Below are 112756 nucleotides of genomic sequence, written 5' to 3'. Positions count from 1 at the left end.
TGACATGAACTGTAGTGAGATTGAGAACGTGAAGGGCTGATGGGATTACAGAAGGTGGAACATTTAAACAGGCAGTAGGTAAAGAAGTTGTGTCTCCTTCGCCTGAATGCTTTATGGGAAAGGATATTACCTCAGGTCATGAAACACACCCCCTACCTAGTGTTAAAAAAGTAAAACTGGCAATCGAATCCTGTTGGAGACTAAAGAATGTAAGGTTTGGTTCAAACAGTGTGAAAGTTTGGAGGCAAACGGTTACGTTTCCACAGCCTTTATGTAAAGTGGTTGCATCTCCTTTACCTGATTGTGTTACAGGGTGGACATTATGTATCTGACTGGGAAATGGTACCCCTACCAAGTGCCGTAAAACAGAAGACACATACATTCACCCTTCTACACTATTAGTTGAAAATGCTGAATAAGATGAGTAACATTGCATGTCCCAGGGGTGATTCATTGGAATAGAGAATTTCCGCTTGAGAGGCAAGCTTGCTATTCCTTTAAAAAAATATTTATTTGGCCACATTGAGTCATGTCGTGGCACGTGGGATATTCCTTGTGGTGCACGGACTCTAGTTTCAGCACTCTGGCTTAGTTGCCCCGCAGCGTATGGGATCTCAGTTCCTCGACCAGGTATTGCACCTGTGTCCCATGCATTGCAAGGGGGAATCTTCACCACTGGACCACCAGGGGAGTCTCAAGCTTGTTATTCATATTAGCTGGTTAATGGATACACTGGAAACTGTCCCTTTGACTAAAGGATTTGAAATAATCTTGGGACCTGAAATAGCCATGATACCTTGGATGATGAAGAAATGCTCCAAGGGGAATGGCTGTACTTAGAGGAATGTGTAACAAAATGAAAATGGTTTATACCAGAACATGCTGCCTGGGGGATGCAAGGAGGAGGTATGATCAGGCAGCCTCTTTAACCCTGGGACTCACTTTGGAGCCATGCAAAGACCCACTGGATTCTATCGTGACATGGATAGTGTTGTATGTGTAGCTCAAACTGGCCAACGAAGAGCTGCTAGATCAGTGGACCACAGTTCCAAGGTAAATGGACAACATCTCACTTGGAAAGACCACCACTCTGATCAAAGGAAATTAAAAACAACCTCATTGGGCTGCACTGCATGCATCTTCCTAGCAGGATAAAAGTATTAAACAGTGGTAAAGGTTCCTGCATTTCATTTTTTTAAAAAATTATGTATTTGACTGTGCTGGGTCTTAGTTGTGACATGTGGGATCTTCCATCTTTGTTGCGGCATGGGAGATCTAGTTCCCTGGCCAAGATGGAACCCGGACCCCCTGCATTAGGAGTGTGGAGTCTTAGCCACTGGACCACCAGGGACATCCCTGCATTTTGGTTTTACTGGCTCACTGGCGGTGCCCAGTGGCTTGACTGTGTGGTCAGGCAGAGGGGCAATGGTTACCTGCCCTCTGAAAGGATACTGAGATGAGACGTGGCCCCATAGAAATCGCTATGGGACTTTGAAGGGTATATTAAAATAAGACTTATCTGTGCTCCCCCACTCTTACAGGTTTGCAAGATGTTTGGATTCAACATGCTGATATCCGTGTGCTTGCTTCACCTCAGTCTATGAAATGAGTAGATGTGGAAGCACTGCCACGCTGCAGAGATGGCCTACCTAGATCTGCTCATCTTGCTCCATGTGAGACAAGCAAAGCCAACAAGAGCTTTCCATCTGCCAGCAAAGAGACCGAGACTGCAGGTGAATATGTGGCCTGCCTTTCCCTGGGGGGAAAACCTTGATCATAGCTGGAGTGTGAGATGTGACTACACATGCTGGGAACAGGGATGGTTGCTAAGCATAAAACTGTACTATAATTTATTATTATTTTTGATATTTACTTACTTGGCTGCACTGGGTCTTAGTTGCAGCAACATGAGATCTTTGCTTAATTGCCCCGAGGCATGTGGGATCTTAGTTCCTTGATCAGAGATTGAAACCGCATCCCCTGCATTGCAAAGTGGATTCTTCTTTTGTTTTTTTGGCTGTGCTGGGTCTTGTTGCTTTGCACAGGCTTTTCTCTAGTTGGGGCGAGTGGGAGCTGCTCTTCATTGCAGTGCTTGGGCTTCTCACGGCGTTGGCTTCTCTGGTTGTGCAGCACAGGTTCTAGACCCTCGGGCTCCCGTAGTTGAGGAACACAGGCTCAGTAGTCATGGCGCATGGGCTCAGTTGCTCCACGACCTGTGGGATCTTCCTGGACCAGGGATCAAACCCATGTCCCCTGCGTTGCAAGATGGACTGTCAGCCACCAGACCTCCAGGAAGTACAGGAATGAACTCTTAATCTGTGGGATCTGATGCTGGGTCCAGGTCCATCATGTCAGAGCCACGTTAAAATTGTAGAACTCCTAGCTGGTGTGTGAGAATTGCTTGGCATTGGGAAAGCCCACACACAACCTGGAGCCAGAAGTGAAGTACTGAAGTTAGAGGAGAAGCAGGAGTTTTCTTTATATTTGTGTGTGTAGGAAACCCCAAAGAATCAGAAGTTCAGAACTGATAAATCCAGTAAAGCTGCAGGATACGGAATCTGCAGATATTAGGCACATCTCTGTACACAAACCACAGATTATCTGGAAAGAATTTTAGATAGCACTCCTCTTCCAGCAGCAACAGAAGTAAAATTCCTAAGAATGTACTTAACCAATCAGGTGAAAGACTTGTACATGGAGATTTATAAAAATCAGGAAATAGATGAAAATCAAAGAAGACCCAGTCAAATGGAAAGGTAACCAGTATTCATGGATCGGAAGAATTAATATTGTTCACTTGTTTATACTTCCCAAAGTGATCCACTCTCCAGAAGTCACCTCACGAACATAAAAGGCACTTTTATGGCTCATCTCAGGAAATGCCAAGGGTTTTATGCCAAGAGCTCTGTGCCAGGAACAGGAACCAAGACTTCATATGTATTTCTTATTATAAATAACAATATCACAATTTAAGTGCCCAGGTGCTTGGAAAAGAGTACAGCGTGAGAGAGAGCGAGTAAAGTCACCCAGTCGTGTCCGACTCCTGGCGACCCCATAGGCTGTAGCCCACCAGGCTCCTCCACCCATGGAATTTTCCAAGCAAGAGTACTGGGGTGGGTTGCCATTTCATTCTTCAGGGGATCTTCCTGACCTCGCAATCAAACCTCGGTCTCCCGCATTGCAGGCAGACTCTTTACCGTCTGAGCCACCATGGAACCTACTAAAGAGTACAGAAGTTCAGACAAATCAGAAAATTGCAGAACGGGAATTATGGGCCATAAGGAGAAGTTTTGAAGGAGACTCCAGAGGAGGTGAGCTCCAATTTTGGTTCTTCCCTGTACAACATGTCCCATCTTCCCCTTCAGAAATCAGCTGTTAATTGAGTTAGGCTCCTCCTACCTAAAGTTTGAGAGGCATGCTGAATTTGACCAGGACAAGAGTGAGCAAAAGTATATTGAAAAGTCCGTGCATAACAGAGAGATGAAGAGAGGAAAAGACAGGGGACGGTCAGAGTGGGGAGATGGTCTCTATCGGAAGGTTGAGGATGGGGTATGGGTAGAAGGAGAGACTGAGATACATGAAAAAGGGCTTCCCTGCTGGTCCAGTGGTTAAGACTTTGCCTTCCAGCGCAGGGGGTTCAGGTTTGATCCCTGGTCAGGGACCTAAGATCCACATGCTTTTCAGCAAAAAAAACCAAAACATAAAACAGAAGCAACACTGTAACATACTCAGTACAGACTTTAAAATAGTCCACATAAAAAAAAAATCTTTTAAAAAAGGGGGGGAGAAATAGTAATAAGGGAGAGTATAAAAGACAGAATAGAAACAGTTGGATATATGGAGCAGTGATAGCATATCAGTGGGAAGGGCCAGCATTGACTCAGACTTGGATGTTTAAAGTGAAGACAGTATACCCGAACCCACTCAAGGTGATGGCAGTGTCTGAATGCGTGTGCAAGGCAGGCTGGGGAAGGAGGTCGCTTGGAGGTGAGTGGTTAGAGGGACTAACTCATCACCCACCTGAATTCAACTCACTCTGGAGTATGGGGAGAGCCTGCGGTGCAGGGGGTGGGGAACGTGGTATTTTGCATAGAGATGAGGAGGAGGGAGGACTTAGAACTCAGCTCCTGGTTCAGAGGGAAGAGGAAGAGAGAGGGAGAGATTTTACTCAACAAAGCTAGCAGGGAGGGAGACAGGGCTGTTTCAGGGTCCGGATAGATTTTGTACTTTCGTGGCTCTCTCTGACAGTGCTTTTTAAACTCGAATGTACCTTTTAGTTCCCTGGGGATGTTTAAACTGCTGATTTTGATTTCATGGGTATGGTGATTTCGTTGGCTGAGACTCTGCCTTTATAGTAACAAGCTCCAAGGTTAACGCAGATGCTGCTGGTCCACAGACCACAGCTAGGCTCTGTCGTACATTTTTATAGCGGTTACCACATTATCCCTGTATTTCTGTGACTTAAAAATGGTCCTTTTGTTTTTCAGACTCTGAGTTTCCTAAGGCCAGCCTTTAAAGTTTCCTTTAAAGTTGAACCCAGAGGCCAAGCCACAATACAAGGTAGGTACTCTGCAACCTTGCAAATGATTACGTTTAAAAATACGGTCATTTAAATTTGCATGTATGACGTATCAGAATGTATACGTAGTCTTGTTTGTGCAGAACTTTATGCAGTGTACTTGTTCCTGAACCAGACTTGGGTCTGCTTGCCCAGTGCTCAGGGAAGCCAATCTCTTGCCACTGGTTTGTGGTGAAGGAAAATACAGGGTTTATTGCAAGGCTCTGCAACACGAGGCCATGCAAGGAGCATGGGCAGTGGGAAGCTTTGTTAAGATGGGGGTGAGGGAGAGGGTTGCAGGCATCAGCTCGTGGACATTCTTCTGACTGGTTGTTGACAGGGTGGTATTTGAGTTAACCTCGTCAACCTTCTCTTTCCGACTGGTCCGAGGTCTACGTGCTTATGGTCAGCATGTGGTTAACTACTTCCACCTGGTGGGGTTTTAGTATCTGCAAAACAGATCACACATATGGCTCCAGATATATCACCCATGGCCCTTTAGGAGGACCGAGAGGCCCTTCATTTCCTTTTATGGGTAGACTGTTTATTTTGTTGTCGGTTTTTGTTTCTGAATTTTCTCATTCTCTGATTAAATTTGCTCTTTGGAACTGAGGGAAGACTTCGGAGGCTAAAGCTTTCCTGCGAACAAGAGGCAAGGGAAATGGAGGCAGGATCTGTCTCTGGGTGGCAGGGAGGGGGAGCCCTGCAGGTTCCTGCTCAGATTCATAATTATTGCCTTGTTCCTGGTCCCACCTCATGAACTCAGACACACAGCACCCCATCTTCAGTTCTGGATATCTCCCACCTACGGGAGAGGCAGTGGGTGGTGACTAGCCTTCTCCAGGTAGGATCACCTGAAATGGATCTGCCACCTCTTTCATTAAATCTTACTACCCGTGTCGGCTTGAAATGCACAACATGAGAGTTGCAAGTTAAGTTTTTATTTGGGTCAAAATGAGGATCATAGCCTGGGAGACAGCACCTCGGACAGCTCTGAGAAACTGCTCCAAAGAGGTAGGGGGGAAGGTCAGTATATATGTGATTTTGATGAAGGGGGAGGGGAGTACATGTAGTTGATCAAGCACATGTTTTTTTTCTAGAAGGTTTCTACTAGTCTCATGAAGCTTTTGCTAGTCATGAGGAATGGTCGTCACCATGAAGGATTTTAGTGCTTTTCTGGATATGGGGAGACACAAGAATTGGGTTCATAAAGTCAGTTCCTGAAAATATCTAACGATTTGCAGGCCTGTCCTGCCAGTTCTCCCCGAGAACAGAGTGCCTCACTCCTTCCCTCCACCCTGGACTCCCTTCGGGGGCCACTGGAGGTCAGCAGCAGCTGCAGCGGAGGTAGATGGCAAGCGCCGGTTTGTGGTTGACACCTGTCACTTGGCTGCTTTCTGCTAGACCTGGTCATAGTTGATTAATGAACTAGGAAATAGTCAAAGAATATTGCTAAATTGATCCAGGAGCCATCAGGTGGCCTGGGGAAGGAAATAGTGCTGGAGTGGAGACAGAATGTGGTCTGAGGGAGGGAACGTGATGAGATGTGAAAAAGGCAGACCTCAGAATTTCGGCTTCTAATTGGCACGTGAGGAGCTTGGAAGTTGCCAATCAATCCTAACAAAAAATAAGAAAGATGAACAGGTTGAAAAGCCAGCAACTCTTCCTGAATGCCTGTAAGAGAGGGGAGGACACAGGGCATACTGCTGCTCGAAAAACTGGAGAGAGAGACAGATATCAATCGGTGACATCATTGCTTGCGGGAACGGAGACAGGGGAGAGCATCGTGGGGACCAGCGCTGGGGCAGGAAAACCTAAACTGTAGTCGACAAATTGTTAGAGGATAAGTGTGGACAGTCTGGGAGTTAACTCTGAGGAGGACACAGTTATAACGGGGCACCTATGATATTGTGGAATTTACCTGGAGGAGTTTGACCAGATTCCCCACATTAAATGTGGAGGAAAAGGAAATCCCCTTTGCTTCCAGCTTGGGGAAGGGAAAAAAAACTTTTTTTTTTTTCCATGCTGCATGGCTTTGGGGATTTCAGTTATTCCACCAAGGATTGAACTCAGGCTATGGCAGTAATCAATAGGTCACCAAGGAATTCCCAGAACTATTATGAAGTATGCTAGAGCAATATCTTAACAAGACCTGCCCTCAGGCAGCCGAGCTAACCAGAGCTGAAGCTGCTAGGGTATTATCAGAGTATCACTAACCTGGAGGAAGAAAATATCTAACTTCAGCTGGCCCAAGCCTCATGGGTGAAGGGAAATGCCCACTCTGGCTGTCTTGTGCAACCTAAGGGGGTGGAATCTGAGAAATATTTGTGAAATTTATAGTCTAGAATCACAGACTTACAAACCTAATCTTAGGACTATAGAATACTTCTTCTACCTCCCCCACCTAACTACTACATGACTAAGGCATCTTTGGATGCAATTTTAAATGGGACTTTTAAAAAACTTTATCTTGTGATACTTATTAGTGTAAAGAAATGCAATGGATTCCTGTATATTAATCCTACAGTCATTAATAACATTAATGTTATTAATCTTGTATAACATTAATCCTGTATGTGTATCATACAGTCTTGCTGAGTTCATCTATTAGTTATAGTAGTTTTTGGGTGGAGATTTATGCAGATAGTGACAGTCTTACCTCTCTCCTTCCAAACTGAATACTTTTATGTCTTTTTCTTGTGTGATTTGCTGTGGCTAGGACTTCCAGTACTATGTTAAATAGAAGTGATGAGAGTGGGCATCCTTGTCTTGTTTCTGAATTTACTGGACAGACTTTCAGCTTTTCATCATTGAGTGTCATGTTGACTTTAGGTTTGTAATAAATATTCAATAGCTTTCATTATGTTGAGATATGTTCCCTCTATGCCCAGTTTCATAAATGGAGATTGAATTTTGTTACATGTTTTTGTTACTTTTTTTTTTTAGTTTATTGAGATGATCATGTGATTTTTTTTTTCTTTAAAATCTGGTGTATTACATTGATTTGTGTATGTCAAACCATGCTTGTGACTCTGGAATCATGGTGTATAGTTCCTCTTGATCATGTGTATAGTGACTCTTGATCATGGTGTATAGTTCCTTTTTATGTATTATTGACTTTGGTTTGCTCATACATTGCTGAAAATTTTTGCATCTATCTTCATCAAAGATATTGCCCTGTAATGTCCTTTTTTGTTGTAGTGTTTTTGTCTGGCTTTTGTATCAAGGTAATGATGGCTTGTAGAATGAATTTGGGGGTGTTCCCTCCTCTTCAACTCTTTGAAATAGCTTGATAAGGATCGTTGTAAGTTTTTCATTATATGTTTGGTAGAATTCCCCAGTGAAGCTGTCTAGTCTTGGACTTTTGCTTGCTGGGATTTTTTTTAAAAATAGATTCTATTTCACTTTTAGTGATCCGTTCAAATTATCTGTGCCTTCTTTATTTCAGTCTTGGTGGATTGTAAGTATCTAGGAACTTGTCCATTTCTTCTGTGTTGTCCAGTTGTTGGCATGTATCTTCACAGTATTCTCTTGTGACTGTTTGTATCTCTGTGGTATTAGTTGTTATTTCTCCTTTCATTTCTTGTTTATTTGTGTGTGTGCACATGCACAATGGGGCTTCCCTGGTGGCTCAGAGGTTAAAGCGTCTGCCTCCAATGCAGGAGACCCGGGTTTGATCCCTGGGTCGGGAAGATCCCCTGGAGAAGGAAGTGGCAACCCACTCCAGTATTCTTGCCTGGAGAATCCCATGAACGGAGAAGCCTGGTAGGCTACAGTCCACAGGATTGCAAAGAGTCGGACATGACTGAGCGACTTCACTTTCACTTTCACATGCACCTGCTGGGTCCTCTCATTCTTGGTAAGCCTGGTTAAAGGTTTATCAGTTTTATTTATCTTTTCAGAAAAACTATCCCTTGGTTTCATCGACATTTCTATTATTTTTGTTTCTGTTTAATTTACTCTGAGTTCTCTTTCCTTCCTTCTGCTGACTTGGGCTTTGTATTTTCTTTTTCTAACTATTTTAGGTAATAGGTTAGGTTAGATTTTTTTTTCTTGTGTCTTGAGGAAGGCCTATATCGCTCTGGACTTCCCTCTTAGGGCTGCTTTTGCTGCATCCCATAGATCTTGAAAAATTGTGTTTTCATTTTCAGTTGTCTCGATGTATTTTCTGATTTCCTTGTTAATCCATTGTTTTTTTTTTTGTTGTTGTTGTTTTTAAGCAGCATGGTATTTAGTCTCCATGTTCTTTTCCTGTTTTAAGTTGATTTCTAGCTTCATACTGTTGTGGTCAGAAAAAAATGCTTAATAGAATTCTTATCCTATTAAATTTGTTGCTTGAATTGATCTCTTACTGTATTGATCCCTATGTCATTAATAGTAGAGCCTTTGTCTTAAGGCCTATTTTGTCTGAGTATGGCCACCCTTGTTTTCTTGTCATTTCCGTTTGCATGGAATATCTCTTCCCTTTCTCTCACTTTCAGTCTGTGTGTGTCTTCTGCCCTAAAGTCTCTTGTAGTCAGCCTATTGAGAGTCTTTGTTTTATATCCAATCAGCTATCCTATTTCTTTTTTATAGGAGCAGGTAGCCTATTGACATTTAAATTATTGATCAGTATTTACTTATTTCCATTTCATTCCTTGATTGCCAATTGTTTCTGTAGTTTTTCTTTGTGCACTTCTTCTTTCTGTTTTTCCCATTGTGGTTTGATGATTTTCTTCTGTAGTATGCTTGAATTCCTTTCTTTTTGTTTTTTTGTCTTATCTGTTGTAGGTTTTTGATTTGTAGTTACCATGGAGTTTATATATGTTGACCCATAATTATACCTCTCTCTGTTAGTCACCTAGTCGTATCTCTTACTCTTTGCAACCCCATGAACTGTAGCCTGCCAGGCTTCTCTGTCGATGGGATTCTCCAGGCAAGAATACTGGAGCAAGTTGCCATGCCTTTCTCCAGGGGATCTTCCCAACTCAGGGAAGATCCTGGTCTCCTGCATTGGCAGGTGGATTCTTTACTGTCTGAGCCACCAGGGAAACTTCATAGTTATATCTACCTGCTTTAAACAGATAATTATTAAATTTCAAATATATTCTAAAAGGTCTATGTTTTTTCTCCTCTCCCTCACATTGTGTTTTTATGTCATATTTTATATCTTCATGCTTATCCTTTTGCTGTTTATTGTAGTTACAGTTGCTTTTGCAATTTTTTGTTTTTTCAGTCTACACACTGGCATAAGTGATCTTCAATCCTTACTATATATTTGCCTTTCTTGTTGGAATTTTTTTTTCCTGTTGATGCTTATCTCTCTCCATTTAGAGAAGACCCTTCAACATTTTTTTAAGAATGGGTTTAGTATTGCTGGATTCTTTTAGTTTTTGCTTGTCTTGAAAATTCTTTGTCTCTTTCTGTTCTAAGTGACAATCTTGCTGGCTGGAGTATCCTAGGTTGTAGGTTCTTCTCTTTCAGACTACCATGTCTCTTCTTTCTGGCCTGCAAAGCTCCTGCAGAGAAAGCTGATAGCCCTGTGGGGATTCTCTTGTATGTGACTCTGTGTTTCTCATGCTGCCGTGGGAATCCTCTTGATCTTTAACTTTTGCCAGTAGGTAACGGTTGTGGTTGTCCCAGGTCTAATGCAAGGTTCTGGTGTGGAGTGGGTAAAGCCCAGACATTTGCCCAGCGGGGAGTGGGGCTCGTGGCATGGTGGTTGCTGGGGTCCCAGTGGCTGTGCTGCGCCGGAGGCTTGGGCTGCATCTGTGGTGCTATTGGAGTACCAGCAGCGGCCACTGCTGCCCCACCTGGACCGCCCCCAGGCCCTCAGGTTGCCTCTACATCTCTAGACCAAGTCTCTTCTCAGGACTTGGCTGCCCTAGATTCAGCCAAGTCGTGGCATGAGGTCACTGGGACCAGGGTGTTCGCTCAGTTAGGATTGGGGAATGTGGCCACATAGGCAGAACACTCTCTGGCATAAACCACAGTGGTATTTTTTTGGATCTGTCTCCTAGAGAAATGGAAACAAAACCAAAAATAAACAAATGGGACCTAGTTAAACTTCAAAGCTTTTGCATAGCAAAGGAAACTAAACAAAAGGAAAAGACATCTTTGGATTGGGAGAAAATATTTACAAATAATGTACTGGATAAGGAGTTAACATCCAAAATATAGAAACAACTCCCACAGCGTAATTTAAAAAAGAACCCCATCAGAATGAACAGAAGGCCTAACCAGACACTTCACCAAAGAAGACATACAGATGGCCTGCAGGCGTGTGAAAAGATGTCCTATGTCACAAATTATCAGGGAAATGCAAAGCAAAACCACCACACGTTGGTGATCTGGCTGTCATCCTTTGGCTCAGCAGGTGTGGGGATGGTGGGACTCTGAGTGGGTGATTGGACCCTGGAGGGTACCTGTAGAGACCCAGTACCCGAACGTTTGGGACAGTGAGCGATCACTCTGTCGCCCAGCCCCAAGGTTACTACCAACATTGAGCTTCAGGTGGCGCCATTTGTATATAACATGAAAAATCCTGCTCAGCGATGGTGTGGTCGTTTCTTCCATCTGCTGGGTGGGCGGCTCTCCTCGCCCCCCTGCACAGGCATTGCTGCTTCTCACGTTCACGGTGGATAAACACAAGTGGACACAGGTTGAAACTCAGCCAACTGCTTTCCAGTGGGGATGCTCTAAGTTGCTCAGGGTGGAAGACTCACTCACACCTTACCCTTGGTGTCCAATCAGGATGAGGGCTAGATCCCGAGAGGCATGAGCCAGGCAAAGGATATTTTAGGTCAAAATAATAAAATTTAAATGAAAATGGAGTTTCTATTTGGAAGTATTTTTTTTTTCATTTATTTTTATTAGTTGGAGGCTAATTACTACAATATTGTAGTGGGTTTTGTCACACATTAATAACTGACATGTGAAAAAGTAGAAAATCGGAATAGACCAAGAACTGAATAAGTTATAAAGGAAGTAAAAAGATCTAGACTCTGAGAAAGGCATTAGACCTTATATTTTAGATTAGGTCTAAAGACATTAGACATTAGATTTATTAACCAATTCACTATGCATTCAAAGAAAGAATTCCTAGGTTATAGAAAGTGGTCCAGAGAATACGGACACTACTCAAATCATTTTAATTATTAGCATAATTCTCATAACAAATCTAGAAAAGCAAAATAGAGTAAAATCTAGGTCAATGGCACTCATAAATGAAGGAAAATTTCCAGATAAAATACTAACAAATTGAGCTCAGCAATGTTTTGGCAAGTACTCAAAATAACTGATAGGGTTGCTTTCAGAAATACAGAAACACCATGTTAGAAAGTTTGTGAGTGCATTCCAGCACATTCACATGTTGAAGATGGAGTAACACTTTGATCATCTTGAGAGATACAGAAATGTTGCAAATTAAAGGGAGAAGTCTGAAATTCAATCATCTCCTCCCTTTACTGTTCTTCCAGCTGTAGGGACAGGAAGCTGGAGCACAAATTCATCATTTTTTAAAAGTTCGAGGAGAGAGGACAGCTGAGGGTGTCTGAATCCTTAACTGCCTTGACTGTAGATGGCAAAAAAGGGAAAGCCACAGAGATGGGAGAGCTGTAGGGAGAGAGGGTGAGGGACACTGGAAAAGTGATTGAGGCAGAGACAGGGAAATGTAGAAATGGAGCAGAGACCAAGAGCAGAGAGGAAGGGTCAGAGAGAGGAGATCCTCAGACATTTCCTCATCTGAAAACCATGATTCTGACGATTGCCAGCCATAGAATTGAGTGCTTAGTCATGTAGCATCTACATGATTTCATCAATTCTGAGCTGCTATTTTCAGCCTCTCTGGAAATTGCATTTATCCTATAACTGAGGGCGTCTTACAGTTGCTTTGTGTTGAACAGCAATCACAATGTCATCATCCTTGCCTGACCGTTGTTTCCAACAATGTGACTGGACCACTACAATTTCATACTATTTAAGCATAAATATTTTAAAGCCATTTGAACAAGGAATTTGAATTTGTTGTCTGGAAACCCTTCCATTGACACATGATGAAAGGAAGAAAGCTGAGCTCGGAAGCAAATCCATGGACAGTAGTTGAGCATTCTAACAAATGTTCCATCAGTTATGCTCTTGATAGCGCAAGGACAATATTTATGGGAAAGCAAAAATGTTAATAACTCTAAATCAGAAAATAAGTCAAAATGTTTGCAGTTTACTTTGAGATGCACTGATGGGTGGATACATGTGTATAAAGCAAGTCCGGGAAAAAAATTCTAGTGGGACAACCTTGGACCGATGATTCCCCTCTCTGGGATTCAGTCTCCTCACATCTGTGAAACAGGAATAATAATAGTTAATATCTGCCTTGTGGAGTCATGAAGATCAAATGAATTAAAATGTATACAACTCATAGAGAAATGCCTGGCCGTACACATTACTGAGTACGATGTAAACATTTTATATTACTTTTAGAAATACACAATGTTCTGTACATTATTTTTATTCCAAATGAAACAGACTGAATTGAAGTTTTTTAAAGAACATGTTGCTTTTCACTTGACACCTTTCAGTACCTTAAATTTTTTGTTACTTTCATGTATTACTTTATTGAAAAAAATTTAATCATGGCTCTTTCTATTACTGGATAGCAGAAATATCTAATCTTGGGACAGACCTTCTGTCTTCCAGAAAAGCCTAGAACGACAGTTTAGTGACATGAGCGTACAGCAGGTATTCACCCCGACTGTCAGGGTTGCGGTGTAAGGGACAGAGGTCTGCTGGGAGGAAAGGGATTAGCTCCCAGACTCCTTCACTTTGAGATACAGAAGTTTTAGAATATTTCTGTTAAACTGGAATGGCCAGATTGCAGTCATCTGTCATGAAAAGGTCAAGGGATTTCTATAGGAAAACTCACCATAACGTGTACAGTTGTGTGTGTTTGGTAGTTAGACACAAGGTAGCTTGAATAGTTAGAGGATTTGTATTCCTCTGTGAGGGGTATAACAAGTTGATTTCCATGTAAGGGGGAAGGTAATTATTATATTAACCAATAGGACCACCACAATAAAGGACCACAATCTGACTGGCATAAACAACAGAAGTTTATTTTTCTTGGTCCTGGAGGCCGTGAGTCCAAGGTCAGGGTGTTGGCAGGGTTGGCTGTGATGGAGTTCCGTGCCCCTCCTACGAGCCCCTGGCTTGCAGGGGTCTGCAGGCAGTCTGCGGCATTCCTTGGCTCGGTCAGTGCTGTCAGCTCATCTCTGCCTTCATCTTCACGTGTCATTCCCCCTGTGTGCACGTTTGTCTCTATGTCCAAAGCTCCCTCTATAAGGATGCACCCCAGGTAGGCATATCCTCCAAGTCAGAAATATTTGGCACTGAGAAGTCACCACCTGGGTATTTATGTTTATCTGGACTTGAGAGATAAGAAAAAGAAATCTCAAGTTTGTTTACTTTTTTTTTTTCCTGTTTTTAAAATTAGTTTTATTATGTACCTCTAGTACCTTCTCAGTTTTAAAATTTTTTGATTGAGGTATTGGGTTTACAATATTACATAAGTTCCAGGTGTACAATAGTGATTCATAATATTTAAAGGTTAGCTAATTATAGTTATCATAAATATTGGCTACATCTCCGTACTGTGTAATATATCCTTGTAGCTTATTTATTTTATACATAGTAGTGGTACCTCTTAATCTTCTACCCCTTTCTTGGCCCTCCCCCTTCCCTGCCCCCACTGGTAACCAATACATTCTTTTGGTAAGAACATAGAAAACTGGTAACCCCTTTATATTCTTTATATCTGTGAGTCTGCTTCTTTTTTGTTATATTCACTAGTTTGTTTTATCTTTTAGATTCCACCTATAAGTGATATCATACTATATCTAAGAAAATATTGCTACAATCCATGTCCAGGAATAAACGTTTTGCCTATGTTCTCTTCTAGGAATTTTATGGGGTCATGTTTTATGTTTAGGTCTTTAAATAATTTTGAGTTTATTTTTGTATATGGTGTGAGAGAGTGCTTAAGTTTCATTGATTTACATGAAGCAGTCTAGCTTTCCCAACACTACTAGTTGAAGAGACTGTCTTTTTTGCATTGTATATTCTGACCTCCTTTGTTGAAAATTAATTGACCGTATAGGTGTGTGGGTTTATTTCTGGGCTGTCTATTCTGTTCCATTGATCTGTGTGCCGTTACCACAGTCTATAGGTCACTATAGTTCTGTAGTACAGTCTGAAATCTTGAAAAGGTTACGCCTCCTACTTTGTTCTTTTTCCTAAGAATTGCTTTGGCGACTCTGAGTCTTTTGTGTTTCTGTATAAATTTTGGGATTATTTGTTCTGCTTCTGTGAAAAATATTTTAGGTATTTTGATAAGGGATTGCATTAAATCTGTATGTTGCTTTGGGTAGCATGGCTATTTTAACAATATTAATTCTTCCAGTCCAAGAGCATGGGATATCTTTATATTTCTTTGAATCATCTTCAGTTTCCTTTATGGTATTTAATAGTTTTCAGCATATAGGTCTTTTGCCTGCTTGGTTAAGTTTATTCCTAGGTATTTATTTTGTGTGATTTAACTTTTATTTTTACTTTCCCTTTCTGATATTTCATTGTTAGTGTGAAGAAATGCAACAGATTTCTATATATTAATCTTGTATCCTGAAATCTTGCTGAAATCATTTATTAGTTCTGATAGTTTCTGTGTGGATGCTTGGTAAAGAGCATCATGTCATCTACAAATAGTGACAGTTTTACCCCTTCCCTTTCTATTTGGATACCTCTTTTTTTTTTTTTTAATTGTTCTGTTGCTGTGGCTAGGACTTCCCATACTATGTTAAATAGGAGTGGTGAGAGTGAGCATCCTTGTCTTGTTCCTGAATTTGATGGGAAGGCTTCTAGGTCTTCACCATTGAGTCTTACATTTGATTGTGGGTTTGTTGTAAATGGCTTTTACTCTGTTGAGATATGTACCCACTTTGGTGAGAATTTTCACCATGAATGGGTACTGAATTTTGTCAATGCTTTCTCTGCATCTTTGAGATGATCCTGTGCTTTTTGTCTTTTCTTTTGTTGATGTGTTGTTATTACATTGATTTGCATATGTTGCAAATCTGGAATGAATCCAACTTGATCATGGTATGTGATCCTTTTTATGTATTGTTGGATTTGGTTTATTAATACTTTAAGGGTATTTGCATCTATATTCATCAAAGATACTGGTCTATAATTTCCTTTTTTTGTAGTGTCTTTGTCCAGTTTTGGTATCAGGGTGATGGTGACTTCATATAATGAATTTGGAAACGTTCCCTTCTCTTCAATTTTTTGGAGTGGTTTGAAAAAGATAGGTATAACTTTTTCTTTGTATGTTTGGTAGAATTCCTCCAGTGAAGACATATGATCTTGGACTTTTGTTTGCTGGGATTTTTTTTTTTTTTAATAGATCCATTTCACTTCTAATGATTGGTCTGTTCAAGTAACTTGCTGCTGCTTTACTCAGTTTTGGCTGGCTAAGTTTTTTAGAAACTTGACCAGTTGCTTTTTTTTTTTGGCTGAGAATTGTACATAATATTCTGTTAGGTCCGCGCCCCCCCCCCTCCCGCCCCCACTCTGTGGCATCTGTTGTTATCTCTCCTCTTTCTTATTTTATTTGGGTTGTTTCTCTCCTCTTCTTGATGACCTAGCTAGAGGTTTGTTGATTGTTTTCTTTTCAAATAACCAGCCCTCAGATTGGGAGAAAATAATAGCAAACGAAGCAACAGACAAAGGATTAATCTCAAAAATATACAAGCAACTCCTCCAGCTCAACTCCAGAAAAATAAATGACCCAATCAAAAAATGGGCCAAAGAACTCAACAGACATTTCTCCAAGGAAGACATACAGATGGCAAAAAAACACATGAAAAGATGCTCAACATCACTCATTATCAGAGAAATGCAAATCAAAACCACAATGAGGTACCATTACACGCCAGTCAGGATGGCTGCTATCCAAAAGTCTACAAGCAATAAATGCTGGAGAGGGTGTGGAGAGAAGGGAACCCTCTTACATTGTTGGTGGGAATGCAAATTAGTACAGCCACTATGGAAAACAGTGTGGAGATTTCTTAAAAAGCTGGAAATAGAACTGCCATATGACCCAGCAATCCCACTTCTGGGCATACACACCGAGGAAACCAGATCTGAAAGAGACACGTGCACCCCAATGTTCATCGCAGCACTGTTTATTATAGCCAGGACATGGAAGCAACCTAGATGCCCATCAGCAGACGAATGGATGAGGAAGCTGTGGTACATATACACCATGGAATATTACTCAACCATTAAAAAGAATTCATTTGAATCAGTCCTAATGAGATGGATGAAACTGGAGCCCATTATACAGAGCGAAGTAAGCCAGAAAGATAAAGACCATTACAGTGTACTAACACATATATATGGAATTTAGAAAGATGGTAACGATAACCCTATATGCAAAACAGAAAAAGAGACTCAGATGTATAGAACAGACTTGTGGACTCTGTGGAGAAGGCGAGGGTGGGATGTTTCAAGAGAACAGCATTGAAACATGTATATTATCTAGGGTGAAACAGATCACCAGCCCAGGTTGGGTGCATGAGACAAGTGCTCGGGCCTGGTGCACTGGGAAGACCCAGAGGGATCGGGTGGAGAGGGAGGTGGGAGGGGGGACCGGGATGGGGAATACATGTAAATCCATGGCTAATTCATTTCAATGTATGACAAAAACCACTGCAATGTTGTAAAGTAAATTAGCCTCCAACTAATAAAAATAAATGGAAAAAAAAAAAAACAGCTCTTGGTTTTATTGATCTTTTTTATTGTTTTTAATCTTTATCTATTTCTTCTCTGATCTTTATCTCTTTCCTTCTGCTGATTTTGGGCTTTGTTTTTCATCTTCTAGTTCTTTTAGGTGGCAGGTTAGGTTGTTTATTTGAGATTTTTCTGTTTCTTGTGGAAATCCTGTGTAGCTATGAACTTCTTTTTTAGAGCTGCTTTTGCTGCATCCCGTAGACTCCTGCAATGCAGGAGAGCCTGGTTTGATTCCTGGATTGGGAAGATTCCCTGGATAGGCACCCACTCCAGTATTCTTGGGCTTCCCTGGTGACTTAGATGGTAAAGAATCTGCCTGCAATGCGGGAGACCTGGGTTTGATTCCTGGGCTGGGAAGATCCCCTGGAGGAGGGCATGGCAACCTACTCGAGTATTCTTGCCTGGAGAATCCCCATGGACAGAGGAGCCTGGCGGTTACAGTCCACGGGGTCGCAGAGAGTTGGACACAAGCGACTGCACAGAGTGACTAAGCACAACACACAGACTTTAGTGAAGCTGTGTTTGCATTGTCGTGTCGAGGTATTTTCCGATTTCCTTGATTTTATCATTGACCCATTGGTTTTTTAGTAGCATATTATTTAGTCTCCGTGTGTTTGTTTTTTCCCCCATTTTTCTTTAAAAAAAGTTTAAAAGTGTTAGTATTCCTGCCTGTGCTGGGCTTTTGTTGCTGCATGGGCTTTTCTCTAGCTGCAGCGAGCGGGGGCTGCTCTGGTTGCTGGGTGCGGTTTCTCTGTGGCAGAGCGTAGGTTCCAGGGCACTCAGGCTTTAGTAGTTCTGGCTCCCAGCTCTAGAGCACAGGCTGACAGGCTGTGGTGCTTGAGCCTCAGCATGCGGGATCTTCCTGGATCCGGGGTGGAACCCGAGTCTCCTTCCTTGGCAGGTGGATTCTTTACCACGGGGCCAGTGGGAAAGTGCTTTCCCATTTTTCTTTCTGTGGTTAATTTCTGGCTTCAGACTATTGTGATCAGAAAAGATGCTGGAAATAATGTCTATCCTCTTAAATTTGAGATTTGGTTTGTGATGCTTTTTATACTCCCTTCTTCCACATTTAGTGACTTTGTTCTATTTAATATCTTCATGCCTATACTTTGCTATTAATTCTAGGTATAATCATTTTTATAATTTAAAATTATTTTTTAATATCTATATACTGGCTTATTTAAGTGATCATCAATTCTATATATTTGCCTTTCCTATTGTAATTTTTTCTTTCCTGTAGATCCTTATTTTCTGTTTAGAGAAGTACTTTCACTATTCCTTTTAGGGTAGGTTTAGTGTTGCTGAATTCTTTTGGTTTTTACTTGTCTGACAAATATTCGTTACCTCTTGTTCTATTCTAAATAATAATGTTGCTGGGTAAAATATCCTAGGTTGCAGGTTTCTCCCTTCAGGACTTTGAATATATCATACCACTCCCATCCAGCCTGCAAAGTTTCTGCAAATAAATCAGCTGACAGACTTAAAGGGCTTGCCTTGTAACTGAGTGTTTTTCTCTTGCTGCCTTTAGAGTCCTCTCTTTAACTTTTGCCATTTTAATTATATGTCTTGGTGTGGGTTCATCTACTTTGCAACCCTTTGTGCTTCCTGTACCTGAGTATCTATCTCCTTTCTTAGGAACGTTTGGGAAGTTAGAGACATGATTTCTTCCAGGAAACATTTTCTATCCCCTTTTGTCTTTCTCGAACCCCTATTATGTGTAGATTGGCACACTTCATATTATTCCATAGATCTTGTTTATTTTTTTCCATTTGTCTTTGTCTGCTGTTCTGATTGTGTGATTTCTATTATTTTATCATCCAGATCATGTATTTGTTTTTATCATTTAGTCTCCTATTCATTGCTTCTAGATTGGTTTTTACCTTGGCAGTTGAATTGTCTAATTTTGATTGGTTCATCTTTATACTTTTTACTTCCTTGTGAAAGTGACCTGCACTTCTGTGATAATCTTTCTTAATTCCTGTAGCATTTTTATTACCTCATTTTTGAGCTCGAGGTCTAGTAGACTGGTGAGGTCTCTTTCAGAGGATTTCTCTTGTTCTTTTTTTTTTTCCCTCTTGTTCTTTTAAGAGCAGTTTCTCTGATTTTTCATTTTACTTTCTCTGTCTCTATAAATTTAGGAGAAACAGTTATCTCCTGTGGTCGCGAGGGGTATTTTAACGTGGCAGCATCCCTGTGTACACTGTGTGAATCCAGTTTTTTGGTGCAAGGACTGGTTTTGGTAAGGATGCCAGCCACATCTTTCCTCGGAGTGTGGTGACTGTTTTTCCCTTGACTGGGGTGTTATTGGCATTCTGGTGTCCAGAACCTGTGCTGGATGCTGGGCAGGGCCTCCTGTTTGCTGTGTGGCTGTCGCTGCCCTGTGGGGGCAGGACCTGCTCCCCAGTTGTTGGATAGAAGCCCTGAGGGTTAGGTTCTATCAGGCTCTGTTGCCCTTGAGTGCATGCCCTGCCCCAAAGGAAGTGACTGCTACAGCAAGGAGCCCGGTGTGAACCCGCACATCACGTGTGCCGCTGTCTCTGGTGCTGCTCAGAAGCCGCCCCAGTTCATGTACCTTTCTCTGCTGTGTCCATCCCAGACCGAGTGCTAGGCTGTGGTGGGGGCCGGGCTGTGCTGAGGATCTGGCTGGGGCTTAGAGCCAGGGCACTGTGGCTGCAGGCATCAAGGTGGCTGTGCTTCCTCCGGGGACCTGAGCTGCGTCCCTGGCAGACCTCTTCCAGGACCTGTCTGCCCCAGATCCGGCTCCAGGTGGTGGTGCGGAGTGGGCGGAGCATTTGCCCCTTTGGGTTGGGAGGTGCAGCGAGGCGCAGGTCTCTGCCCTGACTGGTGTGCAAGCCAGCACGCGTGCACTCCTCGTGAGTAGGATCTAGGCTTCTCCAGCCCTCTCTGTCCCAGCAGACTTCCCAGCATGCACGGGCTCCCCACGGTGACGCTCTGCCCGTGTGGCCCTCCTCTCCCCTACAGGTCACTCCCAGGGGCACCAGCCCTGTGCTGACGCTGCCCCCACCTCCACCACCCATCCCATCTGGCTACACGGACAGCTTTCTTGCAGCACTGGTTGTATGGGAGGTCTGTTAGTTTCCTGTGAGAACTGTCCACATGTAGATGTATTTTGATGTGTTTGTGGGGGGAGGTGAGCTCCCTGTCCCCTTACTCCACCGTCTTTATCTCTCCCTCACTACATCTTCTTTACCCATTCGTCAGTAATGGATATTAGATTGCTTTCACAGCTTAGCTACTGTAAATAATGATGCCGCTATGAACACTGAGATGCATGTATCTTTCTGAGTTAACGTTTTTGTTTTCCTTGGATATATACCTGAGAATGGAATTGCTGGATCGTATTTTATATCCAGTTTTAGTTCTTTGAGGGAATCTCCATACTGTTTTCCACAGTGGCTACCCCGATTTACATTCCTACCAGTGTACAGGGTTCACTTTTCCCCACATCCTCCCTCAAACGTGTTATCTGTGATCTTTTCTATGGTAGGCATTCTGACAGCTGTGTGTGACACCACATTGTGTGTGTGTTTGTTAATGTTCATTGGAGCACAGCTGCTTGACACTCTCGTCTCAGCCTCTGCAGTACAGCCTGGTGGGTCAGCTGTGTGTTTACACACGGCCCCTCTTCTTTGGATTTCCGTCTCATCTAGGGCCCCACAGAGCGCCGAGTCGGGTTCCCTGGACTATCCAGTAGATTCTCATTGGTTATTTAGTTTATACATAGTATCAATAGTGTATATATGTTAATCCCAATCCCCCAATTCATCCCACCTTGTTTCATTTTTAAAATAGCTTCATTGAGAGAATTCGCAGGCCATAATTGAAACATGTAAATTACCATATGTGAAACGGATCGCCAGTCCAGGTTGGATGCATGAGACAGGGTGCTCAGGGCTGGTGCACTGGGATGACCCCGAGGGAGCGGATGGGGAGGGAGGGGGGAGGGGGGTCAGGATGGGGAGCACAGGTACATCCATGGTGGATTCATGTCAATGTACAGCAAAACCCACTACAATATTGTAAAATAAATAAATAAAACTGAAAAAAGAATTCACAGGCCATAAAATTCAACCAGTTAAAGTGATCAATTCAGTATTTTCTTAGTAGATACGTGAAACAGTCACAGTAATCAAGTTTTGAACATTTTCATCAACTCAGCAAGAAACCCCATACCTTTAGCTATCACCTACTAGCCCATCCTTCTCAGTCCTAATCAACCAAGAATTCACTTTCTCAATATATCTATTTGGATATTATGTACATTTCATATAAATGGAACCCTATAATATGTGGCCTTTTGTTTTCCCCTTTTAACTTTTTATTTTATATTGGAGTCTAGTTGATTATCAGTCTGGTGTTAATTCCAGGTGTACCACAGAGTGGTTCAGTTATAACGTGTATGTGTCTGTTCTTCAAATTCTTTCCCGTTTAGGTCGTTACATGATACTGGGCAGAGTTCCTTGTGCTGTACAGTAGGTCGTCATTGGTTATCCATTTTAAACACAGCGGTGAGGGCTGGGGAAGGGGAAATACATACATACATACATACATACACACACATACATACATACATGTGTACGTGTCCATCCCAAATTTCCTGATTATCCCTTTTTCCACCCTTCACAATATGTTCCTTCTGTTTTCTATGTAAGTTCATTTGTATCATTTTCTTTTAGTTTCTGTATATAAGGGATATCAAACAGTACTTCACTTTCTTTGTCTGACTTACTTCACCTACTGTAATAATCTCTGGGTCCATCCATGTTGTTGCCAATGGCATTATTTAATTCTTTTTTAATGGCCGAGTAATATTCCATTGTATAGATGTACCACATCCTCTTTATCCATTCCTCTGTCAATGAATATTTAGGTTGCGTTCATGTCTTGGCATTTTGTTTTAAAGATTTTTTTGGTTGTTGTTGTGGACCATTTTAAAAGTCTTTATTGAATTTATTGCAACAGTGCTTCTGTTTTTTAGTGTTTTGGTTTTTGGCTGTAAGGCACGTGGGATCCCAGCTCCCTAACCAGGTATCAAACCGACACCCATTGCATTGGAAAATGAAGTCCTAACCACTGGACTGCTGGGGAAGTCCCTGGCCTGTTGTATGTGGCTTTTTTCTTTTAACCTTAGCATATGTCTTCAAGGTTCATTCATGTTGCAGCATGTGTCAGCCCTTCATTCCTTTTCATTAATATTCCCTTGTATGGCTATATCACATTTAGTTTATCTATCAACCAGTTAGTGGACGTTTGGATGGTTTCCAGTTTTTGCTACTGTGAATAATGTTGTTGTACATGTTTGTGGTTTGTGTAGATAGTTTTCTTTTCTCTTGGGTATATTCCCAGGAGTGGAATCATTAGGTCATATGATAACTCTACGTTTAATCATTTGAAGAACTCCTCGACTACTTTGGGAAGTGACAGCACCTTCTACATTCTGTCCGACAGTACATGAGGGCTCAGATTTCTCCACATCTTCACCAACACTTATCTGACTTTTCAGCTATAGTTACCCTAGTGGGTGTGAATTTGTACTTTATTGTGATTTTGATTTGCATTTCCCTGATGACTGATGTTGGGCATCTTTTCATATGCCTGTTGGTCTTCTGTATGTCTTCCTTGGAAAGATGTCTGTTCAGATGCTTTGTCCATTTTTAACTGGGCTTATTTACCTTTTTATTGCTGAGTTGTATAAGTTCTTTATATATTCAAGATATAAGTTGCTTTTTAGATATATAATTTGTGAATATTTTCTCACATTGTGGGTTGTCTTCCCTTTCTTTACTTTCTTGATAGTATCCATTGATGCACAAAGGTTTTTAATTTTGATGATGTCCAGTTTATTTTTTCTTCATTATTTGTGTTTTTGGTGTCATATCATATCTGAGTTTCATAGTTTTTGCCCTTACATTTAGGACTTTGATCCATTTTGAGTTAAGTTTTTAATATGGTTTAAGGTGAAGGCTAGACTTTATTATTTTGTATGGACCACGCAGTTGTCACAGCTCCATTTGTTGATGAGACTGTTCTTTCCCCACTGGATGATCTTACGGCAACTGTGTGGAAAACCAGTCAGCCAGACCCCAGGAGACATTCCTGTCTCCAGGTGTCTTCACACACTACACTGTGAACCCACGAGGTCTACACAGTATGTGGCTTCTTCTTTGTCTTTGGACATGGAGTATCTTTTTTTGGTGGGTTCCAGTGGCCTCCTGTCAATGGTTGTTCAACAGCTAGTTGTGATTTTGGTGCTCTTGCAGGAGGAGATGAGCACACATCCTTCTACTTCACCGTCTTGAACCAGAAGCTTTGCTTTGTTCTTGCTCTTAGTGTGAAAGCATCCAGTCTTTCCCCATTAAGTATGATGTTAGCTCAATGTTTCATAGATGCCTTTATTATGTTAGGAAGTCCCCTTCTATTCCTAACTTGCAGAGAGTTTTTATCATGAAAGGGATTTTTCCAAATATTTTCTTTGTATCTATTGAGATAATCACATGGTTTTTGCTTCTCATCCTATTGATGGGGAGTATCACATTAATTGATTGAGGGATATAAAACCAATCTTGCCTTTCTGGAATCAATCTCACTTGTTCTTTGTGTGTCCAAATGTAAATTTTGTTCAGAATAATCAGGGTTTGCTTTTAAGCTGATGGATGTAATACATAGTAGCAAACAGCAGAGAGTTCGTGATTTTTCCTACACATGGCTGGAATGAAAAGTCATTAGAATCTTAGTTGGTTCCAGTTTTATTTCAGAAAATTTGTAATCAGTTATAGGCCAGACATTAAGATGCAGTTCCCAGGTCCACCCAGGAAAGCTCCTACCCTCATTCCTGGGCCAGGATCACACCTCTGCTCCTGCCCTAGACACTGGCCCCAAGGCAGCAAAGTGTATCCTTGTGCAGAGCAATAATGTGTCAACTTAAAAAAAAAAAATTACACAGTGTGAGAGTTGGGAATTATGTTTATTTGGGGCAAAATGAGGATGACAGCCTGGGAGACAGCATTTTAGACAGCTCTGAGAACCTGCTCCAAGGAGAAGTGGGGAAGGTTAGTTTATATATGATCTTGGTAAAGGCAGGGAGTACATGCAATCAAGCACCTATTTTTTGAGCAGAAAGTTTCTGCTGATCTTGTGGGCGTTTCTGCTAGTCACGAGGAGCAGTTGTCACCATGAAGGACTGTAGTGCTTTTCTAGATATGAGCAGATAACAAGAATTGGGCTCATAAGATTGGCCCCTGAAAATATCTAACTATCTGAAGACCTATTCTGCCAGTTTTCCTCTGAACAGAGTGCCTCATTTCTGCTCTCTCTGCTCTCCACTCTGAACTCCTTTCTGGGGGTGTTGAAAATCAGCAGCATATGTTTTAATCCTTGTAGAGGCAGATGGCAAGTGCCAATTCGTAGGTGACAATGGGAAGCCCATGTGGAGCCATCTTTCCCAGCCAGACTAGAAGGAAGAGGGAAATCTCACTTGCTCATACGTTGCTGGACTTGGTTTGCCTAGTATTTGAAGATTTTTACATCTGTATCAGTATTCATAAGTGATACTGGCCTGTAGGTCTCTCTTCTTGTGTCTCTTTGTCTAATTTAGGTAGCAGGGTGATACTGGCCTCATAGAATGAGTTGGGAAGTGTTCCGTCCTATTTATTGGAAACATTTGTGAAGAGTTGGCATTCATTCATCTTTAAATGTTTGGTAGAATTTTTAGTGGTGAAGCCATCTGAGTCTAGGCTTTACTTTATGAGTAGTTTTTAGATGATGAATTAAATATTTTAACTTGCTTTGGGTTTGTTAAGATGTCCTATTTCTTAATTTTGTTTCAGTAGTTTGTGTCTAGGAATTTGTTTTTCATCTAAATAATACATTGGCATACAGTTGTTCATAGTATTCTTTTTTTTTTTTTATTAGTTGGAGGCTAATTACTTTACATCATTACAGTAGTTTTTGTTATACATTGAAATGAATTAGCCATGGATTTACATGTATTCCCCATCCCAGTCCCCCCTTCCACCTCCCTCTCCACCCGATCCCTCTGGGTCTTCCCAGTGCACCAGGCCCGAGCACTTGTCTCATGTACCCAACCTGTGCAGGTTATCTGTTTCACCCTAGATAATATACATGTTTCAATGCTGTTCTCTTGAAACATCCCACCCTCGCCTTCTCCCAGAGTCCACAAGTCTGTTCTATACATCTGAGTCTCTTTTTCTGTTTTGCATATAGGGTTATCGTTATCATCTTTCTAAAGTCCATATATATGTGTTAGTATACTGTAATGGTCTTTATCTTTCTGGCTTACTTCGCTCTGTATAATGGGCTCCAGTTTCATCCATCTCATTAGGACTGATTCAAATGAGTTCTTTTTAATGGCTGAGTAATATTCCATGGTGTATATGTACCACAGCTTCCTCATCCATTCGTCTGCTGATGGGCATCTGGGTTGCTTCCATGTCCTGGCTATTATAAACAGTGCTGCGATGAACATTGGGGTGCACGTGTCTCAGATCTGGTTTCCTTGGTGTGAATGCCCAGAAGTGGGATTGCTGGGTCATATGGCAGTTCTATTTCCAGCTTTTTAAGAAATCTCCACACTGTTTTCCATAGTGGCTGTACTAATTTGCATTCCCACCAACAATGTAAGAGGGTTCCCTTCTCTCCACACCCTCTCCAGCATTTATTGCTTGTAGACTTTTGGATAGCAGCCATCCTGACTGGCGTATAATGGTACCTCATTGTGGTTTTGATTTGCATTTCTCTGATAATGAGTGATGTTGAGCATCTTTTCATGTGTTTGTTAGCCATCTGTATGTCTTCCTTGGAGAAATGTCTGTTTAGTTCTTTGGCCCATTTTTTGATTGGGTCATTTATTTTTCTGGAGTTGAGCTGGAGGAGTTGCTTGTATATTTTTGAGATTAATCCTTTGTCTGTTGCTTCGTTTGCTATTATTTTCTCCCAATCTGAGGGCTGTCTTTTCAATATTCTTTTTTTTTTAATTTCTGTAAGTTGGTAGTAATGCCCCCTCTTTCATTTCTGATTCTAATCATTTCACTCTACTTGCTTTTGTTCTTGGTACGTAATATTGTTACTACATTGATCTTTAAAAACCCAACTTTTGGTTTTCTGGTTTTCACCATTATTTTTCTATTCTCCATTTCATTATTTCTGCTCTAATCTTTATTTTCTTCCTTCTGACTGCTGTAAGTGTAGTTTTTTCTTTTTCAAAGTCATGAGTGGAAGTTTATTATTTGCAGTCATCTTTTTAAATAAAGGTATTTACAAGTATATATTTTCTTCTAAGCACTGCTTTTGCTGCACCCCATGAATTTTGGTTTATGATGTCTTCATTTTCATTTATTTCAAAGTACTTTCTAATTTAATTTTTTTCTTTTGGCTATTGATGAGAATATTGTTTAATTTCCACATACTTGTCACTTTCCCAAATTTCTTTCTGCTATTGCTATCTAACTTTATTCCGTTGTCACCAGAAAATTATCTCTGTACCTTTATCAAGATTTGTTTTATGGTCCAGCATACAGTTTTTTTCTGGAGAATGCTCCATATGCACCTGAGACAAATGTATATTCTGCTTTTCTATAGATGTGTTAGGTCTAGTTAGTTTATAAGTGTTGTTCAAATCTTCTGTTTTCTTATTGACATTTTGCCTGATTGTCCTATTTATTATTGAAAGTGGAGTACTGACGTCTCCAAATACTATGTTTTTTAAAGAAATTTACTTCAAAAATATTTATTTTTATTTTTGGCTGTGCTGGTTCTTTGTTGCTGCACAAGGGCTGTCTCAAGTTGTGAGTGGGGTGATTCTGTAGTTGCGGTGCTTGAGCTTCTCAATGCAGTGGCTTTTTTTGTTGCAGAGTGTGGCGTTCCTGGGTGTGCACGCTCAGTAGTTCCTGCCCATGGGCTCTAGAGTCGGGGCTCAGTAGTTGCGGCGCACGGGCCGAATTGCTCTGCGGCACGTAGGATCTTCCCAGACCGGGGATTGAACCCATGTCCCGTGCATCGGCTGATGGATTCTTAACCATGGGACCACCAGGGAAATACCCCATTTCTTACCTATGTGGTGGCCACATGTGCACTCAAGAGTATAATTTTTTCCAACATATTAATATGTATGTGTCTCTACACATAGATATACTATATGGCACAATTTTTTAAAAGGAGTTTTTTAATTTTACCACTATTAGGATAGAGCCCAAGTTCTTCTCATGACATATAAAGCCTCATACAACCTATATTCTGCCTGTATGCCTGACCTAATCTCCTGCCATCCTCCCTCCCTCTCAGCTCCGGCCACATTGACCTTCCCACTGTAGCTGACGGGCCAAGTAATAGTGGAGCTTGTTGGAGGGGCGCTTAATTGAGCCTGCATTTAAAGCCATTTGTATTAGCAAAGCAAACAAATGTCTGTGGTGGGGTGAGTGAGTGAGTCGGGCTTGGACAGCCAGGGTCAGGAATTATGTGGCAACTGCAGCCTCCCAGAGATTAGGAGGAAAGGTGTCTGCTTATGTAAGAAAGCTGGAGGTGGTCCTGAAGGCTGCCAAAAAAGGAACAGTTGTGGGTGAAGGAGCCATCAATCAGGTCCCCTGAACAGGTGGAGGCTGGCGCTACTCTCAGCGGAAAGCTGGGCTCAGAGCTCCAGTTACCAGCGCACAGAGCCCAACTGTCAAAGCCAATGCCAGAGGGGAGGGCGAGGACGAGAAAGAAGCCTGAGTCAGCGAGGGCGAGTCCAGAGCACCTGAGGTGACTGCAGACTCGCTAGAAAGGGAGTTGGACGCCACTAACAATAACACCTGACCAGGCAGTTCTCAAAGTGGGGTCCCCTAGACCAGCGGCATCACTTTGATGCAGGAACTTGTTAAACATGCCAAGTTTCAGGCTCCCCTTTCTGAAAATCAGAAATTTCAAGGGGAGGGGAGGGAAGGGCAGGGCCCAGCAATCAATGTTTTATCAAGCTTTCCAAGGACATTCTCACGTCCAACAAACTCTAAGAACCATGGATCTAATGTCAGTGAGTGTGTGGACTATGTGGACACTGTTCTGAACAATTTACTTCTAAACTCATTGGGCTTCATAATGGTGCTATCACAGAGGAGAGCACCATTTTCCAGATGGGAATGGTGAAGCAGGGTGACTTATGTAACTCACCTGAAATCAGAGGGCCTGACAGAGCGCAGAGACGCAGCGTGAAGCTGCACTCGCTCCTCACCGTGCTCGCCTGTGGCGATGCTCTGACTTCAGGGCACAGCCGCTGGAATGCTGCTCAGAACGCTCTCACCAGGACCCGTGCCAAGTGTGTGATTTTCTAAAGCTGAACCTGAGAATCTGCACTTTTTCACAAGGTCCCAGGTGATGCTGGTGGTCCCAGTCCAGATTGCACACTTGGAGAACTTCTGTCCTGTTAGTCTGCATTTTCCACATGGTGACTGACTGCAGCTAATGGAAATGTTGACTGGGGCTTTTTAAAAAAACAACAACAAACAACTCTATGTGTTTAGGCCCCTCCTGGGATGCTTTTGGCTACAAATGACAGAAAACCCAACTCAAACTGGCTTAAGCAGAAACGATATTTATAAGCTCATCTGATTGAACAGGTTACGTTTGCCTTCAGGTACAGGTGGATCCAGGCCTGAGGAGGTAGGTAGGATTCTCTTTCCCTCTTCATCTCAGCTCCATCTTCCTTCCCATATGGTTGTTTCCAGGTGAGCTCTCCTTGCAAACAGGCCCCCAGCAGCTCTGGCCTTGGATCCTACTGGCTGGGAAGCCACAACCTTTTGTGTTTTGTGGTTTCCTCCTTCCCTACCAGCTCAGGGGAAGCCCACCCCAGCTTTTATCGGCCGGGTCTGGGTCACAGGCTCATTTCTGGAGTCATGGTGGTCAGGGAGGCCTAGGTTATGGGCTCAGCCCTGGAGAACCAGCAGGTGGACTTACCCACACCCAAAACAACAGACGAAGAGGGAGAATGTGGGGTGCTGCAGCCAGAAAGAAGGGCGGATACTGGACAGGCCAGTATAACCAGCGTCCCCTGCACCACCTTCAAGGGAAAGGGCCCCAGGAAGCCGAAGTGTGTCCTTCTCATTAAACTTTCATAAGTTTTACCACACACAGAGATGATGGTAAAAGAGGGGACCTGGAGGTTGATGTATTGTTTCATTTATACAGAGGAAAGGCTCGGGAAAATAATCTGTGACCCTCAAAGTCAGCACAGTGGTTATCCTTGGGGAGAACGGTGTGTATCAGTTCTCTGTTGTTGCTTTAACAAACCTCCTGCACCTTAGTGGTATCATAAAATACTGGTACCTGACCTGTCATCTATGTGTCTGGTAGTTGGCTAAGCTCTTAAGTATGTGATCGCAGTGTTAGAATTCCTATAAGGTGATGGATGGACACAGCAGTGTCTGGACCAGGAGGCAACCAGTGGGTGGCAGGAGCAAGCAGGACAGCCTGTAGTCTGAGGTCCACTCAGTTAAACGGAGGCCTGAAACCAGCCTCACAGGGTGTTGTGAAGAGTCAAGGAAATCAGGCAGGTAAGGCCTCACACGCCACCTGACACACCGCGGGTGTCCCTGTGAAAATTAATAAAAGGAAACCAAAACTGGAGTCAGGCCTGAAGAGGGAGGTCGCATGCCCTACTGTGCAATGTGTTACCCCCACAGGAAGATGTCATTACTGACCCCAGCAGGAAGAGGGGTACCCTGCACTCCCAGACAGGAAGGACAACCACCTTCCTACCTGGAACAGGGAGGGGAGGCTTCCTTCTTGCCTTGCAACAAGTCCAGCCAATGGGAAGCCAGTATTGCCTGAACTTTTGTCTTCCTCTGATTAACTTTCTGATAACTTTCCTGTCACACTGTCCTCACTTTGAAAGCCTTCTATGTTGTGTTAACTTCTTGCTTTGCCATACAGAATGCTGCCCAATCCATGAATTTATAAATAATGCAAATTAGATCTTAATTTACTCAGTTAAACCTTGTGTTTTTTTTGCTAACATTCCTAAAAGCGGTAACTCACTTACCACGTGATCACCAGTTCTGTTTGACTGCATGTAAGAGGACCCAGGTCCAAAGGGCTTGAATTAGAAAGAAATGCATTACTTCACACACAGCAAGAAATCCAGAGGTGTAGGGTGTTTCAGGGTTGTTGAAGTCAGACATTTAGGAAAATTTTATTTTACTTCCAAAAGAATTTTAACTTAAAAATACACATACTTATCAAGTGCCAACTAATCATCAGGCCCGGAACTGGAGACACAGCAGAGGAAGCAGAGCCCCTCACCTGGCTCCATGGCTCAGGTCCTTCCGCCCAGACCTGCTCGGCATGACAGGGGAGCCCCCAGGTGCTGGCACTGCTCTCCTCACACGGCACATCCAGAGGTGGTACAAGGGGTCTGAGCTGCCCACTCCCCTTTTTGATTTAGCTCTACAGAGGTATCATTTATGTGTAGTAAAATAAAACCATTTTAAGTGCACAGCACAGCAAATCCCAGAAGCTTCCCTCTTCCACTTGCTGGTTTTACCACGTTTTCATACGCACAAACAATGTTTCTGTGTGCTGGGTTTTCAGCTTTATGGAATGGTATCGTCATCCAGTATGGAATCTTCTGAATTTTGCTCCATTCACAGAACATTAATTTTCTTGCACACCTGTAGTTCCTTCCTTTTCACTACTGCATAATATTCATTTAAGAGTTATTTACTGACTTCATGCCAGGGTCTGGAGATAAAGTGACCAGAACAGACTTTGTCCCCATCCTTGTGGATTTGTCTATCTCAAGGGAGAGACAAACATTTATATCATGAAAGCATCTCTCCTACCATCTCATTGTGGCTTCTTCTTTATGTTTGGATGTAGAATATCTTTTTGGTAGGTTCCAGCCCTTTTTTTGTTGGTGGTGGTTTGGCAGTTGTGATTTTGGTGTTTTCGTGTGAGGAGGTGAACTGAAGTCCTCCTACTCTGCCATCCTGTCTCCAGTCTCTGGGAGACAGACATTTAGATACTGGTGATCACAGGTAGTCAGGGCTGAGATGAGGAAAACCAATAGAGCAGAAGCCCAAAGCAGACACCCAACCACCCTGGGGGATCAAGAAGGACTTCTTGGGGGAGGAGACATCTTATTTGAGACCCAAAAGATGTATGTGGTTACTTTTGAGAATGAGGTAGGAAGAAAGAGGGAAGCTTCAAAAAAAGAGGGGAAAACATGTACAAATGCTTAGAGATGAGGAGTCTGGAGTGCTAGACCAGGACAATCCAAGAGAAACATCATGAGAACCACAAATGTAATTTAAAATTTTCTAGTAGCCACATCCAAAAGAAAAAAAAAAAAAGGAAAAATTAATTTTAATAATATATTTTATTTAACCCGATATATCCAAAATATTACCATATTAACATGTGATCAGTATAAAAGCTATTAATGAGACATTTTACATTCTCTTTTTGCACTAAGTCTCTGAGATCTGGCCAGTATTTTACACTAAAGTACATCTCAGGCCACACAAGCCGTATTTCAAACCCTCCACGACCACACATGGCTGGTGGCTGCCTTACTGAGCAGAACAGCACAGCAAGACCCTTGTTACTCAAAGCACTGGCCTCACTTGGGAGCTTGTTAGAAATGCAGAATTCTCAGTCCCCCCTCCCCAGACCCACTGATTCAGAATCTGCATTTTAACATGATCCCAGGGGACTTATATGTACATTAGTTTGAGAAATATGGGTCCAGTTCTGCCTAAAACACTTCTGTGGCTTCCCACTGCCCTCATGAGAAACCCCAGGTACTGACCCTGGCAGTCATTCATTCATCCGCTCATTCATTCCTGTTACTGCGCGCTTGCTGTGCACCAGGCCGGGTGCTGGGTGATCCTGGGGCACAGCAGGGACACAGACAGACCTGAGTCATGGAGCCCCCAGGCAGTTAAAAGTAAGTGCCCAGATCCCTGTTTCCTCTAAACCGTCTTAAACACACTGTGCTGAGGTGAAGGGACGGTGTGCAGGGGGTGTTACGGGAGGCTGACCTGGCTTGAGTGGAAGGGCGGCCAGAAACGAACCCAAATAAGGAAGAGGCCACTATCGCGGCAGAGAGCCACACGCAGGTGAAATGCCCCGCTGCGGGGGACGGGCTGCCAGGCAACTCGGCCGTCCTCCTCGGTCACTAAGAGGGATCGTTTTCAGGCTTCAGGGCCATGTGGAGAAATGCCCGGGGGATCGGGTTACGGGGAAGAGCCAGGGATGGGATAGTGTCACACCCGGCAGAGATGTCTGCATTTGGAAAGTCCGGGGGAGCAGAGCTGAGCTCGGGAAGGTGGTCAGTGTCCCCCAGCGGGAGGACTTAGGGCAAGGAACTTGGGTCCCTTTTGCTTTGAAGGCCATGTCTTTTGATAAAACACCTGAATTTGCTTTTTAACTGAACAGGGAGGGAACATGTGCAGGATGTGGATGGAACGAGAGTGGCCACGTGCTGGTAACTGCTGAAGCTAGGTGATGGGGGCATGGGCACTCATTAGACTTTTCTCTCCGCCTTGGCGCATGTTTGAAGTTTCCCCTTAAAAAAACAAAACAAAGTTAAGTGTTTTTCTTTGCAAGTAATTGGGGATGTTGAAAAAAATATTCTTGGCACCTGGAGAAGAAAGTCTTTGAAGCTCTTCTTCTGAAAAGAAGAAACTGCAGTATTAGAAGTGTGAGCATCTCGGGGAGTTTCCTGGTGGTGCAGTGGTTTGGGCCCCACAGCTCCACTGCAGGGGGCATGGGTTCAATCCCTGGTCAGGGAACTTAAGAGCCCATAAGCTGTGTGGCAAGGGCGCCCCCCCAAAACAAAAAACACCACTGTGAGTGTGAGCATCTCCTTAAGAATGGAGCCCAAGAGGAAGAAGGTTGAAGGCACAGACAGTAAAACCAATAGTGTTCTTGGGTTCAGATCCCAGGGTTGCCACTCACTACCTATGCAACCTGGAGCAACCGATTTCAACTCTGAATGCCTCACTGAAAAACTGGGATAACAGCAGCTGCCTCCTAAGGGCTGTGTTAGGTTGTTACACACAGAGGGCTCAGACCGGTGCCTGGCTTGAAGGAGTGCATGCGAACGCCGGCAGTGGTTATCCCAGCACGTGCCGGGCAGATGTAACACCGCAGAAGTTCTCAAGGCAGATGCACTCATGGTTCCTTTACAGAATTGACTGTCCCAATAGTCTGTGGTATCAGAGGGGGAAGTCAGGAACTCTCCCAACACCAATGTATTGATACTTTAGTAACCTTCCCTTACACATACAAAACCCTTTTCTATAAGTCAGTTATTCCAAAGGCTTGTGAAACACTGTCTAAATGACTTAAGTTCTGTTTATAATGATAACTGAATACTTCACGGTAGAAAGGTTTCCTAAGTTGATATGACCTTGAAAGGAATCCTGTAAGCACTCAGAAGTCAGTCTGGGGTGACTGAGGTTACAGACACACCTCTGTTCTCTTCCTGCCCTGGTGGAATTGTTTAGGTGATACAAATGATTCCTGAAAGGTTTTTTTCCTCTTAAACACGTGATTATTGTCTTTTGTTTAGTTAACTCTTTCTCCCACAACAGCTACTAGTGTGTTCTGTTAATATTCAACAAAAACGTGTTTGTTCCAAAAAATACTTTAAAGTGAATCTCCTCTCCCCTACTTCCAACATGCAGATATGACCACTGGTTTTACATTCTGTCCATCATCTTTATGGATGACGTCTGGGAGTGTTTCTAACTATGAGTGGGAAGAAAGCGGGTGGTGTATGTGGAATGGACAGGGCTGGCGGGACTGAAGGTCACGGGGCTGAGCGAGGGTGCACGCTGAGGCCCAGGTGAGAGGGAGGGCTGAGCTCTGGGAAGAGAGGAAGTGTGTCTGCGGCTCAGGCAGTCAGGGAGACAGGCGGAGCAAGTCAGGGACCAGGTCACACACATCTTCAGTGTCAGTCTGTGGAGTGAGGATTCGGTCCTGAGGATGCTGGAGAAATATGGAAGGACTTCAAGCAAGAGGGCGTGATAAGACCTGGGTTTCACAAAGATCCCTCAGCTGTCCAGTGGAGGCGGGTTAAAGGGGGAGACAGGAGGCCAGGCAGAGACGAGGTGGGGGAGGACAGAGCTGGAGTAAGGCAGAGCCATGACAGACGAGAAGGGGCGGGTGGGCGAGTCTGGAGGCCTAGTGGTCAAGCCCTGGAGGATGATGGTAGGAAGCAGGTTGGGGGTGAGGAGGGAGGAGGCATCAAGGATGAAGCCTAGAACTCTCTTTGGGAGCCTGCCGTGTGGAGACACCCCTGTGAAGGACCAAGAGGAGGAGCAGGTTTGCAGTTTGGGACATGGTGAGTATTAGGGGCCCGGGGCTGAGGGCAGGATGGGGAGGGGGCTTCTTGAGGCCCCAGGACGCCCAGGTCTGGGGCCCAGGGAGGAGTCGGAGCTAAAGGCAGAGAGTGGGCATCATCAGTACAGAGGCAGGAAACAGACCACAAGAGGGTGAGATGGCCCAGAGGTGGGAGGAGAGAAGAGCCCCCCACCAGCCTCCCATTTAAGGGGTCAGTGAAAACAGGAACTTCTCACAAAGAAGACACAGGAGAAAAACTAGGGGACAGTGTTGTCATAAAACCAAGGAGAGAGTGTCCTTACAGAAACGGAATGGCCTGCCGTATTCGCTAAGATGGCCCATAAGATGAATACCAGAAAGTGCCACTGATCCAGGTTTCTCATGGCCAGAGAGAGAGAAGCTACAAGAAAACAAGGCAAGAAGGTAGAAGGAACCCTCTGGAGACTGGATGAGATACCATTATGGACTCAAATAGGTTTATTTGTATACATGGATATCTGTACATATACACACACAAATACAAATGTGTGTGTGTACATGGGTTTCTACATACACATTTCCCCAGCTCTGTCAGCTGAGAGACTAGAAAGAGAGACACCTCAGGTGCAGTGACCACACCCAGTGTCCAGTTCTTGGTTTCTGATACCATTCTCCATTAGAGGAACCAGGACTGCCTGCAAAGGGGCTGAGGCACATCTTACAAGTGCTGAAGAATAACAAGTGCTCAAGGGAAAAAATAAGAATACAGAACCAACCTGAAGAGCCCCTGTGGCCAACACTGGAACAAGTTGAGTGAAAACGTTAACTACGATAGTACTGGATTAGACGCAAAGAAAATATCCATGAGTCCGCACTGATATGATTGTACAAATAAATGGGATAGAAGGGACAAACCTGCCTACAGAAGAATTCCCAATAAGAAAAGAGGAAATCAGAAAAGCATCATTAGAACACCACAGTAATAACTGCTGCTGGGGAGCTTCACTGAGGAATACCAAATGAGTGGATGGAATGCTGAGGAGAAACAGCCTCAAAGGGTCTTCCCATGTTTATCAATTACTGTGGTGGTTTTGACATATGAAAGCAAATCCTCTGTATTTTCCCTCAAGGAATTGGAGCTTATGGGCTGGACTTTGTGACTAGTTTCTAAAAGGCATAAGGAAAGGGAAAACCCTAAGAGTACAGTTGAGAAACCTGGCGGCCAGCACCAAAAGAAGTGATCCGGGTTCCCATCACCTGAGGGGTCCTCTTTGCCCAAACCTACAATCCTGGTCTAGCCAGGAGGAGATCAGACGACCCCAGACTGAGGGGCCTCCTACCCAATAGCTAACCGGGAAGGCCATGGGAGGGAAAGACTGAGAAACCGTCACAGGTTGGAGGACATAGGATGAATAAATGCAACACCGTGTCCTGGACCGGAAGAATGTCAGTCACATTCCACCCATTTTTCCACTGAAGTCGTGAAGTCTGTTAGCAGAATAGTAATCAGTGTTCACTGCTTAGTTTTAACAAATGTTCTGCAACTAAGTTATAAGTTAGATGCTAACATTAGGGGAAGCGGGAGGAAGTCTCTATATCATCTTTGCAACTTTCCTGTAAATGTACTCAAAAAAGTTTAAGTATCTATTGACTTGGCTACATAGTCACCACCTGCGTCCCAGACTCCATCTGACTCCAGATTTCATCTCACAGGTTCTCGACTCCAGGAAGCCCTCCCTGATACCTTCAATGAGGTCAGGTGCTTCACTGGGCTCCCACAGCCCCCAAGCCTCCCCCTTCCTGCAGTGACCCCCTGCGGTCAGGGCTGTCTCCCCACTGGACGGGTGCTCTGGGAAGACAGCCTGGAGGCTGCCTCAGTCATCGCCGGGTGTCCCAAGCCAGGCAGAGGCAGTGCTGGGTCCCCCTTACTTCCTGAGACCTCACCTTAGCCCTTCGAGTTTAGAGCCTGCGAGACACCCCACCTTCCAATACACCGTCATGAGCACTGTGACTATTTAGGGTGACCGCACTGTCCACAGCCCGTCCCAGCAGACAGACCTCACTGTAGGAGTCCTCCGTCCACGGAGGGTGGAGGGGGTTGGACACTGGACCCCGGTACTCTGACTTCTGTCGGGGGAACTTGTGATGGGACGGAAAGGCGGTGGGGTGCTGCGTGGGGAGACCCCACGGAGTCAGGGCAAGAGCCCCCCAGGGCCGGCCCAGTGGCCGCAAACAGAAGCAGCGGGGCCCACGGGCCGGAGGTGGGGGGAGCAGGGTCGCTGCCCCTGTTGACTCTCTTCTCCATCATCACCCACAACCAGCCCACTGTGGGGTCTGCCTTCAAAACGCATCCGGACGACGGCTCAGGCCTCCCCACGCCCTTGTCCAGGCCACTGTCCCCTCCCCACAGGCTCCCTGCTCCCACTCCCTTAATGAATCATCCTGGACCGTACTACCATGAACTCACCAACCACTCCACGTTTATGCCTCCAGCCCAGATGGCGCCCCTGAACGCCAGACTCCTGTACCTGCTGGGGTGCCCGCCACGGGCTCCCTCACACAGGGACAGTGCTCTGCGCAGGCTAAAAACCCTGCAGTCACTGACCCCCCCCCCCCCCACCTGACACCCCAATCCACTTCCACCACCACCACGCTGGCCGAGCCACCGCCTCTAAGCTGGATTGGAGCCGCATCCTCCACGCTGGGGCCTGCTTCCATCCAGGGGCCCCCACGGCAGCCAGAGGAACCCCACGAGGACATGAGATGACGTCACTCCTCAGAGGAGCTCAGGCTGTTCCAACCGCTTCCCACCTCGCGGGGAATGAAACCAAGTCCTTCCCATGCCCGCCCCCCCCCCCCCCCCCCCCCAGCTGGCTTGGTCTGCTCCAGGTCACCCCTTCTGCTCCTACGCGCTGAGCACATCACGGGACCTCTGAACTTGCTGTTTTTTCCCTCAAAACAGGCGCACAGCTGGCTTCCTCCCTTTTGGTCAGGTCCCTCCTCCAATCGCATTTTCTGAGATAGCTCATTTAACCCCTCCACCTAAAACAGCAGCTCTTGTCGCTCTTTATTCCCCTACCCTGGCTCTCACCAACACTAACTTTTGTTAAAATCATCTACCTCTCCCCGCTAGAATGTTAAGTTCCATGAGGACAGGGGTCTTGAGCGTCTTATTTACTATTATAAAACCAGCACCTAAAACAATGCCCAAAACAGTATTGCATATCTGATGAATCAACAAATGACAAAATCCAGACGTTGGCTCCAAATAACAGAAAGCCCTAATCAACTTGGTTTAAATGATTTAAAAAAAGAAAAAAGCGTTATTGGATCCCCTAGTAAGAAAGTCCTGAAGTAACGCATTTCAGATGTGGCCTGATCCAGCACTTCAACAATGTCCCTGAGGACCTGCCTCTCCACTAGGCTTTCTGAGAAAGTGGCTTTACCCTGCAGCCACAGCCCACCTGGGTGCGTGCTTAGCCGTGATCCTCTTCCCTGCCGTGGGTTAGGTGTCTGCCCTCTGACAGACCCTGTGCTCCTCATGGCAACCTTCTGAGATGACAAGTATAATCTCCACTTTACTATGAAGAAATGGAGCCTCAGAAAGGTGAAATCACTTACCTAAAATCATATCGCTAGTAAGTGGGCGAATTAATGCTTTAATTCCTCTTACAACCCCTTCTTTAACCATCATGGAGGTTTTAACGCTGGTGAGCATGATGCTGGTAATAGCTATGACACGCTCACTGTGTGTATCCTGCTAGTCCTCCACTAACTTCTCTGTGCCCTGGTTTTCTAATACACACAAAGACAATAATACTACCACACAGGGTGACAATGAGGGTTAAAAGAGCTAATACATAATATGGACTTCACTGGTGACTCAGATGGTAAAGAATTTGCCAACAATGCAGGAAATTTGGGTTCGATCTCTGGGTGGGGAAGATCCCCTGGAGGAGGGCATGGCAACCCACTCCAGTATTCTTGCCTGGAGAATCCCATGGACAGAGGAGCCTAATGGGCTATAGTCCATGGGGTCACAGAGTTGGATACGACTGAGCAACTTAACACTTCTCATTACACTTATTACTAATACATAAAATGGTCAGATCTCAAAAAAAAAAATCTGTTTCAGTTAGCTATTGTCAGGTAACAAGTCCCCAAAACACCATGGCTTAAAATAGCAACCATTTATTTGCTTCTGATTCTGTAATTTGGACAAGGCTCTGAGGGGGAGGGGACTCAGGATGGCTCATCTCTACGCCATGTGGTGTCAGCAGAGAGCTAGGCTAGACTATCCAAGATGGCACCACTCATGTCTGATGTAGCACATCAGCTGGGGGCTGACTGGGCCTGCTTCTTTCCACATTTCTCTCCAGGGGGTGGTCCAGGGCTCCAAGAGAGTAAAAAGCACAAGCTGCCACTTCCTAAGGCCCAGGCACCCCCAACCAGCACAGCATCACTTCCACTGCATTCTGCTCGTCAAAACAAATCACAGGCCAGCCCAGATTAAATAGGAGGAAGAGACTCCATCTCTTCACAGGAGAAACAGGGAAGAACACACGGTCTTCCTTAGTAGCAGCCATTTTAACTTCAAGGCAATCAGCTTCCTCACAGGTGTCTCTACTTCAGCCCTCAATCCCCTAGAGCCAGTTCCCCACACAACGCCCAAGGGAGTTTTCAACACACGTAACCGATCATGCCTCCTTCCACTGTTTAAAATGCTACAGCTTCCCAGGACTTCCTTGGTGGTTGTGATGAGGACTTCAAGCTTTCACTGCCGAGGGCGCAGGTTCAATCCCTAGTCAGGAAACAGATCCTGCAAGCCGGCGCAGTGTGAAAAAAAAAAACAAAACCCAAAACAAATATTCTTCTACAACCTCCCAGTGCACCTGGGGTAAAGACACAAACTCCTTACAGGATCCACATGGTCTGGCCTCTTACTCCCCCTCAGGCTCTACATTCCAAGTCTCGCGCACACACACACTTGATTGAGTTAATATTCCTTCATCATCTCAAACCTCATTTCCTAGGGTCCAGATTAGACATCCTGCCAAGTGTTCTCACAACACTCTACTTTGTAATTTCATACATGTGTGATAAATTAACAATCTGAACCTCCACCCCTGAGACTATGAGTTCTCTAAGGAAACTCTTTTGTTCTCTGCGGCATTCTCAATTCTGAGCACAAAGCAGAGGCAAGATGAAATGCCCCTTGGATGTCAGAGACCTCAGCAAATTTTCAGGCAGCCCTGGGCACAGGGTATCAGCAGAGTTCCTAGGATGCTGGGATCGGTAACTACTATGAAATCACCCGTCCATTCATCCTGTAGATAGTCACTGAGTCTGTACTACATATCAAGAGCTCTTCTAGGTGTTAAGACAAAAAGCATGGAGTAGACAAAAGCTTCTGCCCTGATGGTCTGCTGTCGGGGGGGACAGACAATAAACAAGTTAAAGAGGACAGATATGAGTATCAGTGAGCCAGTTCTAGAAGGGTGGTCAGGATAAACCTCCAGAAGAAGGTAACATCTGAGTAAAGACCTAAAGGAGATGAACGTGAGCCTTGACTCTCTGGGAGAAGAGGGTTCAAGGTAAAGAGAATAGCAAGTACAGAGGTCCTGAGGCCAGTGTGGCTGGGGCAGAGGGAACAAGCCAAGGGCAGTGGATGATGTCAGATGGGTAACAGGGACACATCATGCAGGGCCTTGCAGGCCACAGAGAGGAATGTGGTTTCTACCTTCTGTGAGATGGAGCCACATGGAATCAAGGGGGGGCAGGGGGGATGTGCCCAGATGGACCAGATGCAGGCTTTCAGAATGTCCTTTTGGCTGCAAGTGAGGAACAGACAATGGGGAGCAAGGAGACCACTGATGGTCTAGGCAGGAGATGAGCATGGACAGGGCCAGGGTGACAGGAGTGAAGGTGGGAAGAAATGGTCAGGTTCTGAATATACTTTGAGGGTATTTGCTGATAGATGGGACAAGGGTATAAGACAAAGAGGGGAGTCGAGGACAACTCCAAAGCTTTTGATCTGAATAACTACAAGGATGGAGCTGACATTTAATGAGAATGTGGGAGAAATATGTTTTGGGGAAAAGACCAGGAGTTCAGCATCTTTAGATATTCAGGAGGTATGCTGGCAGTCAGTCAACAGGTCAGGGGAGAGGTTCTGGGTAGGTTTCTATGCTCATCACAGGTTCCCTTCAGGACTTGGATGGTCTGACTGCTGTGATGTCCTGAGGCTCATCGCGCGCCTTGCCGAGTCAGTGGCTCACAGACCCTCAGCCCTCTGCTTCCTGGCCATGTCATCTAGGGCTGTCCTTAGTTGTTCAGTCGTGTCCAACTCTTTGCGACCCCATGGACTATATCGCTGTTCATGAGGATTCTCCTGGCAACAATGCTGGAGTAGGTTGCCATGCCCTCCTTCCCAACCCAGGGATCAAAGCCAGGTCTCCCGCATTGCGGGCAGATTCTTTGCCGTCTGAGCCACGGGGAAGCCCGAGAATACTGGAGTGGGTAGCTGATCCCTTCTCCAGGGGAACTTCCCAACCCAGGAATCGAAACGGGGTCTCCTACATTGCAGGTAGATTCTTTATCAGCTGAACTCCCAGGGAAACCCTATCTTGGGAAGTCAGTTTTTTCTACCATCAGTAACCTCATTTGCAAAAGGGAGATCATAGTAGTACTTCCTTCCTACGGCAATTCATTCAAAATATATATATATTTTTTAAAGCATTTTTGATATGCCGAAATCTGTTCTACAGTGCTAGAGAGATCTCTCTCTCACACAGCCTGTGAACTCAGCCTTCTGGAAGTCTCCTCCACCCACATCCATCCTCCCCTCCCATTCAAGGGCCCTGTCATGGTACAACCCTGGCATCTCTTGCCTAGGGCACCACGGCTGCCATCCTGGGCTCCCAGACCCTAGTCTTTCCCGTCAATCTCTTCTGGCAGTTGGCAGCAAATTGGGTCCCTTCCCTTCTGGAAATTACCCGGAGGTTCCCCACTGCCCTCAGGACAAAGTCCAAGTTCCCTAAAGAGCCAACAAAATCCTCCACGACCTAATTCACACAGCCCTTTTCAATAAGATTTCCACTAACACGAATCACCTGCGATTCATTCACACACCTGTTTTTCACCGTCTTCGCACAAGCCATTCCGCCGCACCACCGCCACCCCCAAACATTCCTCCGTCTTCAGGTCTCAGTTCAGACAGCACCTCCTCCCCCAGGAAGGTTTCCCTACCGGTGCTGGGCCGGGTTCTCTCCTCGTTCCAAGCGGCTTCCGTTAGAAATCACATTCAGATCCATAACGAGGCTCTTGCCCGTCTCTCCTACCGACTGGGGCTTCCCCCGAGCCGCACCCAACAGAGCGGCCAGCAATGCCCCATATTGTGGGGCAACTTCGGGCCTCCCCGCTTACCTCCTGCTCCTTGACGACGAACGCCTAACTTGCATGCTCTCCCAGCACAGCGCGCAACCCACCTGCCGCGAGACTGGAGAACTCAAAGCTCCGGAGAGTCTGGCCTAAACCACCCAATCACTGCCTTCTCCTCCTCTACAGCCCGCCTCCAGCATCCGGGCCCTGGATGTCTGTGACTGCCGAGTGGCTGCCCGGGAAGCCGCTAAGCGCGTGAGCGAAAAGAACTCTGGGCTCTGTAGTTCAGCAACGAAAACCAGGAAAAAGGAGTGCCAAGAACGCCATTTCCCAGAAAGCGCCGCGCACCAGTATCCTTTGAACCTGGCGGCTCTTGATTGGCCGGTTGGGGGACAGAAATTTCCAAATTACCATGGAAACAGGCCCACTTACCTGGAACCCCGGTAATTTCTTTTTGCCTGAGAATCTAAAACATTTTTTTCAGCACTGATTCCAAAGAGTGAGACAAGACGTGTGCGTGTGTGAATGGGGTGGGGGTGGGGGGGAATGTAAATTCTGTTCCCATTGCTGCCTGCCATCCCCCAGATGGCACCAATAAGGCCTGCTACATGCACTCAGCACCTTCTGAACGCCTGGCAGAATGAGCCACGCCTGTGCAGACTCTGTGCAAACCCTGGCTTATCAGGACAGAATCTGATGTTCCCCATAGACAGCTGGCCCTTTACCTTTCAAGGTCTCAGTTTATCCGAGAAAAGGCCAGTGAGGGCTAGGAGCATATCCAGGATCGATGTCTAAGATTCCACAGCCCCATGCCTCCTACAACCCCACATCTGTGCTGTAACTCCCCCAGGGACCGGGGCCTCACCCCAACCACAAAGCTCTGCCAGTACCCCTTCCCCGAACACCGTTCCCCATGACTCTGAGGGCGGGGTGAGGGGAGCCAAGGGCCTGCAAACGCTCAGGCGGGCATGTGAGAAAGCTCTTTACTGGGGGGTACAGCAAGGAGGAGCAAGGCCATCTCCCCCTACCTGCCCCCACCCCTCCTAGGGCCCTGGGGTGAGGGGGGTCTCCCCCCACCCAACTGGACCACCACTGTCTTTGGTACAATAAATAGAAAACAAGGGGAGAGAGGGGGCCAAGGGTCCAGTCCTTAGTGGGGAGGTGAGCCTCAACCCCTCTCCTTGAACCCCTGCCCCAGGCCCCGATCAGTGCAGGCCTCACCCGCCCCGGCTGGGTAGCAGCAATTCCAGTCAAGGGGAGAGATGAGGATGGGAGCCCAGGGCCCCCGGATGGGGGGGTATGGCTTCAGGAGGGGCCCCAGGGAGAGGGCAGGGTCATGAGCTGGCTGCCGTGCTCTGGGGTACACCACGGAGGCCCAAGCGAGGCCCCAGGGTGGCGGGGTCATCGGGGGGTGGGAGGGGTGGACGGCCCCCCGTCATCCGAGTCCGGAGGGCTGAGGCAGCCGGGTGCTGGGGGGCGGGTGCCGGGTGAGGTGGGGAGCAGTCTGGGGGCCCGCCCACCAGGCTCACATCCATCAGCTCCGGGGGTGGTGGTGAGGTTGGTGATGGGGGACGACCAAGGCATCGGGGTTGGGGGGGTAACTGGGCTCCAGCCCCCGGCAGTGACGAGGCAGAGGCAGGGGCCTGATGTGTCTTGTGGGGCACATCCCCCCCGGCCCAGGGGCGCAGCGGCTGGGAGGGCGGGACCTAAAGGAGCAAAGCAACGGTGGGTGATGGAGACCTGGGTTCTGAAGCCCCAGACAGCCCACCACCCTCCTCCCAAGTCCCCAAGACCCCATTACCTGGGGGCTGTTCATCTCACAGTCAGTGATGGGGGGCCCAGGGCCCCCACAATATCGGTTGCTATAGCGGTAGGTCCTGTTGTCACTGGAGGAGCCACTGGAGCCTCCTGGAAGTGCCAAGGAAGGAGAGAGGCCTTAGCAAGGAAAGCTGGGGGGAGGGTGATGGGGTGCTAGTCTTCAGTCGGCTGAGTCTTGTCTGTGGCCCAGGCCCATTTAAAGGATCAGACACAAGTGAGATTAGGGGTCAGGGTTCAGTTGGGTGTCAAAGAGTCAATACAAGTTTTAGCGATCTGATAAGCTCAGGGATCGTCTGAGCTCCCCTGCTCCACCCACTGTGGAATTCAGGATCTCGTAATTTCAAAGCTCTAGGCCAAGGCCCAGTGATAAAGCTATTCCCCCACCCCCATCCCTGCCACACACCGGCCGATAGAACTACCCGACCCCTCGTCCGGCACTGAGCACCCACCGGAGCTGGAGATGGAGCTGGCGGTGCTGGAGGAGGGGCAGGTGTCGAGGGGTGCGGGCGAGGTGGAGGCACTGCTGCCCGCCGGGCCCGTGTTGGTGGCCTCATCAGCCGTGCGGCGAAAGAAGCCGTGCTGCAGCGCCCCCAGCGGGCTGATGCGGGCGGCGGGCTCATACTCCAGCATGCGCAGCACCAAGTCCTGGAAGCGGAGGTAGTCGGCGGGGCTGTGGCCCGGCTCCCCCGCCCGCCGGCCCCCGGGCCCGCCCGTCTGCACGCCCAGCACCTCCTGCAGCCGCCGTGTCCCGGGGCCCTGGTAATCCTGGCAGGGGGAGGTGGGAGGGGGGGCAAGAGAGTGGCCGTCAGTGGGCAGGAGGGGCAGGGAGACACACACGGGCAAACAGAGGCACGAGAGAGAAAGTGGAAAGAGAGAAGCTAAGAAGAGCTGTGCGGTGGGTAGTAGGAGACGGGGGTGGGGGGGAGGAAGGAAAGGACAGACAGGGAAAGACACAGGGAGGAAGCAGGGGGACGGAGGAGGGAGCCCCAAGTGTGAGGGAGTGAGGGGCCGCCGGGGTAGGAGGAGCGGCGTGGGGCGGGGGCCGCACCTTCCTGAGTTCCTTTGTCCTTCGTAGGGTCCAGCCGCCCCCAGGCAGCCGCTCGAAGTACTTTCGAGCCTTGGGCGCCTGGTCCAGCATGGGGGCTGGTGGGATGCCCAGCACCTCCACGATCCGGTTCATCTGGTCCACCTGAGAGCAGGCGGGCCGTCAGGGTCACTGGGCCGGCCGGGCCTCCACCCCCTCCTCGGGAGCACACCCCCTCCTCGGGAGCACACCTCATTGGAGCCACTGAAGAGGGGCTCTCCAGTGTGCATCTCCACCAGGATGCAGCCCAGGGACCACATGTCAATGGCCAGGTCGTAGGGAGTGCCCAGGAGCACCTCGGGCGAACGGTAGAAACGGCTCTGGATGTACTGGTAGATCTGGAGGACAGGAGAGGGCAACCATCAGAGGTCCCAGCCTCTGCTAAGAGAACAGCCCCAAAGCTAGGAGGGCCGACTGAGGGCGAGCCCCCAACACTTGGGACGGGGGTCGCCAAACCCTCATGTTATCAGCACCAGCTTCCTGGAATCACCACCACTATCATACTCATCGGCTTCAGGGCTCTCTGCTGGCCTAGTCTGAGGTCACCAGAGGCTGGCAGCCAGCAAACCTAGGCCCTCCCCACCCTCCCAAACTAGACCTTTTCAAACCTCTACCAGCATCTCTGAGCTGCAAAGTTAAAGAGCCTCGCCCCTTCCATCGCCAATTTTAAGAGTACAGGGTAAAATAAAACTTTGTATAGCGCCACAGCTTTTCAGGCTCACAGGTACCCAACTAGCCCTCTGCCCACCCCCTCCCCAATCTGGGAGTCTCAAAACTGGCCCTGTCCCTTCAGGCTGTACACCCGGTGGCCCTCTCCCTCTTGGCCCCATCCCAAGCACCGTAGCTCTGGTATCAGCCTCGTCAGGATGCACGTGACAAGGCTATCTTCACCTAGCCTAGCCTCGCCCCGCGGACCCAGGCCGCCAGTCGGCCCCGCCCACAGCCGGGCCACACCCACACCGAGCCCCGCCCCCGAGGCCGGGCCGCACCCGCTGGCCGAGCTGGCAGGAGCTGCCGAAGTCCACGATCTTGATGGCGCTGCGCTTGGGGTTGCAGAGCAGGATGTTCTCGGGCTTGAGGTCGCAGTGAATGATGCTGAGCTCGGGCGTGGCCAGGAAGAGCAGCGCCGTGCAGAGCTGCTGCGCCAGCTTCCGCGTCAGGTTGAGCGAGACGCCGCGGAAGTGCGTGTTGCGCAGGAGGTCGTACAGGTTGTAGGAGAGCAGCTCGAACACCAGGCACAGGTGGTTCCGGAACATGAAGTGCCGCTTCAGGTGCACTGCCGGGAAGGGGGCGGACACGGGCCGAGCAAGAAGAAACTGAGGCTCTGCGAGGGCCGGCGGCCCGCAGTCACACAGACAGGCTGGCGTCGGATCTGTCTGCTTCTCGAGCACAGATAAACGGGAGTGTGCTCTGCGTGCTGGGTGCATGCCTGCTAGGTCGCTTCAGTCGTGTCCGACTCTTTGCGACCCTGTGTACTGTAGCCCACCAGGCTCCTCTGTCCATGGGATTCTCTACTGGCTACTGATCAGAATGTTTTCATATGTCCACAGTTTCATTTACAGGAAGTTAACCTCTTCAAATCTCTGTCAGACTTTGTGATTAAGCCAAAGAGAAAGTTTCTATGTGCTGCAGATGGGTTTTTAACACCATCCCACACGTCCTCATTTCATTTTATAACACTGTTTTTAGTCTCAGTTCTGTTTATTTTTGTGACAAGGGGTATACTCGCTTTCCATTTACCTAAGGATGTGTATCTTCCCTTTAAAAGAAACACACTCCTTCAATCTGCTTGATTTTTCTAAGAGGAATCAGTATAGGAAAGTGGACAAAGATGCACACAGAGTAAGGCTCTGGAGGTCACTGCCTGGTCAAATGACAGCTCTGTTGAGCACAAACACCGTGACCTGCTGCAAGTGATGGCACCTAACTGCCTCTGTTTTTTCATCTCCAAACTGTGGGTAATCTGTGATGAGGGTTCAACAAGTTAATGTGTGTAAAGTTCTTAATAATAGAGCCTGACCACTTAGTGAGCACTCAGTAAACTGGCCAGCATTCTTATGTGAACAGGATACTGTGAAAGTGGCAACCCTGCCCTGAAGACCCCAGCCCCTGCTGGGGGTAGGGGGCTTCCCGAGCAGCCCTGCCCCAGGCCTCACCTATGTAGTACTTCATCTCTGTGTCATGCTGGTTCATCAGCTCCAGCAGCCGCAGCTCAATCTGGGCCTGGTTCAGGAAGGCTTTCTTGTTCTTGATGATCTTAATGGCCACCAGCTCCTGGGTCTGATGGTCATAGGCCTTCACCACCTGTGATCACAAGCCCGTCACAAAGTGAAGGAATGGGGGCACAGGGAACAGAGCCAGGGACCACCCCTCTCTCCAGCAAGGACACCCACCGATATCACCACCAGTAAGTAACACTACTCATTCAAAACTGGAGTGCTCACCAACAGTCAGACACTAGTGTAAACATGGGACACAACCTTATGTGGGGAGTCCTGTTGTTCGCACTATTTTATAGCAAAGGAAACTGAGGCACAGGTAACCAAGTGACTGCGCTGGGACAAGTGGCCAGCACGGAGCTTGAAGCCACTGAACCCACTGGCTGTGGGGGTCAATACCAGTGGGTGCCCGTACCTCCCAAGCCCTGGATCAGGGTCGGGTGAGGGGCACCCCGCACCTGGCCAAAGGAGCCTTTGCCAATGAGCGAGTCAATCTCATAGCGCTCCAGCCAGCGCTCGCCGCTGCGCACGATGTAGTCGTGGTTGTCATCGTCATAACCGTGGTTCAGGACCTTTTTCTCCTTCTTGGTGCTCGAGTCCTGAGGTGGCGCCTGCTGGGCCCGCCGCTTCTTCTTCGCATAGTACACCTGCCCAGCCGGCCGGGAGGCGGGGAATGGTGAGTGACAGGTTGTCAGGACCCCTCTGCGCCCACCCTGTATCCCTGCTTCTCTGCCCACCTCATTGATGTGCTTGTAGGTCTTGATGAGGTCCACGGAGAGCTTACGCAGCGGGGCCGAGGTCGCGTCTCGGAAGGCCAGGGGCAGCCTCCGTGGCAGGAGCCGTACTTCCGGCAGCACCTGGGGACAGGCAGGGTGACCGGTCACTGGGCCCTGATGGAGGGCCTCCACCCCTACCTCGAGGGGGCGAACTCTGGGGGTTGCTGGCTCACCATTACCACACGGGTTATTTATCTGGTCACTGTCTGACAACCCCACTAGAACAACTCCCAAAGGACAGAGACTTTATCTTGTTCTTGCTTCCTCTCCCAAGCCAGGAGCAGGGACCTTGCACATAGTGGGTATTCATGAGAAATTTGCTGAGTGAATCAAGAAGTCAATGATTTACCCCTGACCTTTCATCACACACCTTGATTCTTTTCTAAACCTCAGTGGGAGAGGTCGAAAACCTGGGCCCTGACCCTCCCTATCCTTCACTGGAGACCATCCATCCTGGGAATCCCTCCCCAAAGGGCTCCCTATTGTGCCTTATCCTCACCCTTTGGGGCCTTCCCACCCCCACCCTGCACCCCTATCCTGTGCCTCTCTGCCCAGTTTTTCACCCCGAGGAGCCTGGATCCTCGTACTCCATCCTGTTTCAAGCTCTACAGTTCAGGGTCTTCGGTCTACCCTTGAAGGTCTTAACCCTGCACCCCCAGGCCCTGCTGGCTCCAAAATCCTTCAGGCTCAAGCTTCTTCCCTTTTAACCCCTCCAGATCTTTCACTTTGGATTTTTTTTTTCTTAATGAATATTTATTGAGTGTTTACTATGTGCCCGGCACTGTTCTCAGCCATTTCCAATTGCATTTCATGAACCTGTTTAATCCTCACAACAACCCTGTGAGGGAGGTATCAGGTCCCATTTGACAGAACAGGGAACTGAAACATGGGGAACCTAAGGAAATATAACCACCGTGCCTGCATGGGAACCCAGGCTCTCCAAATCCTGACTCTTCCAGCGACTCCTCTCTATCTTCCACTCCCATGGCGCCCTTCACGCCCAGCAGACTATCCCGGGCAACCACATCATCTTTTTTGGCCCCAAGACCCTTCTATCCCAGCCTTCCCCTTCCCCAAGCAGGTGAGGAGCCAGCTGAACGCGTACCTGCGTGTGCTCCTGGGGCCCCGGGAAGCCAGAGAAGGGACCATGGCCTGGTGGGACAGCCATGGTGGGCTCAGAGGGCCGCAGGGGAGCGAGGCCTGGAGCGGGAGCCCGGCCGGGGGGCGCCTTCTCGCATCCTGCACCTCGGCTGCCACCGCCGCTGAGACCTGAGAGGGGGCAGGGTCGGGGGGGACATGGAACAAGGGGATATGTTGGCCAGTGCCAAGCGAGAAAGAGGTGGACAACAGAGAGAAGGCGGGGCACAGAGCAAGGAGAAAAGGGTACAAGAGATCAACAGGTGGCAGTGAGGAGCGGACAGAGAGGGTGGTGGGGTGGGGGGGCACAGCAGAGCCCCCCAGCAAAATGATTACCAAATACATGAAGTAGGCGGCACGCGGAGAGGAACCCGGGAAAGGGAACAATTGGGAGCCAGGCAGGGATGTGAGCCGTGACAGGAAAGGACAGAAAGACATGAATAATTGGGGGGAGGAAGAGAAGAGAGAAACCACAGACAGCATAGGGAGTTGGGTCCATGCTTTCCTCCCCACTGCTACTTATGGCTCTCCTCAGGGCCCCTCCCGTAGTCTTCTCTGAACCTCAGGACTTTGTCTTACCACAAGACGGTCCCTCAACTTCAAGGTCTACCCCTCTCAGTAGGTCCCCAATCCACAGAACTCTAGGCTCCCTCCCAAACCACAAGGGAGTCTTCCAGCCCCCTCCAAATCAGAGCAGACTCCTCTGCAGGCCCCTAAAAGCACATCAGGGTCCTCAGGGAGCGCCCAACCACACCAAGGTTATCTGAGGACCCCTTTATAACAAAGTCCTAATCCCACGGCATTCTCCCCCCACCGGGGCACACCCTCAGAGGACCCTCCCCATGCGGCGCCAAGGCCTCTTCCTATCATTTCCTCCCACATCAGGGACCATCCTTCCAGTAATTTCCCAAACCATACTCCAGGTCCCGCGTGCCACACCAAGGCCCTTCTCCACACTACTCCAAGCGGCTCCCTCCTCCCCCACTGGGGCCACTCCTTTGGGAAGCAAGGGGGAGGCGTTTCTGCCCGCGGTTTAGAGTGGATCGTCCTTCTCTCCCCTACCATGGATCCTACCCCCACCCTCCCTAACCAATATTCCTCTCAGGGCCCTTTCTCCAGTTACTCCTTCACACCAGGGTCAATCCACAGCTGTGCCCATTCCTAGAAGTCCCCTGGAGCCAAAATCGCCAAATATCACAGAGTTCTCCCCTTCAAGAGTATCTTCCATAGCAAACTCCTCTCCCCCCGGGCCTTCTCCCCGTCAATCTTTTCTCCCATGCCAAGCTCTGCCACTCCACGATCCCTCCTCTCTCTTGGAGCTTCCCCACTAAACAATCTCTGCCCCGGGGCCCTCCCACCAACAGGACCCTCTCTCCCAGCCTCCACCCCATACCCAGGTCAGGGCTGGCGCGCCCACGGGGGGCTGGAGCGCGATGGGGCCCCCAGTTGGGTGGGCGAGCGGCCAGCATGGCGTTGGTGGCTGTGGTGAGGAGACAGCCGCCTGTCCCGGCCCGGCCGGCCCGGCAAGCCCCGCGGCGGGGAGGGCAAGCGGGACAGGCGGCCCGGTGGGTGACAACAGCAGGCAGCAGCCGCCGCCGCCAGGGGCGGGGAGAGAAGGAAACTAGGGTCAGCCCGGGGCACGCGGGGGAAGGGGAAAGCAGGTGGACGGGGGAGGGGCGGGTTAACCCTCGCCCCGCCGGCCCCGCCCAGCGTAGCCACCCGCCCCAGGGGACCCCGGCGTCCCGCCCCCGACCCTGGAGGCCAGCCCCGGCCAGAGGAGCCCAGGCGGGCGGGGCCGGACCGAACTTGGCAGTCCACACCTACCATGGCAACAACCGTGCCATTGGTCGTTGCTGCCAAGAGCCCAACCAATCACAGCGCAGGACAGCGGTTGCTAGGCGACGACGATGCGGCCGGCGGAGCCGAGCCCAAACAAAGGGCGGGAGCGAGGCCCCGCTACCCCCTCCTAAGACTGCTCCCTCCGGCTCGGCCCCTTCCAGGAATCCGACTATGAATAGCCAGGCAAGGCCTGCACCTGCCCGCCGCCCCCCTTCTCTCCTCCTTCGGCCTCGTGCTAAATCTCGCGGCGACGCAGGCAGGGCGGGTCCCAGACTACCTTCCCTCGCCGACAGCGCGTGCTGACCCCCCGGAGCCGCGTCCTTACCTGAGGGCGCGGGCAAGGGAACTCAAGCTGCTCGGGAAGCCCGAGCTCAGTCCTGCCCACAGGCTGAAGCTATCCGGAGAGCGCGGCGAGCCAGGGCCCCGATTACCCAGTAATGCAACCAGCAAAATGGCGACCACAACAAACCGGCCCCCCCGCCCCGGACTCCGCCCCCACCCCCCAAGCTGTTTCCCCTCACGTGACCCAGGGCAGCGCTCCGCGGCTGCGCTCAGAGGACCTCACTGGGACACATGCGCAGTGAGCTACCGACCCCGCCCAAGCGCCGAAGTCCAAGTTACGGCTGCGCAGGAGGCAGCTGAGAGAGGAGCGTGCGCAGTGCGACCGGGTGGGAGCGCTCGCCCCCACCACCACACCTGTGGACCGAGGGGGCAAGCGCCCTGTAAATAGACGTCGTCAAGCAATCAGCGGCAAACGGAGCGACTGATGAGTCTTTTAATAGAAAAACAAACGTGTAACAGTAGCAACACACTCTCTGGTGATCCAGATGGCGCTGGGCTTCAGTTCTTCACTTTGGGAGGTGGCCTGAGAGAAGAAAGTGGACTTAGAAGAGCCCGTCACCACTTTGGAGCACTCGTAACAAGTACTGATGGGGCCTCGTGCTCACCTGTACACACCCACGACCACAGCATGGTCTCTTTCGTACGGCTCTAGGGTCAGCTGCTCCTGGGGCTTCATGTTCTCTTGCTGCATCTTTTTCACTTCAGAGGCAAAGACGGCCTCGGCGGAGGCTGTGGAGTCAATGCAATTAGCCTGCAAAAGAGAGGATTTGAAGTCTGAGGCAAGCTTGGGATATTCCCCCCTTTTTGTGCTTCTTTAAACCAGCAGAATTTGTTTTTATTGGAGACTAGGCTTTGGAAATGTACGGAAAGACTTTGTTAGAGAAGTTTTCGATTTGGATTTGGAACAGAAATCCTTCAACAGAACACTATTTATCTAAAAGCTAGTGTTTAAATTTTACATTTTTTCCCCCTCCTTCTTCCTTTTCTTTAGGAGTTATGCAGCTGAGAATTCCAAAAACAAACGCAGCAAAAGAGAATGGGAAATCTGGTTGAAGTACTGGACACGCCTCTGAATTTCAAAAGACTTTTTAAAGATGAACCTAGCATTTATCTGTTGTTTATTTTATACCAGGTTCTGTTCTAAACATTCCACATATACTGAGAAGTGTAATCCTTACATCAACACTAAAAGAGGACTAATATTGCTATTTTACAAGTGAAGAAACAGGCATATAGGATAGGTAACTTGCCAAAGACACAGCAAGCTGGAATCCAAACTCAGATACTCAGACTCAGTGATCATGCACTCAACCACTATAGTCTATTGCCTCCTTAAATTCTATGGTTTTCAGTTTTGTAGACATTTTTCATTATGTTCTATTCAATTGGGTAGCTTATAGGGAGCTGAGAATACACTTAATCAGGGTCGTTTTGACCAACTGCTTGGTAGTTACAAACCAAGAAGATATCGCCACCCCATAGACTCCTCCAAGCTCCACACCTTAATGGAAATCACAAAGTGTCCTCCATTACGCAGGAAGGTGTGGGCATTCAGGGCTACAATCCGGGTCTGGTCTGGCTGGGCCACGTCGGCAAAGATCACATCCACCATTGCTAGGGAGAAAGAAGTAGCGGTTAAAAGCTAGACCCACTTAATCTTCCCAGCTCCTCCCATGGGGCCTGAGCCCCAACACCAGCAGGTTCCTGGCAGTCTTCCCTGCCACCAGTCTCACCTCCCCCCGCAATGATCCCCCACCCTCCACAGTGCCCCCAAGATGGGTCCAAAGCCCACAGTTACACCAATCATTCATTCCTCTTGTAAACCATATTGCCACCTACTCTGTGGCCAGCCCCGGGCCGGGCGTGGGGGGCACAGAGACGAGTCAGACCCGGACCCTGCCCTCGAGACGCTCCCGGGTCTGGGGGGGAGACAGACACGTCATCAAAAAGGCAAGTAAAGGCGAGCACTTACAGGCAATCGCGTCTGCAGGATTGTGAAATGAAAACAAGTTGCAGGACAGAGGTAGGGTATGAATGCACAAGGAAAAAAAACTCAGGAAGAAAAACTTAAAAAAATGAAAAGATGGTGCAATGACTTTTTTAAAATCAGGAAAAGCCGACATCAAATTGTTCAGATCAGTTACCTCTGGGGGTACTTTACAGGTGCTCAATTTTTATACTATGTTTCTGAACTTTTTTTAAAAAACCAAAGTTATTAATATTCACAATGGGTCCCTCTAGGTGTGCTTTCTGGGTTATGATCTCACCAGATGATGCTGATGAGGACCTCTGAAGAAGGTTTTTATGCCTAAGTGAGGGGTAGCATAAAAGATACTGGGTTTTGGAGCCAGGCAGGCAGGAAGTACTCGGTGGGAGGTAGGAATGTCAGATTAGAGGGAAAGAGGTTGGCCCAAGGACCCAGATATCTGGGTCCCTGAAGCGGGACCACCACCTCCACCTCACCTGGCTCCCCAGACCACTCGAATTTCTGCAGACTCAACCTGTTCATCCACTCCAATTCCATCCAAATCAGGGCTCCAGGGGCCTCCTCGAGGACACCTGGAGTGGCCTGTCTCACACCTTCCCCTCTCCCAAGCCAACCCGAGACCCCTCACCGATAAGCATGCGGTATTTGTGCGGGTGCCGAGCATCTTCAATGACAGGAATAATGTTGGTCCGCTTCTTGGCCAAGTTAATGAGATCACGGCCAGAACGGTGGGAGAACTCAACTGCATAGACCAGACCGTCCTAGAAGACATCAAAGTCAAACAAAAATAACAATGATAACTAGTTCTCCTGTATGTAGTGCCTACTCTGGCCCATATACCACATGCAGCTCTTCAAATCCCCAAATCAAAACATTACCATTTAATGACCTGTTATCATGATGTGTGTGTGCACACTAAGTCGCTTGAGTCCTGTCTGACTCTTTGCGACCCCACTGACTGTAGCCTGCCAGATTCCTCTGTCCATGGGATTCTCCAGGCAATACTGGAGTGGGTTGCCATGCCCTTCTGGAGGATCTTTCCAACCCAGGGATTGAACCCATGTCTCTTGCATCTCCTGCATTGGCAGGTGAGTTCTTTACCACTAGAAGCACCTGGGAAGCCCTTGTTATCATTTTACAGATGAATAGGTCCGAGGTTATTCCATCCTACTTTGTCTGATCTAAGAGCCCAGGCCCCCAGTTCAGGCTTAAAATGAGAAAGCTAGGGCATAGAGGTGACATAACAGCTAAGAATACCTGCACTGGGCCAGACACTGCTCTAGGCACGTTACAGGATTTAATTCATTTATCATCACAATCATCCATTTTCCAGGGGGGCACACTGAGGCTCAGAGAGAGTAAGTACCTGCTAAAAGCCACTTCACTGTTAAGAGCCTGCACCAGAGTCTGGGGTTTTTAACCATTAAATTACACACCCTCTAGCCTCATAGCCGAGTGAGGAATCATGAAGTGAGATGTCTGGGTGCCCTCTCAACAGGGAGGCTGTCCAGCTGCACAGAAGCATAGGCCCCCAAACTGACAATCTCCTGTTTAGAGAAACCAGAAGCCCAGATTTGAGGGGTATCTTTTTTTTGGCTGCACCACATGGTATGCAGGATCTTAGTTCCATAACTAGGGATGGAACCTGTACCCTCTGCAGTGGAAGTGTGGAGTCTTAACCACGAAAGTCCCAGAGGGGTAGCAATCAAATCAAATGTACTCTCGGCTCTGGCCCCCCCAACACTGGTTACCCCAACACCCAAGCCCCTTCGCTCCAGGCCAAGAACTCAGGTGTGAGGCTGAATGGAGCTCTGGAGACCATGTGGTTCAAGCGCTCCTTTCATGCACAGGCATGGTGACCAGGCCCTTCCTGATCCAAGCCCCTCAGTGCAGGGAGGCAGCCGGGGCCTCTGCGTCCCTTTCCCTCCCTCCCACCTCTTCCTGTCCCTCTGTCTACTCACCGGGCCGACGATATCAGAGACGTGGGAGACGGTGGTGCCCGAGGCAGCCCCGAGGTAGAGCACCTTGGCCCCTGGCTTGATGTGGATCTGGTCCACCCCACCCAGGATCGCAGCTGCCAGCTTGGAACGGAAGGGGTTCCAGGCACGGTATTCAATTTTGTCATCTCCCTCCTGCACCCAGAGAGATGGGGATGGAAATCAGTGCCAGGCTTTTCTGCAAGACCCCTCGGCTCTTAACTGTCAGGCCCTCAAAAGGGACTGGGCGCCCAGTCACTGTACAAGAAACAAATGAGTATACGCATCTGTGACCACAACAAGCAGGCCTGCGCTTTCGTGGGGGTTCCTGACTTGGAGAGGGGGCAGTGACGGGGACAATAAAGGCAAGATCATCCCAGACAACAGCAAGGCAAGACCTCCGCGTTGACTCTGCGAACACTGCCTGTGCCGCCCCCCAGCCCAGACACCGGGCAGACACACTGAAGGGGACAAAGGCCTTGCCCCCAGGAGTGCGGCCACGCTGAACGGACACACGCGGCACGGAGCAGTGACATGTGCTCAGGAGAAAGGTCAAGCCAGGAAGGAGCAGGGTGCGGGCAGGTGGGGACGAGAAGGGGGCGGCCAGGAAAGTCTGGGAGGGGGAACTGCCCGAAGCTGACGGCTCCCTCAGGTCAATGAGGAAGGGAGTTCCAGGCAGCAGGGAAGCCTGCAGAGAGATCATGAGAGCTGCTTCTGACAGATAGGGCGGGGCAAGGGGCTCGCGAGGGAGATGAGGGGACAGCAGACCAGAGATGCTCGTGCTGACACGGGACCGGCCCTGCCTGGAGCGGGGAGGGACAGTGTTCCAGGCAGGGGGAGCGGGAAGGCTGTGGGAGTGGCTGGAAGACGTGTGGTTAGGGGGCGAGGGAGACAGCACGTGCAGGCCACCCAGTCACACTGAGGACCCAGGACTTGAACCTGAAGCCAGCGTGAGGTCACGGAGGTGTCTGGGGAGGGGAGCGTGTGATCTGACTTGCAGCTTAAGATGATCCCCAGGCTGTCTCATGTAGGATGAACAGTGGGGGCAGGGAGACCAGACTGCTGGTGGCCCTGGCAGCTTAGCCAGGCATGGGGTCTCACCGAAATCGAGACTCTCTTCTCTCCGTACACGGATTCCCCAGGGACCAGATTCTTGGTGACCAGGGCATCTTCCTTTCCTCGACAGATGAAGACGCCTGGGGGAGGGGGTCAGAGCGGGGTCAACACCCTATGGGGCACCACCCCACCCCTAACCCTGGCGGGCTCCCCGCCCTCCTCACTCACCCTCATGTCGATGGGGCTCTACCATCACATTCTTCCCCGATGGGTTTCCTTTCTTTCCTCCCCGACCACGACCCCGGTTGCCACCAGACTGGAACCCGCCACCTACAAGGCAGAGACGCGGTGAGAGCAAAACCCCACGATGGTTCCCTCCCCACCCTAGCCCCCAGCCCAGGGAAAGCCCGGTCCATCACCTCTTCCTCCTCCTCCTCGTCCACGGCCCCTGAAGCCTCCTCCTCCGCCACGACCTCGGCCCCCGCCAAAGCCTCCTCGGCCTCCGCCGAATCCTCCACGGCCACCGCCGCGACCTCCGCGGTCACCAAAGCCACCGCGGCCACCGAAGCCGCCCCCACGGGGGCTGAACCCTGTGATGGAAACAGAAATAGGAATCATCAATGGGGCCATGGAGTTTGAGAAGTTACTTCTACAGCAAAGGACTCTGCCCAGGAGAGAAACGTGTGCACATGCACACCGGGAGAGATGCCCACACGTGTCCACGGCAGAACCAACAGGACTGACCCGAACGTCCATTGGCAAAAAGGATGAATGAGACTCGGACCGTTCACAGCCATCAAAGAAAAAAGGTTAACAGCAACACAGGGCAGATAGAAAAGTCTCAATCCCGGTAAGTGAAAAAGCAAGCCCTAGAAAACCACGTCTGACACAACATCCTTTTTAAAAAGTCCAGCCACAACCAAGACCAAACAACACTAGTTGTGTTGGTCCAGGTGATGACCCATGCACCCGCCCCTTACGGAGACAAAGGGTGTGGTATACGTGAAGCTGAGTATCAGGTCTGGGGAGGGTGAAACTATAGGGTGAGGATGAGAAGGAAAACAGGTAGAGGCAGATTACTGTTAATATTCTGCTTTCCTTAGCTGGGGAGTCAATTCACAGAATCTGTTCTGTTTCCAGTATTGATCAGTCTGAAGAAGAGTGTATGCCATGTGTGCCCATGTGCTGTGGCAGGAGGGTCCCCCAGGCCCTGAAACTTCTTCATGCTTTCCCACTCGAGACCTTGTGTATGCCAGAGAAGTGCTAGCCCCAAATCGGTGGGGGGTGGGGGGGGACACATTCGGCACCCCATCTTTTCCTGCTAACTGGTCCCCCTGCTTCTAAACACACACAAGTCTCCCCCAGCTTGGTGTTGGTGGGGGGAACAGTGAGGGGGAAGCAAAAAACAAAAATTGTCCTTTATGGATGGGCAACAGCTTATAAGCAGTTTACTTAGGGTTTGTCAAGAGATGGAAAGTTTAAAGGAAAAAAGAAATTCAGAGAGACTTGATTTTCATCACTTCGGGAGACAGCAAACATTGTTTGCTGAGCCCAAAACAATGTCTGAAGCAGATTTCTCCTGGTGCTCACAGATACAGTATCTGACCTCTGCTATGGCTTCTAAAGCTCTGCTCTACTTTCAGAAAAACAGGGCTATCAATCATTTGTGTGAAAATCCATGCTGGTTTCAAATGACCTCCCTTGATGTAAACTATTCAGTATTAAACCTGCTAAAGTTTTTGCAAAGGTGTGTTATATTCCCACCCTATGAAGGCTTCATTCCTCTTTCTTTTTATTTTTTTTGGCCACCCCATGCACCACGTGGGATCTCAGTTCCCAGACCAGGGATCGAACCTGAGCCCCCTGCCTCGGGAGCTCTGAGTCTTAACCACTGGACTACCAGGGAAGTCCCCACGGAGGCTTCAGTCATCTTAATGGCGTTAAAGATGAAAACAGACAACTCTGAAGAACTAGTCCTAATTTAAGTGTTAAAAATGAGCTGGTTTCAAACTCCTACCCAGGAGCTGCTGACCTCTGGTCTCCTGCTCCCTCTGCAGTCTCCTGCCTACACAGCAGCTGGTGACTGACCTTTTCAGAACAGCCAATTGGCTGTCACCATTCCCCTGCCCAAACTCCTTCAAAGGTTTTCCATCACATTCTAAATGAAATCACAATTCCTTTCTTGGGCTTCCAAAGTCCTAAGTCAGTGGGTCTCCCCCTTGCCCCATGCAAGCGATTCTGAGTAACTCTCTGGGGTGGGAGCCCGGGCATTGGACTTTAAAGTTCCTCAGGTCACTCTAATGTGTGGCCCAGACTGAGAATCACCACACTGGCTTTGCTGACTTTCCTGACCACACTCTATGCTAGGTCCTGTGTTCTTCCTCCCCAAGAACAAACTCCATTTCCAGCTTCAACAGCCTTGACATCTATTCCTTCTGCCTGGGTCCTGAGGACACTATCTGACTCACCCCCTCCACTGCATGCAAGTCTCTGACCAAATGTTCCTTCCTCAGACCAGCCTTCTCTGGCTACCTGGCCTTTACTCTGCTTTCTTTTTCTTCCTGCCAATTATCATACATGGCATTTTAACAATTATCACTGCCTCTTCCCCACTCCCCCCACTGGAATCAACTACAAATGGACAGGGATGGTTGTTTAGGTCACCACTGCATTCTGCAGGAATATGGGCTCCATGAAAATTAAATGAGCTGTTTACTGATGACTCTTAAATCCCTGGGTTCTGCCTCAGGAAGGCAGCTATGCTCACCACTATACCACCAACGCTGCCCTCTGCCTCAGGAAGAAAGCACCCTCTCTGTTCATTCAGGAAGCAGGTGATCGGATGGTAACCAGAGCCCCAGTGCCTCCCCTCAAGCAGCTCATGGACTGAACACAGGTAGATGGCCATTCCATCCATGACCCTAGGGAATAGACAAGGTTCGCGGGTGTCTTGAAAAGTTCACCCGTAAAAAGGAGATCTGGAAAATAACACAGTGCCCACCTCGTAGAATTGTAAAGATTAAACGACAACACACAAAAAGTGCTTAATACACTGCCTTACCTGCAGTTTGAATATATTATTTAAACTCAGGGGAACAAGTCTCTCCTCCTTCCTATTTAGGGGAGAAACCACCACGCCGAAGAGACCCTCAACCCAGTCATGACAAAACAAAGACCCAGAAAGTGTGGGCATGGCATGGGGCACAGTATGCACGATACTCAAAACATCTTAGTCCATTTCAGTTCCTGGAGCTCTTAGAAAGATGGACTGTACCCACTCCTCAGAAAAATACACATTCACATACTTTTTTTTAAAATATAAGCTTTGGTTTTTAAGCAGTTTTAAAACTTCTCTTCTGCCACAGCCTTCCCCATCTCCAAACTGGCACCCCACCCTTCCAGTTACATACACCAAAACCCTGAATTGTCCTTGACCCCTCTCATGCCCACATGCAAACTATTGGCTCCATCTCCAAAACATATCCCCAAAGGATGACAATTTGTCAACCAGGTCCCCTGCCACCACCCTGGTCCGAGCCACATCATCTCCAAGTAGATGACAGCAACAACTTGTTACTGCTCTTTCACTCTTGTTCCCCTAAAATCTTTCACACAGAGCAAGAAGGATCCTTTCAAATGTCGTAGTCAAGTCTGACTGCCATCATATTTCAAGCAAGGGCTTGAAATCTCCCCAAGGCTTCCTCTCTCAACCAGACTAAAATCTTTGCTAAAGGACTTCTCTGGTGGGCCAGTGGTTAAGAATCCACCAACCAATGCAGAGGACATGAGTTGGATCATTGGTCTGGAAAGATCCCACATGCCGAGGGGCAACTACGCCAGTGCTTATAGAAAGTCCGAACAACAGTGAAGACCTGTGCTCAGTCGGGTCCAATTCTTTGTGACCTCACGGACTAGAGCACGGCAGGCTCCTCTGTCCATGGGATTTTCCCACCAAGAATACTGGAGTGGGTTGCCATTTCCTACTCCAGGGAATCTTCCCGACCCAGGGATCAAAGCGGTCTCTTGAGTCTCCTGCACTGTAGGCACTCTTTACCACTGAGCCCCCTGAGAAGTCCCAGTGGAGACCCAGCACAGCCAAAAATAAATAAATAAAAATCCTCGCTAAAGAGCGGACTCCTGACAACTTCTACAACTTCTTATCCTAACGCAGTAAGGGCAGGGTTGGGAAGAAGGTGTAGCCTCCATTCCTGGGACAATCAGACCACAGGATGCCTGTGGGCTTGCTAGGGTCTCAGGTGGGAGGCGCACCGCCCGGCACTTCTCACTTCACCAGCACATCCCCAAACACTGAAGAGAAAGGGAACTTGGGAGGGGGCATGGAGCCACAAATTCCACTACCCCTGACCAGATGACCCCATTTCTCCACAGGTCGAAGGGGAAGGAGGAAGGAAAAAAAGAAAATCTGTACTAAGAAACAGACCCTTTCTGTCACGGTGGAAGATTTCCTCAACTCCAGGGGAGCAAGTTGTGGGGAGGAGGAAGGAATCAGCCTGATTTATAAGAGCTGAGACATCTGGGGAAAAGGACCCTAATTTTGTTCCCCTTGATGAGAATGGTAAAGATAACAATTAGAACCAATACTATTATACGTCAAGCACTGTGCTAAACGAGGTATAATAGACAAAATCTAACTATGTGAAAGTTTAAGGTGTACAACCTGTTCAGCTAATACACATAATACACATTGCAAAAGGATTACCACCATGTGCTATTTTTTCTTAACATGCTCTCACTAAATTAGAACTAGGCGCCATTTTATTGATGAGATAACTGAGGCTCAGACAGGTAAAGCGACTTGCCCAAAGTCACACAGTGAGTTAAGCATAGTTAGGATTGAAACTCTGAACTGAGGCCCTTCTGCTGTCAAAGCAGGGACTCGCCTCACTCCACTAGGAGGGAGGTGCGGAGGGTTCATCAGAATCTCCAGTAAAATCGGAATGAATAAAGCCACTCACGCCCTGTGATTACCTCCCTCCCCCACCCCACAATCCTATACTCGGTGTGAGAAGTTTCACCTCACTTCTCACCGCAGTTGAGGATCGCTAGGCTCCGGATCTCCACTCCATGCTTAGGGATCCGCCCCCCTCGGGAGAGTAGAGAGCGGTAAAGTGGGCCAGAGAGGTCCACAGACTATCAAGTCAGAATACTCATCTATGCGGCTGTCTCCGAGAAGCTGGGTTTGAAGTCAAGGATACTGTAGCTGCGGAAGCGACAGGGGAGGATACGGGGTCTTAAGAGGATCCAGTCTCTGGGCCCAAGATCAGGGACTCTTCCGCCTCGCGATGAGGCCAAATCTCCAAATCCCACGCCCAGAGATCCAAGACCCCCGGTGCCTGGATCTAGATTCTGGGCAGCACCCTCGACTGCCGCCCGCGGCCCAATATCCAAGACCCCCTAATGACGGCCTCAATGAAACGAATTCCAGTTCAGGACATCCCCAATTTTACGCCCAAGACCCTCGACTCACGACCGTGACCTCTGACGAGTCAGTCAGTCACAAACCTCTAGACCAGGAACCCGAACCCTAGGCTCAGGTTCGCTCATCCCCACGAGAGGCCGGAACAGGACCCTTCCTCACAAGAGACGGGATCCGGGGCTCAGAACCCCTGCCACCCAGGCCAAGACCCCGCCCCTCTGTTCCCGCCTGGCACCCCGCTCCCCACCGAGTTCCAGCCCGGACCCCGACCCCAACCTGGGCTGCACCTGGTTTCATAGCGAGCGCGGAGCTGCGCGCCTCAGGTATCCGCGGCTTCCCGGGCTCCACGAGACTGGGGCTGACGCACGTGGAAAGGAGCGCAGGCGCGCGGCGGCGTACATTGCGTGACGCGACCACGCAGCCCCGCCCCTCGGAGCCGCAGCCCCGCCCCGCCCCCAGCGCGCCCGCTGTGGGCGGGAATTTTTGAGCTTCTCAGGGCTCCGCCCCCGCGAGCGCCTTAGGCGCTACCGTGACATGGGCAGAGATCGCTACACGCTTCCCGCTTCCCTTTCACAGGTGCGAGCACCCCAGTAATCAGGAAGTGAAAATGTAGTCCCTAAATCATGGCCGACTCTGCGACCTCATTGACTGCAGCCCACCAGGCTCCTCTGTGGGATTCTCCAGGCAAGAATACTGGAGTGGATTGCCATTCCCTTCTCCAGAGGATCCTTGCGAACCGGGGATGGAACCCTGGTCTCCCGCGTCGCAGGCAGATTCTTAACCGTCTGAGCCACCAGGAAGCCTCAGTAATCAGGGCTCATCTTCAAACTTTCGCAGGAGCTGTGCCCTTTGCTTCTCTTCTCTATGCCCAGTTAACTCCCTAAAATTCCCTCTACACGCAAAAGCCTTCCCTAATCCATTTCCATCCCCAAGAACAAGGGCCGGCTCTGGACTGCATTCATACATTGGAAAAGCACTTGTGTGCCTGAATGTAACAGGCACTCTGTTCTAGGCATTGGGAATGCAGCAGGGAACAAGATATAGGAACTCTGGAGCTCATCTTCCGATGAGGGAAACAGACACCAAACAAGTTAGTAAAAACACGCTGAATGGTAGAAGGCCATACGTGCTTTGGAGAAATAAGTGCTTTGGAGACTGGTGTTGGGAAGAGCGGTGAAATTTCTTACAGGGTGGTCAGGGAATGCATCCAGTGACTTTTGAGCAAAAAGCTAAAGGAAGTGAATGAGGCATGCTCCTGTCTGGGGGAAGAGAGTTCCAGGCAAATAGGATTGCATGCGCAAAGGCCCTGAGGCAGGAAAGGTAAGGAGAGTTGCAGAAACACTGAGAAATGTGTTTCAGGCAGAGTGAGCAGGGGAGAGTGGGAAGAGATGAGGACTGGGAGGTTAATAGGCAAATTGTGTGCGGCCTTGGGATGAGAACTTTGACTTTTGCTCTGAGTGAGATGGAGGGTTCTGAACAGAGAAGGGATGTGATCTGACCTGGATCACTCTGGCTGAATGTAGGAAACAGAGTGAGAGATAGAGGTGGGAGCAGGAAAACCAAGGAGGGGCCTGCGGCAGTGGATCACGCAGGAGACAGGAAGGACCAGATCAGGATGCAGGCGGAGGAGGAAACAAGGAGAAGACTCTGTATTGATACTGAGAATTTTGCACTTTGTAATTTTATAATTTGAATATTCATCCTCATATTGATTCCACAAAGCAAAACACGTGCTACTATGAGCATTAGTAACAACCTCCAGGAGAATCCACTGGTCTGTTCTGTTCATTGTTGTATCACTTTGTATCCAGAACAGACACACAGTGGGTGCTCCCTAAATGTTCCTTGAAGGAATGAAGGAACCTGTGGTGTCTTGAGTTCTCTGTGCAGGGTGTCCTGGAAACACTCCTGAAAATTTGTTTACATATTAAGATGGAAAATCTGTGGAGTCTATGCTGCATTTCCAGGAACTATGTAATATTTCAAATGGTTCCAATTCAGGGTAGTGTTACCTACTACTCCTGGATCTTACTGTTTGCCTTCCAATTAAAAATAATTTTTTTTTCTAAAGGATGAAAATCCAGGATGTCCCTGGTGTTCCAGTGGTTAAGGTTCCATACTTCCAATTCAGGGGGTGCGGGATCCATCCCTGATCCGGGAAATGAGATCCCACGGGCCTCGAGGCATAGCCACAATAGGGAAAGAAAAATGGATGACAATCCTCAGAGTACAGTGCCGGCTCTCTTCTGGAATCCTGGCACCATCTCCTGGCTCTGAAGTATTGCAACTGCCAACTTGCTCTGCAGACCTGAAATGGGTACTACTGGTGATTAATTGGGCTTCCCTGCTGGCTCAGATGGTTAAGAATCTGTCTGCAGTGGGTTGGGAAGCCCTGGCGAAAGGAATAGCTACCCACTTCAGTATTCTTGCCTGAAGAATCCCATGGACAGAGGAGCCTGGTGGGCTACAGTCCATGGGGTTGCAAAGAGTCGGACACGACGGAGTGACTAACACTTTCACTTCCCTTTTCTGCGAGTAATTGGGGCTTGCCAGGTGGCGCTAGTGGTAAAGAATCCACCTGCCAGTGCAGGAGACTCAGTAGGCTCAGGTTCAATTCCCGGGTTGGAGAGATCCTCTGGAGTAGGAAGTGGCAACCCCTCCAATATTCTTGCCTGGAAAATTCTAAGGCCAGAGGAGCCTGGTGGGCTACAGTCCATGGGGCCACAAGAGTCGCACATGATGAGCACACAGTGAATAATTAGCGGGGTACCCGCTAGTCTTGTGCTGGGGGCACAGTGGTGACTGAAAGAGCCCCGCCTTCCTGGAGCTGCCAGTCCCTGGTCCTCTGACAGTGGTGGTTCAGAGGTGTCAGGGCCAGAATGGGGGAGGGGGGGAGTACAGGCAGAATGGTCAGGGCTGGGATAGAGGAGGCATCCCTGGAGGGCTTTCTTCATGTCCCCCCACGTCACCCGAACCTTCCTTTTACCTTCCTGCTCTGACCACAACCTAGTTCTCCCATGAAGACACACCTTTCTGTGCAGCCCTTCTCTTCCTCAGCCTTCATGCTCACTGGTCCTGTAGATGAGATGAGCTCCTTGTGGCTACTTCTAAACCATCCTCTGCCTCCTCTCTAAGACCCTCACTTTGAAATTTCTGCACAGAACCTGCTCCCATTCTTGTTACCAGCTTTATCAACTCCCAATCACTGCAGTTCACGTCATCTCTTTAGCTCTAGGCTCATGGCCACCCAAGCTGCTCCTCTCATAATTCTTGTTGACTTCCAAATTCAGGTAGATGATCCTTTGACCATTCTGGCCTCTGGATCTCCTGACTTCTTCTCCTCTAGTGACCTCGTCCTCCGCCCAACCCTTCCTTCCCACACCCAGACTTTGTGCAAGAGACACAATGGTGACTATGGCAATCCCAAGGTCCCAGGCTGGTGGGGAAGAAAGGCCCACCCCCAGACAGTGACAACCCCAAAACTGCAGCCCCTGCAGAATCTCAGTTCCATGCATCTCATTGTCTGCCCATCACCTCCTGTCTCTCCAGTTTACTCCCTCTGAAACTGCTGCTCCGAGGACCCTTCAGCCCCATGAAGCTGACCTCCTTCTCCCTGCCCCTCACCTCACCTCCTCATGATCACACTACTCTCACCACCCAGCCCAATGCCCCATCCACTGTTATCTCCTCTCCTTTCTTCATGCCCTCAAACTTCTAACTTTATCTTTTGCACCCAATTGAGTCCATTCTCCACCTCCTTCACACCTGCACACTGGTAGCTGAATGTGGATGGAGAAAAACCCACACCCACTCTATGCATGACCCCAAGCAGTCCAGCCATCCCATCACATGCCCCTAATTAAATCATTCTCCCATTTCCTTTTTTTTCCTTAGTAGTATCAGTAATGTGCTCATTTTTAAATGCTTAAGGCATAATTTACATATCATAAAATCCACCTCTTTGGGGACTTTCCTCGTGGTCCAGTGGTTAAGAATCCATCTTCCAATGTAGGGGATGCAGGTTCGATCTCTGGTCAGGAAATTAAGATCCCACAGGTCGAGGGGCAACAAAGCCTACCCACCACAACTAGAGAGAAGCCCGTGTACCACAACAATGAAAGACCTACGTGTGACAGCTAAGACTGGACATAGAAACAAACAAATAAATAAAAATATTTTTAAAAGATCAATCTGTTAAAAAAAATACCTATTTTATGTGTACAGGTCAACACATTATAGAACACGTTTTAGTAAATTTATAGTTTATATACTCATCACCACAATTCAGAACAGCTCAATCATCCCATTTCATATAGATAAGATTATACAATATGTAGAATTCTGGTTCTGATTTTTGTCACTTAGCATCACGTCCCAAATGGTTGCATGTTATCACTAGCTGGTTCCTTTTCATTGCTGAATTCACTGTATGGCTAGACCACACTTTCTTCGTCTGTCTTTCCAGATGTTTCCAGTATGGAGGTTATTATGAGTAATGCTGCTATGAAATATTCACTTACAAGTACTTATGTGGACAGACAATTTCTTTTTTTTTTTTTGAGAAGAGTTCCAGTAGTCAAATGGCTGAATCATGTGATCAGAGTATGTTTACCTACTGACACACTCTTTTCCAAGGCAGCTGGACAGATTTTCTCTTCTTCTTCTTTTTTTGGCTGGGGTGGGTCTTCGTTGCTGTGCATGGGTTCTCTCTCCCCTGCGATGATCAGGGGATACTCTTCATTGAGTTGTGCAGGCTTCTCATTGCAGTGGCTCCTCTTGGTGCAGAGCACGGGCTCTGGAGTGCAGGCTTAGTAGTTGTGGCGCAGGGGCTTAGGCGTTCCGTGGCACGAGGAATCTTCCCGGATCAAGGATCGAACCTGTGTGGCCTGCATCAGCAGGCGGACTCTTAACCACTGGTCCACCAGGAAGTCTTGGACCCCTTTTCTTGAAGGATCATTTTACACAGTCTTCTCTCTCATCAGACCTCAAAACATTTTTTTCTTGCTCTGAACTGATGACTTTGTTTCCCATTTGAATGAGAACATGCAAGCAATCACAAGAGAATTTCAGCGTTCTCTGACCCATATTTACCAGTCAGTGACACCTGTTAACTTCCTTTGCTGTAAAAGAAATCTGTTTTTGTGTTCATACACTTCACTGCTGACACCAGATATATTTCCACAACAAGCAAGTCTCCAGTTCTCTGCAGACTCCAACTGCTGTCCTACAATTTAATTTCGTTCGGACACTAACTACATGGAGTTGCGGCAGACCCCACAGGTTAAGGACAGAGAGAAATAGAGGAAATCCACTTTTAAGTGAGGTGGTTGTGGAAGGGCTCTGTAAGGTAGTAACAGGTAAGTGGACATCTGAAGGATGAGATGCATCTAGTCAGTGATGAGTGGAGGGAACAGCTTTTTCACAAAGGAATGAAGTAAAAAAATTGGCATGTTCAATACCCTGAAAGATAAGGTTCCTAAATCATAATGACAGTGATAGGAGATGAGTCCAAAGAGGTTGGCAGAGGACTTCCCTAGTGGTCCAGCAACTAAGACTTCATGCTCCCAATGCAGGGGGTTCAGGTTCAACTCCCTGGTAAGGGAACTAGATCCCACATGCCACAACTAAAGATCCTGCATGCCACAACTAAGACCTGGTGCAGCCAAATAAACATTGTTCAGTCACAAAGTTGTGTTTGACTTTTTGTGACCCCATGGACTGCAGCATACCAGGCTTCCCTGTCCTCCACTATCTCCTGGGGTTTGCTCAAACTCATGTCCCTTGAGTCGATGATGCCATCCAACCATCTTGTCTCCTGTTGCCCTCTTCTCCTCTTGCCCTCAATCTTTCCCAGCATCAGGGTCTTGTCTTCAGAGTCAGCTCTTCGCATCAGGTAGCCAAAGTATTGGAGCTTCAACTTCAGCATCAGTCCTTCCAATGAATATTCAGGGTTGATTTCCTTTAGGATTGACTGGTTTGATCTTGCTTTTCAGTGGACTCTCAAGAGTCTTCTCCACTACCACAGTTCAAATGCATCAATTCTTTGGTGCTCAGCCTTCTCTGTGGTCCAACTCTCTTTATTTATAAATAAATAAATACATTTTAAAAATAAGAGGTTGGCAGGGGCCTTTTAGGTGAAGGAATTTGATTTTATTACAAGATTAATTTACAGCCAGCGGTACTCTTCATAGGTAAGGAAGAGTCCTCTAGTGGCTGTGAGCATGAATTACAGGTGGGGAGGAGCAGATGGTAGGCATGATGACGGCAGCTGAACCGGGTGGTGACGGTGGGCATGATAAGAAAGGCAGGCAGATTTCAGGTATGTTTTGCTACAATCCAAAAAGATGTTTTGATGAACAGAGTGGAGGGCAAAGATGAAGGAAGAATCAAGAATAATTCCCCATGTTCTGACTGAGGCTTGGCAGTGCTAGTCACTGAGGCGGGGGAGACCAGTATAGGCAGGGCAGGAGACAGAGTCAGTTTTTGATGCCTAGATTGGACGAACACCTTAAGTCCTCACTCCAACTCTGTGAGGCAGAGACTATCCTTGGCTCTACTTTAAGTATGATACTTTTGGCTGAAAGTTTGTGTCCTTTCAAGACTCATGTGTCGGAAGCTAATCTCCAATGTGATGGTATTTGGAGATGGAGACTTTGGGGGAGTGATACTCCCCCATAAGGGTACTCTCATAAGGGTAGAGCCCTCATGAATGAGATTACTGCCTTTATAAAAGAGGCCCAGAGAACTCCCTTGCCCTTCCACCAAGTGAGGACACATGAGAAGATGGTTATCTATGAACCAGAAAGCAGGCTCTCACCAGACACCAAATCTGCTGACGCCTTGATCTTGGACTTCCCAGGCTCTAGTGAAAGTGAAAGTGTTAGTTGCTCAGTCATGTCTGACTCTTCGCCACCCCATGGACCTTAGCTCTTCAGGCTCCTCTGTCCATGGAATTTGGGCACTACTGGAGTGGGTTGCCTTTCCCTTCTCCAGGAGATCTTTCCCACCCAGGGATCAAACCCAGATCTCCCACATTGCAGGTACATTATCATTTGAGCCACCAGGAATCCCAGGCTCTAGTACTGTGAGAAATTTAAATTTTTGTTGTTTATAAACCACCCACTTTATGATATTTTGTTATAGCAACCTGAGTGAACTAAAACATATGAAGAAACTGAGTGGCAGAGAAATTACCATGCCCATATTATAAATGATAAAGTTAGAAGCTGTTGATATTTTCATTTCCTACTTCTTCCCTCCGTCCAATTGTTCATTTTCTCATCCATCCATTCTTCTAATCATCCAACTGCCCGTTTTCCCACTTCCCCACCTACATCTTTCCCAATTTATCTATCTGTCTCCATCCATCTGTCCCCTCACCTGCCAGTAAATATTCATCATATTCCAGGCTCCCCAGGCATCTGACACCTGATGTGCCGGAAGGAGGGGCTTGCCAGGTGGCTCAGTGGTAAAGAACCCACCTGCTAATGCAGGAGATGTAATAGACTCAGGTTTGATCCCTGAGTCGGGAAGATCCCCTGGAGGAGGGAATGGCAACCCACTCCAGTATTCTTGCCTGGAAAATCCCATAGGTAGAAGAGCCTGGTGGGCTACAGTCCACAGAGTCGCAAAGAGTAGGACATGACTGAAGCTACTCAGCAAGCACACATGATAAGAAGCCATAAGACAGACACATTGTTGTGCAACTTTATTTAAGATATTTATTTAATGCTTTTCCGGTTGGCCTCAAGTGGCTCACCAAAGGGGTAGAGCTGAGAGGGGACACATATAATGACAGAGTGCGTCCTTCCACCTCCAGAGGCTTCAGGTCCTGCAGTCTTCCTTTCCGGTGGATGACTGATCAGTCCTGACTGTAAGACACAGACACTTAGCACTTTTTGTAGACGGAGCACCCACCCCGACTTCCCCCTTCCCATGAGGATGCAGGTGCCCCTGTTCCAAGAAGCCTAGCCTCCGAGCTGTATCCGTTACCATGGGGAGAAGTCCTGTGCTTTCCAATTCTCCAGTGTTGTCTCCTTCTGGGAGTTAGGCCAATCATTGGTCCAGTCTGCGTCAAAGTTTCCACAGGCCCCACACAGCTTCCCAGCATGGTCATCGCTGACCACCACAGCCAGCTGCCCATTGGTGCCAAGCTGCACCTGGACCCCCGCCTTCTGCTGGACTAGCACAGAGCCGTCAGGGTTCTGACTCACGGACACAGATGTTAACACCTCAGCTGGGAGGTCCACTTGGAGACCATTCACCTGGTGGTTTTGGCAGGGGAAAAGGGTGAAACAGAGGTGAGGCTGGAACCACAGAGAAGCCTGGGTGTTACTACAAAGGAGACCCCGTGGAAGACCAAGAGTCCTAGGAGCAAAAGCAGAGAGGCAGAGGCTGAAAGAGATGAAGGCCCAGATGGAGGCACCAAATGGAGAGACGGACACCTAAGACAATCAGAGATGTGGATGAATGAATAAGAGCACAGAGAGTGGATGGATGAAGAGATGGATCGATGCAGAAGCACAACATCCCAAAGGCACCTGGGGCTGGGGGGAGGCACTTGTGCCAGAGGGATAAACAATGAGTCAAACCCCAGCAGCATCCTGTCTAATTCTAGTTTGCAAAACAAAAAGAACCCTTGAGCATGTCCTATTAAGTTACTGGTTCCCTAACAAGGCAATTTCATCCCTTATTTTTGCCACGCTGATGTCTGAAGACAAGTCATGACCTAGCCAGTGTAATAATCATGTGAGAAAATGACCATTTGTCCATCACAGGCTGTGGACTCAGTAACCCTGGTAACCTGGTGAGTTTTTTCTTTTAAATAACTGTTGTCTGTTTTCTCTGACGAGTTAACCCTTGTAAAGTTAGACTCCCTGGAGAGCCTTCTATCAAAGAAAAGTTCTTTTCTTCAAAATGCTTTTGTATGTGACGCTTCCTCTGCCAGATGACTAGAGAGTCAGGTAGATAAGAAAGATAGGTAGACAGATCTGAAGAGGTGGATGGATGGACGGATGGGTGAATCAATGGAAAAAAGGAATGGAGGGGGGATGAAGGGAGGAAAAAAGGAAGGAGAGGTGGAAGGAGGAAGGATAGATGCAGTGAAGGACAGCTGAAGAAGCGGGAGGGAAGTCTCAGCGGGCTGCAAGCTTCGACGATATAAGAAGTGGGACTGAGTTATCTGTATTCTCCAGCACATAGCCTGGTGCAGAGGGAACGGGGGTGAATGTAGTCACAAAACCAGACTCTTGCTGGGGCCAGGCCCTGATCTGGGTACTGGTGACAAAGTGAAGACCAAGGGGAACAGGATCCCTGCCCGCCTGAGAATTATGTGCCAGTGAGGGAGCATGTCAACCAACACGAAGAAATAATGGATAACTTCAGAGGGTGACTAGCACTGGAAGGGGATAAAACAGAGTAACCGCACAGAGGCTGGACTGAAGAGGGAGAGGTTCCGTAGGGCGCTCTGTAGAAGCAGTGAGGGCGGAACTGAGAACTGAAGGATGAGAAGGAGCCGAGGCTTGGGAAATCTGGAAGGAGAGCACTACGGCAGGGGGAGCAGCAAGTGCAGAGGCCTGGCGGTGGGAACAAGAGTGGTCCACTGTGTGAACAGCATAAAGGCCAGCTCAGCCTGTTATCAGTACAGCCCGTGAGCTCAGGAAGGAGTTGGAGGAAATGAGGTTGTTGAGGCCAGCGGGAGTCTGATCACATAGTCTTGCAGGCCATGGAAGGGAGGTGACTTGAGTTTGAAATGTTGTTCTGAGAAGTCGCTGCAGAGTTTTAAGCAGTTTTAATCAGCAGAACCGATCTGATTCACATTTCTAGAGCATCTGTCTGCTGTGTAGAGGATTGTTTCTGGACAGATGAGCAAAGGAAGGTCGTGAGTAAGGGTCTGCAGTAATCTCACTCCTGGGCATATATCCAGAGAAAAAACATTGATAAAAAAGACACATGTACCCCCATGTTCATTCACTGACGCACTATTGACAATAGCCAGGACATGGAAGCAACCTAAATTCCATCAATAGAGGAATGGATAAAGAAGATGTGGTACATATACACAATGGAATATTATTCAGCCATAAAAAGGAATCGAAATTGGGTCATTTGTAGAGACATGGATGGACCCAGAGTCTGTCACACAGAGAGAAGTAAGTCAGAAAAAGAAATATATTAATGCATAGATTTGGAAATCTAGAAAAATGGTATAAACGAACCTGTTTGCAGGGCAGGAATAGAGATGCAGACACAGGGAACGCACATGAGGACATGGTGGAGGGGTAGTGGGATGAACTGGGAGGTCGGGGTTGACCGTATATGCACTGCCACATGTAAAACAGATAGCTATCGGGAGCCTGCTGTATAGTGTGGGGAGCTCAGCTAGGTTCTCTGTGATGACCTAGATGGGTGGGAGGGAGGTGAGGGGATACATGTATATACATGCCTGATTCACTTCATCATACAACAGAAACTAACACAACATTATAAAGCAACTACACCCCAATAAAAAAGTTAAGAACATATTCAACATAATAAAAGAGTAGGGGCCTGTTCACCTGAATTATGGATCCAGCAGAGAATCAGAGAAAGAGTGACTGGTCTAGACTATGCTAAAGAGAGAACACAAGCTTCCCTGCTGAAAGCAGGGCTGAGTCTTGGACCATCTCCCTGCACTGCAGGAGGGATGCAGACCATCCCCTGGGGGAGAGGTGTGTGGAGCATGGGCTATACCCCACTACTGGACCTAGAAGACACCAGAGCGTAGCTCTGCAATCCAAGAACAGGCCATGGAAACAGGACACGGGAGCTTTAGGGCAGCCTGGCGTCTGTGTTTGGTCACGAGGCTCTATGACACAGGCCACGGCGGAGCAGACTATGAGTTGGCATCAGCCTTCAATTCGGCCAAAGAGACTCTCTGTAGAAATTTGGAATCAGGGTGGTGAGAACTGTGGAGTTTGGCAAATGCAAGGCAGTGATAAGTCAATGGAAGTCGAGGAACAGCAGGGAGGACCCATCTGGGCTGGAATGGACTCAGGAGACAAACAGTGACAGGCCTGAGGGGACCCTGAGAGCAAGCTGAAAGACAGCTGAGGGCAGAGGCAAGTGGCCTGGAATTGACGGAGTTCCAAGAAAGGTCCTGCTGAGCGAGCACTGCGCCTGGAGCCCATCTTGGTTCCCTGGGTCCACACCATCACCAGCAGCACTCCATGGCCATCAAAGTGGTTCAGGGCATGGGTGGTGCTGGTGGGCTCAAGGCTTGGATCTCTCAGGTACTCTCTGAGTGACCTGAGTAAATGACTTCACCTTTTTGGGCCCTGGTTTCCCCTCTGTGTAAACGAAGATAATGATAATCCCTGTTTCATGAGTCTGTTGGAGGGAGTCACAGAGAATGAAGCTGACTGGTGACCAGCAAGTCTCAAACACAGAGGTACAAATCCAGGGCACCTAGATCCAGCCACCCGCGCGGCTGTGTCCCTGTACTTTCTAGTTACGTGGGCTGATAAATTCAGTTTTGCTCAAGGCACTCTGAAATTGGTTTTCTCTCGCTTGCAACCACAGAGTCTTGATTAACACTAACATCTACATGGCTAAGTTACTTGACTGTGCTTTTGCTCCTCAAGAACTCAGCCAGAAGAGAGGGACTAAGTTTGAAGTATTGACACAAATTCAAACCCAGAGAAACAAACTGCAGAGATCTGTGAAAAAAAAAAGACATTAGGACAGATAGGCCACAAGGAATGTAGGCACACTGCAACAGGAAGAATAAAGCCCAGGGGAGACACAGCCCCTGTGTCCCGGCTTACCCATACACCCTTGTTTTGGGTCACAGTCACCAGCCCATCCTGGAAGAAGATATGAACCCGGGCCACGGCTTCCACTTTGCCCTTGCAGGGCTGGACATCGGCAACCACACGGTACCAGGGGACGGTCTCCTGTGATCCTGGGCAGCGGAAAGAGATCTCATAGACACCAGAGGAGCTGACGGTGCCATGGGCCCCATCGAAGGTGGTGAGGTTGGCACCCACAGAGAGGGAACAGAGGCCATGGGGGACCCAGCAGTCCCGGGCCCCAGCCTGGACCTCGCATACACGGCCCGGTGGGCAGCTGGCTGCCTGGCACGTCAGGCCGGTGCTCGAGGAACAGGAACAGCGCTGGCTGCAGTCCGAGGTGAGCAGGGAGGAGTTCACCTGTGCACAGAAAGGGGTAGGTCACAAGGAGCGGCGGACTGCAAACACACCACCACCTTCCACCCTCTGGATCCGTCCAGGGTGACGCTGCAGTAACTTCCTCTAAGACATGGAGGACTTCCCTGGTGGCCCAGTAGATGAGTCTGCCAACCAATGCAGGGGACACAGGTTTGATCCCTGGTGCAGGAAGATCCCACATGCCGAGGGGCCCATGGGCCGAAACTACTGAGCCTGTACTCTGGAACGAGAGGCTGCCGCAGTGAGAAGCTCGGGAACTACAATGAAGAGGAGTCCCTGCTCACGGCAACCAGAGAAAGCTCACGTGTAGGGATGAAGACTCAACCCCAGCACAGCCAAAAATAAACAAACAACATTTTTAAAAAAGAAAAAAATGTTTTCTTAAAAAGAAAGAAATGTATCTATTTCCCCTATCCCATTAATCTGAGCTGGACTTAAGACTGTGCCTTGGTTATTGCAATGCAGCAGAAGCACCCTGTGCCAGGTTCAAGCCTGAACCTCAAGAGACCTTACAGTAGCTTCACTCCTCTTTCCCGGAACCCTATCCAGCCACCACAGGCTAGCCCACCTGAGGAGAAGAGATCTCATGGAAGAGGGGTGGCCAGCCCTCAGCTAACCCACTGGGGGACTACAGAAGTGTGAGTGAGCCCAGGGGATGGCAGAAGAACTGCCCTGCTGAGCCCAGGCCAAATAGCAGAGTTGCAGAACTATGAACAAAACAGTTTTTTTTGTTGTTGTTTAGCATCTTCTTTCCAAGGAGTCCTACACTTCTAGACCTTCCAGCCTACCGTTCTGCTATTAATAAAACTAGGATGAGGGACTTCCCTGGTGGTCCAGTGGTTAAGACTCTGCCTTGCAATGCATGGGGCACAAGTTCAATCCCTGGTCAGGGAACCAAGATCCCACACACTGTGAGGCAACTGGGTCTGCATGCTGGAACTACAGAACCTGCGTGCCACAACTATAGAGAAGCCTGTATGCTGCAGTAAAGACCCCACGCAGCAAAAAAAGAAAAGAAAAAGAAAAAAAATGGGATGAATGGGGAAGGACTGTGGTAATCTATCTTTCCTTTATCTGACAAACATGCTTCTGAAGAAGCAGGACAGCCTCGTGGTTCAGAGGTGAGTTCAGGCTACTGAGGTATGAACCCCAGACTCCTTCCTTGCTAATGGGTAGCCTTGGACTGGCTTCTCTTTGTCATCTGTAAAATGGGGCACATAACAATAGTCTGTGTCTCATAGAATTGCTGTGACTATCAAATGACTTAACATCTATAACCAACTTAGTGCATAGTTGAGCTCCAAAAACATCAATCATGGGCTTCACTGGGGGTTCAATGGTAAAGAATCCGTCTGCCAACACAGGAAACACAAACCCATGTCGAACCCCATCCCAGGTCCAGAAAGATCCCACATGCCTTGGAGCAACTAAGCCTGTGTACCACAACTACTGAGCCTGTGGTCTAAAGCCTGGGAGCCACAACTACTGAGCCCACGTGTTACAGCTACTGAAGCCCATGTGCTCTAGAGCCTGTGCTCTGCAAGAAGAGAGGCCACCACAATGAGAAACCTGTGCACCACAACTAGAGAGTGGCCCCAACTCGCCACAACTAGAGAAAAGCCCGAGCAGCAACAAATAAATAAACGAATTTTTTTAAAAATCCGTCACAAAAATAAATCAACTCTTAACTTTCAGTTCCCATTATTTTTTTTTTCCATTTATTTTTATTAGTTGGAGGCTAATTACTTTACATCATTACAGTAGTTTTTGTCATACATTGAAATGAATTAGCCGTGGATTTACATGTATTCCCCATCCCAGTCCCCCCTCCCACCTCCCTCTCCACCCCATCCCTCTGGGTCTTCCCAGTGCACCAGGCCAGAGCACTTGTCTCATGCACCCAACCTGGGCTGGTGATCTGTTTCACCCTAGATAATATACATGTTTCAATGCTGTTCTCTTGAAACATCCCACCCTCGCCTTCTCCCAGAGTCCACAAGTCTGTTCTATACATCTGAGTCTCTTTTTCTGTTTTGCATATAGGGTTCTCGTTACCATCTTTCTAAAGTCCATATATATGTGTTAGTATACTGTAATGGTCTTTATCTTTCTGGCTTACTTTGCTCTGTATAATGGGCTCCAGTTTCATCCATCTCAGTTCCCATTATTAAATGACCATAGCTGTGCTACCTACTGCTGCTGCTGCTGGTAAGTCACTTCAGTCGTGTCTGACTCTGTGCGACCCCATGGACAGTAGCCTGCCAGGCTCCTCTGTCCATGGGATTTCCCAGGCAAGAATACTGGAGTGGGTTGCCATTTCCTTCTCCAGGGGATCTTCCCGACCCAGGGACCAAACCTGCATCTCCTTCATTGCAGGAGGATTCTTTACCATCTGATCCACCAGGGCAACCAGAAACAACCAAAGACAAGGCCATAAACCAAGGAATGCCTGCAGCCATCGAAAGCCAGGAGAGTCAAGGAACAGATTTCCCCCTAGAGCTGACATCTTCGCCCACCTATTCTGGTTTCTGACTTCTGGCCTCTATAACTAAACAAGAGAATAAATTTCTCTTGTGTTAAGGCCCCAAGCTGTGGTCATTTGTCACAGCCGCCACAGGAAACTAATACTGGGACTTCACCAGCGTTGAGTCACACGGCAGGCAATGTGGCAGCCCCCCGTCCCCATCCTTGAGGGGGGTCGGCACAGAAACCCTGAGTCTCCACAGACTTAGAGGATGAACTTACAGTTCCCGAGGGGGAGGGTCGGGGGAAGGGATAGTTAGGGCATTCGGGGTGGACATGTACACACTGCTATGTTTAAAATGGATAACTGGCAAGGACTGATTGTGTGAAACTCTGCTCAATGTGATGTGGCAGCCTGGATGGGAGGGGAGTTTGGGGGAGAATGGATACATGTATATGTATGACTGAGTCCCGTTGCTGCCCACCTGAAACCATCACAACATTGTCAATTGGCCATACCCCAATACAAAATAAAAACTTTAAAAAAAAAAAGAAAATCTGAGTCTCCCTCAAGCTCCTCCATCCTCCTTGCCCACCTCAAGCTCCTTGTTGCTATTTAATCACTTCAGTCGTGTCTGACTCTTTGCGACCCCATGGACTGCAGCCCACCAGGCTCCTCTGTCCATGGAATTTTCCAGGCAAGAATACTGGAGTGGGTTGCCATTTCCTTTTCCAGGGGATCCTCCTGACCCAAGGATCGAACCCGCATTTCCTGCATTGGCAGGCAGATTCTTTACTGCTGAACCTCAAGCTCCGCCACCCTCCCTGCCCACTTCAAACTCCTCCTCACCGGCAAGTATCGGCCATCGTGGGTACAGCCGCAGTCTTGGATGGGAATGCAGACACCCTGGGACAGCAGGAAGCGGTCGTCACACTCACAGCCCTCAAAGCAGCGGGTGGTGCAGCCTGTGAGGCCAGAAAGAGCCGCGCAGGAGCCCTGGCAGGAGCGCGTGCAGACGGAGTAGTGGCTGTTGGCTGGGCATTGCAGCGCTGCAGAGAAAGGAGTGGGGTGGGGTCACGGCTGCCCGCTGAGTAATGAACGGGGCCCACTGCACACCCGGCTCTGAGCTGCCGGCGCTGGGGACACAGCTCCAGGCCCTGCCCTGTGGGGTTCATGTCAGTGGGACAGACTGTGATGGCCCAGTGTGATCAGGGGAAATACAGACAGAAGGTCAGGGCAAGGATGGGAGCTGTGAGGACCCAGGGGAAGCACCCAGGGTCAGGGCCTGGGCTCTGGCTAAGCAACGGGTAGATGATGTGGCTGCCTTGAGATGAGGATCAAGATTGAAAAATAAGAAGATTAAGTTTGGGGTGAAATGCTAATGTCACATGGGAACACAGGAGGTGTGTGATGGCCTCCTAAGGACACCTAGTGGAAAGTGTTCAGGAGGTCACTGGACCTGTGAGGCTGGCAGTCAGGAGACAGGTCAGAGAGGGAGACAGACAGTGTCCACTGCCTGCATGTAGGTCCTGCCCTGAGAAGAATGAAGGAGACACAGCTCTGCCCTGGGGTCATAAGTGTCCACTGCTGTGTCCAGGAGAGTCCAAGGAGACACAGCCTTGTCCTGGGGGTTTGAAGGAAACAGATAAGCCCTGACTAGAGGCTAGCTAAGAGGTACAGTCTTGGGCTAGGGGTCTGAGGGAGCAGCTGCCTTGTCCTGAAGGATGTAAGGGGTGATGGTCCCATCCGGGCTGGGCTGGGGCAGGGGCCTGGGTGAGACTCAAGTTTTACTATGTGAGCTCCTGACCTGCCTGACCCACACTCCCAGGTCACCACAGAAGATGTCCAGGAAGGGCCCTGAGAACGGTAAGAGAAGGTTTCAGGAGAGGGGGCCCCTGAAAGGAGTCTGAGAAGGGCCAGTCAGCTGGGCAGGAGCGAAGCCAGAGCAGGGTGTGCTAAGGGAGGAATTGGGGCCCTGCCCCTGAGATGCAGACAAAACAGGGGGCACGGAGCCCGAGCTGGAGTCCTCCCAGGGGTCCCCAGACACTCACGGCAGAAGCTGTCTGTCCTCCAGGGTTTCACGGCCACGCCGGCAGCCTGACAGGCCGCTGTGTAGGCTGCCAGGCTGCGGCAGAGGTAGGTGACGTTGCCCTTCTGGGCACAGAGGTCATACACGCACTGGCGGAAGTACTCAGAGGGGCTCAGCACTGCGTGGCAGGCTGAGAAGGGGCCGTTGGCGTCTGGGAGCCGCCCGCAGGCCTCAAGGCTCTCGTATGGTGCCGTCTGCTCTGCTGAGCACACGGGGCAGCCTTGGGGTCCGCAGCCCTCGCTGCAGCCCTGGGAGGAGCCAGGAGCCCGCCATGCAGCTCCAAAGGCATCCACGCTGGAGGTCGTGTCGCCGCTGGGCAGGACAAAGTCGTCATTCCAGTTGCCATTGAAGTTGCCACAGAGGCCGCAGAGCCGGTCACGGAAGGGCGAAGGGATGGAAATGAGGATGTGGGCGTCGCCATCAAAGAGAAGCCGCAGGTCCTTGGTTGTCTGCAGAACCATGTTCCGGCCCTCGGCCGTCACCCGCACGTGGCCCACAGCCACGGGCAGGGCTACGGCCTCACCATCCACAGTGACCTGGACGGAAGGGTCAGGTGGGTCAGGGAAGCACAGGTTAGCCTGTCTCCTCGGACTCCCAGGCCACAGACTCTCTCTCTCTCTCAGTTCCACTGGGGTGAGGCCACGTCACCCAGAGATTTCCCAGGGCAGGGTATGTTCCCATCAGAGACCCCAGGCTGACAGTGTCTCTTCAGTCCCCAAGGCTGGGGCCGTGTCTCCTTCAGGCTCCCAGGACAGATCTATGTCCTCCTGAGTCCCCTTGCACTGGGTTCATATCTCTCTCAAAATCCCTAGGTTAGGCCCTCTCCTCCTCAGACCCTCCCCCACCAAGAGTAAGGCTGGGTCCACTTACCTGTGGCCCCCGAGCCAGGCTCACAACCTGGCCGGCCACAGTAACCACCACACGTTGGGGATCTCCAGCTGCATTCTTCTCAAGCACGATGGTAAAGTCCTCGTCCCCAGGTTGTGGGTGGCAGACCTGGGCCAAGATATAGGAGCAGGAGCCATGCAGGTCATAGACGCGTCCATCCAGGGTAATATAGTGGGTGCCCCCGTTGGCCAGGCAGCGGCCACAGCCGGTGGGGCGACAGGCCTGGACACCGTCCTGTACCCGGCACTCCTCATAGGGCCCGCAGGTCTGGCCCTCCTGGCAGCTGACTTGGCCTCCGGGTCCACACTGGCAGTGCCGCCCACACTCGGGGCCCGGGTAGAAGGTCTCGCCCAGCGGGTAGTAGCGGCCCTCGTGGAGGCAGCCACACTGGCCCACAGGCACGCAGGCGTCTCCGCTGAGCACGAAGCCGGCGTCACAGACGCAGCCCTCACGGCAGGTGGACGTGCAGCCCTCGGGCGCTGAGAGGCTAGGGCAGCTCACGGGGCAGGAATCGCCGCAGAGCTGATAGTGGCTGTGGTCAGGGCACTGGGCGGCTGCGGGACAAGAGGGCAAGGAGGCAGGGCGTGAGGGAGGGCGACGCCAGAGGCGGGGGGGCACCGAGCGGGAGAGGCTGCCAGGGTGAACCTGTGTGTTTTGCCCGGGACATCTCATGAGTGAATCTGTCCAGGGATCGGAGTGGGGCGTCTGACCCAGCACAGCCAACAGGGGATTCAGTGTGGGGATCTGGGAAGCAGGTCTCTCCAGCCAGGCTGTGTGTCAACCAGCTCAAGTATTTCTAAAGATCAAGTCAGTCTGACTGGGTGAGTCCAACCTCATATATCTGACCAAGACATGCAGGGTTAGAACTGACCATGAGTATCTCAGGGTGTGACTCTTGCTGGGGTGCGGGGCCAGAGGCATCTTGGGGTATGAATCCATCTGAGTATGCCTGCCTGTGGAGGGGAGGCCTGATCTGGAAGCCTCTCACAGCCTCTCTGACAGGGTCTGTCAGTGTGTGACTCTGACCACACCTATATCATTGGGTGAAGCTGACAGGATAAATGTGACCAAGAGATCTGCCCGAGGGGGAACTGTCCAGGATTCTCTGACCAAGAACCTGTAAGTATCTTCCTGGGGCTATGTCAGGGTCCTGATTCACCAGAAAGGTATATCTGCCTATGTGTGTCTCTGTGTAAATGTGACCAAGTGTCTCTAACCAGAGGAGGCCCTGTCTGAGGTTATGAGATGAAATCGATCTGACCCTGTGCATTACTCTGTTTAAAAAAATTGAAAAAAAAAAAAAAACCAGTCTAGAAGCATCTGGCGCTTCCCTGGTGGCTCAGTGTAAAGAATCTGCCTGCCAATGCAGGAGACCTTGGTTCCACCCCTGGGTTGGGAACATCCCTTGGAGAAAGACATACCAAACCACTCCACTACTGCCTGGAGAATTCCATGGACAGAGGAGCCTCAAGAGCTATAATCCATGGGGTTGCAAAGAGCCAGACACAACTGAGCAACTAAACAACAACAACAACAACAGAGGCATCTGACCAGGTGTAACTCTCTAGGTCTCTCTGACCAGAGGTAACTGAGAGAATCTACTGGGGTAATCAGTCACCGCAGTCTATCTGAGTGCATGAATCCTGACAGTGTACTGGATCTCTTTGCTGACAAAGGTCCATCTAGTTAACGCTATGGTTTTTCCAGCAGTCATGTACAGATGTGAGAGTTGGACCATAAAGAAGGCTGAGCACCAAAGAATTCATGCTTTTGAATTGTGGTATAGGAGAAGACTCTTGAGAGTCCCTTGGACAGCAAAGAGATCAAGTCAGTCAACCCTAAAGGAAATCAACCCTGAATACCCATTTGAAGGACTGATGCTGAAGCGGAGGCTCCAAAACTTTGGCCACCTGATGTGAAGAGCCAACTCACTGGAAAAGACCCTGATGCTGGGAGATTGGAGGCAGGAGGAGAAGGGGACGACAGAAGACGAAATGGTTGGATGGCATCAGCGACTCAACAGACATGAGTTTGAGCAAGTTCTGAGAGGTAGTGAAGGACAGGGAAGCCTGGTGCATTGTAGTCCACGGGGTCACAAAGAATTAGACACAACTTAGGGACTGAACAACTGGACCCAGGGTTTGTAAACACGTGTATGAGTCTCTCCTACTGCAGTATGTCACTGGGAATATTCCAGTGTGTGAATGCCAAGGTATTTCTTTCACAGGCTAAGGGAAGGCGGGCTGGTGCCTATTCCCCACAGAGAAGGCGCTTGTCTCAGGGCCCAGGGAAGAGGGTAGGAGGAGAGACTCCACTATGTGTCCCATGCACGGATCAGTACTCACGACAGAAGTCCGGCCGCCTCCACTCGCCGAGCTGAGCCCCAGCGGCCTGGCAGGCTGCCACATAGGCGGCCACGGCCGGGCAGAGGCCTCCTGGATGGCCCTGAGCCTGGCAGGCATCCAGCAAGCAGGCCTGGAAGTACTGCTCGGGCGGAATGAGGCTGTGGCAGGGAGCCAGCGGGCCTTCGGCAGCCGAAATCACGCCGCAGGCGTCTGGGCCGCCGAAGGGCTCCTGCTGCTCGGGCGTGCAGGGTTCGGGGCACGGCCCGGGCACGCACTCTCCGCAGCCCGCGGCGCCGCCCACTTGCCAGCGGTCGGGCTTCCCCTCCACCGCGTCCAGGTCGTCTTTGGGGTTCTTGTTGTAGTTCCCGCAAAGCCCACAGAGGGCGCCCGCGTAAGCCGCCGGCACGCGCAGGCGCACGTTGCTGTCTCCGTCGAAAGCCAGCGAGATCCCGGAGGCCGTGGTCACCACCACGTCTGCGCCGCTCAAGTAGGCGTGCACGCGGGAGTCCAGCTGGAAGGGCAGGGCCACCAGCTTCCCGTCCACCTGCAGGGGCGGGGTGGGAGTGGGGGTTACTGAACGTCGGAGGCACAGGTTCGAATCTTGACTCCACTATCTACTGGGGGCGGGGGCGGGGGCGGAGACACCTTGTGCGCGTCACCTCCCCCTCCTTATAATAGTTTATAGTTGTAGTAATAATAACGAGGGCTTCCACGGTGGCTCAGTGGTAAGGAATCCACCTGCATGCAGAAGAACCGGGTTCGATTCCTGAGTGGGAAAGATACCCTAGAGAAGGAAATGGCAACCCACTCCAGTATTCTTGACTGGAGAATCCCATGGACAGAGGAGCCTGGTGGGCTACCGTCATGGAGTCGCAAAGGGATGGACATGACTGAACTAATTTTTTTTTTATATAGACAGGATATCATTGGCTCTTCAGACTACCCTCTGAAGCAGATACTTTTCCTAGACCCGTTTCACAGAGGAGTAAACTAAGGCTCAGAGATGGGGAAGCCACTGCTCCAAGCCCCCTACTGTGAATCCCTCCATCTGCCCCGCTAGCCTGTGAAAGGCAGTCAGGGAATTGGCAGACCCCTAACTATCCCAGGCAGCCCCAGGGCTGGCACATGCTGGTCCACAGACCGCTCACCTGCAGCTGCCGGGGCCAGCCGGCACTGAGGGTGAAGCTGTGGCCGTAGATGTGCAGGGTGACAGTGCGGGTGTAACTGACGGCCTGGCTGCCCCGGTGCTCGTTGGCTACCGTGACTGTGAAGTTCTCAGCCCCCTTGGGTGGGTCATGGCAGGGCGCACTCAGCAGGTACTCGCAGGCGCCTTGGAAGTCGAATCGGTGCCCATCCAGGGTGATGTAGTGGGGGTCACCCCAGGCCTGACACTCGGCTGTGCTGACAGGTTGGCAGCCCTGCTGGCCTGAGGGCAGCAGGGCACACTCTTCACCTAGACCACAGCTGGCAGGCTTGCAGACCAGCGAGCCACCTCCGGGCCCGCACTGGCACCGCTGAGAGCAGGTGGCATCAGCCCAGAACTCACTGCCGGCCTCGTGGTAGGTGCCGTTGGCCCAGCAGCCGCAGCCGCCTTCCAGGGGGACACAGCGGTCGGCACTCAACACGAAGCCTGAGTCGCACTGGCAGCCCTCCACGCAGGGGCCCTCACATATGGCAGGGCTGGTGTTAGGCGTGGGAGATGGGCAGCTGGCTGGGCAGGGTGGGCCACAGAGCTCATAGTGGCTGTTCTCCGGGCAGGGGAGCTCTATAGGTGGATGAAGAGAAAGAGAGAGAGAATGGTGTCAGCAGGTTGGGTCTGAGGATAGGGTAGGACAAGCCAGACAGAGACCAAGAGGGACAAAATAAGAGACAATGGAAGACCCACGGACAGGAAGAGAGAAGAGGAGAAATAGACAACCAAAGGCTGACACCAGAGACAAGGGCCAAGAGACTGAGAGACAAAAACAAACAGTGAGACAAAGAGAAACAAACAAACAGACCCGAAAGGACTGGAATGAAATCAAACCAGCTCCAAAGAGGCGGGACCCTTGCCCCCAGCACTCACCACAGCCGGCCTCCGTCCTCCAGTCCTTAATGACGATCCCAGCGGCTTGGCAGGCAGCAGCATAGGCAGCCAGAGCCTGGCAAAGTATGTCCTTGGCCCCACCGCCCAGGCAGACATCCAGAACGCACCCCTTGAAGAAGCTATCAGGGGCCACGTGCTCATGGCAGGCGGCGAAGGGGCCTCCGGAGCCAGGGACCAGGGGGCCGCAGAAGCCGGGGCCCCCATACTCCTCCAGTCGGTCCTCAGCGCAGGTCGGGCAGGACCCCTGACATTCATCCCAGCACAGTGGGTCCCAGCCTGGAACCCGCCAGCTGCCACCCCAGATGGGTATGGAGGGGGCCAGGGTGCCGTTGGGGAAGGCCTGGTCGTTGCTCAGGTTGCGGTCCATGTTCCCGCAGAGCCCACACACGGCGCTGTGGTAGCTGCTGGGCAGCGTCACCTCCACGCGCCAGTCCCAATCATAGGTGACCTGCAGCCCGAAGTCAGTGGCCAGCACCGCTTTGGATGCACCGTGGGTCACTGAAAGCCGCCCGTTGGCCTCGGAGACAGGCAACGCCCTCAGCACACCATTCACCTGGGAGGAGAGTGGGGCGGGAGGCAAACCAGGTCACTGGAGATGCGGAGGCCCAGATTTGGCCCCCTGTCTCCCTTGCTCATCCCGCTGTGGCTGGGAGCTGCCAAGGCCTTCCTTATGACTGCTGCTCATAGAGTCATTTGACAAACACTATGGACATCTGCTCTAGTCCAGGCCCTGGAGAATGAAAGCCCACCCTGTGGCTTTTTCTGGGTTTCTCTTTTGCTCTCCATCTCTCCCTTCTTCCCTCTCTGTCTTTCTCTTTCTATATATGGACCTATTGTGCTCTCTCTGGTCTCTCTTAGTTTCCCTCACTCTGTCTTTCTCTTTCTCTGGGTCCTCTTCCCTCTCTGTTTCTCTCTCACTGGTGCATTCTCTCTCTCTGCATCTGTGTGTGTGTTACCTTCTCTCTCTGGGTCCATCTCTCTGGTCTTTCTCTGGGTCTTACTCACCTAGTACCCCCCCCCCCTTATTTCCTGTGCATCCCTGTGTGTCTGGCCATCTCTTCCACTCACTCACCATTGTTTATTGAGTGCCTACTCTGTTCCATGAATCATTCTCTGCCTGTGAGCTGCCATTAATCTGCATCTCCACTATTCTGGACAGAAAGGGCAGCCCATCTCGCTCTCTCTGGATCTCCTTGAATTTCTCTCCATGTCCGAGGCTCGGGGCCTCTCATCTGTTCCCTCGCAAACAATCAAGGGTGCTTACCTGGGTCAGACCCTCAGCTGAGCACTTTACATGCATCACCTCACTGTGGGGCAGTGCCTGCTATGATCCCCACTTCACAGATGAGGAAACTGAGGCCCACCAAGTCAAGTCATTTGCCCAGTATCACACATCTCATAAGGACAGGGTGGATTCAAACCCAGATGTCTAAAAAGGCAAATTCTGAAGTCCTGCATTAAAGCCCTTAATGAAGGGCTAGACTCATTTAATTCCCAATAGTGCAGTGATGTAATTATCGTTGCTCTTGCTATTTTGTTTCAGGACCAAGTGAAGAGAGAGAGCCCTGAGCTCCCCACCTATGACTGGCAGGACCCTTCCCACCCTACCTGGGGACTCGGGACCAGCCTTACCCGGACTTTGCCGATCTCGCCTTTGTGGATGGCGATGTTGGTGTTGAGGGTGGTCACGGTGACCAGCCTCACGTAGGACACAGAGGGGTTGCCCCGGTTCTCATTCTTGGTGGTGACAGTGAAGGGTGTCAGGCCCTGGGCATTGCTCCCTGAGCAGTTGGTTGATGCCAGCACATAGTCACAGGTGCCCTGGAAGTCAAAGTTCCAGCCATCGAAGGAGTGGTAGTGTGGGTCGCCCCACAGCCAGCACGTGGCCTGGTAGTTGGGCACGCACACGCCCTGGCCATTCTTATCCTGGCACGTCTCCTGTGGCCGACACGTCACACCGTGGCATGGGTCTGGAAGCAGAGGAGAGAGGACCTTGAGGGGCTGCCAGGCGGAAAGCCAGTTTCTTCCCAGAATCAGCCGGGACACCAGCTCTGAGGGCTCCTGGGGTGCGGCGTCGGGGGAAGACGAGGTTCCAAGGTCCTTCCGTTTGAGAGGCTGGCCCCCAGTCTGCCATCTCTGAGATCAGACCCTGGGTGCCCCTACTCCCGTGTCTGAAGCTGTGTCCGAGACCCTGTCAGAGGTCCCCCTTCTGAGACTCAGGCCCCAAGGTCCTTGCAGCCAACACACAGGTTCCAGTCCCTACCTCTGTGACCCAGGCTCTGGGATCCCCTTGCTTGAGATCTCAGCCCCAGAGGACTGGGGTCTGAGACCACAGGGGTGCCTTTGTCTGTGACGCCAGCCCTGCAGGCATCCTAAAGACACCCACAGCCAAGGGTCCTCTGTGTCCCAGGTTCCTGGTGCCCAGGTTCCCTCACACCTGGGCTCCCAGCCTCCTGGAGGCCACTGCATCTGAGCCTGGGTCCTGGGGGTCTCTGTGCCCAAGACCAAGGTATTGCATGAACTTTCTGGTGGGAAACTAATCTCAGAGGTCCCACTGTTTGAGAGCCTGTCCCCAGGGTCCCTTTTTCTAAGGCTCATAGCCTGGCGAGCCCTCTGTTCCAGACTCCATCTCCCTGGGATTGCTGTGCCTGAGACCCTGGTCCTGGGAGATCTCACTCCTCAGGCCCTGCCTCCGAGGGTCTCTTTGTCTAGGACTCCCTTCCTAGGGCCACTGAATCAGTGAGCCCAGTATGCCCAAGTTGTTACTGTTGTTTAGTCGCTAAGTTGTAGCCAACTCTTTTGCTACCCCATGGACTGTAGCCCACCAGGCTCGCCAGTCCACGGGATTTCCCAGGCAAGAATACTGGAGTGGGTTGCCATTTCCTTCCCTTAGGGGATCTTCTCAACCCAGGGATAGAACCCACGTCTCCTGCATTGACTGATGGGTTCTTTACCACTGAGCCACCAGGGAAGCCTCTAGGCCCGAGACCCCAGCCTTAGAACTCCTCTCTCCCCATGTGCCAGTTTTCAGATGACTGCCTCTTAGCTCCAAGTCCTCCAGTGGAGTTGGGCTTCGTCAGTAGAGGGAGCTAGAGGGTCACCACAGGAGGAACGGGTGGCTTCTGCTTCTAGCAGGCTTTGCTCTCTGGGCTCCTGGTGGCAAGTGGCACCAGCAGTTTGTGGGGCGCCTGCTCAGTGAGGTCCACTGGCCCCTGCTGGTCTCCCTGTGCACCCCAGCAGGCGGTTCCCCAGTGAGTTCACCAGCACCCCAGTGAGGGTTTTCCCGCCTGCCAGCTCCAGCCTGCACAACCTGTCTGCCACCCTCCAATAAGATCTGCCTGTCAGCCTTGACGTGGGGGCCATCGTCCCAATTCCGCCCTTCCTTAGGTGCTCTGCCGTGACCTTTGGGGCGGGGGCTGCGCCCTACAGCTACTCTTCTTGTGTTCATTAGCGTTCTTTAGTAGTCAATCTCTACTACAAGCAAAGAATTCTGTTAAACTTTCCCTATTTAAGCTCCTGTGCGGCTTCCCAGGTGGCGCTAGTGGTAAAGAATCCGCCTGACAATGCAGGAGACTTGCACTGGGGCAGTGCAACCCACTCCAGTATTCTTGCTGGAAAATCCCATGGAGAGAGGAGACTGGTGGGAAACGGTCCATAGGGTCGCACAGAGTTGGACATGATTGAAGCGACATAGCATATGTGGTTTCTGTCTCCCTTTTGGATTCAGACCAAGATAACAGGGTCCCTGGGAGTTCCTGTTATCCAGCCCACGAACCCCGATATATCAGTCAGTCCTGAAGGTATATCCATTTATCCTCAGGAATAAGGGAATTTTCTCTGCCCTTCATCCAAGAAATCAGTCCTGGGGGGTGGCTTTGTGTCTCAGACTTAATTCTGAGAGTTGTCACTGTCTGAGGGTGTATCTCTATAAATCCTGAACCTCCACTTGAGGCAGGCGCTGTATTCAAGACTCTGGCCTTCGGGAGATCTCTGCCTGAGACCTCAGGACTCTGCTTTCTTTCTTTCTTTAAGATATTTTTGATGTGGACCATTTTTTAAAAGTCTTTATTTGTTACACTGTTGCTTCTGTTTTACTTTCTGTGGTTTTGGTCCAGAGGTGTGTGGGATCTTAGTTCCCCAACCAGGGATCCAGCACACACCCCCTGCCCTGGAAGGCGAAGTCTTAACCACTGGACCACTAGGGAGCACCGGGACTCTGCTTTCTGTCCCTGTGGGTCCCGGTCTCCCCTGCCCCTTGGGGATGGTGACTGAAACCCTGAGCCTAATTCCGCATACCAGTGACCAGCAAACTATGCACTGCCAGCTGCCTGTTTCTGCAAATAAAATTTCATTGGAGTCACACCCTTTCACTTACCGGGTCTACAGCTGATTGCATTCTGCAAAGTGAGAGTTGAGTAATAGGGACAGAGACCATATGGCCTGCAAGTTTAAACATTTACCCTCTGGCCCTTTAGAGAAGAAGTTTTCTGGTCTGTGCCTTATGCAGAGGGCCTCTGCCATCTGCCTGGGGAAACCTATTCCTGAGGGTTCCCACTGCCTGCTTTCTACCATAAGTGTCCCTGCCTCCCAGCCTGGAGGGCCGCTGCCCTGGCCTCGGGAATCCTAGACTATGGGTGCCGAGGTCTGAGACTCCCATTGTTAGTCCTCTGTGCCTGCCACCACGAAGATCCGGGTGACACCACCCTCAGCTCCGGAGTCCCTGTCCTCTGTCCCCCTTGCTGCACCCGCCCTGGCCCCAACCCAGCACCTTTGGTGACGCAGCTCAGGACGCCTCCCGAGGGCTGGCAGACCTGCCCGGCACTGCAGCTGTGGTTCTGGCACACCAGGCCTTTTCCAGGCTGGCACACGCACTGCTGCTGGCAGTTGTCAGTGAGTACCACCTTCTCGGGCTGTGGGGACAGAAGATAAGGCTGTCAGGGCCGGGCTGACTCTGGCAACTGCAGTGTTCTAGGCATAGGCGGTCCAGAGGATGTAAAAGGGACATCTTCCGGCAGGGTGGCCCTTTATCTGTGAAACTAAAGCACAGCATGGCCTTGGGGTCCAATTCATTCATTAATTCGCTTTCATTCATTTACTCATTCATTTATTCTGAAATATCCACTAACTGTCTGCTATATGAGAGAAACGGTGTAACGTGGGAATTAAGAACATAGGATCTAGAGCTGATTGCCTGGGTCTGAAGCTGGTTTCTGCTATTTCCAAGTTACATCACTCTGCACAAATTGAGCCTCGTTATGCCTCAGTTTCCTCACCTGTAAGTTGCAGGTAGTAATAGCACCAACTTATTAAAGTATGTTGTTGTTTAGTCAGTAAGTTGTATCTGATTCTTTTGCAACCCCATGGACTGTAGCCTGCCAGGCTCCTCTGTCCATAGAATTTTCCCCAGGCAAGAATACTGGAGTGGGTTGCCATTTCCTCCTCCAGGGGATCTTCCCAACCCAGGAATCGAACCCATATCTCCTGCATTGGCAAGCAGGTTCTTTACCATTGAGCCATCAGGGAAGCCCTGTTAAAGCATAACTGAGTTAATAATACATATAAAATACAGATGAAACAAAAAGGGATTTCCTTTAAATATCCAGACTGGAGAGGAAACAGGGGTAGAGATGAAACAAGACTGGGAAAATGTTGATTATTTTTGAAGCTGAGTGATGGGTACATGGAGATTTATTATACTGGTCCCTTGACATTTGCCAGTGTGAAAATTTTTATAGAAGGTTTATATATAACATTATAATATATATATTATATATGAATAAATAAAATGCATGTATACTGTGGGCTTCCCAGGTGGTGCTAGTGGTAAAGAACCTGCATGCCAATGCAGGAGATGTAAAAGATGCAAGTTCTGCCCCTGGGTCGGGAAGATCCCCTGGACAAGGAAATGGCAACCCACTCACGTATTCTTGCCTAGAGAATCCCATGGACAAAGAAGCCTGGTCGGCTACAGTCCATAGGGTCACAAAGAGTTGGACATGAATGAAGTGACTTAACACACATACATATGTGTATTGTTTACACAGCACTTAAAGCAGTAACTGGCACACAGCAAGCACCATCTACCTGTTTGCTGTAGTACTATTGTTATTCGTATGAGGAGGAAAACAGATAGGGTTCTTGCCCTGACAGAGCTCTCAGACCTTTAAGAGAGACAGACTTTCCATAACACATATTCAAAGGAAAAGCAGTAACTCTGAGCATGGGAGAGGGACACAGAGGGAGTCAGCCTCTGATATAACAAAATTGAAATCTACACCTGGGATACAAAGCCAAAACTTGACCTGAAGAGCCAGGGGAGGGTTTCAAGTTGTGGGTGCATGCATGTCTGCCAAGGCGCTTCAGTCGTGTCCAACTCTTTGTGACCCGATGGACTGCAGCCTGCCAGGCTCCTCTGTCCATGGGGATTCTCCAGGCAAGAAGGCTGCAGTGGGTTGCCATGCCCTCCTCCAGGGTATCTTCCCGACCCAGAGATCAAACCCATGTCTCTTACAAATCTCCTGCATTGGCAGGTGGGTTCTTTACCACTGGCACCAAATGGGAAGACCTCAAGTTGCGGGACCTGTGGTCATATTTACAAAGGTCTTACCTGCTACTGTGGGGATGGTAGACCAGAGGGAGCAAAAGTGGACAAACTGGACCACGGTGGGGCCATGTGAGGGGAAGAGGAGCAGATGGGAGAGACGTTCAGGAGGCCAAATGGACAGGCTGTAGGAGGGGGGTCCAGCATGCAGCCCCCATTCTGCCCAGGACAGCGGGGTCCCTACCTCGTAGTAGATGCCGTTGTGGTAGCAGCCGCACTCCTGGATGGGCACGCAGCCTTGGCCGTCACTGAGGAAGCCGGAGTCACACTGGCAGCCCTCTGCACAGCTCTCTGGGCACTGCGGCGGGGCGCTGAGTGCGGAGCAGCCCAGGGAGCAGGTGTCTGCGCAGACCTCGTAGTGGCTGTTGGGGGGGCACGGCATGGCTGCAAATAGGGGGTGCAGGTCAGGGCCCTGGGATTGAGAGGCGGTGGGGCCCAGGGTCTGCCCCTTCCGTGTCTCTACCTCCCCCTATCTGCCCCTCACTCACGACAGAAAGACTCCGTCCTCCAGGGTTCCACATGGCCTCCAGCCGCCTGGCAGGCGCTCACATAGGCGTGGATGTTGCTGCAGAGAATGCTCTCATTGCCACCGCCCACACAGAGGTCGAAGACACAGTTTTGCAAGTGGCCCTGGGGGTCCAGGAGCTTGTGGCAGGCGGCCAGCGGCCCTGTGGGGCTGGTGAGGAGCCCGCAGAACTCCAGTTGCTCGTATTTGTTCTGCAGCTCCGGTTTACACTCCAGCTCTGTGTCACAGCCCTCGTTGCCCGGCGGGCAGGTGGGGGGCGGCAGGCAGGGTGAGTTGGGCACTGCCTCCTCCCAGGAGTTGCCAAACTCATTGGCGCTGCCCGCCTGTGAGCCATCCGGCTTCTGGAAGTCGTCCTTGGGGTCGCCGTTGTAGTTCCCACACAGGCCACACAGCTGCTGGTAGTAGTTGCCTGGGACGGTGACCCGCACGTTGTACACGAGGTCGTAGGCCACACGCAGGCCGAAGTCAGTCTCAATTACGACGTTGGAGCCGTGTTGGAAGACACGGATCCGGCCCTCGTCCAGCACCACGGGCAGCCTCCTGTCCACGCCGTTCACCTGGGAGGGAGCACAGGCCGGGCTTCAGAGGGTACACTTTGAGACCCTAGGTCAGGCCCCTGCCTGACACTGAAGATCCGTGGGCGCTCACCTCTCTGGGTCTTAGTTTCCGTATGTGTATAATGGGCATAATATAGGGTTCATAGTGGGTTGATAGTTGGCTCCCCAAAGATACATCTGCCAAGAACCTCAGGATATAACCGTATTTGGAGAGGTAATTAGGGTAGAGATCTTGAGATAGGATCATCCTGGATTAGGGTGGACCCTACATCCAATGACAAATGTCCCTAAAAGAGCAGGAAGAGGAGAAGGTACAGGCAAACCCAGAGGAGAAGGCTGTGTGAAAAATGAAGACGGGGCTGGAGCAATGGGGGCACAAGCCAGGAACACCTGGAACCCCCAGAAGCAGTGAGAGGAGGGGGAGGGTTCTCCCCCAGAACCCCTGGGGAGGGGTGTCTTGCCCACACTTTGATTTTGGACTTCTGGCCTCCACAGCTGTGAGAGAATAAATTTCTGTTGTTTTAAGCCGCCAAGGTGGTGGTGAGTTGTTACAGCAGTCTCAGGAAATGAATACAGGTCTCAATAGAGTCTCTTATGACAGCAGAGACCAGGAGGGAGGGGCAGGTGGAGGGGAAGGTGGAGTGGAAGGGAGGAGGGGGTTGGGGGGATGTCCGGAGGGGATAATCAAGGGTCAGGGAGGGCTCCCACAGCGGTTCAGTGGTAAAGAATCCGCCTTCCAATGCATGGGACACGGGTTCAATCCCTGGTCCGAGAAGACCCCAAGCCCGTGTGCTGCAACTACTGAGCCTGTGCTCTGGAGCCTGGGAGTCACTACTGAAGCCCTGCACCCTGGAGCCCGTGCTCCTGAACAAGAGAAGCCACAGCAATGAGAGGCCGAGCTCTACAAGAAGAGTGCCCCCACTTGCCGCAACTAGAGAGACTGTGGACAGCCAGGAAGACTCAGCACAGTTATAACTGAACAAATTTTTTAAAAAAGGGCAAGGAGAGGGAGACTGAGCCACATGGGAGAAGGCCCAGGTCCCCAAGCTCTCCGCCCTCCTTGGTTCCCCACTGTAGGCTCTGACTGGCGCCTCCTCTTCTGGGGGACCCAATGCCCTCCACATCTATTCAGAGCTCTGTGCCCCCCGCCCCTCAGCTGAGATCTGTGCACGCCCCGCGCACAGACGCCCTCTGCCGAAGACCCCTCCCCTTCACCTTCTGGGCTGTTCTCACCGTGACTTTCCACTGATTCTGCTCCAGCCGCAGGGTGAAGTTGGCCACCTGGACGGTGATCGCCTTGGTCACACTGACTTTCCCGTTGCCCCAGGCCACATTCTCCTGCAGGACGGCAAACTGGGGCAGGCCAGGCTGAGTCCCACAGGTCTGAGCCAGCACGTACACACAGGTGCCCATGAAGTCAAAGCGTTGGCCGTCGAAGGTAGTGTAATGGGGGTCTCCCGATGCCTGGCAGGTGGTAGAGCCCACAGCCACGCAGCCCAGGACACCATTGGACGGCTGGCAGGCCTCGTGAGGGCCACAGCTGGACGGCACGCAGGACACCAGCCCGCCCTCCTCACAGTAGCAGAGGGAATCGCACTCGGGTCCCGGGTAGAAGGTCTGTTCAGGAGGGTAGTAGGCGCCCTGGTACACGCAGCCGCAGGAGGCCACCGGCACGCAGGACTCGCCGTTGAGCACGAAGCCCTCGTCACACACGCAGCCCTCTTTGCATTCGAAGCCGCAGCCCCCAGGCACCGGGAGGTCTCCGCAGGACAGCGGGCAGCCATAGGAGCAGTCCTCGTAGTGACTGTGAGATGGGCAGCTCAGCGCTGCGGGGAAAGGGGCCGTCAGGACGACGCAGCCGTGCTCCCCGGGGACACTGAAGACCCCCCCCCCCCGACACACACACGTGCACGCCCATATGCACACACACACGCACACGTATAAGCGGTCCAGCGGCAAGGAGCCCCTCGGTTCAGTGGGGCCCAGGAAACATTGCATCACAGTTAATCTAATCCTGATAATTAAGATTCTATTCCAACTTAACTGTGGTCTGGGGTCATCTGTACTGTCTTTAATGACCTTATTCAAGTTGGTAGCAAGCTGTGGATCTGTGATATATATTTTAACATACATAGGCATGTGTCTCTATAATCTATGCAGTGTATTTGTGAATGCGGAATTTTTAGCTTCTTTGTTCTATAGCAGTAATGTAGTACCAGTGGTAGTAGGAGTAATTCTATGGAAATTAAAATAGTTGCCCAGAGTGGTAAAGAAAACAATGAAAAAGAATCCCCATTTCTCGCTCCAAACTCACCACCCCAGATTATAAAACAGGGGGTCTCCACAAAAACAAAAAACCCTGAAACTGAACCCAATCAAGTCTCTCTGTACCATCCAATACAAGAGCCACACATGGCCCATTTAAATGTAAGTTAGTGACAATGAAAGTAAAAACCTCTGTTTCCTCATCTGTTAAATGGGTATAACCACACCCCTACCTCACAGAGCTGTTATAAGAATTAAGTGACTTAATGCTATCTAGACATTAATGAACATACATAAGGCCGAGCCCCCCAGCTGTCACTCTCGGTACTCACGGCACAGTTCCTCACTCCTCCAGGGGTGCACGGTGACCTCGGCAGCCTGGCACGCGTCAGCATAGGCCGCCAGAGCGTCACACAGAGGCCCGGACTGGCCCGGCAGGAGGCAGCGGTCATAGACACAGTCGCGCACAGCGCCCTGTGGGTCCAGCGTTTGGTGGCACTCCCGGAAGGGACCACTGGGGTCGGCGAGGATCCCACACTCCTTCTTGCTCTGCAGCTGCTCAGCCACCAGGGCGTCCAGCGTGGGACAGTCCCCTGGCTCGGCCGCTCCGCAGCCCGGCCTCGTTTCCTCCTGCCAGCTATTTCCGAAGGCCAGTGCGTTGGCAGCTTGGCCTCCACCCTTCAGAGCTAAGTCGTCAGATGGGTCCTCATTGAAGTTCCCGCAGAGCCCGCACAGGGCCCCAGCGTAGCTGGTGGGCGCCTTGACGGTCACATGGGCGTTCCAGTCGTAGGTGACTGTCAGGCCAAAGTCCGTGCGGATGACAGCATTTTGGCCCTGGCGGAACATCTGCACCTGCCCATCTGCCGCCTGGAAGGGCAGGTACTGAAGGATATCGTCCACCTGGGGAGAGATGGGAGAAGACCAAGAGGTCAGGGTAGCCGAGGCTCTGTGGCCCTCCCTTCACTCACTCAGCTCTGGCTCTTCTGGGCTCCTTGCTATTCTCCTGATGCCCCTCAGGGCCTCTGCACTTGGTACTCCCCTCTACCTGGCACACCATCCACCTCCCCGTCCATGGGGTTCTCCGGGCAAGAATACTGGAGTGGGTTGCCATTCCCTTTTCCAGGGGATCTTCCCATCCCGAGGACCCAACTCACATCTCCTGCATTGACAGGCAGATTCTTTACCACTGAGAAGCCACCATTTTTCCACTACATTTATGATTATTGTTTTATTATAAACAGTACAAATGATGAGCCAGATAAACAGGAATATTGGGTCCCAAGCATAAGAGCTTCTATCCCCTGGGTCAGGGTGCACCTCCTTCCCAGGTATCTACGCTGCTTGTTCACCAACCAGGAAGCTCTCATTGTTCAGAGTTTTTATGGAGGTTACATTACGTAGGCAGGGTTGATGAAGTCATCTGCCACTTGCTTAAGCTCAGTCTCCAGCTTCTGTCTCCCCACTGGAGGCCCGGTGGGGACTGAAAGTTCCAACCCTCAGTCACCTTGGTTTTCCTGACAGGCAACTGAGCCTTCATTCTGAAGCTACGTAGGGACCTGCCCTGAATCACCTAATTAGCATAAACTCTGGTGTGGTTGAAAGAGGCACTTCCTGACAAAGGTGCTGGTGTTTTTGATAGTCGCCCAGTTCTCCTAGTTTAGTCTAACTCAGGGGTTTTTCACTTTGCCAAAAACACCACCTACCACTTTTCTCCTGGCTGCTTCCCTTCCATGCTTTAGGACTTGGCTTACATCTAAGCCCCTTCCCTAGAACGTCCTGCTTAACTTTGGCTCCTTGGGCCGGCACCACCTCCCACCTCCCTCACTCAGCTCCCTGCTGTCTCCCAGAGCATATCAAATGCACCCCCATCCCTGGGCCTTTGCACTTGCTGTGACCTCTCCCTGGGATACCTGGGATACCACCCATCACTCTTTATTTAGCCACCTCTACTTCACCTTCTAGGCGTCAGCCTTGATCCAAACTTCTTACAATGAATGGCCTAAAAGGCCATAGTGTGGTGGCATGCAGGTTCTTAGTTGAAGCATGAAAGATCTGTTTCCCTGACCAGGGACTAAACCCAGGCCCCCTGCATTGGAAGCATGGAGCCTTAACTACTGGACCACGAGGGAAGTCTGCATGAAAGCATTTTGACAGTCTCCTGAACTCACAAGCTCAGCCCAGCCTCAGGGCCTTTGCACTTAACTGTACACTATGCTTGCTACATACCTACTCTCTCCCACATCCTCATTCTTGGTCTGGCTGCCTGCCCATTATCCTTCACATCTCAGTTTAAAATCAAGTCCTCTACCCACCAGGCCCTGCTTGCCCCCTCTTTTCTGATCTCATCTCCCACCAACCTCCCTACCCTATCTCTCCAGCCTCCCTCTCTCAGGTGCAGACTCTGGCTCCCTGCTGTTCTTCAGCTCAGTCCAGCCTCAGCCTTGGCACCTGTTGTTCCCTCTGCCTGGCAACCACCACTCTTCACCTGGTGGCTTCTTCCTCATCCTTCAGGTTTCAGATTAAATCAGAAACCTCCATCATAACCATCCCCGACATCACCCCCTACCTCGCCCTCCTCTCCCTCTTCCCATTCCAGCCCCGCTGGCCTCCCTGCTGTCCCTCTACCCCTCATGTTTGTTCCTGCCTCAGAGCCTTTGCAATTGCTGTTCCTTCTCCCTGGAACACTCTTCCATCCACTTCCCTCCCTGCCTGTTCCATCTGTTTATTCAGAAAAAGCAATAGAATGTAGAGGTTAAGAGTATGGACTCTGGTGCCAAACAGCCCGGCTTCAAATCCTGACTCTGCCACTCATTAGCTGTGTGACTTGAATAGGTGACTTAACTTCTCTGTGCCTCAGTTTTCTCCTCTAACAACACTAGCTATCTCACAGTGTTGTTACAGAGGTTAATAAGTGAGTTACTGTACATCAAGCATTTAACACATAGAAGTAAATTATCCCCAAGTGGCTCAGTGATAAAGAATCTGCCTGCCAATGCAAGAGTCATAAGAGATGCAGGTTAGATCCCTGGGTCAGAAGACCCCCTGGAGAAGGAAGTAGCAACCCACTCCAGTATTCCTGCTTGGGAAATCCTGTGGACAGAGGAGACTGGTGGGCTATAGTCTACGAGGTCGCAAAGAGTCGGACACAACTGAGTGAGTGTAATGCATGCATATCTCTATCTGTCTATATATATGTATACATATTGGCTATTATTGTTCAAGACTCAGCTTAAATGTCATCTCAGATAAATGAGAATATAAATATTCATAATTATGCCTTCTGTTTAGCTACAATTTCTCTATTTCAAACACTAGGCTTTGTGGGCAGAATTTCCTTTACTCTAAGGCTGTTCTGAGGATTACAGATTAAGGTCTATAAAGGGTTTAGTGCAGTGTCTGGCACATGGAACACTCTCTTGGTTTTCCATTTCCAATTCATTCTCCTCCCTAAGGCAGGGGCTACTGCTTCAAACTGCTCAATAATAATTATCAACTATCACTGTAAATCTTAAGAAATCCTACTTCTCAATTTTTATCTTTTTTAAAGAGAAAAACCAATGGTTCTTGACTTCTGCACTGGGTGGTTGTCTCTTTAAGAACCCTTTGTCCAGAAACCTATGACCTGTGGGCCCATTTGTAAGCAGCCCCCACACCTTGCAACCCCTCCTCGCCAACACACTTTTTGTTCTGGACCTTTCAGGTCACCTTACTATCTGAATATCAATTGTCCTCCAGAGAATGCCCAAATCTTTACCTTTGGAGGGTTCATACCAATAAAACATTAAGTCAACATTTACTGAATACTTGTTGGGTGCCAACGCCTCTTTTAAACATTCTGCAAATAACAACTGGACAAATATCCACAAACACCTTATACAGCGACAGCCACTGGGGAGGCACCATCTTATTATCCCATTTGTCAAAGGACAAAACAGAGGCTCCAAGAGACAAAGACACAGCCAGGAAGAGGCAGCACTGCCCAGCTTGGAGGCAGGGGCAGGCCTAACTACTGACCACCAGGTCTTCTAACAGACCCCCATCCTCCACCAGACCCATCCTCTTTAAGAGGGATTCCGGCCCCTCCACCCCGCTTCGGGCGCCCCTCGCTCACCAGCACTCGGCCAGGGTACTCCCGGCGCACCGCCACCTTCACGCCGAGGGCCTCGACCCGCACGGCGCGCGTGTAGCTCACGGTCTGGCTACCCCGATGCTCGTTTTCCACCAGCACCCGGAAGGTGTGTAGCCCTGAGGCCTGGCCGCATGAGCCGGCCAGCAGGTATGTGCAGGTGCCCATGAAGTCGAAGCGTCGGCCATCGAAGCTCACGTAGTGCGGGTCCCCGGACCCCTCGCAGGTTCCGAAGCGGTTGGGATAACAGCCCTGGAGGCCATTCTGGACGAGGCAGCGCTCGCCCTTCGGGCAGCCCTGCGTGTCGGCGCAGCGCACCTGGCCGGTGGTGGCGTCGCAGGTGCAGCGCCTCTGGCAAGTGTCGTCGGCCCACACCTCCTGGCCCGGCGCGAGCGGGCGGCCCTCGTAGGTGCAGCCGCAGGACGAAGCCGCCACGCAGGCGCCGCCGCTCTGCACGAAGCCATCGAGGCACACGCAGCCCTCCACGCACTGGCGAGCCGAGCAGTTGGACGGCGCCGCGTCGGCGTTGCAGGAGGCTTGGCAGGCCGGGGCGCAGAGCTCGTAGCGGCTGTTGGCTGGGCAGGACAGGGCTGCGGGGACATGGGAGGGTGAGTCAGGCCTGTGGGAACGTACCAGGTCCTCCTTTCCCAAGCCACTGCGTACCCACGGCTCCCCATCTTAGTTAATGGCATGCCCATCCTTCTTGGGGGGGCAGGCCCCAAACCTGAGATACTCCCTCTCCTTTATCCGCTGAACAACCAAGTTGTCCACAAATCCTGTGAGCTCCATCTTCAGGAGCAATCGGGAATCTGACCTTTCTCCTTGCACCACCGTCCCCACCCTGGTCCCGTCCGCTCCAGCGGCCTCCTGCCTGGTCTCCTGCCTGGCCTCCCGGCTGCTCCCATCCTACATCTCATTCTGTTCCTCACCTGCAGCCAGAGGGATCTGTGAACACTTGAGTCCCTCTCCTGCTCACAGCCTTCTGCTTGCTCCGTCTTGCTCAGGTTAAAAGCCAGAGTCCTCCTATTGGCCCATGAGGCTCCCCAGGTTCCACAGTCTGCTCCCCCTCACCTCCTTGTCCTCATCTCCTCCTTTCAGTCAGCCTCTGGCTCTCTCCACCCCCACACGGTGGCCTCCTCTCTGGTCCTCACACTCCCCCCTCTCCTTTTCCCCTCTGCCTGTACTGTATTAGCCTTTCCTCATTGAAGGCATGCAGTTAAGAGAAGGTTCCTGGAACCCAGATGGCCTGGGTTCAAATCCCAGTTCTCCCCTTCTTAGATGTGTGATTATGAGCAAACACCGCCAACCTCTCTGTGCCTCAGTTTCCCCATCAGTAGAATGGGATAATAATAGTCTCCTCTATGTAGAGACACCCCATGCAGAGTGTCATTGCTAACTCACTCTGTTGCCTAAACCTGGTCTCTGCTCCAAAGGCACCCCTCACAAAGGTCTTCCCTGATCCCTCTCCTCCTGAGCCTCCCATTTACTCTGATCCCATGAACTCTGTTTCTTTGCTCTCTGATGATATTCCACGGTTTACAGCTTACTGTCTGTCTCCCCTGCTAGGACTATAAATTCTGTGAGAGTGGGGACCTGATCTGTCTCAAACATGGTGGAATCTCCAGCACCAAGGACAGGGCCTGGGGGCACAAGAGATGCCCAGGAAATGCTGTGAAAACTAATGGCGAGATAAATGAATGCACTGGTTCCTCTTTTGCACCAGGCATTGGGAAACTCAGTGGTGGTGGTTGTGATGCTATGGTGGTGGTGTTTACTGGGCAGTGAGGACACAGCAGTGACCAAGACAAACCCCAAATGGCCCCAGTGTCTCCCTCAGACTTACGCCTCTCCGGAGTCCCTGTCTCAGGTCCTGAACCTGGAAGGCTTCTCCTCCTTCCTGCCCTAGGCTTTCTGCCTCCTGAACATTTCTCTGGGAGCCTCACAATGGCAGAGACAGGTGTGTGTTGGTCCCCACATGCCCATCACCAACACAGGGGTGGGGCCAGATAGGGGTTTAAGGGATGCATGAATGAGTGGATGAATATATAAGTGAATGAATGATTCAGTGAATGGATACCTGGCTATGGAGCTTGGACTTTACCCAGAAGATGCCGGGGAGTCATGGAAGGGTTATAAGTGAAGATATTCACATGTCTGCTTTGGGACACCTCATGCCAAGCATTTGCACATGTCCTTCTCTCAGCTTGGAGCCCATTTCTTGCTCCCTGCTTTTCCATCTAGTTCTAATCCCTTCTACAGGCTTCAGATTGGGCATCCCTTTCTCTAGGAGATCATCCTTCACCCCACAGGCTGAGTCAGGAAGCTTCTCTGGTCTCACATAGCCCCTCTGAACTTCCCTCATCCCAGCCCTGACCACTCAGGATCATCACTGTCTAGTGAGACATCTGCTTCAACTTCAGGCTCACTGTGGGCAAGTCTGACCATCTTGGCCATTGCTGTGTCCCCGGCATCGTCCAGTTCCAGGCTGAACCACAGTCAATGCTCAAATGCAGGGGACACCCCTGCCTCCTACCACATGCTCCCAGCCCCCACCAGGGTATCACTCACGGCAGTTGGCTGACAACCTCCAGTTCCCGACAGAGATGCCAAGCTCCAGACAGGCCTGGGCATAAGCACTGAGGCCACGGCACAGGCTGGCTCGGTCCCCATTGACCACACACAGGTCATACACACATTCCTTCAGGAAGGGCTGGGGGTCCAGGGCCTCGTGACAGACAGCAAAGGGGCCGTTGAGCTGGGTCAGCATGCCACAGAAACGACTGGCCTCATACTGCTGGGTCTGGTCTGGGGTGCAAGCAGGACAGTTTTCCTGGCAGCCATCCTCACAGAGGTAGTCCCCATCATCCAGCTTCCAGCTGCTGGCAAACTCCACAGCATTGGGAGCCTGCTCCAAGTTAGGTGTAAGGAAGTCATCAGTGGGGTCACCATTATAGTTGCCACACAGTCCGAACACCTGGCCCTGGAAGTGCACGGGCAGGCTGAGTGCCAGCTGGGCATCCCAGTCATAGCTGACCACCAACCCGAAATCTAGCTCCACCACAGCCCGTGTTCCGCTCTGGTACACTCGCAGGCGTCCCCCATTCAGGGAGGCAGGCAGGCGTGAGCGCTGGTTGTCAATCTGCAGAGGGAACGAGGAGAGGAGGATCAGGTCCCTGTGTGGCTGGCCTTCAGCCCCTCATCTCCTCCCACGCATGTCCCTCTTCTAGCCATGTGGGGATTCCTCCCTCCTGTTAGTGCCACCCATCAAGCTTCAGGATGTTTGCTCCTGCCTTTTCCTTGGCCCAAAACGTTCTTTTCCTAGAAATACACATGGCTCACTCCCTTGCCTCTTACAAAGACTTTGCTCAAATGTCACTATCTCAGGGGGGCCATCCCTGACCACCCCATTTTATGTGGCAACTCCTCCCTGGTTCCCCTTCCCATTCTCTGCTCTATTTTTTCCCTCTAGTGTCTAACTTTCTAAAATGCCATCTGCAACAACTATCTGATGCTTATTGCTGCTTACTCACTAAGTCATGTCCAACTCATTGCAACCCCATGGACTGTAGCCTACCAGACTCCTCTGTCCATGGGATTTCCCAGGCAAGAATACTGGAGTGGGTTGCCATTTCCTCCTCCAGGGGATCTTCCCAACCCAGGGATCGAACTCACATCTCCTGCCTTTGCAGGCGAGTTTTCTACCACTGAGCCACCGGAGAAGCGCTAATCTGATGTTTATTGTCTCTAATTTGACTAGACTGTCAGCTCCACAGGACAGGGGTTTTGGTCTCTTTCAATCACTGCTTCATCTCCAGATACTAGAACAGTACCTAGCAGAGTAGCAGGCGCTCAGTAAATGAATTAGGCACTGCTGTATTAAATAAACATTCACTGGGCACTGACTCTGGACTTGGCCCTGGCCTGGGAGAACCCTGGAGATACATTGATGACCAGATCCCATTCCACTGGGGGAGACGGACCTGTCACTAGATAGTGACAGATCAGAGTGATCAGGGCTGGGACGATGGAGGAATAAGAGGCTACAGGAGCCTAGAAGAAGGACCAGACCTAAATTTTCAGGTCAGGAGAGGCTTCCTGGAGGAAGGGACACTGAACTGAGCTGTAAAGGACCAGGGAGAGAGAGAGCCACAAAAACCAGGAGGGAGAGAGGTGTTTCTTTGCAAATGTCCTTAGTGGAGACAGAGAGTCCAGCTGGGAGATAAGGAGTGTATTCTCTCTGTCCCCAGGACCATTTTCCTCTGAGCATCTCTTTCTGATTCTTTCTTCACACAGTCTTGTCTTAGCTAAGTAGATGGAGTATAAAAAAAAAGAGTAACAGACAGCACAGCATGAGTAAGGTCAAAGGTAAGACATCATTCATTCAGTCAGCAATGCCTCCCTGAGGCTTCCCATGTGTCCAAGTCTATGTCAGGCAGTGGTTGAGACAGCCCACATTCACAGGCTTTCAGTCCAGGGACCACTGTCCAAATCCATCTCTTGCCTAAGACCAGGGGTATTTATTTTTACATGACGCAATTAGTATTTGTTCAGTACAGAAGACTTAAAAATTCACATGATCAAAAATGAGAAAAGAGAAAACCACCTATATTGCTACAGACACACACACATGTATTTATGCATCATGCAAGTTTCTTTTTCTACCTTTAAATACATTTTTTAAAAATAACGAGCCCATGCTGAAGTCACCATTTCATGAACCCCTATCGTCTCTAAAATAGTCTTGTGGGCATCCTAGCATCATTCTACCTGTAACGCTAAATCTTTGCTAAGTCACTGACCTCTGTAAGGATCTGACAAAGTAATAGTTCATCTCTCTGAAAAACTACACAGCATATGCAAGATCCTGGACATAAGTTCAAGGGATCTGAGGTCCCCCTGAGTTTGGGCTCAACCTATCTAGACCTCAAAAACACCTGCTTTAATCTACATGCTTATTGATCTCACAGATTCACCTGCACACTCACAAGACGAGAGAAGTACAAGAATATTCATGGGGACTTCCTGGCTGTCCAGTGGTTAAAAATCCATACTTCTAATGCAGAGTGTGCAAGTTTGATCCCTGACTGGGGAACTAAGACCCCACATGCCTCTCAGTCAAATAAATAAATTTTATAAAAGAGATCTCCATTAAAAACTATAACTTAAAAAAAGGAATATTCAGGGCAATACTGCTCGCCATCATGAACACAGCATCCAATCACAGGGGCCTGAGCTAAAGGAACCACGACGCATTCAGCCAATGGCAGGCTGTGCAGCTATAGAAAGGAAAGAGGAGGCTCCCTCCCCACTGATAAGGAAACAGCTCCAGAATGCACTGTTCAGGGCAAAAAGTCAAGTGCAGAACAGAGCCCACGTACAGTACTGTTTGCCAACAAAGGGGAGAGGTAAGAATGTATGTCTATATTTACTTGTATTGGCATAAAGAAACCCTAGATGAACACTCAAGAAATCAGTAAAAGTCGTTACCTGTGGGGAGCCGGGGAAAGCAGGTGGAGATGGGGGTAAAAGCAGGATCTTTCGCAACGTGCCTTCTTGTTTTGAGCTGTGAATGCTTTATCTATTAAAAAATTAATTGCAGCAACAGGGAAGAACCTTGAAACTATTATGCTGAGCTTAAAGAAGCCTTCCACAAAAGGCTTCTTGCACTGGCTGATTCCGTTACTATGAAGTTCTTGAACCAGCAAAAGTAACCACTGGTGGAGAAATTTAGAACTGCGATTGCCTCTATGGGTGGATTGGCCATTGTTTGAGAAGGGATGTGAGGGATTTTTTCAGAAGGATGAAAACATTTTATACCTTGACAGAGCTTAGACTTGCACATTTATCAAAACTCAGTGAACTGTCCACTTAAGATTCGTGGATTTCATTATGTTTAAATTTTATCTCAAAAGTAAACAGAAATGTAAACATATTATATTCTAGTTAGTGGTATACATGTTGAAATCTCTAGGGATGAAGTGTGTTGATGTCTAGAACTTACTTTCAAGTGCAAAAGAACAGATTTGAGTCAGTTGTAGTGAGGTAGATGAACCTGGAGCCTGTTATACAGAGTGAAGAAAGTCAAGAAAAACAAATATAACATATTAAAGCATATATATGGAATCTGGAGAAACATTGCCGATGAACCTAATTGCAGTGAAGTAATGGAGATAACAGACACAGAGAACAGACTTATGGGCACAGTGGGGGAAGGAGAGGGTGGGATCAATTGAGAAAGTGGCATTGACATATATACACTACCAGAGGCCAAGCAGATAGCTAGTGAGAAGCTGCTGCATAGTGCAGGGAGCCCAGCTTGGTGCTCTGTGATGACCTAGAGGGGTGGGATTGTGGGGGCAGTGGTGAGAGGCTCGAGAGGGAGGGGTTATATATGTAAATGTCCATGTACATATACATAGACATATAGTTTTGACTGATTTACCATGTTGTACAGCAGAAACCAACACAACATTGTAAAGCAATTATCCTTCAATTAAAAATAACTTAAAAATTAAGTGGCTAAAAAAGAGGGACTGTTGAGTGGACAGAGGAATAGGCAGATGATAGATATGTGATGAACTAAGAAGAGTAAAATGTTTCGAATCTAGGCAACTGGCAAATGAGTGTTCACTGTACAACGATTTCAATCTTTCTGGATGTTTAAACATATTCATAGCAATATAGTAGGAAAAAAATCACTACTCATTTATTTTCCTATTATTAGATTGCTGTTATTTATATTGGCTGAGTAGCGATCCATTTACCAGAGGCAGAATAGCCTAGAGGTTAAGATGGAGGCTTGGGAGCCACCCTGCTGGTGTTCCCAGCTCCATGTCTTACTAGCCCGAAGCCCTTGAGTAGTCATTCATTGCTCTGGATCTCAGTTTCCTCATCAAAAAGTGTTAATAGTGCCTATCTCCATAGATAGCTATTAGCATTAAATGCATTAATACAATAGAAAGTGGGAAGAAACAAACCCAGCACATAGTGAAGTGAAGTCACTCAGTCGTATCCAACTCTTCACGACCCCGTGGACTGCAGCCCACCAGGCTCCTCTGCCCATGCTATTTTCCAGGCAAGAGTACTGGAGTGGGTTGCCATTACTTTCTCTGTACATAGTAGGTACTCACTAAAATTTTAGTGTTTGGTCACTTAAGAAATTCCCATTGTTTGGATATTTGTCTTCTTTCTCTCCCCCACCCTCACTGCCTTCTTGATATAATAATATAAACACATTGGCATAAACCTGTTTTTCTAACCATATCTCTGAGCATTCTTAAAATTTTTAGAAATCGAATTGCTGAACAAAAGGAGTTTAAGGTTCTGCCACTGATTTTCAAATCCCCCTGCCCCAGCCCCCACGCCCTTGGCCCACTTCTCTGCACCCTCCACCCCATGGCCTAGCTTGGGTCTGGGGACTGACACCCAGACATTGCCTCCTCCATCTGACTGGCAGGTGGCTCCTGGGTATTAAACTCTGATGCCTCCTTGGGATCCTTACCCGGGCGAAGCCAACTTCCCCGCGGGCCAGTGACACCGCGTGGCTGTAGGCGCGCACAGTCACCAAGCCCACATAAGAGACACGGCGGCTGCCTCGGTGCTCGTTCTTGGCATCGACGCTGAAGGCAGGCAGGCTGGTGTCCTCACTGTTCAGCTCCACCAGTGAGTACAAGCACGTGCCCATCATGTCGTAGTAGCGGCCGTCGAAGGTGGTGTAATGGGGGTCACCCTGGGCACGGCAGGTAGCCACAGAGGCCACGCACCTGGCCTGCCCATTTACCACCTTGCAGAGCTGCCTGGCAGCGCACTGCTTGCCTTCACAGGGGGTCTTCTCCAGAGTCCGCTGGGCTGCGGAGGGAAGGGGGATGGCCACAGAGAAAGAATCAGGAGTGTCCACCCAAGTGGGAATCCTGGAGCTCTCCCACCCTGGGGAGTTTGAGTGGTAGACTCCCAGCCACCCATTTGAGAAGTAGGGAGACTGAAGTCTGGAATCTCACAGGGAGAGAGCGGCTGAGGCTTGATTGTTCCTAGGTTTGGTCGTTCCCCAGTTTAATATGGCTCAGCCCCGAGGAACTGGAAGGTGGTGAAGAACCTCGGGCAGGAACAATCACGGAAAGGCCTTCATTTCTGCTTTTTCTCTCTGTTTCCCCCCTCTCCTCTACCTTCCCACTCAGGGTAAAAGGCTAAGGGATCCTTTTTTAAATATACAAAGTGGGACTTCCCTGGTGGTCCAGTGGTTAAGACTCCATCCTTCCAAGGCAGGGGGCTCAGGTTTGATCCCTGGTCGGGGAACTAAAGTCCCACTTGCTGTGCGGTGTGGCCAAAAAATAAAAATAAAATAAAGATAGAAAATGGAAAACAGAGACTGTTCAACAGAATGGAAATTGCAGAGTTCGAATCTTGGCGAAACTAATTAACTGTGTGACGCTAGAAAGTAATTTAAAACTCTCTGTGCCTCAGTTTCCTCACTTGTGACATGGGGGGATAGTAATACCTTCTTCACAGGGACAGCTGGGGAGGGGAGAGTGGCCAGGTTTAAATAAGCTAAAACATAAGTTAGGGTTTGGAACTGATCCCAGGTGTTAATGAGGCTATTATCTGTTATAAACATTCACCTATCTTTTCCCCATTACTAGTCAAGCTCAAAGTGGCCTTTTGCAGTTGAGTGGCTTCCATGCCCTGGAGGGTGGACAGGAGTGCTGGGAACTCGTGTCTAGGATCCTTGCTTCGGGATGGGGGCCCACACAGGAAGAAACAGCTCTTCCCCCCTTCCCCCTGGTCTTCAAAAGCTCATGCCTTCTGTCTGCTCATAATAATGGCTCACCCTTACGTAGCCCTGCTCACTACCTGATAACCCCCCAAAGGCTCCACAAATGTTAACTTATTGCACTGTCACTTCACAGTCCCATGAGGGGTGCAGCATTCTTCCCATTTTTCAGATGTGGAAACAGGTCCACAGAGGTGAAGTCACAAGCCCCAGGTCACACAGGCAGAGGTGGGATCTGAACCTGGGAAGTCTGGCTTCAGCATCCACGCCCTCAAACGCTGCACTGCCTGCTAAACTCCTCGACAGGCTGGGCTCCAAAGCACACACAGGGCTGGGTCCTAGAAATGAACTATGTTAACACATACAAGGCCCCTAGAGTGGTCCCTGGTATTTTGAGAAATACTCCCCCCACAGTATCCATCATTATTATATTAATACTTTTAGACCTCCTGAGTTTGGCATTCATATATGAGGTGTGTGTGTGAGGGAGGGAGTTAGTAACTGGTATAGTTGTAGCTTCCTAGAGGGGCTCAGTGGTGAAGAATCCATCTGCCAATGCAAGAGATGCAGGAGACAAGGGTTCAGTCCCTGGGTCAGGAAGATCCCCTGCAGGAGGAGAAAATGGCAACCCACTCCAGTATTCTTATCTGGAAAATCCCATGGATGGGAGAGACTGGCAGGTTACAGTCCATGGGGTTGCAAAGAGTCAGACATGACCGAGTGACTGAACACACACATAGATGTCTATCAGTTGCTAGAGTAACAAAATATTTCCAAGCTGGTTGGTAAGAAACTGCTGACCTGATCCTGCCCCATAAAGATCCCGTCCTCTTGGCACCCTGGCTCTCCCCAGGACTCTTTCCCTATCACCAGACCCCCCTCCCTCCACAAAAGCAATAGACCAAGGGCTGATGCCAGACACCCTGGGGGCTTCTAGGACCCTGCTGCAGAGCTGTGTCTGGTATCTCTGCAGACTGGGTGGGACCCTGGGTCGTGCCAGTTGCTAAGCATTTAGAGAATTGCTTCTGTGGTAGGGTGGGGGGAAGAGGACAGGGAGGGCCTGGGAAGGCTTAAGGAAAGGAAGGATGGCAGGGAGGATTCAGGTTAAGTGCGAGGCAGCCCAGCTGACCCAGAAACCACAGACGAGCACAGAGAGGATGGGAAAGGGGAAAAGGCAAGAGAGTCGGCAAAGGGGTTACCATCTGGACAGGGTCAGAGGTCATTTTTTGTCACTCACTCCGGCCACAGGCAGCTGCTGTCCCGAAGCTCACGTCCTGGTCTAGCCCAAAGGTGAGCAGCCCAAAGCTGGTAGTGGCCTCGGCCACATGGACACTGTCAGCTGTGCCAAAGTCCAATTCAGCATAGGAGAACTCACTGCCTGGCACAGCGGCCCAGGAGAGTTTGGCCCCGAGCCTCTGCCCATCCATGGTCAGCTCGTCAGCAGCCTTGGTTGGTGCCACCACCAGGGCCACACCCTTAGAGCCTGGCACGCTCCTCACCACGTAGGCAGGGCAGTAGGCCGCCACGTCTGGGATCAGGACCAGGTGGGGGTCATAGGTCTTTCCATCTTTGGTGGTACCCGCACCAAACATCAGGACTTGGATGCCCACATTTGCAGACAGGTAGAGTGGCCGGGACTGCTGGATCTCAAACTTTGCCACATTGCCTGCCTGGAGCCCCCGGGAGCCAGCGGTGCGCCCCAGGCGGTAGGTCAGCTTTGTGGCCTGGCTGGCCATGACGTAGACCACATCGTGCTGGCTGCGGGAGGACAGAGGGGGCACCACGTAGCGGGTGCCCCAGGCAGACGTGGGTAGCAGCTGCTCTACCACGTGGTTGCAGTTCGAGCTTTTCTGGGCACAGCTGTGACCGGAGAGGACAGCCACAGGGCTGCTGGCAGTGACCTTTGACCCCGAGAGGTTAGACGTGCCCTGTACCTGGGCCACTTGGTAGGGGTCCAGGCTCACATTCAGGACATGGCCCGCTGAGTAGGGCTTGTCCTTGAATGTCACCGACCCCTTCAGCTGTATACTGACAGAGGCCCCGGCTGCACCCGCCACCACAGCAAACTCCTTGAGGTTCTTGGACGAAGGACTGGAGGGCGTGAACACAAAGTATTCAGTGCCCAGGGCGCGGACAGGCCTCAGCAGTGTCACATCCGCCGTGTGGGGCTTAGCGTTTACCGCCTGCACCGAGATGGCACGGTCAGAGCAGACCACCACCGCATGCTGGAAGGTGTTGCTGCCGACCATCTCAGCCTTGGCGCTGATGTTGACCAAGACTGACTGCTCTGGCCTGACAGTGACCTTCTGTGTGGTGCCATCTGCCCGGCTGAGGATGGAGACTGAGGTGAGGCTGTCCGACAGACTGGAGAGGAGGAGGCAGAGATAGGCCTCGCTGTACCCGAGATTATAGTTCTGCAGGAAGGCCGTGAGGAATTCCTCACCCCCGCTGTTCTGGGGGTCCACTGAGGCCTCCTGGGTCAACCCTGGGGTGAGAAAATGCAGTCGTGGGTCTTGCTTTATCCAATCCCCCCTACCCCTGTCAGAGAAGCAGTCTCCTGCCCTGTGCCTGGCTCACAGGTTGGAATACTAACACGAGCTTCTGTTTTCTCTTTTCTCTCTCCTTTCCCCTTAGTCATGCAGCAGTCACCTACCAACCTTTCTGGCTTTTGCCTTCCAGAAGCCTGAACACTTCAGACAGGGCTCTCAGGCTCAAATGCTGATGGGGCCGAACAAGAGACATAAATGTGTGAGACAGAAGGGGCAGACTGTGTGGCTAGAGCATTCATACGCCATACACATTGCTACTGGCTTTAATCTGTTGTGATTATAATGTCTTATAGGTTCTCCCTTAAAAATGTCAGATCTTACCATTTTTCAAGAGACATTAGAGAGTTGAATTTCCGTGTGAAATCTCCAATCCAAAATTGTTTTAAGTAAGCAGTATCGGGACGTCCCTGGTGGCTAAGACTCTGAGCTTCCAGTTCACGGAGCCTGGGTTCAATCCCTGGTCAGAGAACTAGATTCCATATGCTGGAACTAAAAGTTCAAGTGCTGCAAGTAAAGATCCCACTTGCTGCAACTAAGACCCGGTGTAGCCAAACAAATAGATGAAACAAATATTGCACTGTGGGGCCCAACCTCAGGTGCCAGTTTGTGATTTCTGTCTTCACAGGATGAAGCGTGTGTGTGAAGGTTAACAGGGGATTACGAGAGTATGGACAAAACGCTTCCTAGCAATAGAGAGGATTGGGCACTTTTCAACACCTCCATCAAGGAAGAGATCCTCCAGGGCTGAGAGGAGATGGGGAGAGGAAGAGATGTATCACTCTATGGGGTCTTGGAGAGAGCTGTGGGGGGTTATAGAGGGACTGTCTGCTGAATAAGGGGATCCGTGAAGAACACCCCAGTGTCCCGCAGGGCCAGGGGATCAGGGGGATGAATGTAACTAGAGCAACCTAAATAGACGTTGACTGGTAACCAGAGGGCCCAGATGTCCCATCTGTCCCCGCAGACTTTGGCTTTATGTAAGACTCTAGTCCTGGACAGAGCCTTAGAGAATCAGGCACCAAGCCCCCAGCCCCCCAAATGATGTTAGTGAAATTTTCCATCACCTCAACAGGATGAGGCTCTAAGTCAAAACTTGAGTTGAGCTGCAGAAAATCAAGAAAGCGGTTCTTACCTACTCGAATTTGGGGACTAAGGTTTTTACCTGCTTCCCTCCAGAACTGACAGAAGATAGGTGAATTCCACCACATTTCTCTGCCCGACTTAACGGGCCTCTCTCCCAATCTCAGCTAGCCTGAGGTCACATTGGGAGATGGGTTTGCAGAGGTGGCTCCAGTGAAGGGTGCTGACCCAGGCAGGCAGAATTCTTCAGTCTGGAACCAGGACATAGATGGGATTTCGGTCTAACTTACCCCACAGGAGGGTTGCTCCGGCCCAAAGCATCCACCAGCTCCGCAGGGAACCCATTTCTGCAGTGGGAGAAGAGAGGGGGGTCATGGGAGGCTGATGTGTCCCCCTGTCAGAGCACAAAAGTGCTTGTCTCTGGACAAGGGCTACCTGGACACCAGGAAGAATGAGATGGGCTGAGTCCAGGGGCCAACGTATGTATAAGGGGAGTTGGACATCTGGTGGGTCTGGGGGTTGGGCAGGGAGGGCACGACAGGAGTAGGATGGCGAATTGGATGTCCAGCGGGTCTGGTGGGTGGGTGGGATTGGGAGGCCTGGAGCCAGGGGCAAGGGTCGGGGACCTGATGTCCCACTTCTAAAGGTGACAAGGCCCCTCTCACCTGCAGGTTCCTGGAGCTGCGGGAATGGCCCCTGGGCTGGCCTATATAGTGGAGTCTCTTAATTCCTCAGGCCACACCCTGGGCCACCTGCCACGCAGATGGTGCCAATTTCCTGGAGGAGGCTGCTGACCCCAGGGTCAGCTGGAATGGGTGCCCTGGAGGCCTGCGAAGGGTGAGGGCAAGCCTGCATGCCTGATGCCTGAGAGGGGTGTGAGAACAGCTGGTAGCTGTGCCTAGGGAGTCTGCTAGAGACTTCAGTCCTGGAAGGGTGGTGTCCCCAAGAGAAACAGCTGGGGAGCAGAGTGCTGAGGGCCTGGACCTGGGCTCCCAGAGGGCAGGGAGCAGGAGCTGAAAGTGGCATTTGGTCCTGTTTGCTGGTTCAATGGATAGATTTTTTTTTTTTCCTTTTGCCTCCTTCCAGGAACAATAATGAAGGACTCACATCCGGGTCCCCAGTCCCCCAAAGCTTTTCTTTGGTCCCCAGCTATCCATATCCTGTTTCCAGCCACTTGAGGTGGGGGGTGAGGGGGGTCAGGTGTCAGGTGGGCAGGAATCTGAGCACCTGACCCAGGGCTGCAGAGTGGGACACAATACTTCCACCCCCAACCTCACAGGGTCTCCTGGATACCTAATCTGCAAGATGGGAACATCAGAAGTAGCTTCACTGGGCTTATTTATCTCCCAGAGGACACGCTGTAAACTCTCAAGGACTGTGGCGGGATGGGGGAGGCAGGCTCTTCTGGTGTGGCCCCAGGTGGGGAGCAGGTGGGCTGCAGGGGCTGGAGCTGTGTGCAAAGAAGGATGAAGGCCACTGTTTCCTGGTTCCACGTAGACACTGGGTTCGGCTTTCTGGAGAATTTGTTTTTTGGGAGGTGTTTTGTTTTGTTTTCCTTAGAAGGGACTAGCTGAACAAGTTTTGGGTAATGTGGTGCCCCCATCAACCCAAAATCTGCCTGGGATGGGAGATGGGGCTCTAGGTCACATCTAGGGGAGCAGAAGCAGACACAGATGAGAGGAGGTGTGGGTGTTCAGAGATGGAGTCTCTTCCTCCTGAGGGGCTGGCCTGACCCACGCCCTGCTCTCCTCCTCCCAGCCTCAGGACTCACTGTTTGCTGGGGAGTCTCCCCTGGGAACAGCAGCTGCAAAGCCTGGCTGTCCTCTCGGACAACACCCCAGCAGCTGCGGCCCCCAGGACTTCACCTCCCTTATCACAAGGCCTGGGCCTCCAGGCGGCCAGGGTGGGTGGGAGCTGTCATAGCCCCCACCCAGGGCAGGTTCCCAGAGGGAGAGATAAAGACTCAGAGTTGACTGGAACCCAAAGTCAACCAGGAAAATGAGGTGAGCAAACAAGAGACAGGATGAGAGCCAAAGATATCAAGAAACAGGTAGGGGTGAGAGGATGCATGGGGAATGAGAGCTCGTGTGGAGGCATTCCTGGGTCCTGAGGGAAAGGATTGGGAGGAGGGGTTGCTGCCAGTCCTGAGGAGGAAACAGCAATTTGCAAACAAAGATGTCAAAAAATCTTCTGTATCAGATAGACACCCCTCATTTAGCCTGAGACATCTAGAGAAATAAGGGGTGAGGGGCAGAGAATCAGAGTAAGACCCAAGGTGATTCTTCACATCAACCTCTAAGCCTTGAGGTCTCCCCTGGTTAACCCAGAGAGGAGCCTTCCCCCATCCAAATCCATGGCTGCATTCTGCAGAGTCCCCAGAAGTGGGGTGGTGGTGGAAAGTCCTCACAATTTAGTATTTGACACCCCTGGGAACTTCTCCCTCCT

The 112756-nt window shown here is 49.8% G+C and overlaps 3 protein-coding genes across 8 annotated transcripts; all 3 read right to left on the bottom strand.

Annotated features, from left to right (window-relative positions):
- Positions 1–13622: 13622 nt before the first annotated feature.
- DYRK1B (dual specificity tyrosine phosphorylation regulated kinase 1B) lies at positions 13623–51455 on the bottom strand. Of its 6 annotated transcripts, none has more exons than XR_011482117.1 (12): positions 50519–50839; positions 49094–49257; positions 47950–48069; positions 47671–47859; positions 47150–47297; positions 45983–46269; positions 45185–45331; positions 44958–45098; positions 44359–44674; positions 43893–43999; positions 41960–43797; positions 13623–13958 (listed from the first exon to the last, which is right to left on the bottom strand). XR_011482117.1 is itself a non-coding variant. In XM_070450882.1 (12 exons), exons 1-12 carry the CDS (start codon positions 50592–50594, stop codon positions 43426–43428), a joined length of 1983 nt encoding a protein of 660 aa, XP_070306983.1. In that variant the 5' UTR covers positions 50595–50837; the 3' UTR covers positions 43061–43425. The 6 variants fall into 6 exon arrangements, 4 of the variants coding, with proteins under 4 accessions (XP_070306983.1, XP_020768794.1, XP_070306986.1 ...); XR_011482118.1 differs by having other exon boundaries at positions 42137–43797; XM_070450882.1 differs by lacking the exon at positions 13623–13958 and having other exon boundaries at positions 43061–43797; positions 44359–44554; positions 44639–44674; positions 50519–50837.
- A 270-nt stretch (positions 51456–51725) lies between these two features.
- FBL (fibrillarin) lies at positions 51726–62141 on the bottom strand. Its single transcript, XM_020913173.2, has 9 exons — positions 62050–62141; positions 56745–56915; positions 56554–56655; positions 56371–56465; positions 55255–55425; positions 53922–54054; positions 52808–52920; positions 51912–52057; positions 51726–51829 (listed from the first exon to the last, which is right to left on the bottom strand). The coding sequence occupies exons 1-9, from the start codon at positions 62057–62059 to the stop codon at positions 51805–51807; spliced, it is 966 nt and encodes a 321-aa protein (XP_020768832.1). The 5' UTR covers positions 62060–62141; the 3' UTR covers positions 51726–51804.
- A 7316-nt stretch (positions 62142–69457) lies between these two features.
- On the bottom strand, positions 69458–110680 carry FCGBP (Fc gamma binding protein). The gene is made up of 20 exons (XM_070450881.1): positions 110602–110680; positions 107920–109167; positions 105417–105763; positions 100484–101054; positions 97901–98505; positions 94122–94689; positions 92758–93350; positions 90930–91524; positions 90626–90825; positions 88609–88750; positions 85473–85810; positions 83820–84393; positions 82903–83519; positions 81755–82298; positions 79392–79963; positions 78484–79057; positions 77282–77481; positions 73567–73950; positions 69755–70026; positions 69458–69633 (listed from the first exon to the last, which is right to left on the bottom strand). Exons 1-20 carry the CDS (start codon positions 110654–110656, stop codon positions 69624–69626), a joined length of 9009 nt encoding a protein of 3002 aa, XP_070306982.1. The 5' UTR covers positions 110657–110680; the 3' UTR covers positions 69458–69623.
- Positions 110681–112756: the final 2076 nt, after the last annotated feature.

This window comes from Odocoileus virginianus, chromosome 20 (genome assembly GCF_023699985.2).
Source record: "Odocoileus virginianus isolate 20LAN1187 ecotype Illinois chromosome 20, Ovbor_1.2, whole genome shotgun sequence".
Lineage (NCBI taxonomy): Eukaryota > Metazoa > Chordata > Mammalia > Artiodactyla > Cervidae > Odocoileus > Odocoileus virginianus.
This window is presented reverse-complemented; position numbering and strand designations above follow the sequence as displayed.

What these genes read in the sequence shown, in the direction of transcription:
- DYRK1B (XM_070450885.1), bottom strand. Translation starts at nt 50,594, where the DNA reads ATGCTGGCCGCTCGCCCACCCAACTGGGGGCCCCATCGCGCTCCAGCC. An exon ending in AGAGATGAAGTACTACATAG is followed by an intron (nt 46,270 to 47,149) that starts GTGAGGCCTGGG and finishes CCTTCCCGGCAG; the next exon opens with TGCACCTGAAGCGGCACTTC. An exon ending in GTGAGATGAACAGCCCCCAG is followed by an intron (nt 43,798 to 43,892) that starts GTAATGGGGTCT and finishes TTGCTCCTTTAG; the next exon opens with GTCCCGCCCTCCCAGCCGCT.
- FBL (XM_020913173.2), bottom strand. An exon ending in AGAGCCCCATCGACATGAGG is followed by an intron (nt 56,466 to 56,553) that starts GTGAGTGAGGAG and finishes CCCCTCCCCCAG; the next exon opens with GCGTCTTCATCTGTCGAGGA. An exon ending in ACTTTGTGATTTCCATTAAG is followed by an intron (nt 52,058 to 52,807) that starts GTGTGGAGCTTG and finishes TCTCTTTTGCAG; the next exon opens with GCTAATTGCATTGACTCCAC.
- FCGBP (XM_070450881.1), bottom strand. Translation starts at nt 110,656, where the DNA reads ATGGGTTCCCTGCGGAGCTGGTGGATGCTTTGGGCCGGAGCAACCCTC. An exon ending in GCCTGGCTCGGGGGCCACAG is followed by an intron (nt 79,058 to 79,391) that starts GTAAGTGGACCC and finishes CCTTCCGTCCAG; the next exon opens with GTCACTGTGGATGGTGAGGC. An exon ending in GAGGACAGACAGCTTCTGCC is followed by an intron (nt 77,482 to 78,483) that starts GTGAGTGTCTGG and finishes CTTTCTCTGCAG; the next exon opens with CGCTGCAATGCCCAGCCAAC.